Source organism: Argentina anserina, chromosome 4, assembly GCF_933775445.1.
Source record: "Argentina anserina chromosome 4, drPotAnse1.1, whole genome shotgun sequence".
Classification (NCBI taxonomy): Eukaryota; Viridiplantae; Streptophyta; class Magnoliopsida; order Rosales; family Rosaceae; genus Argentina; species Argentina anserina.
Window position 1 is genome coordinate 20,084,651 of NC_065875.1, and position 138,739 is coordinate 20,223,389.

General features: G+C 38.4%; 17 protein-coding genes, 1 non-coding gene and 1 pseudogene across 22 annotated transcripts in view; 10 read left to right on the forward strand and 9 right to left on the reverse strand.

The window, feature by feature from the left end:
- Window positions 1-2,653, forward strand: part of LOC126789953 (agamous-like MADS-box protein MADS4) — a 4,589-nt gene extending 1,936 nt beyond the window's left edge. The window contains exons 2-8 of one of the 2 annotated variants that reach the window (XM_050516044.1): window positions 283-361; window positions 1,135-1,202; window positions 1,281-1,380; window positions 1,989-2,030; window positions 2,144-2,185; window positions 2,277-2,420; window positions 2,528-2,653. In XM_050516044.1, the coding sequence (XP_050372001.1) occupies window positions 283-361; window positions 1,135-1,202; window positions 1,281-1,380; window positions 1,989-2,030; window positions 2,144-2,185; window positions 2,277-2,420; window positions 2,528-2,653 (601 nt within the window). The remainder of the gene's footprint in view (window positions 1-282; window positions 362-1,134; window positions 1,203-1,280; window positions 1,381-1,988; window positions 2,031-2,143; window positions 2,186-2,276; window positions 2,421-2,527) is intronic. The other variant, XM_050516045.1, reaches the window with a different exon arrangement.
- A 3,586-nt stretch (window positions 2,654-6,239) lies between these two features.
- On the forward strand, window positions 6,240-8,403 carry LOC126789954 (uncharacterized). 2 transcript variants are annotated; one of them, XM_050516047.1, is made up of 3 exons: window positions 6,240-6,955; window positions 7,437-7,577; window positions 8,128-8,403. In XM_050516047.1, the coding sequence occupies exons 1-2, from the start codon at window positions 6,511-6,513 to the stop codon at window positions 7,529-7,531; spliced, it is 540 nt and encodes a 179-aa protein (XP_050372004.1). In that variant the 5' UTR covers window positions 6,240-6,510; the 3' UTR covers window positions 7,532-7,577; window positions 8,128-8,403. The 2 variants fall into 2 exon arrangements, with proteins under 2 accessions (XP_050372004.1, XP_050372005.1); XM_050516048.1 differs by lacking the exon at window positions 7,437-7,577 and having other exon boundaries at window positions 6,248-6,955; window positions 8,128-8,399.
- A 415-nt stretch (window positions 8,404-8,818) lies between these two features.
- On the reverse strand, window positions 8,819-9,416 carry LOC126789955 (uncharacterized). The gene has a single exon (XM_050516049.1). It carries the CDS (start codon window positions 9,384-9,386, stop codon window positions 9,177-9,179), a length of 210 nt encoding a protein of 69 aa, XP_050372006.1. The 5' UTR covers window positions 9,387-9,416; the 3' UTR covers window positions 8,819-9,176.
- A 16,784-nt stretch (window positions 9,417-26,200) lies between these two features.
- Window positions 26,201-26,474, reverse strand: LOC126789956 (uncharacterized). Its single transcript, XM_050516050.1, has one exon. The coding sequence runs from the start codon at window positions 26,472-26,474 to the stop codon at window positions 26,265-26,267; it is 210 nt and encodes a 69-aa protein (XP_050372007.1). The 3' UTR covers window positions 26,201-26,264.
- A 2,663-nt stretch (window positions 26,475-29,137) lies between these two features.
- LOC126792016 (calmodulin-binding transcription activator 4) lies at window positions 29,138-35,246 on the forward strand. The gene is made up of 12 exons (XM_050518521.1): window positions 29,138-29,383; window positions 29,781-29,912; window positions 30,008-30,123; window positions 30,316-30,404; window positions 30,633-30,678; window positions 31,069-31,785; window positions 31,979-32,027; window positions 32,166-32,377; window positions 32,835-33,508; window positions 33,840-34,413; window positions 34,560-34,853; window positions 34,955-35,246. Exons 1-12 carry the CDS (start codon window positions 29,374-29,376, stop codon window positions 35,048-35,050), a joined length of 3,009 nt encoding a protein of 1,002 aa, XP_050374478.1. The 5' UTR covers window positions 29,138-29,373; the 3' UTR covers window positions 35,051-35,246.
- A 520-nt stretch (window positions 35,247-35,766) lies between these two features.
- On the forward strand, window positions 35,767-37,196 carry LOC126792017 (uncharacterized). 2 transcript variants are annotated; one of them, XM_050518523.1, is made up of 2 exons: window positions 35,767-36,469; window positions 36,563-37,196. In XM_050518523.1, exons 1-2 carry the CDS (start codon window positions 36,423-36,425, stop codon window positions 37,077-37,079), a joined length of 564 nt encoding a protein of 187 aa, XP_050374480.1. In that variant the 5' UTR covers window positions 35,767-36,422; the 3' UTR covers window positions 37,080-37,196. The 2 variants fall into 2 exon arrangements, with proteins under 2 accessions (XP_050374480.1, XP_050374479.1); XM_050518522.1 differs by having other exon boundaries at window positions 36,239-36,469; window positions 36,582-37,196.
- Window positions 37,197-38,215: 1,019 nt separating this feature from the next.
- LOC126792018 (nuclear transport factor 2B) lies at window positions 38,216-40,000 on the reverse strand. Its single transcript, XM_050518524.1, has 2 exons — window positions 39,631-40,000; window positions 38,216-38,544 (listed from the first exon to the last, which is right to left on the reverse strand). The coding sequence occupies exons 1-2, from the start codon at window positions 39,925-39,927 to the stop codon at window positions 38,470-38,472; spliced, it is 372 nt and encodes a 123-aa protein (XP_050374481.1). The 5' UTR covers window positions 39,928-40,000; the 3' UTR covers window positions 38,216-38,469.
- Window positions 40,001-40,812: 812 nt separating this feature from the next.
- Window positions 40,813-47,035, reverse strand: LOC126792015 (histidine kinase 3). Its single transcript, XM_050518520.1, has 11 exons — window positions 45,961-47,035; window positions 45,397-45,678; window positions 44,944-45,113; window positions 44,551-44,763; window positions 44,044-44,230; window positions 43,912-43,963; window positions 43,569-43,798; window positions 43,335-43,433; window positions 41,955-43,087; window positions 41,443-41,792; window positions 40,813-41,356 (listed from the first exon to the last, which is right to left on the reverse strand). Exons 1-10 carry the CDS (start codon window positions 46,468-46,470, stop codon window positions 41,528-41,530), a joined length of 3,141 nt encoding a protein of 1,046 aa, XP_050374477.1. The 5' UTR covers window positions 46,471-47,035; the 3' UTR covers window positions 40,813-41,356; window positions 41,443-41,527.
- A 13,856-nt stretch (window positions 47,036-60,891) lies between these two features.
- Window positions 60,892-63,008, forward strand: LOC126791786 (uncharacterized). Its single transcript, XM_050518265.1, has 2 exons — window positions 60,892-61,051; window positions 61,554-63,008. The coding sequence occupies exon 2, from the start codon at window positions 61,628-61,630 to the stop codon at window positions 62,714-62,716; it is 1,089 nt and encodes a 362-aa protein (XP_050374222.1). The 5' UTR covers window positions 60,892-61,051; window positions 61,554-61,627; the 3' UTR covers window positions 62,717-63,008.
- Window positions 63,009-64,556: 1,548 nt separating this feature from the next.
- LOC126792853 (uncharacterized) lies at window positions 64,557-65,878 on the forward strand. Its single transcript, XM_050519344.1, has 3 exons — window positions 64,557-64,687; window positions 64,817-64,973; window positions 65,584-65,878. The coding sequence occupies exons 1-3, from the start codon at window positions 64,685-64,687 to the stop codon at window positions 65,628-65,630; spliced, it is 207 nt and encodes a 68-aa protein (XP_050375301.1). The 5' UTR covers window positions 64,557-64,684; the 3' UTR covers window positions 65,631-65,878.
- Window positions 65,879-66,218: 340 nt separating this feature from the next.
- On the forward strand, window positions 66,219-68,357 carry LOC126792850 (geraniol 8-hydroxylase-like). The gene is made up of 3 exons (XM_050519341.1): window positions 66,219-67,174; window positions 67,398-68,073; window positions 68,227-68,357. Exons 1-2 carry the CDS (start codon window positions 66,263-66,265, stop codon window positions 68,010-68,012), a joined length of 1,527 nt encoding a protein of 508 aa, XP_050375298.1. The 5' UTR covers window positions 66,219-66,262; the 3' UTR covers window positions 68,013-68,073; window positions 68,227-68,357.
- Window positions 68,358-68,592: 235 nt separating this feature from the next.
- On the forward strand, window positions 68,593-70,379 carry LOC126792851 (geraniol 8-hydroxylase-like). Its single transcript, XM_050519342.1, has 2 exons — window positions 68,593-69,515; window positions 69,641-70,379. Exons 1-2 carry the CDS (start codon window positions 68,604-68,606, stop codon window positions 70,250-70,252), a joined length of 1,524 nt encoding a protein of 507 aa, XP_050375299.1. The 5' UTR covers window positions 68,593-68,603; the 3' UTR covers window positions 70,253-70,379.
- Window positions 70,380-70,519: 140 nt separating this feature from the next.
- Window positions 70,520-73,471, reverse strand: LOC126792852 (F-box only protein 6). The gene is made up of 2 exons (XM_050519343.1): window positions 73,242-73,471; window positions 70,520-72,073 (listed from the first exon to the last, which is right to left on the reverse strand). Exons 1-2 carry the CDS (start codon window positions 73,352-73,354, stop codon window positions 70,828-70,830), a joined length of 1,359 nt encoding a protein of 452 aa, XP_050375300.1. The 5' UTR covers window positions 73,355-73,471; the 3' UTR covers window positions 70,520-70,827.
- Window positions 73,472-79,070: 5,599 nt separating this feature from the next.
- LOC126791677 (serine/threonine-protein kinase BIK1-like) lies at window positions 79,071-80,669 on the reverse strand (annotated as a pseudogene).
- Window positions 80,670-81,519: 850 nt separating this feature from the next.
- Window positions 81,520-83,616, forward strand: LOC126791703 (4-coumarate--CoA ligase-like 1). The gene is made up of 6 exons (XM_050518166.1): window positions 81,520-81,945; window positions 82,049-82,630; window positions 82,706-82,895; window positions 82,991-83,136; window positions 83,220-83,287; window positions 83,376-83,616. Exons 1-6 carry the CDS (start codon window positions 81,520-81,522, stop codon window positions 83,614-83,616), a joined length of 1,653 nt encoding a protein of 550 aa, XP_050374123.1.
- A 6,789-nt stretch (window positions 83,617-90,405) lies between these two features.
- Window positions 90,406-95,544, forward strand: LOC126790554 (squamosa promoter-binding-like protein 2). 2 transcript variants are annotated; one of them, XM_050516840.1, is made up of 6 exons: window positions 90,406-90,604; window positions 92,207-92,958; window positions 93,169-93,308; window positions 93,675-93,818; window positions 94,078-94,471; window positions 94,569-95,544. In XM_050516840.1, the coding sequence occupies exons 2-5, from the start codon at window positions 92,261-92,263 to the stop codon at window positions 94,419-94,421; spliced, it is 1,326 nt and encodes a 441-aa protein (XP_050372797.1). In that variant the 5' UTR covers window positions 90,406-90,604; window positions 92,207-92,260; the 3' UTR covers window positions 94,422-94,471; window positions 94,569-95,544. The 2 variants fall into 2 exon arrangements, with proteins under 2 accessions (XP_050372797.1, XP_050372796.1); XM_050516839.1 differs by having other exon boundaries at window positions 93,675-93,938; window positions 94,569-95,188.
- Window positions 95,545-95,751: 207 nt separating this feature from the next.
- On the reverse strand, window positions 95,752-98,725 carry LOC126790555 (ranBP2-type zinc finger protein At1g67325). The gene is made up of 10 exons (XM_050516841.1): window positions 98,592-98,725; window positions 98,433-98,478; window positions 98,128-98,243; window positions 97,767-98,040; window positions 97,194-97,267; window positions 97,015-97,066; window positions 96,803-96,912; window positions 96,605-96,629; window positions 96,346-96,497; window positions 95,752-96,101 (listed from the first exon to the last, which is right to left on the reverse strand). The coding sequence occupies exons 1-10, from the start codon at window positions 98,598-98,600 to the stop codon at window positions 96,099-96,101; spliced, it is 861 nt and encodes a 286-aa protein (XP_050372798.1). The 5' UTR covers window positions 98,601-98,725; the 3' UTR covers window positions 95,752-96,098.
- Window positions 98,726-98,806: 81 nt separating this feature from the next.
- Window positions 98,807-98,879, reverse strand: TRNAA-UGC (transfer RNA alanine (anticodon UGC)). Its single transcript has one exon. It is a non-coding gene; the product is annotated as a tRNA-Ala (tRNA).
- A 1,986-nt stretch (window positions 98,880-100,865) lies between these two features.
- Window positions 100,866-102,951, reverse strand: LOC126791542 (non-specific lipid transfer protein GPI-anchored 1). The gene is made up of 2 exons (XM_050518002.1): window positions 102,545-102,951; window positions 100,866-101,389 (listed from the first exon to the last, which is right to left on the reverse strand). The coding sequence occupies exons 1-2, from the start codon at window positions 102,876-102,878 to the stop codon at window positions 101,148-101,150; spliced, it is 576 nt and encodes a 191-aa protein (XP_050373959.1). The 5' UTR covers window positions 102,879-102,951; the 3' UTR covers window positions 100,866-101,147.
- Between the last annotated feature and the right edge of the window lie 35,788 nt (window positions 102,952-138,739).

A 138,739-nucleotide genomic window follows, 5' to 3' on the forward strand; every position in this document is an offset into this window, starting at 1 on the left:
TAGGCAAAGATCTTAAAGACCTCATTGAGTAAACTGCGTCCTGCTCTGTCAAAGCATTTCCTAGTCATGCTTCTATTCGGTAGTTATCTGATGGGGCATGACTCATACTCTGATCTTCATTTCTAAAACTTGTAATGAATATAAAAAATAAAAACAAACCTTATCAGATATTATATATATCAAGGCTTGCGGTATTTCATGTCTTCTCTTCGTATATAATTTTGATGCACTTGCTTATATAAAGCTCCTGATATTTGTTAATGTTTTTAATTTTACAAGCAGCATGCTCAAAACACTTGAGAGGTATCAGAAGTGCAACTATGGAGCACCGGAGACAAATGTATCTACAAGGGAAGCCTTGGTAATGCATTGATTTATTGGAGATATTACTCTAGATAATCAACTTGGAATGTTGATGGAGAAATGGGATTTAAAAGAAATATCTGTAGTCAAGAATACTATGGGAACTCAAAGTTTCTTTGTTTCAAAATACTAAGGGAACTGAAAGTTGCTTTGTTTCAAAATACTAATTGTATCTTAGTTCATATATACTAATTATTTTCCATATTCTTAACAACTGTCTAGTGAATTGTGAAATATGAGTGTTTCTATAGCTTACTCATTCACTTCTGGTTCTTGTATAACATCGTATTAAGCTTCTATATAACAAGATTGATTTATGCTTGACAATTGAACCATAAGTTTTAGCTTAATCTGCCTGATTGAAAACAAATTTACGTTTTGTAGTTTATATATCCTTTGCTACTTCAATTCTCTTCAGATCCCTTCATTGCCTTTTAGATAGTAAACAGAAACCACATAACTTTTAAACATGGAAACATTTTAGGTATTACTCTATAAAGTTTAGTGTACAGGAATTACTTGTTGTCTGTTATAAGGTATCACACATCTCTCATATTATTTGATCAAGTGGCTGTTCGTTAGAATGTAACTTGTTGTTAATAAGTTTTGGGAATAGTGGTATGCCAAAAATGGAACTGTGGTAAATAGAGAAAGAAATTTTTTGAGTTCAAATTGTTGTGCCAGAAGCTCGTAGTAGTATTCATTGAACTTTAAGTGCTGCTGTCATCGTTGATCTCGTACTAAATACATACTACTTTTCTCTGTCCATAGGAATTGAGTAGCCAACAAGAGTATTTGAAGCTAAAGGCACGTTATGAATCCCTACAAAGAAACCAAAGGTAAGTCACAGGGTCTATCCCTTAGTTATAGAAGTCACAGTGAGTCATATATATGACATTATTCTTTTTTGACATTAGGAATCTTCTGGGAGAAGATCTTGGCCCTTTAAGCAGCAAAGAGCTCGAATCACTTGAAAGGCAGCTGGATATGTCATTGAAGCAGATCAGATCAACACGGGTACTTGACCCCATCATCTTTACCATTTGTAATATTATGTTGGATTATTTATCAATTTGGGTTCCGTTTAGTAATTCCACCTATTACTTGACTTCGGTCTGGAGGTTTTATACTATTTCGAGTTTTAGACTCAAGTCTGTGTTTAATTGTCAGCTCCTCCATGCCATGAACATTTTCCAGATCGGGGAAAGTTTTATAGTACAGTTTATTGGTTATAACAGGGTCCAAAAAATATCCTTCAAAAAGTTTTTTTTACTTAAGTAGTTACTAGATTTTTCATCTAATTATTAATATTTTGTTTGATTTTGTTGTTTAACACCTGTTTCACAGTGGATTATTGACAACTCTACTCTATATAAGGAGAAATTTCTCAAGTTTTCCCAAAGATAAAACATCAGTTCAACTATATATTCTTTGAATTATGTACTCTTTTGTGAAAACCACATATTTCCTTAAAAAACTGGAGTCTACAAGCATACCTTGTTGGTTAGAGTGAATAACCAAAAAAAAAAAAAACAGAATTCCATTTCAAATTGTGAAATGCTTCAACGTTAAGCATGAACTAGATAATGATGTAAATCTGTAACCTCAATATTCTTCCTTTACAGACCCAATGCATGCTAGATCAGCTCACAGATCTTCAGCGAAAGGTAATGAGTCCTGACACATTGACAAGTCTACCTTTCTTCAATTTCATTCACAAAAAGAAATCATGTTTTGCCTTCCTCATTGGATCATCCTACAAGGTTTTTATTATTTGCAGGAGCACTTGCTTAACGAGGCAAACAGGACATTGAAACAAAGGGTAAGCAATATCTCTGACAAGAAATTTTGGTTTTGAATGATTTATATGCATGAACTTTTGGGTGATGCTAGCCACTTCCTTAAATTTGTAGTTGTTTGAGGGATACAATGTGCATCAACTCCAACTGAATGCAAATGTTGAAGATGTTGGATATGGCCGGCAACAAGTTCATCAGCCTCAGGGCGACGGCTTCTTCCAACCCTTAGAGTGCGAGCCCACATTACAAATTGGGTATGCCTTTAATTAGGTTTTCTTATATAACAGAAGTACTGATGCAGCTAGCATCACTTCTGGGTTTAACCTAGCTAGCAGATCAAGGGTAAACCTAGAATAAGTTTGAAGCTGGTTCATCTTCCTCAAGGATGTTCTCATGTTCATCTGGGATTTTGCAGGTATCACCAGAATGATCCGATACAAGTCGTGACGGCCGGGCCGAGCGTGAATTACATGGGAGGATGGTTGCCATGATAAGTAATAAAAACACAGAGAGCAAGCAACTCTGTATGGTGAAGCCATGCATGCATGCAGGTTATGATGCATGCACCTTTGTATGTTGTATGTTTGTTTCATTGGGTTTTCATTTTTATTCGGAGCAACAAAACGATCGTCAATTTGTAATAGTATGGACATATGGCATAATTAACTCTGAACATTAGAGTTGTGCGTGTGTGCTCTGGGGCACTTGTTTCTTTAGCTTCTCTTTGCTTTGCAAAAATTAATAATTACTACCACTTGCATACGGGTTAATTTATTATACATCAATGTATGTTATACATCTTACATCTAACGGTTGACAACGTATATTATTTTTCTAACCACACTCACAAAACAATATCGACCGTCGGATGTGAGATGTATAACATACATTGATGTATACTAGAATTTTCTCTTGCATAGAGTGTAAAAACTTTGTTGTCTGACCAATCTCGGGGCAAAGCTTGGTGCTAATAATGTATTATAACAATTATATGATCAATGTATCCTCTTTTCTATTAACACGGAAATTTGACATCTCTTTTATGCAAATGTTGTTTTGAATATCATTGAAGACCAAATTGCATACCCATATATAAGTTCAGTGCTCAGTGGGGGAAAGATTTACAATTGGAGTGCCACAAGCTCCCACATTTAGATAAACTTTTCTCAGAATCTGGATCATTCTTGTTTGTCTCTTTAATATTCTTCTAACAAAGCATTGGCTCTGAGGATGATTTCTTCTGGCTTGGTAGTCACTCTTTCCATGCCAATTGTTGTTTCTATTATTCCAGATTAGCCAAGAAATGCAGGTAAATAGTTCCATATTTTCATACGTCTATTATCAAGAAGAACATTGAAAGTGTGGCTCAATGAGTTCGTGAGATAAGTTAATTTACAACTTCCGATACCTTCTTACTCAAGGTGCAATTGCAGATGGGCAGATGGCATGGTAAAGTTTCTTCATTCTTGTTACAAATTAAACACATTGGCGAGGGACGAATTATAATTCTGAAAAAGACTAGCCATGCACAAGGGCCGCATCATAGTTTTAACTCTATCAATTCTCACATAACTTCATATAATGAGGTTTTAAATGTGATACTTAAACCGTTAAACACTTGATCAATCGAGTTCATTGTTTGGCAACTTACAAATTAAGTTCGCTTCTGTTTTTTTTTCTCTTAAAGAAAGAACAAGTAGACAAGGACACAAAGTTACAAGCTGCACCAGACCCAAGCCTAGCTGTATATCACTTTCTTCAAAATCTGTTTCTTGTTTACCTCTTTGAATTCTTCTAACAAAGCATTGGCTCTGAGTATAATTTCTTATAACTTGGTAGAGTACTCATTCTTTCGACGCATCCAATTGTTTTTTCTACCATTCCAATTAGCCAAGCAATGTAGGCGCGCAAATAATGCCATATTCGTTTCTCATACCTCTTAGAAAGAAGAATCAAAGCAGGTCGATGAACTTTGTGATGAACTAGATCGGAGAGAGACAGAGAGCCACAGAATAAACTAGTTTCCATATCTTCTTTCTCACGGTGCAATTGCAGGTAGCATGGTAGGGATCGAAATTCTTCCTCCTTGCTACAAATGATGAAACACATTAATTTTTGAGGGACAAATTTTTCTATTTGAACGACTCTAGCCCCAACGGCGCCATTGTTATGACTAACAGTTCTCACATATCTTCAAATAATGAGGATGTGATTGTGATACTTGTCCCGTCGACTCGAAATAGAGTTTCAACGTTTGCTAGTGTGTAAAGTTTACACACCGGCCAGCAATTTTGCTATTTCGCTTCTGTTTGTTTGTTTTTCTTTTCTTTTTTCATTCGAAAGAAGCAATTACGCAGACAAAGCTACAAGCTGGCGCCTCTTAGGAACTCAGACCCAATCCCATCAAACTGGACGAATTGAACTACTCGGCTTGGAAAATTTAGCTCCCAATGCAAGTTCTTTTTCGATCCCATCGATCCTTTGGTCACCAAACTTTGCTATCACGTTCGCGACAAAGTTTGCTTCTCTATAGATGTTCTCGAAAGATATTGAACTGTAACTTTGTGGCGATCTTCTTGATGTCTTGAACAATTTGCTGAATCCTAGGTGGTTTAGCCTTTCCATTTACTGCATCCATAACCAGCTTGGTGTCTCCTTGCGCCAGAACAGCGAACAAACCCTTTGATCTTGCCCCGAGCAGCAGTCCATTTCGCTTCGGTTGGATCCAAATGTTATATATAGACATGCAATCAATTTCTTGTCTTCAAAGAAAGTGTTAATACATTCCTTCATTCCACACTTGTTTCAGTAAGAATGATTAAGGTGCAATACATACCCCCCCCCCCCCCCCCCCCCCCCCCCCCCCCCGTTTTTCATGTGGATCGAGTTATATAAACATTTTCAAAGTGCTCCATTCATGTTTGTGAAGTTATGATCGAAGAGATGAAATCCACGTACAGCATAGTCTTGGTGTACCAACGAGGCTTGTCCACCTTATGATAAGCTTAAATAATCAAGAACGAGAAACATGAGGATCCTTTCTTTAATTTCTTAATATATGGAATCCTCGTGGGTCATGGAATTGCCACGAATATGAGATTGAGACCTCAAAGCCATCTCTTTTGACACTTTAATTATTTGCGAGTCATTTTCGAGCCTCCCACCACCTTCAAATCCTTCAATTATATGGTCTACATTTTCAACCACCATATTCAGCCAAAAACTTATTTTTCTTTTTCGATAACTACATTCAGCCAAAACTTGCACATTATGGTTTTCCCTCTGTGCTTTCTCAAAAAAAATCGCATGTACTAATCGCTTTAATTAGTTCTCGATAGCTACCATATGATCAGAACAAGTCTCACTAACTAGTGAAGTTCCATAAGATCGAGCGAGCACCCTCGAATGTATTAGCAGCGCAATGCAGAAACTGTTACCACCCTTGTATGTAATTCGTGCACATAAAAATAATGTCGCCATCGATACAATTATCATCTTGACTTTTGAAAAGTATAGACGCCAATAGAGGTTAACATGGTAGAAGATGTACACGCCTCTCTCTTTCAAACATTCATACGTAACCACTTACTAATACTACATCAAAAGTGATATTTACGCAACTTAAATATCTGCCGGTCTAAATTCTTCTTTATTTAAAAATTATAAACTAAACTCTAAATTTTCAATATTCCGACATTAGGGTGCGCACTCCAAATTACTCCGTCGTTAGGAAATCATTGAATTAAATCATTTCATACCAATGATTAATGTAACGACTGTCTGAACCCCTCAAAAATAAGGTACCTCAAATCGACAAAAATGCAAATAGAAACCAATACTGTTTTGTTTGTTGGGTAAAAAAATGTAGGAATATAGAAGGCGGTGGTGGTTCTCTTTGGAGAGTTTGGAAGGTGGAAGAAGATAAGGTCCCCCTCCCACGTCATAAATAAAACCTTCACTCACACTCCAATCCACATCGCCCTCCTCCCCCCTTACGTGTCGTCCTATCCCATCTCTCTCTCTCTCTCTCTCTCTCTCTCTCTCTCTCTCTCTCCTTCCCTCCAGACAGACCCCCCGCCCCAACAGTTTCCATTTATATCCAATTCCCTGGATAAAACCCAAAACTCAGAATCCAACCCCCTCTCAAATCCCTCCACCTGTCCCCGTTTTCTCCCAAAATCATTACACATCCGAAGACAAATAAATAGGATAATCTCTCCCCTGTTTTTTTTGACTCGTATCCGTTTGCCTCGCTTTCAGCAATTCCCCCAATTTCAATCCCTCCCTCTCTTCTCTGTTGACTGCTTCTCATATCATATTCTTCTCTTCTCAACAACAGCCCAAACAGATGATGAGGCGGCAGCAGCAGCAGCAGAGCCACCAGGATCAGCACTCCAGAATCTTCCACGAGCTCTCCTCCCTCGTCCTCAGCCTCCTCCGATCCCCGCCCTCCCCCGTCCACTTCTCCGATCACCCCACGGCGCTTTCGCCGACGGGACCCAACTCCTCCTCTTTCCCGCAGACGACCACTTCTGCCTCCGAGACCAGGAGGTATGCTGCGCCGTCGCAGATCTCGCCGGCGGGGCTCGCGTTTCTGATGCTCGGGATTTCGATGGCGCTCATGCTGTGTGGATCGGTCACCTTCTTTATAGGCTTCTTGTTGATGCCGTGGGTGCTTGGGTTGGTTATGGTGTTTTATGTGGCCGGAGTCGTTTCGACGCTTTCTGTTTTGGGAAAGTCGATCCTCTGTTACGCCTCGCCGCCGCCGACGTCGCCAAGGAAGGAGATTCCGGGTAAATATTCCTTTTTTTCCGCCGTAAATTCTGTTTGAACTTTTTTGACTTTTATCTTATTCCTCATTCGTTGCTTTAGATGTTTTTTTTTAAGAAGTTTTATATGGATTGGAATTGTTGACTGCCTCTCTCTCTTCTTGTTTTTTTTGTCTTTGTTTCTTTTTTTGTTCTGTATGTTATTAGGGGAAGATATACAAGGATAGATTTTTCAATAAGAATATGGTGTTAAGAACGATGATTTACAAGTTACAACTCAATCAGCGGATTATGTTGGCATGTTCTTTGTATGAAATAATACTGTTAGCAACATCTTTGACTCAAAATTAGGAAGAAAGAAATTGCAGAATAATGGGTATAGGTAAATTTCTTTTGCTAAGGCTGTTAATGTGTCCCCAAGTCACCTGGTCTGCAGCTTATCTAATTTGGCTATTTGCCGCCTTTTTGTTGTTGTTTCCCATGCGTGTGGCTTCACCATTCACAGATAAACCCACATTCTTCGACAGCCGTTACTATTATGCCAAACTTCCAACCTTCATCCACCAAATAATATGCCTCTTCGACGCAAAATCGGATTGACCAAACGGTACTGACATGCGGGTTTTCCTCTTGGATTTACGAAAAGGTACTAACTATAGAATGGTACAGTGTGAATGATCTAGCTAACCTAATGATTCAATATTTTGTCAGGTTCTGATTTTTTCTTGTCATGCCAGCTTCTAAGTAGTTTCTTTGTTGGATTCTGATTGTTTGATCAGTGTAGTCCTGCAACCTAGAAGTTACTGGCACAGAAATAAAGCTATAAGAATGTACACTTGTGCTGAATAGGCTACTTTGATATGCTAAGCTTAAGACCAGAGATAGGAATGATGACAGAACAATATTACTGCAGTTTAGATATGTAGGATTGCTCTCTTGTTTGGTTTTCTTAGTGATTGAGATTGATGTATATAATACGCCCTTGGCATCTGGAATTTTTTTTTATGTCTCTCTTATATATATCTAGGAACTAAGTACAGTGATGAGATATATATCCTCGGATGAAAGGCATCAAAACTTCAACCCTGTTCCTCCCTCTTTGTTAATTATCAGATAATTGCATTTCTGGGGCAAGTAATCTGTTTATACAATTATGCGATTGTTGAATCACTCACTTATAAGGTCTACTGCTGCAGCATGGAAGTTATAGCAAACAAAAGGACTGGAGGTGGTACAGGGGAAAGAGTTGATATGTTTATGGAAGGGGCGGAGCAAAGCATCAGAAATGCCGTTGCGAGTGTGGTGCTGCATATAGGTGGAACAAGTGAATGTATAGACAATTCAGGATGAAATTATATAATGGATCGATTGAGCTGAAGAAGATCTTGAAGTATTGATGATGCATGAACGGTGGATGATGTTTTTATTAATGTTCTACTGAGTATGTGGATCTTTTCATTGCTTGAAGCATGTCTCCTGAGTCGCTTTTAGTGTTTGTTTGATACATAGATTTTTCAACGATAAGGTTTAGTTCCTAATCGTGGGGGCTGGGATGGGATGTGCAATCGAGAGTTGACATTGATATCAATCGCCAATTGGGTCAGCTATGATCTTATAACGATGCTGATGGCTAAATTCAGGAAGTTGATATCAAAAGGTTTGTATTGTGGAGAAGCAAGCAAGACTGAAATCCCAGTTAAACTGCTTAACTTGTTCAGTTTTCGACTCAATACCAGACCTAATGATATATCTTAAGTAACATGGATATGGACATGGCTGAGTGGCTGACACTGCCTAATAGCCTAACGCAAACGAATGATATTGATCAAACAAGCAATGTGCACCAGGTTAACCGAAAAGAAAGGCCGGCTAAAGCTTTTGTTCTACTAGATTCTAATGCATGTGTAGGTTTTCTTGGTTTAACCATCAACTACCGCTAAAACAACCACCAGTTGAATTTGAGATATCTTAACGAAGGGAAGACTTATGCCACTGAGACCAAACAGTTGTGGCGCGTACTAATGAGTAATCAAGCTGAAGAACATTTAAATTCTGTAGTCGAAGACTTAATTAGTTTAGAAACTTATAGGAAATCCACCCAAAAAAAGATCATAAGATGAAAATGAAGCTTGAGCAACTCTTAAGAAGGTGTAGCCCTTTTATAAATTCATAGCATGCAGGTGTTTCTGAATCAAGCGTACGTAAGAACATGAACTGAGAGACAGTTGCAAGCTAATGGTGGTGGTCATCCAGTGTAGATGTGGACGCCAATGGCGATGAGGAAGATGGTGATGAGGCCAAAGAAGATGATGGTGTGGACGAGGATGGATAGTCCGCTGGTTTGCATGTTGGCAAACTCCACCACTCTGCTCTTCCCCGGCAGCTGAAACAGTAATCCCGGACTTAACAGCACAAACAACACCACCGCTATCACCACCGGTCCCCAATCTGCCATCACTACGACTGCAATCTACTTCTTCTGTGTATGTGTACTTCTATGTGTATGTAGTTGAAGTTGTCACCTTAGGAACCAAGACAATGTTTTTCTCTTGCTAAGCTAGCAAGCTATATATAATGTATCGAAAAGCTTAAGGAAGAATGTGTTTGCAACTAAGATACGGAAGTAAGGAATATGCAAACGAGAGAGTAATCAGAGTATTAGTGTAGTAGAAGAAATCTTCAACTGAAATTGTATAAATGTGTATAATCAAATAGTCGGTGCCTTGTGGTTGGATGCGAAAGACACATGGAGCAAAATGACATGGTCTTGAAAACGAACCCTTTAAAGTTTAATTAACAGGTGTTGTTAGTCCTCCTTATGATTTAGACAACTCACGCATAATTAATTTTAATGAAAAGAGGAGTGAAATAGAACCTCACAAATATAGGTCTTAAGTGCACGTTTGGTATGCAGGATTGTTGTGAGTCACTCTAAAATTAATACTTGTGCTACTCTCACATTGGTAGGCTTACTTAGCACTAATTTTGAGTCATGTTTGATGAAGAGGATTGTATAAGGTGTAGTCTCCTTACCAGCAAATCTTCTCGGTTTAGACAAATTCAGCAAAAATTCGGACTAAATTCAACAAATTTTCACCAATCTAATATAGGAGGGCAATACAAAATAATTAAAAAAAGAAAAAAAAAGATCAACCCAGAAGAAATTCAATAGAATCATATGATCAAAACTTCTGGTCAATGTCATATTGAAGTGAAGAAATTAAATCATCAATTCAAATCAAATTTGGGTGTCAATTCAAATCAAATTTTGCACCCAAATTCCTAGCAATGACCCACAAGTCTCCCTGATCTGGGTTCACATCTTCTTCTTCTTCTTCTTCTTCTTCTTCTTCTTCTTCTTCTTCTTCTTCTTCTCAGTTTCCTATCCAAACCCAAGCTTTACATGAATCCCATGTTGGAAAAATGGTTAAATAAACCATTTAAAACCAAATTTTAATTGATTAATTAAATTAAGTTAAACTTATAATTAATCAAAAATGAACATAGATTTGAGTTCTCCATAATGAGGGCTACAAGATCATATGTTTGTTTGTGTAATTTGGTTAGTGGGTGAATAAGAAATTGTCACTCAAAGATGGTTACTTAAAATGAGGGAAAGTGTTTGTCTCACATTGAAAAAGAGAAATGTAGGAAAGACTTTATATGAAATCCATTATTTATAGATTGTAAAGTGTGTAAACCCCCTTATACCCTCTCGTGCACGCGCAGGGAGGTGCAAATCTCAGGTCACAAGAGAAACTCGTGTATGCTCGTGTGACTTACGGACACAAATGCAATACCAAATTGAGGGTCGGAACACAGATTCTTTTTGCATTTCTAAAAATTCTTTTTGGACGTTTTAACTTCTCTTGACTGTTCAAATTCTTCTTTTTGTAACAACTATAACTGAAACGTTATTGTGTGTTATGGAGAATTTTGTAATAGATTGAAATCATTACTTGTAACATATGTTTAACTCATTCATGTTATGATCTTTTGATTTCCTATAACATCCATTTTATTCATTGCAGATTACAAATTCTCACTGTATAAATAGCCACCATCATTTCATTGTAAAATCATTCCAAACACAATAAGCTCTCATTCTCTCAAAGTGTTCTTAGTTTTTCACTGGTGATAGAAAGAGGTACTTTCGAGTTTGTTGAGAGTTCTAGTTAGTAGTGCAACTTCCTAGAATTGTTTAGTCGTTTTATCCTGGGAGACAAGCGCCAAGCATCCTTGCACCGATAGAAAATGCCTAAACGTCTTTAGGACAGTGTGGTATTACACACATCTCGACTTCTTCAATCATCAATCGCTCGGTATTTTGGTTGAATTCATATTGAATTTCTTTCGTGTTCTTCGTCATTAGATTTTAATGTTGTGTTATAATTATTTATAATTCAATTTATTAAATTATATATGCAATATATAATTGTTTTTCTAACAATCTTAAGACGTTTATTTTGATATTGCTTATATAATTTGTGTTTGATATTTTATCTACAAATTTTCAAGTGAACTTACACCTTGTGTGTGTTTTAGTTTCCGAAAATGACTAACGGAGAAAATTCTGGAAATGGCAAGGGACCTTTGGTGCCGACTGTGCATGCTTCCCCCACTGTACCTGTCTCAGTATCCCATGAGGAAAAACCTAAGAAGTTTAACGGCTTGCATTTCAAGAGGTGGCAACAAAAGATGATGTTTTATCTGACTACTCTGAATCTGGGAAGGTTTGTGACGGAGAATGCTCCTGAGTTCAATGAAGATGATCATGGCGATCAAGCCAAGATTTTTGCTGTGAATGCATGGAATAATTCTGACTACTTATGTAGGAATTATATCATGAATGGTCTAGCCGACTCATTGTACAATGTGTACATTAGCATGGGAACGAAAAAGGAGCTATGAGAATCCTTAGAGAAAAAAATATAAGACTGAGGATGTCAGCGCCAAGAAGTTTATCATGGGCCGCTTCCTTGATTATAAGATGGTGGATTCGAAGACCGTGATGAATCAATTCTCTGAGATTTAGCTAATCCTGCATGAGATTCACGCTGAAGGAATGCAGCTAGGTGAAAACTTTCAAGTGGCATGTGCTATTGAGAAGTTACCACCTACTTGGAAAGACTTCAAGAACTATCTGAAGCACAAGCGAAAGGAAATGACCATGGAGGATCTGGAGGTTAGGCTTCGCATTGAGGAAGACAACCGAGGATCAAAAAAGAAGGCATGGATCAGTGGCGTCTCCGCCAAGGCAAACATGATGGAACATGGTTAAGGTTCCAAGAACAAGAAAGGCAAGTATCAAGGGTCCAAGCTAGGGCCGAAAGGAGGCATCTCCAAAAAACTAAGGTTTGAAGACAAGTGCTACAACTGTGACAATATTGGTCACACGTCTGTTGATTGCAACAAACCAAAAAGAAACAAGAAGAAGGAGGCAAACTCGATTGAAGCTGTCACTCAGGAAGTTGTGGACATGAACCTCTATCTCTATTGCATGATATCTGAGATGAACATGGTGGATTCAAACCCCAAGGAATGGTGGATGGACACTGGAGCCACTAAACATGTATGTGCTGACAAGAAGATGTTCTCCACCTTTGAACTATCTCAGGAAGGGGAGATTCTGTACATGGGGAACTCTGCTACCTCCGCCATCAAGGGGAAAAGAAAGGTGATTCTGAAGATGACTTCTGGAAAGGAGCTGACTCTAAATAATGTCCTGTATATTTCGGAGATCCGCAAGAACCTGATTTCTGGTGCACTGTTAAACGCTCATGGGTTCCGTATAGTGATAGAGTCTGATAAGCTTTTTTTATCTAATAATTGAATGTTTATGGGTAAGGGCTATGTATTGGGTGGGATGATCAAAATGAATGTAATGACTATGATCAAGAAATTGAATTAAGCTTCTACTTCCACCTACATGATTGAGTCTTCCAATTTATGGCATGGTAGACTAGGACATGTTAATTATGATACTTTATGAAAGTTAATTAACATGGAGCACTTACCAAATTTCCAAATTGATTCAAAACATAAGTATGAAACTTGTGTAGAGGCAAAACTGACTAGATCATCTTTCTAAAGTGTTGAAAGAAATGGTAAACCCCTTGATCTGATTCATACAGATGCGTGTGATTTAAAATCAACATTATCTATAGGGAATAATAAATACTTTATTACCTTCATAGATGATAGCACGAAATATTTCTATGTGTATTTGCTAAAAAGCAAAAGTGAGGCTATAGAGAAATTTATTCTTTATAAAAATGAGGTTGAGAACCAACTCAACAAGAAAATTAAAGCACTAAGAAGTGACCGAGGGGGTGAGTATAAATCGCCATTTGTTGAGATTTGTGCTCAGAATGAGACTATACATAAGAGGACTGCTCCATACTCACCACAATCTAATGGTGTAGCAGAACGCAAAAATCGTAATTTAAAGGATATGATGAATGCTATGCTACTCAGTTATGAGATGTCACCCAACATATGGGGAGACGCGATTCTCACGACAAATAAGGTGCCCAAAAAGAAAGAAGAGAAAACTCCATATGAGTTATGGAAAGGAAGAAAACCATCCTACAAATATTAAGAGTATGAGGATGTTTGGCAAAAGTGAAAATTCTCAAACCTAAAAAAGTGAATAATGAGCCTAAAATGGTTGATTGCATCTTTATTGGTTATGCACATAATAGTTCAGCTTACCGATTCATTATCCACGATTCGAATATTCCTGAAATCCATAAGGATACAATAATGGAATCGAGAAATGCATATTTCTTTGAAAATGTATTTCCACGTAAGTCTAGAGAGGAATCTAATTCTTCTAAACGGGCACATGAAGACAACCAAACTGAAACTGATGATGCTTAGGATCAAGAATCTGAGTCGGAGTCTGAATCTGAGTTTGATGATGAGATTGAACCCAGACGAAGTAAAAGGGCAAAGACCGCAAATCCTATGGACCTGACTTCCTGTCATATATGGTTGAAGGTGATCCTCATACCTTCAAAGAGGCAGTAAGCTCTACTGATGGTCCTATGTGGAAATAAGCAATCAAAAGTGAGATTGACTCCATCATGCAAAATCACACTTGGGAATTAGTGGATTTCCCACCTGGTTGTAAGCCTTTGACTTCCAAGTGGATTTTCAAAAAGAAACTAAAAGCTTATGGGTCAATAGACAAATACAAGGCTAGACTTGTTATTATAGGCTATAGGCAAAAGGAAGGTTTGGATTATTTTGACACTTATTCTCCTCTGACAAGAATAACCTACATACGGATGATACTTGCAATTGCAGCATTGCACAAACTTGAAGTACACCAAATGGATGTAAAGACAGTCTTCCTAAATGGATATGTAGAAGAAGAAATCTACATGGAACAGCCGGAAGATTTATCTACTCAAACTGGTTATCATTATATGCCTTAAAACAAGCACCAAAATAATGGCATGAGAAATTTGATAATTCCATGATCACCAGTGGATTCAAAATAAATGAAGGTGATAAATGTGTATATGTCAAAGACACTGAAAATTGATATGTCATACTATGTCAGTATGTGGATGATATGCTTATCGTTGGGAGTAACGATAAGATGGTCAAGTCCACTAAAGACATGTTGAATTCCAAGTTTGATATGGAAGACTTGGGACTTGCTGATGTCATTTTAGGGATTAAGATTACGTGAACATCAGAAGGGCTTGTGTTGAATCAAACACACTATGTGGACAATATTCTTGGGAAATTTAACAAGGAATGTTATGGAATTGTCAAAACTCCTGTAGATATGAATCTACATTTGTCCAAGAATAAAAGTGAAAGTGTTTCTCAATTAGAGTACTCGAGAATAATTGGGAGTCTAATGTACTTAACAAGTTGTATAAAACCAAATCTAGCTTATGCGGTTCATAAGCTAAGTAGGTACACGAGTAATCCTGGAGCTATGCATTGGCAGTGATTGAAAAGTACTCAAATACTTAGGGTATACTCGTACCTATGAGCTGCATTACACATCGTACCCAGCTGTTATATAAGGGTTCACTGATGAGATTTGGATATCTGACATGATCATATGTTTGTTTGTGTAATTTGGTTAGTGAGTGAATAAGAAATTGTTACTCAAAGATGGCTACTTAAAATGAGGAAAAGTGTTTGTCTCACATTGGAAAAAATAAATGTTGAAAAGGCTTTATATGGAATCTATTGTTTATGGATTGTAAAGTGTGTAAGCCCCCTTACACCCTCTCGCGCACGCGCATGGGGGGTGCAAATCTCAGGTCACAAGAGAAACTCATGTATGACCGTGCGACCTGCGGACAAGAATGCAACACCAAATTGAGGGTCGGAACATAGATTCTTTTTGCATTTCCGAAAATTCTTTTTGGACGTTTCAACTTCTCTTGACTGTTCAAATTCTTCTTTTTGTAACAACTATAACTGAAACGCTATTGTGTGTTATGGAGAAGTTTGTAACAGAATGAACTTATTGCTTATAACTTATGTAACTCATGTATGTTATGATCTTTTGATTTCCTATAACATCCATTTTATTCATTGCAGATTGCAAATCCTCACTGTATAAATAGTCACTATCTTTTCATTGTAAAATCATTCCAAACATAATCAGCTCTCTCTCTCTCTCTCTCTCTCTCAAAGTGTTCTTAGTTTTTCACTGGTGATAGAAAGATGTACTTTTTGAGTTCGTTGAGAGTTCTAGTTAGTAGTGCAACTTCCTAGAACTGTTTAGTCGTTTTATCCTAGGAGATAAGCGCTAAGCATCCTTGCACCGGTAGAAGAGACATAAACGTCTTAAGGACAGTGTGGTATCACACACGTCTCGACTAGTTTTTCAGTCATCAATCGCTCGGTATTTTGGTTGAATTCATATTGCACATTATATGATTGCACATTATATATTGAAATTGTATATTTTGTAGATGATTTATATATTGGACCCTTATATATATGTGTGTGTGTGTATATTCACATTTATTTGCATATTCAAAACAAATATGCAATAAAAAAATATATATATACATATATATCTTTTAACCACCTTGTTTTTTTCTTTTCAAGAGTTTATTTGGTTTTATTTTTGTAATTGATAGCAGCACTTTGTGATATGTTCTTAATATGTTTTTACCTCCATTTGCACTTTGCTTATCCCTTATTGTTATAATATCGAGTCATTGAGTCACAATAGGAGTCTTTGACGGTATTGGATGTGTCTTTGTGCTTAAACGAGTTAAAAACGAAGAATTGGTCTGGAGTCCTAGTTTGAGTAGGAATCCTTATAGGACTAGGAAACCTAGTTGGATTAGGATTATTCATCTTTCTACGTTTTGGTCACATTAGCGATATCTTGAGAATCATGTTTGCATTAGGAATCCTTGTTAGACTAGGAAACGTACCATTTGGGAAAGTCCTACTTGAACTCAAACTCTTATTGCAAAACTTTCCTAAATGAACTTTCTTGTTCTAGTAACTTACTTATTATAGTAAGTTTCCTTTTTGCAAATTAGAAACTTTCCTAATCTAGTTGAGCTCATCTATTACATATGTCTTTTTAAGACAATAATTGTCTAGATTAAGACATGATTTTTGAATGAATTATCTCTTACTTATGTTTTTCTTTTCTTATTTTCAAATTTAAGAGATAATTGCAAGGAATAAAGAAGAACAATGTCATGCAAGACACTTGAGGATTTGTAGGAGTCCAAGCCGTGCAAAAGGTGACTTGATGGGAGAAGTCACGGCAAAGCTTGTGAAGGAATCTAGAGGAAATCAAGGAGGCCGTGCACTACATGGAGAGCTAACTCAAGGATTGAGAGGTTGTGTGCAACAAGGAAGCTCTCATGCCGTCCATATTCATTAAGGAGAAGAAGTCTTATGCCATGATTACCATTCAGAAAATAAATGAGATAATGCATGGGATCATTCAGCAAATCATGAGATAAATAAGGAGTTCCATGCTGTGTTATATTCTAGAGAATTTCAAGGAATCCTAGCTATGCATTCAAAGAAGAAATAAGCTTAAAGATAGGAGACCTAGCCGTGCTATCTACACATGAGGATAAAGAGGAGAGCCGTGCTATTTAAATCAGATTTTTGAGGAGTCTAGCCGTGCATCCCATGAGAGAAAGAAGGAGATAAGAGTTTATTCAATAAGGAAGACAAGGAGAGCCATTCGATCCAATTAAAGGGAAAAGATCACAGCCATGTAATCTCCTTGATCCAGCCCAATGCCGAGCTACTCTCTTCCCTTGGTGCTTCTATATATAGCACGTCATTCTTCACAAAATACCATCACCATTCTCTCATAAAGCCAAGTCGAATCTCTGCCAAAATATATCCATAAAATTCAAGCCACAACTTTCATCCATCACCACCATAGTCGTGATCATCTTCTTGCCTCTCCATAATCCAATTCATCTTTGCTTCATCCTTCAAGGTTTCTAATGTGTGATTCATCCATGGCTTGTAATCTTTCTTTGTATTTTCTGAAAATTTCGAATTCATTGAATGAAATATTGGATATTATTTTGGTTTCATATATGAAGAATATAATTTCAGACTTCTTTGGTTTTATGTTTTGATTATATGAACTCATGAAATATGTGTGTATGCCGTGTGTAATAGCTTAGGGCAGTAGGGTTTCCGATTTGTTTTTAGGTTTTATTTCAATTAATTCCTTAAATTTGTACATCTAAATCAATGCTTGAGGAAGCCAAGGCCATGGTTCTCCTAAGGTTGCGATTTCATTCACCAAAGTATTCTTTAATTGAGTATGCGCTTCGTGTTTCAATTATTAGTACTTGTATAGGGTTGTGATAGTTCTAGGAATTTGCATGCTTAATCAAGATGAGTGACGTCATGCTTGCATACATGTCTCCAATTCGACTTAATGTGCTTATGTGCTACTTTGTTGTTTAACTAGTATGCTTCGTTATGTTGAACTCTTTTTAGGATATGTTTAGGATTGAACGCTTCGTTTATTCTAAATAATTAATAAGTCTTAATGATTAGATGAACCGCTTCGGACTCTAATTAGAATTGAAATTGAAATTAACTAAGAAGAATCGAAAATACTTGCTGCCTATATGTTGTTCTATGCGTGTCATACATGTTTCTTGTGTAAAATTCGTGTTTTGGTTATGTGATGAGTGGTAGATCAATTGTATATATGTAATTTAGGATTTATTTTAAGTTGTAGTTTTAGAATCCAAATCAAATCCCCCAATAACATGATAAGTTTTTAGTACCCTTTGATTCCCCGGACTGAACGATCCCTGCTTATTCTATACTAACGATGATATTTTTCAGGGTTTATTATAGACGTTCTAACCAACGATCTATCAGTAATTGAAGAAAAAAAGTTGAAGACAAGAAAAAATATATTGAGAAAGAAATAGAACTCAAATGTATAGAATAAAATATGATTTTTGTTAGAGGAGAAACGAAATAAGAATAATAATATCATAATGAAACATAACGTAACAATTTATTAATTGATAATGGGGTCTATATATAGGCATTACATAACCACAATCTTGTAGGATTCAGAGTCCTAATCTAAATTACAGAGATGTGAATCTATCTCTAACATGAAACCTAATAAGGCTAAGACACACATAAGAGTAGAATAATAATTCTACCAGAACACTCCCCCTTATGTCGCATGCCTAGACTGGATCGTGCACACATCGTTGCCTCGGTAAAAACCTTCTCAAGCAAAATAAAAACTTCTTGGGTGAAAAACAAAAGCTTGATCAAAAGAAAAAAGAGCACAACGCACCGTCTACATTTGATAGCATCATGTGAGGTAGACTCCCCCTGAAGTCTATGAAACAACTCCCCCTGATTAGTATCATAATCATGGAGTACAAAGAACAACGTATACAACGTTCATTACATGTTTCTTAAAAGTAGTCTTGGGCTCATGATTAATCATTAATCTAGCCATACATCCTTAGATCACATGCTATACATAGCCAAACTTAGATCTTAGGAAACAAGATTGCATAACAACTCAAAATAAGAGTTTGCAATGAAAATCAGATTCTCGGGTAGAATGACCTTCACTTATTTAAATGGTCATAACTTCTTCATCATAATAGGTATTCATGAACCGTAAAATGTTCTGGAAAGTAGACACCCATGGATTTCCAGTGACATAAAGTTCACAACCTAATTCGACCGGAGCAGTTCACAGTGCTTTGGTGAAGTTGACTGACTTGCAAATTCCCGGACAGAAGTGTCCTACGATAGCTATGAACCAATGGTTGGTGTCTTTGGAAAGTAGACACATAGACCTTTCCAATGGTACCAAATTCACCACATTTCATTGAGTGAGGGGTTCTGTAGGTCTCGTTGAAATTGACCTAAGAGACTGGACATATTCTGATTTGTCACATTCAATGTGTTTTTCACAAATGAATGGGGAAAATTGACCAATGAATGACTGATTTTTTGGTATGAGACGGAACCGTACGCATCGACTACGCTGCCAGTGTCGACTGCTGCACTAAGGCGTACGTTGATGTTACTGGAGCTGCTGGCAGCATTGGTGTAGATAGGATTTATGTTGGTTCACCAAGTGTAGAATTAAACCCATGTCAAAAGAACAATTCAAGTCTAATGATGATGCATAGGCGCATAGTTAATCACATCATAATGAAAGCAATAGTGTCCCAACAACACTAACATATATGAATCCATAACTCATTGAATCTCTTCATCATCTTTACTTAGACGGAATAAAGAGTCCAAAATTGGCTTTCATATGAACACATATGGGTATAAGTTCTTACAACCGATTTGTACTACGTTCTTTGGAACGTCGCAATCTGATTGCATAAGCTCTCTATGGTCTGGAGGCATTTAAGATTCCTCGGGCACTCTCATATCTGCGGCAAAATCCCTTTACAGATATGCTATGACCACTATCATATGTTGCAAATCCGTTTTCATGGACACTACTACTGATTAAGTAGCGGAAAGCAATTATATCCATAACGAGATAATATAACTCATCGCATTCAATACTAGGATAATAAGACAATATTTGCGCCATAAGTCCTGCAAATATCGCATGACTTCATCTTTTTCATTACAGTTACGAACAATGACTAATATAACAAGTCTAATTCAGCCTGTATTGATTATTTCCACTTCGGTTAAGTTGCTCATCATTAGTACTTTACAACGGAATAAGAGCATAAGCGAATACATCATCAATCATGGGAGATCAATCCATTAAACACACGTGTGCGCTATATATGATCAATTTGAGAGATTTCTATTCTTCTCTAACATCAACAAAAGGAGTTTGTAGCATCCCACGGAAACTTAGTTGATACACATGTTTAGAGAATATCTCTTGATGATGAGCGAATTACTTGTGCCTACACACCTCGCCTATTTTCTGGTTTTTTATTCTAGAGAATAATGGTCTCTTTCTCATCTAGGTAGGAGCCAAGACTGAAGCTATGACCCTTACTAGTCTATCTTTGCTTTTGCCGCCCTTGTTTTGTGGTGCAATACCACGGGCACCGACAACACCACAGCGTACGATTGTGTCATCGCCGACTTCCTTCTCACTGTCAGGCATGGTGCCAAGGTGCTAGGACCAGGTCATATGAAATTCTCCCATATTCTGAGAGTTCCAACCTTACCGGTACATCACAGCATTTATATGTGATCTTGTCACTTTCGCAATATCGGTAAAGTCATTGAGTATCGAATTTTTAACTTTCTGGAGGTCGATAATACGTTGCACTTTTGCTCACTTTGAGTAGTGCGGGATCTGAATGAGACATAGTGCCACACCACGTCAATTCTTGATGTTAAAACCGGAATGAGAGAATTTCATATCTCCCCCTATCGACAGGAAATATGTCTCATCAAAGTGACTGTCTGCTAATATCGCAGGATAGAGATCTACGGTTGTAGATTGGAAATAGCGGACAAGTGTTGGTGATTCATAAATCATAACCAACCAAAATACTTAAGCGTTACAAGTAAACCCATTGAGATTACTACAATAGACGCACATAAACAACTTAACCAAATAGGCATTAGTGAAAAGAATGTTGGGATCGTATCCAGTAACCGTTTGGTACACACTAAACGCTTGGTAAGTTGTGGGTCTGAAAAAAATAAGTGTCGCTACATACAACATCATTACATATCCCCATGCAAAAATCAGCAGGTTAGTACCCATAACCAATTCCGAGCTCTGCTAGATCGTGCAATGAATGAACATGAGGAATAATATGTTCAACGACGATCCTAGTAGATATGCAAAATGAAATCATCTAAAAGTCTATGAGGTGAACGCTCCAACAGTATGCAATTGAATAGATTTGAGAGGATGGGAAGGGTGGTGAGCCCTTAGTATGACAATCATAGATAAAAACTTAGCAAATGCAGCGTTCCTTGTGGAAAGCAAAGCGACGTGTGACCAACGCGTCAATGCTCTTAACCTATACCATAAAAATACTAAAAAATGTCCTCATTCGGTTGGATATGGTCCAGTAATGTCACTTTAAATATTTTGTAAGAATGAAATGTTCTCGGTTAGAGTCTTAGCAAATGAAGGACTTCCTTGAAATCTATCAAGAGAACAAGGTTTGAAAAATGAGCAATGGGCATAAGAGATTGTCATGGACACATTAGAAAACACGGTAGACATCACAAGCTCCTATGAAGGAGGGAATGCCGCCACCGACGACCTGAATTCCATGGAGCCATCGATAGGGGCAGGCTCGGCCTCACTGTGTGGAGCACGGGGTGAGGTGGTCCTCCAATCACTTCGTGAACATGAAAAATAGATGATCATGTGAATTTCAAAGAACTCTAATCATCATATCTCGTTCAAAATGACCAAAACTGATCATGTCAAAACCGATAAGACAGCAAAATCGAACTCATGATTCAAAGAATCTTGAGTTACATAAAGCTATTGCTGCAGGCAAGCAAAGCTATGTCTACAGGCTAATAAAGCTGTTCCCGAAGCTTGAAAAAACCATTGTCAACGAAATCTGACAGATTTATTCCTCTCCATTCTCAACACAAATAACAAGATGAAATTTTATCATTGGTATGTTTGACCTTTAAAACTTAGCAATGCACGAAGATATAAAACACAATCTCCGCACAATATCCGTAAAGCAACTACATGCGCCGTAGGACAGTGTGGGTGGCTACGCAAATAGGAAGACACTCGATTTCACGGCGGGACATTCTCAAAATGAAGAGAGTCAATAACGCGGTGAACTTCTCTATACAATACACCGTAGAATATTGTAAGAGGATGGATTGAAACAAAATACAATCTCATCGAGTGTATCACATGGCAATAGAACTACGTTCTTTAACTTAAGAGTTGGAAAAACATGAAATTGGAGCAGTTGGATACCAAACAATTAGGGTGGTAAAACCATCCAATTGGTGCGGGTGATCACCAATAATAATAAAATCGTTTGAGCTATAAAACAACTTGGAAAAAACCGGAAAACCATATAAAAAGAACTCAAATCCGGGTGAAATTTGGACTGGAAAAACATAGCAGCAAAAAACTGTGGGAAATATGCCGGAAAAAAAGAAGACAAGAAACGACAAAAAAATCGCCGGAAACCGGCAACACCGGTTATTGAAAAAACTAGCTGGAAGGCGGCCAAAACACCGGCAAAACGTTGTAGAAACGCTGGAACAGTAACCGGGAAAAACGACGTCAATTTTTTACGTTCCGGGATCCGTTTTCCAAATTATAAGGTCCAAATTCACAATGTAGTGCTATTAGTGTCCCATGTAACCTAAAAACAGCCAATTTAAAAATTATGTGAGTTGCAAACGTTGACCATTCATGCTAAGTCAAGACAAATAAAATTCTCACCATATCATCTTCTAAACAAGGAATACGATAAATTTTTATTGAATATGCCAATATTTAATACAGCACAAACAAGCTAAAGTCGAGTAAGAAACATGGCAATGTCAACGTCATACTTGAAAAATAGTAAGCAGAAAATATAATCAAAATAGATTGACTAAGCAAAAGTCCATATCAACAAAAAACTTGCATATCGGATCAGGCGGAGCCGTAGTTTGAGGCTCAAAAAAATTGCTTACTTGAGAATGGAAGAATGTTATGTTTCCATCTCCAAAATTCCCTCAATAGAAATAGATACATGTGCTAAAAATTACATGTGTTTCTTGGATGTGGAGTATGCATCAAGGTCAACTCTGGTAAAACAACGTCATAGACGTTTATTGAATCACTTTATGTGTGTCACATAGAATTTGTTATATTTTTTTTGGGATCTTTTGTCAACAAATAGTGTTGTTTTAGAGTAATGGATTTCAACTCAAATAAATGAGTGCGCAAACCATGGGATTATCGTTTATAGACATGAGTTGAAAAAAAACTCAAAACATTCAAATAACAGTCGCGATGACGATGCATCCATAAGAAATGAGGGTTGTATAGGTTTCAAATACTCAAAACTATTCAAGTATGTAACCGAAATTAGAAGGGTTGTGATGTATATGATAAACAAAAAATCGATGCACATCGGCGATTCTCATGACCTTTCGATACAAGAAAGGGCCGTTCACATGAAAGAAGAGAATAACTCCTTTCTTTCTTCTCTTCTTTCTCTTTCCCTCTGATCGCACCCAAAACAGCGGTGCACTCAGGCGACTACACGAAAACGATTTCTTCCCTTTAATTAATAACATGACTCCCTCAAGACCGTCACACGAAAAATGTCGACTAAGAGGGGAATTATATCCCTCTTTGGTCTCATCGATGTTAAAAGCCAGAAAGAAGACATAAAAAGGGTAATAGCGCCCGATAATATATATATATATATATATGTTCAAAAGCAGTAACTTTAAGAAAAACATACTTGTTGGTCTACCAAATAGACCGCATATAATTAAATTGCTCTACAAATCGATCTTCGTGCAAAAAAGTTGCTTGATAAATTCCTTGTCTTGTCGATCTTCGTACTAATGGCATAATAATCGCCTCAGTAACGTCCATCTCTGGCAAGCATGACATCACAATGATATGATGATTAATCATTTTTCCTATTACGAGCACGTAAAAACGTAGTTAGGGACTATACGTGCTAATAAAAACGATGAAGTTGAATAGGAAAAATAAAAAGGACAAATAGAGTTAAAGGGGCTATTGGGCTCGGCAGGCCAGAGGCCCAAATCCAGGGCGGGTCGGTCTGTTGTTGAATCCGGGTCGGATCTAGGTTGGCGTCTCGTGGAAATCAAACGCTAATCGGATTTCGGGGAGGCCAAACTAGGTTCGACATTGGTCAAAGGATGCAGGCGACGCTGGGAAGGGCTGGCTGGTCGATCTTGGCCTTAGGACGTCAGCGTCGAAACTTGACGACGTCGGGTCGAACAAAAACCGGGTCGAGGCCAGTTGGAAGCTACAGCGCTTGGTCGTCGATGGAGGACTTCCGTCGATGTTTTCTAGGTTGTTAGTTCGAGTCGCATCGTGGCTGGGTCGGTAAGCTCGGTGCGGCATCATGTAATGAAGACGGAGCTGCGGCCGTGAAGGCTAGCAGGTCGATCGGAGAAGGAGCTTGGGTGCCCAGAGAAAATTCCTGGGTGCCCATAGTAATTGCGATTTTGGATTTCTTGATGAGTTTTTTTCTTTTCCGGAAACTATTTGTCGGCATCTTGTCTGATTTTCTGGCGATACAAGGAAAATAGGTCGCCGGGTGACAAGATCTCAGGGTTAGGGTTAATTTTTTTTAGTGGTGGCCTCGTCGCTAAGACACTTTAGAACAAAATGCTGATAACGTGTTGGAGGAGGAACGAAACGAGAATAATAACAACGTAGTGGAACAGAACGTAACAGTTTATTGATTGATAATAAGGCCTATATATAGACATTACATAACCACAATCCTGTAGAATTCAGAGTCTTAATATATTACAGAGATGTAAATATATCTCTAACATGAAACATTATAAGACTAAGACACACACAAGGGTATACTAGTAATTCTCCAAGAATAGTTTTTAGATATTTTTTAAAAATAATAATTATTAGATTTGGAAAGGATTGGATGGTTTTTCTACTTAACAATAATATTATATAAATTTAGAAATGATATGATATATCTATGTGACTAACCTTGATACATAAAATTAAGGTCTTTGAGACCTAAATTTTTAAGACCAACAATAATCATTTTCCTTTAATGAATCACTGTTTGTTATAAGTTCCTTTTCTGCTCTTCATTTTCAATTAAGGGTGTTCAAATGACGAACAACTTCACCACGTCTCCTCATGGTGATGAAATGATTGTCACTTTAGCTCGTTTAGGATAAGATGTATATGCATATGCAATATGGAATAAATTTCCTGATTAGTTAAGCTTTTTAAGATGAGCCAGACTTAATTATGAATATAAACTCACCAACTCAAACGGCAAGAGAGGCTAAGGGCGTGCATTTTGTTATACAACATACATAGCCAGGTAGACTTCTCCGCAAGTTTTAACTTGAGCAAGAAGAGTCACAAATCTCCAATGTAAATAGAGCTTCAGTTTGGCGTGTGATCTTGAAGATCTGTTAGCTTAGTCCGGAAAAAGCATTTCCTCGATGAAATAGAGAGAAGCTTTCTTATAAATTAGCAGCAATTTCTTTGATACGTAATGTGGAAACTCTACTGAATCCGCTAATTTGGTTGATTCTCCAATCCTATTCTTGTATGTGCCTTGAGCATGACTGATTTGACGTGTGTGCTTAGAGATTTGATGGCAGAACTGATTGGATGGTTACAGTCTTTGAAAGCTCAACAGATAATTAATTTACTCCAGAACTGGTTGCAGGCAGCAGGTTCTAGTTCTATTAATTAATCTAATTAGCTGCTAGTCCTCTAGTCAATTTTTGCCATATACAATCATGTACACCTTGATAATTGAGGCGACTTCTACGACTTATATGGACCGCGTCCACATTTTATGTAAAGAAAGCTGGCTAAGCCAATCAGCACTGAAATAGGCACATCCGAACCACAACCATATATTCAATCACGTACTTAATAGTTTATTGCATCTATTAACCAAATTAACACCGACTTCATTCAGCAAAGGACACAATAAATTGATGATCAAAACAAGCTCGAGCATTATTCAAATAGATCGAATACAATCACCCCAGTGGTATCAACACCGAACAAACAGAACAGGAAAATGTAAATTTCGTACGTAAGAGCTGAGTTAAGACTACTACATTTTGTTCTCCCATCTTGAATTGTTTGGTTAAGTAACTGGCTAGCTAGTACTTAACCAAGGTAAAAGTGGACCTTGATGGCCAGCACGAAGACGCAAATGAGAGCAAAGTAAAGGAGGGAGTGAACCATTATGGCCGCGCCGCTCGTGTGAAAGCTCCCAAACTCCACGCATCCATGCCGCCCAGGAACCTGGAACAGCAGACCCGGCGACAACAGCACGAACAGCACCACCGCAATAAACACCGGTCCCCAGTCAGACATGGTGACAATCGATCCGTCAAACTCACTTGTTTGCCTCGCAAGAAACCAAAACAACACTGCACGTCTGCACTGGGTCAGTTGTTTTAGTAGTGATGAAATGTTGCTACAATGAAGAACGGAAATGAATGGGAGTATAAATAGTGGAGAAAACTTGAATAGGAAGAAAGGACGAGAGGATAAAGAGAGGAGGAAAGAGCAAGAGAGAGTGTGTGGGTGTGGGTGGGAGGAGGGTTAGGGAAACAAGTTACTTGGATTCATTCCTGCCGTCCCACTGCGTTCTGGAAATGCCATGTGACAGAGGACAATAAGGTTGATCGATCATATATCAACTGTTAAGTTCCATGGCTGCACTTGCTTTCTTCTGTTTCTTTCTCATTAATGCTGCTGGTGACCCGTCACAACATATATATACGTTCACGAAATTTACTTGATATAACACACAAGTTTTACTGTTTTTGTGGAAATGACGTTGTTGAGAAAATTTTGAGATGGATCGATGTAAAGATTGGGGTGGACCGGTTGATTTTACAAAGGGGGCTTTGTTTTCAAAAGATCACGTATATATGATAAAGCAGATGAAATCAATAAATTAGTTTGTAATAATAGCTTGTTCTTTTGATGAATCACATTAATTTTGTAAAATAGAAGAAATTTATTACAGCTTGCTAGCTCCTTATATCTCATCCAATTCTCTTATAATCATGAAAGATCAAAGTAAATAGCGTCGAGAGCTATTTTTTTTTTCGATTTTGTAAATGCCGGATGCCTTAAGGCCTCCTCTATTTAGAATATTTCCAACAGTTTTGACATTTTAGAGAAAAAGAGAAATTTTGGAGAATATTGGGTTTTTTCCACTCCAACATATTATGTATATCATTCTCTAAAATAAAAAAAAAGATGAGAGAGAATGAGAAATTCTCAAAATTTGCAGCAATCTGTAAAATTTTGCATAAGCAATAGCATTAAATGTTATACTTTCTCCAATAACTCAAGTTTTAATATCAACCAATCAAAACAATAAAAAATTTGAATCATTTATTTCAAACTAGCAAATTAAATATATAAAATAATTTATGGTTGTATAAATAGGATTATATAATATATTATTCACTTGTAATAAATGCCAAAATATGTAAAATGTAAAAACTGTTAGAGTTTGAACATACATTTTTTGGAGATTTTAACATTTGTTTCTTTATTTAAAATTTTTTTTGTTAAAACTGTTGGAGATGTTCTTAATAATTTACTTTTTCTTCAACATAAAAAGAATGTCTAGATCTTGAGAATGGTTTAACTCGCACACTCCAAATTCAGTTGAAAATTGTAGTTTCTTAGGAGGTTCGTATGATACTATACTATTGGCAATCTACGTACTCATAGTCTAAAGGTCATTAAGCAAGTGGTTAGTTGTTTTCTTACAGAGATAAACAATGACTGCAGGTTGATGAATTAATCCATGTAGGAATAAACGATGAGTCGATGATCGCACCAAGAAATTTCTCATAAGCCAATAGTGATCACATGTACTTAATTAAATTAGTAGTTTCAAGAAGACCAAGACTCCATAGCTAGCTAAAAAACAAATAGATAGTCTGGCATTGATGAATATTCAATCTGAAACTATTAAAGATTCTAATATACTCCGATACCCTGATGACAAAAAGTCATGACATTTCATTCATTTGATCACATTTGTCACCAATCACGCACGTAGTCGTTAAGCTCAGAGTTGCAGTTATATTTAGGTTCCACCTTAGTTTTTCATTTCAAATTCTTCGACAAATTGCAATTAATCTAGGATTTTCAAACTTTAGTATATAGTCAATGATACAACAGTAACTTGACCTCAAAGCTCAACTGCTCGATCACGAACAACAACAAAGTCTACATTCTAGCGTGTACAAAACAAATGTTACTTCTTACTGTTCAAATGAATTGCATTGTAAATCGTAAACATGGTATCTAGCTAGCGCCCCTAATTCCTTATACAGGTTACATGTTATAACCTATTAATGTTATATACATATAGTGCATATAGGTGATATAGTGCAAAGTCACTGTCTACTTTCTTAACCAACAATAACGTTCGTGGACAAAATCATCCAAAACCACTTCACCTATTTAAAAACGCGACGTTGCCTCACAACTTGATCCCAATCCTTGTCTTGGCCACGATATAATGGGAACGCATCGACAACATTTTGACGATGAGTGCCCATTTTTGAATGTATCTCCATCGTTTGCTCTATCCCTTTCTTCTACGTTTGAAATGACATGATTCTATCAAAACTCCGCGAGTACGTTGTTGGTGAAATCGTCCGATCAAATTAGTAGTGATTCAAACCACTTACAACAAATTATCACTCTCAATAGTCGAATATTAGTACTTCTGGTACTTCGCAATATTGATTTCAAGTAGATAAACATGTAATTAGTGGAGTTTGTCGATGATACAATTGACAATTGTTCATCCCAAAAAAAAAATCTTTGGATGGAATATCGACTCCACCTTTTGCACGTTTTGTATTCGCTGTTTTGAATCAAGTATTAATGACTTCCACCAATAATATCACGCCACGTCAGATGAAAGAGAAGATAGTTCGGCTCTCCTCTTCTATTTAGTCATAATAACAACCTTGGCTCATAGTCCCCCTGGTCGTCTTGCCCGGTCGCTGCTGTCTCTGTCGGTTCTCTCAAGCCCCTCGATCAGTTCAGTTGTACGATAAATGAGGCTTCCGCCGTGATCTGGTTCTCCGTCTCGGCTTTACCGGGTTCCGTTCAGCACTCAAGTTCAAGTCTTGTGTTTTTGTTTCGGTGAATTGTCTCCGGTTGCAGATGAGCACAAGTCAAACGCTTTCTCCTCGGTTCGTGCTGTTGTGAATTTACCGAATTGGCCACGATGCAATCAGGTATTCCACTGAGCTTGTTTGGATTACAATTCCAAGAATGATGAAGTTACTTAGAGATCAGTCGATTTTGAGCTTCAAAAATGCAGTCTTTAAGTACAATTAGATTTGGATGTTTATGGTGTTAGCCTTGTAGGATATGTTAATTAGAGCTTAATTTAGGCATACTATTTAGTATAGAATCATTAATTTGCGAATTCTGTTGGTTATGTTCTACAAGAAGGTAATTATAATCTGGTTGTCAGTGTTATGAAAGGGAACAATTTTAGTCTATTTTTTGTTGCAAGGTATTTCATTATAATGTTGACTTGGGTTTTCCAAGTCTAATTTTTCTGTGTTTGTGTGAACAAGTAAAAAGCAGGTGAGAAAGTGTTTGACATGTGTTGTTTTGTGTTTGAAGGCTCAGAATATAACATTAACGAGCTCTTTCAAGAAGCTCAAAACCGGTGGCTGAAGCCGGTCGAAGTGCTGTTCATTTTGCAGAATCATGAGAAGTTTAAGGTCACCCCTGAGCCTCCTCAACAACCTGTTAGTAAGTATCAATCGGTGTTTTTAGCGTTTTGATTGAATTGGGACCACGGATTATCCATTGAAGTTGAACTTACTAGTCAGTGGGCTTTGCAACAGGTGGATCTTTGTTTCTTTTTAACAAGAGGATCCTTCGGTTTTTCCGTAGAGACGGGCACAATTGGCGTAAAAAGAGGGATGGGAGAACTGTTGGTGAAGCACATGAACGGCTTAAGGTTCGTTACAGTGGTCTAGTAGTCGCACTTAATGTTTTTCTTTTGTAAAGATCAGCCCTTCATCACATATTGTCAGCTAATCATGAAATGAGGGATACTCTAGAACTATTTGATTTATTTCGCTTTGGTTCTTACTGAGGTCAGTAGTCCAATGTTTCAGCTTGAGTAATGATGTTTCATATGCATGTTTAGGTTGGAAATGTTGAGACATTAAATTGTTATTACGCACATGGGGAGGACAATCCGAATTTTCAGAGGCGCAGCTATTGGATGTTGGATCCGTGAGTATGCTTGTTTATAATTTAGATTACATTTCCTTATTGTAGTATTCTGCTAAAAGGTCTGCTTTGAACATAATCTTTTAAAATTCCGTACAAACTTATGCAGTTTATATCCAAATTTGTTGGTAACAAACCAAAAATATATTTTTCTATAAGAGTGCACATATTCTCAATTTATGTCATCACGGGCGACATATATTGAATAGAGTTTTCCATATTTTATTGCAGGGCATATGATCACATTGTTCTTGTTCATTATAGGGAAATCAGTGAGGTGAGTCTTTAGAACCTTCCTATAAGCATATTTCACTCATACCTTGTATGTAAATCTTTTAAACGAAAGCTCTGCACCTCTTTAATGTGGCATTTCCATTATTTTCCTTCCAAGTTCATGTAATAGAAATATGATTTATGTCCATTTTGCTTGAACATTTTTATCTATCAACTTCCATTAGCATGAGAACATTTTTCAGAACTGCAGCATTCTCTAACAGTGATAACTTATCAGCTGATCTAATGAAAACGGATAGTTTTCTAGATAAAAGTTTACACTGTACAATATGTTTGCAGCCTCTTTTCTATATGTTCCAGCGATTTGAATAGAACCTAGTGGTCTTGCCTCAGCTTTCTTTGTAACATTAGTGCTTGCAATAATGTATTTCAGGTAAAGCCCAGTCCTGGATCTTATATGCAATCACCAGTATCTTCTTCTTCCTTCAGCCAGAGTCCGGTCTCGAATTCAACCCAACATCCAGGATCTGCTTCCATGATTAGCGAGCTGTATGAACCTTATACCAGTCCAGGTTCTGTAGAAGTTAGTTCAGATCTAATCATCAAGACAGATGGAAGAGAGAGCGTAGATGCCGTATATAGAACAGGAGACTCAGATGGTTCATCCAAAGCTGATGTTAATCAAGCTTTGCGACGTCTAGAAGAGCAGTTAAGTTTGAATGATGATAGCTTCAAAGAATTTGTGGCTGATAATCCAAATGGTTCAGATATCCCGGAGCACCCTGGCGATCAATTCACTGACTTCCATGGACAAGAACATATCATTCATGATCAGTTCTATAGTGGGCATTCTCTGATGCGAGGGAGTGCTGAAAATAGTTCAGATATCTTGGATTACCACAGTAATACCGTCAATCAGGATCCGTTTACCTCCTTCCGACCAGAACACATTGTAAATGATCAGTTTTACAGCGCACATGCTCAGATGCAAAGTAATGTAGAGCTTAGTGGTAATCATCGTCAATTCAATGATCAAGTATTTTTAGATGGTAACAAAGAATCGGCATCTTGGAAAGAGGTTCTGAATTCATCTAAGACTTCATCAGTTGTGGAACCCCAGGAGACAGGCTTGTATACATTGGACAGAAATGTGAGTCTCTTATAAAAATTATAGTGATCTATGTTTACATTGTTGGCCTCTTTCAGTCTTTTATTACTCAGATATGGGAGGGGGTCTATCAGTTTTTGCCTCAAGTTTTTAATGTTTTATTTATGCCTTGGTTCCATGTAATCCTTTTCAATGAATGTAACCGTTGATGAAAATTTATTACCAACTGCAACAGGAAAAGCTATCGTCGTCATTGAGTGGTGCAAATGGGGTGTTCGAATATCGTGAGTGCCTAAACTCTTTTAGGAATAATGTGAAACACTGCATGATTTGCTTTCCTCATTTATAAAAATAATATAAAAGTGGTTGAGCACTGCACTTAATAATCACTATTCAGCTTCTAACAATACGTGTGTTACCAGCTTCTTTGTCACGGCCTGAAGAAGTTGAAGGTTTCAAAATTTCTCCATACTCGTCTGCAATAGAAACACATTCGGACTACTTTACATCATTTTTTGAGCAAGGACATATGGGAACTCTTGATTCAGATATCAGTTTGACTGTTGCACAAAAGCAAAAATTTACAATCCGGGACATTTCTCCAGAGTGGGGTGATGCCAATGAAGCTACAAAGGTATGTATCTTGCTCAGGAATCTCTCCTTGCTTGTTAATAAGTGTGCTACTTTTCTGAACATCTTATAGTCATCTGCATGTTTATGCTGCTTGGTGGAGTTCTTATGGGTCTTTATTTCTATGCATCATCTTTGGCGAAATGGATGATAAATTGATAATAAAGATGGTGAAGGAAATTATATATGTTTAGATTATTCTCTGTTGTCTTACTATCAGATATCTGATCATAGATGCTCTAATACTGCCAACTATCTTTTGGTCTAGTGGTAAGGCATTTGAGCATTTCTCTTTAACAATGAAAACAAGTGTTGGAGCATAGAGCCAAGTCTTGATAACCTGATATCTAAATATTCAAAGAAAAGAAAAGAAAATTGTATGTGTATGTGCGCATGCTCAAAACTCATGTTCTAGTGTGTGGTAGTCTTAAGACACAACTCAAAGCCCATGTTGTATGCAGGTCATTGTTATTGGATCTTTTCTGTGTGATCCATCAGAATCTGCATGGTCTTGTATGTTTGGCAACATTGAAGTTCCTGCTCAGATCATTCAAGAAGGTGTAATCTGTTGTGAAGCTCCACCTCACCTTCCGGGGAAGGTGACACTCTGCATTACTTCAGGCAATCGGGAGTCCTGCAGTGAAGTTAGGGAATTTGAGTTTCGCGTCAAGAGCAGCAACTTTACTCCAAATAATTCCCCTCCAAAAGAATCTAGTAGGAGTGCAGAAGAACTTTTATTACTTGTCAGATTTGCTCAAATTCTCTTGTCTGACTCATCAGTGCAAAACAGAGACACGGTTGAGTCTGATTTTGTGAGAAAATCAAAAGCGGATGATGATACTTGGGGTAGTGTAATTGAGGCTCTTTTAGTGGGCAGTGGAAGTTCATCAAGTACCATATATTGGCTTCTGGAAGAGTTTCTAAAAGACAAGTTGCAGCAATGGCTTTCTTCCAGATCCCAGGGACTTGACCAGACAGATTGTTCCTTATCCAGGAAGGAGCAAGGCATGATTCACATGATTGCTGGGTTGGGCTTTGAGTGGGCATTAAACCCAATACTTAATCTTGGAGTCAATATAAATTTCCGGGATATAAATGGGTGGACTACTCTACATTGGGCTGCGCGTTTTGGAAGGTAAGAGTTGATCTATTGTTTATTTCTTTTACTTGGGTGATACTTGTTTTTTTTTCTCGTTTGATTGTTCCTTATTCTAGAATGAGCAGAGTAAGATAAATGGATTAATGCGTATTTGACGGTCACAACATGCTGATATCACAACTTATGGAAAAGGAACTAAGAATCACAGAAAATAGCAATGATTGATCATGGTTGTCAGTCTTATTGTGAGATCAGATTTAGTTTTACCTTTGTGACTAAGGTTGATTTACTTGGCAAAGTATATGTTTGATCTCATATGGGATAGTCCCTTGCTATACACCACTGAATCTTGGTCCTTTTTTAATAGGGAAGAGATGGTTGCTGTACTTGTTGCTTCTGGTGCATCAGCTGGAGCGGTGACAGACCCCAGTTCCCAAGATCCTATAGGCAAAACTCCGGCATCTATTGCAGCCATCCATGGGCATAAGGGACTTGCAGGTTATCTTTCAGAGTTTTCGCTCACTAGTCATCTGTCATCCCTTACACTGGAAGAAAGTGAGATTTCCAGAGGCTGTGCTGAGCTTGAAGCAGAATTAACGATAAATAGCGTCTCAAAGAGTAATCTGGAGAATAATGAAGACCAGGCCCCCCTTAAGAACACCTTAGCGGCAGTCAGAAATGCAGCACAGGCTGCTGCACGCATACAATCTGCTTTTCGGGCTCATTCTTTCAGAAGGCGACAACAGAATGAAGCCGATGTCACTATAGACGAATATGGTATCAGTTCAGAGGATATACAAGGCCTTTCAGCTATGTCAAAGCTAAACTTTCGTAATCCACGTGATTACAATTCAGCTGCATTGTCTATTCAGAAGAAATACCGAGGCTGGAAAGGCCGCAAGGATTTCCTGGCACTCCGCCAGAAAGTTGTCAAGATACAGGTACCTCATATTGTAACTCTGAAGTCGAGTTTTACTTGTTTAATCATCATTATATCTATGAAGCTTAATCAATTTTTGAACCCTAAATTAAAGATAGTGGAAATGATCTAATCATTACATTGAATTTTCAATATCTATCTTGGCAGGCACATGTGAGAGGTTATCAAGTTAGGAAGCACTACAAGGTAATCTGTTGGGCCGTTGGGATTCTGGACAAAGTGGTACTTAGATGGCGGAGAAAAGGAGTTGGTCTGCGCGGTTTTCGCCACGAGGCAGAGCCCACTGAGGAAAGTGAAGATGAAGACATCCTCAAGGTGTTCCGCAAACAGAAAGTCGATGGAGCCATTGATGAGGCAGTCTCGCGGGTGTTGTCCATGGTTGAGTCCCCAGAGGCCCGTGAGCAATATCAGCGCATGCTGGAGAGGTACCATCAAGCTAAGGTGAGCAAAGTCAACAAAAATGTTTGATGAAAGTAGTGAGTTATCAACTTGCATGAAACTAATCTGAACTCTGAAGTACGGACTTATTTCAATTGTTGCAGGCTGAATTGGGCAGCACAAGTGGTGAGGCAGGAGCAGCAAATTCCCTTGAGGATTTTGTTAATATGGAAGACCTTGATATGTATCAGTTCCCTTAGATGCAAAAATCTCATCATTATAAGATTCTAACTCGTGTTTTCTTTGTCTTAGGTTACCTTTCTAATCACTTGGTAGATAATGGTATCTGGGTTCAGTTTTGTACATATAAAACCAGTTCATGTAAATGACTGATGATTGATATGCAGCTTCTGTATAGGCTTTCCTATTTCTTCTATGAATGAAACTAAAGCTTTTTATGTAATTGATGTAATAGTGAGTAATTCTATCAGGATGAAAAAATGACTGTTAAGTCAAAGTATGGATGGTAGTGTGTATTATCGATTGTGATATATAGGCACCACTTCGGAAACAACATCCTCCTCGAAATCAAGCAGGTAAACTATTCCTAGCCGCACTTGGAGAGGACTGAAGAGTCCACAACACTTCCACTGCCTGCAAGGAAAAGAACAGAAGTGTAAATTCTGGGAGCAATCTGACTGAATATATATCTCAGCAAGAGAATCACAGAAGGATCAGAAGTTGCATTCTTACTCTTTCAGGGAACTTAACTTACTGATGAGTTCCCAGAGATGTAGTGACCATTGCGCCGGATCAAAGCTACTATTGTCTCTGCAACCACAAGTTTTGCCTAAATTGCATCACAATGTATGTGTTGCAAAGCTTAATATACTAATGGAAAGTGAAAAGTAAACGGCAGTAGCTTGCACTTCCAACAAAGTTATCTAAACAAAAATGACATCAAAGAATAACTACACTTCATTAAGTTTGCACTTGCATTTTATATGGATAGTAAATTGTTTACTTCTATTGTAGCGGGTTCATATGTGAGGCAATTTGTTAACAATTAAGATACCGATTATTGTACTTGTAGTCTGCTCAACATATCTTGTAGAACTCGACACATGATGTAACGTGGTGATGGTTTAGCAATACAACTTTTATTGATCTCAAAAGAAAGATTTTGAGGGTACCCTGATGAAGCCGAAAGTTACAGTGAATATTCAATTAGATTTGTTAAAGGCTCGGGTTGGACCCGACCCGGTAACCCAATACTTCCTGGCATGCAAACCCGGCGCCGGCCATATATAGAATAATTGGAAATGGCCAACCTCATCACGCCACGACCGGGGCAAGTGCCACGTGTGCAGCCACTTCTCTCTTGTTATAGAATCTGGAATTGCAAGTTGCAAAAGGCTCTAGATTTGACTTCCTTCTTCTTCTTCTTCTTCTTCAGAGAGCCAAATATTTCTCTCTCTCTCTCTCTCTCTCTCTCTCAGATATCGAAACCTCCAAATCCCATAAAGATGGAATCCAAAGATCAGAATGTGGAGCTGATTGACGAGGCGATCAAGAGGCTTTTGGAGGAGAGGAGAAACAGAGGAGTCTCCGGCGAGAGCTTTTTCCAAGGAGATGATGATAAAGACGACCACCTCCTCCTCTCGCGATTGCTCTCTCAGGTTCGGCTCCTCATCTCACCCTTCCTTTGTTTCCTTATATGAAGTATATCGTTTACCTATGTAAGCCTTAGAAATGGTAAAACAATTTGACAGTGTAGCATCCTATTCCCAGTTAGAATCAGTGAAGGGAAATGTCGAGGGGATTCAGATAGCCGAAGCCTTAACCGAGCCGATCGAGAAAGAGGTGACAGAAATCTCGGAAGGTGGTGAAAAGGAGGCGAAAAGTAAGAATGAGGGTGGTGGTGGTGGTGGTGAATCAGACAAAGAAGAGATGGTGAAAGAATTGAAAAGTCTGAAGAGACAGAACACCATCACGCACTGGCTTTTATCTGTGATGATAGTGCTGACTGTAGCTTGGCAAGCCTCGGAGGTGGCCATGCTCTTGAAAGTGAAGCATGGATTGAGCCACCCCTTGAGCTACGTCGGGAGCGTGTTTTCGAGCTTGTTCTCGGGGGGTTCGGATCAAGCTGCAGAGAACGAGAAGCAAAAAAATGATACATTCACTTCTCTCAAGATGCCTGAGCTCCCCTCTGTGGAGCTACCTGATATTGGTTTACATGGGAAAAAACATAAAGAGATCGAGTTTGATTCTTTTTGTTTTTTTGAGTGATTTGCTGTAGGAATAGGAGTGAAGCTAGCTAGCATTTCATTTATGCTTTGTCAGTTGATGTTTGCAAAAACCTGTTTTTTGTTTTTCATTGGATTCATGAAGAAATTGCTTTCTGTAGAGGTTATTCGTTGCTCGTTAGTTTTACGCCCACTTATTGATCCAGTTTATGATGGCAATCCAGACAAGGAAACACAAAAACACATTTCAGGTGCAAGTTGTGAACGCAAAGATGTTTGAATTTTAGAGACAGGATAGACGCAAACAGATAATCACCACCTACAGAGGATGAGAGAGTCGATTCCAACCCATGAAACTGAAGCTTTGTCCTCGAGCATAGTTCGATTGGAATCATCACATAAAAGTTTCCCTATGCAGCAGGTACCAGATAGAAATCTGCCAAATCATAAAACGTAAATAAACAAAACAGAACAGCTATAACGATGAATGTGTATTAGTGACCAGAAATAAAAGCGTAGGAACTTGGCTGAATTCTAAAGTGCTGTTCACCATTGAAGTGGAGGGCCGCCGACCTCAAGTACTTGACGCCGTGCAAAAGCCGAGAGACCGCCGGAAATCAATGTGTTGATGTGGTGAACTGGTGACGCTGCTGCTGGAAAGGGAGGCCGGTGAGCCTGGCCGCAATATTCTATGACCCTTGGATCTCCGCCTTTAGAAGGTCAACAGAGTAGTCCAGGCTCCGACTCGGTCCATGGTTCGTGTTTAACACCTAATACTATATCCACGAATGCTATCGCCAAATCATGTCGAGTTTTAAACCAGTTGATCCAGCACTCTGTATCGGATTGAATTGTTCATTGTCTCCAAAGTTTGGATCAACATACTCAACCACTAGTTTGCAGTGATCCTATAATCTCCAGCACCTAGTGCTTCATACAGCTGCCTTCCGGCCCGTGGCTCTCAAATTTAAACCTCGCAATTAGATATGTGATAATTAACTTGCATTGTTATTTTGGGGAAAATGCATGTTGAACAATTAACTACACAACTGTGCCTAACCAACGTCAGTGTCTAGAAACTCTGTAGAATAGAAGGGTTGGGATGAAAGAGGTCAACTAGGAAAGAATTTGTTTCAGCAAAATGCAACTTCATACCAATCATATAAGGACCAAGGAAGCTTCTATATCGCAAACCCTCATTAATGTTTTCATTTAGATAATCACCCAGCAAAGGTAAAATATCATCAAGTCAACCAATAACAACCAAGTACCATACCATACCATCAAATCTTCGGACCTCAGAAACAAAACATTAAAATTGACATGAAAGTTCAGACTTTCCAATTGATTCAATATGTCTAGAACTAAACATAAGAGAGATCACACATAATCCCACCAGATGAATGTGGGTGATCAACCTTTGCCTTCATGCTTCAAGCGTAGTTCAATCGGAAAATATCATTGAAGACGTAAAAGCTTCCTTGTGGAGTAGGCATCAGATGGAACATCTGCCAGAAGAAAAGGCACACTCAGAATGCTGATTTGTAACGAACCACAGAACAAAACAAAACAAAACAAAACAAAAGGAAAGAAAAATAATTGCAATCTGATAAAAAAAAATGTTGTTCACAAACGAACTTGTTTCAACCAGAACAAGAGTGGTCAACATCAATGAGTAGGATATCACACAAATTTTTTAAAAAGCATTTCTATCATTCCAAATGTACACCCTTATAAAGTTTTTACCCATTGTAAGGTCTTTCAGAAATACAAAGCCAACAGTAAGACAACAGCAACTAACGCTACTATGACAAAATGAATAAATTTAAGCAAAAGGAAATACGAAATCCTTAAACGTACCAAGCATTCAAAACAAGAAAAAAGAAAAACTGAACAGAATTCTAAGTTTTGAAACCATATTAGACAGAAATAAAATTGAAACAAATACTTCAACCAAAACGATCGAGCTTTCTAGTTTAGTTTTCAACTTATAAAATTCTGAGCCCACAATACAGGACTACTGTTTTGTAAAAAGCAGATTCAGTAGCAAGTGTCTTAGCCAGGATAGGGATGTCAGAACTAGATTCAATAGCAAGTGTCTTAGCCAGAACAGGGAGAACAAACCACTTCCACCCAGGAAATTTGTGTATCTACCTCAAGAACATCAACTTGTTCTTCCTATTTGCAACAGAAAAAAATAAATGTAGAACATGATGTGTTTTCATCTCTTGGCCACCCCGCATGATTTGAATTGATGACTACCAACCTCTGGACCACAATGGAACACTCAAAATCTAGCATAGACTGCAATCGCACTAATCGAATCTTAGCGGTAACATACACTAGCCAGTAGCCACAACCAGCACACCACCTCATACTGATTTATAAATTACAACGATTCTCTACTAAAATCCTAGAGCATATAACCCGGAAATCCTCACAAATCTCAACCTATGCCCTAAACATCACGATTCTAATCCTAGCAATCAAATCGAATCGCAGACATCAATTTAAGCAACAGATAAACAAATCAGGCGAAAACGAAATCGAAAACTGGTAACGAAATCGCGACTGAGGAGTAGGAAGAGATGGACCTGGCTGAACTTGAGGGCGTGCTGTTCACCGGCGAGCTGGAGGTTGCCGCTGACGAAGACGAGCATGCCGCCGGCGGGGCCAGAGGGCTGGCAATCGACGGTGGTGATGCTGTGCTGGCACTGCTGGAAGGGGAGGCTGGTGAGCTTAGCGACGATGTTCTGAGAGCCTTGGATCTTCTGGCCTTCGAAGGTCAACATGGAGCCTTCCTGGTAGAGATTGGCTAGGGCGGCGCGGTTCGAATCGAACTGCGAGTAGTAGTGCTCCACGAATGCCTTGGCCACCGCGTCTGGATCCATCTCCGATGATCGCCGCCGCTGCCTTGCTTGCAATTTTCAGAACTTCTCTCTCTTAAAACAAACACTCTAAAAAGGCAAGAGAGACGAAGCGAGATGAGCAAGGGTTTTTATTCTCTTTTATATTTCTTTTAATTTATTTTCTGAATTATTATTATTATCATTTCTTTTTGGTCGATTTTTTTTACTTCTAGGTTATCCAATCTTTAATTAATTAGAACCTACTGGAATTGGGTCAAGCCTCGGGCTCCTACACAATTATTCTCTGTAAAATTAAGTCACCGTCGACTAGAAAGAAAAAAATAAAATTGACTAGAAAAAAATAAAAAAAAACCAAAGCAGACTAGTTGTTATTTAAATAGAGACATTAGGATTTCTCAAAATCCAAACTCAACTCTCTCTATCTCTCTAAACTATTATTTTTTATTTTTCATCCTTGCGTGGGTACAACGCTGGGTTTTCTTTTTATTTTAAATAGCATCAAGAAATTTCTTGGGTAGGAAAGAAATTGCATGTTAAATTGTTGGAAATACACTACCTAAAGTATTTAAAGGAGTTAAGATATTCGTTTCTTGGTCGGAAATACCAACCAAATCGAAAACATTCAAGCGTGAGTTTCCGTTATTCTCTAAATATAGTGAATTCATCGTGTATGTTTTATTCTCAAAGTATTATATTTGTCTAGTGTAAGTGTATAAACTTTAGGTAACTCGTTGTAAAAGTTTAAACTCATCATTCATTCATTCCTAAGAATTTTGTTCCAAAAGTTACATGAATATATGGGAGTTTAGAGCAAGTACACGATCATTTGATGCACTACGCAGCAATTATTTGTTGCATATAAAAGGAGCTCTTAGCAAGAAATAATGCTTAGAGCAGTACAAAGCGTATGAGAATGACGAGGTATCACAAATTATCAATATTGTATAATTACATCAGTTCTACTGTTCTACAATGAATCAAACTTTACATCAAAATTCAAAAGCATCAAACTTGGGTAATTGATAGGGAGGACAAGAAGCCGAGTACACATCTTTATTTAGCTTTGTAATGTACATTGTGCATTCTCCACCTGCTTCCCAATAACGCTACAATTGCTCCTCTTTGCCAACTCAATCAATCTATACTGAGAAAAGGGTGATGTGTCTTCAAACACTGCAACTTCTATTATTACATTTCGATGCCCCAGTGCTTCCTATACACTACACACGAAGCTTGTATTTTCTATCACTTCAAAGTACTGGAATTCAGAATTTCTGGAGCCTAAAATTCTAGGTTACCGAACAACTTGAGTGAAGGTCCTAGAGATCGATCAACTTTACAAGAAAAAATGAACCAGCTTTGTAATCTGGCAAGGGGATGTGTGAAAATAAAACCTCAAATCCCAACTAATCGAGCAGGGCTCCTATGTGTGCTACAAGAAAATGCTATCCTGCAAAAAGTAAACAATGTTGTCACTTCCTGACACCACTTTTTGTTCATAGTATGAAACTGAACCTTTGTCCATAAGGAACTTACTACTGGGAAACTCTGGATTCATTTACAGTGTCCTGTGGCAGATGTGCTAATGCCATCGGCAGGTCCTCATCGATTGAATTCCTCTCTACAAAGTACCTTGGGCAGGAAATTGGAGAAAACGTGAAACTTCTCGATACAGCTGTTCAGCTTCAAATGGTTTGGAAACGTATCCATCCATTCCACACTTGGTGCATTCCTCATGGGTGGCCTGAATAACATCTGCAGTCATGGCCAGAATAGGTACATGCCATGTAAATTTATTGTCATAGGCTTCCACAGAGACCTCGCCATGTTGAATACTATTGCTGACATTCCGTTCTATCTCGCGTATTCTCCTTGTAGCTTCAAAACTGTTGGAGAAAAGAAACATAAGTTAAAGATCTAGTGACAAATAACCTATGATAGCTCAATTGTCATAACTACATAAAAAGTCGGCAAAGCATAATTAGGTGTTCTATTATGAACTCCTAATTCCCCTGATTAAAAGCTTCAGTGCCAGAAGCGTCACGTACCCGTCCATTTCCGGCATCTGGATATCCATGAAGCAGGCGTCAAAACTATGGGGTGGTGTGAGCAGTGAGATTGCCTCTTTACCACTGTCTGCACTCTTCACAGTTGCCCCATACTTTTTCAAAGCACCAGCAGCTACTATGAGGTTCACTTTATTATCATCCACAATAAGAATTTTTCTTCCAAGTAGAAGATTGCGGAGAGACAAACTAGGGAGCTCGCCATTTCGTGTATTACCCTTGTTACTAATACCCATGGCTCTTTGTAGCGAGGCAGCAAGCATACTTGCCCTGAGAGGCTTCATGATAATAGTTGGTGTACAGACACCGGAATTAACAAAGCTTGTTCTGCAACTGATAATAGAATTAGCAAGAAGGAACACTTTAGGAGGAACCTGACAATTCAGTTTCTTCAAGTTATCAATAAAGAGAGCTGAACTGCCCGAATCATTATCCCAAACCTCCTGTTCAACAAGGACCATATTTATAGTTGTATTTCCAGAGCTTATGCATGACAAACCCTGATGATACTCAGAAGCCACTTCTACACGAATTCCAAGCCTTTGGATATGATATCTTGACATCTTGGCCCTCACAGGTCTGTGATCCACAACCAATGCCGTCATGCCATGAAATTCTGAGGATGCAGCATTTGCTTGGCTGTTGATTTGCTGGATCTTAAATTCATTTGAATCACATCGGGCCTTGGTGAAAACAGCGGTAAATGTAAACGTGGAACCAATCTTGGGAAAGCTCACAAAACCAATCTCCCCTCTCATGAGGCCAACTAAACACTTGCTTATGCTTAGCCCAATTCCTGTGCCACCATGTGTTCGTGAGATAGATGGTCCCACTTGCATAAAAGGAGTGAAAACACGAGATTGGGCTTCTACAGGGATTCCTACTCCAGTGTCCTCAACAGACACAATAAGATTGATGACATCAGATGATGATGAGAACGAGCTAGCAGATCCCTCTTTACTGAAACCCCTAAATCCTCCCCAGCTGCGGCGTTTATCTGCAACAGGGAACCCACTCAAGGTATTTTTCAATGATGATTCAGTCTCAACATCTATTGAGTCAATCAACTCCTCAACCAGATGGACGGTGACAAAGATGTGTCCTTTCTCTGTGAACTGCAAATTAAATAATTCACTCAATTACAGTCAGAAATCCATCACCAGTTAGCGATCAAAGTCTTACATATATCTTGCCTTAGTAGCCTAGACCACATATCACAAGATGATACCCAAAAAAGGCCATTCATATGATTCATTCAATTGTTGGTTTTTGCATCGACATAGAGTTTGTTTTCGGACAAATGGGGTATTGTATTTTGATCTGGAGTCAGAAGTAGATGATCTTTTGATAAGCAGCACTTACTTTGATGGAGTTACCCATGAGATTGGTGATAATTTGCCGAAACCTTCCAGGATCACCAATAAGCATTTCAGGAACCTGATCTGAGATGTAAACTCCCAGCTGCTCTTCCCCAAATTGATTATGTAAATTAAAAATTTCAATTATTAGAAAATGAGAAGAAAATTGGATGTAAAAAAAGTGGAGGATTCTTTTGCTGGGTTGTACAAAGTGAACAGTGATGGGACTATATTTTACCTCCACTCCTTTTTCTTGAGACTTCCCAGAAAACAGTGACAATACATCATCTAAAATTGCTCGCAGATCAAAGCGCACTGCCTCAAGCTCCAGCTTACCAGATTCAATTTTTGCCTGGTCCAAGACCTCATTTATAAGTGAGACTAGGGCTTTCCCACTACCTTGGGCAGTTCTCACATAATCTTGTTGGGTTACATCCAAATCCGTATCCATAAGCATGTGCAACATCCCTGTAAATCAACATGTTTTTTAGGGTCATCAAACTTTCTCAAGATCTTAACTTGTTCTAAATAATTTAAGTAATGCATGGCCAATAAAACGAATGTTAACAGTCATAACTCACCTAGGACACCATTCATTGGAGTTCTGATCTCATGCGAAACAGTTGCTAGGAACTACATAGGAAAAAAAAAACACCAGCTTAGTACAAAATCCAAAGAAAGTCTCAACTGAATTAACTAAAATCAGTTCATACCTGAGATTTGGCAATATCAGCTGCCTCAGCCTGTTTCTTCAGATCAAGCATTTTATGGAAATCATCTTCCACTTTGGCAATCCTATTTAAAGTTGCATGAAAAATATGCCCAACAAGCAATGCGATCACAAGAATTCCAATTGAAGTTGTTATGGCTAACCACGGCCATGGTGGCTTATGTTTGAATCTGCATAATGAAGAAAGAATAAAGATTATTTTCTGAAAGTCTGTGCCTTAGAAAATGGGCAAATAATGAGTGATGAGGCATAATTTGGTGTTGCAAAACAAAGAAAATGAATAAATCTAACAAAACCATAAATACTTTACAACATACAGAATAAAATCTTACAAGACTTTCTAATTTACAACCCTCATGAACTTAGGGACATCGTCACCTTTTACAGCTTTACAGTTCCGAGCATCAGAATTTTACCATAGACAAAAGAGAGGCCTACTGACATGGAAGTTCAAGCATAAGGCTACTAAGCAGAAGAATTAATGATTTACCTGCAGTGCATTTCGTGCTTCCTTAAGGGATCTCCAAAATTTAAGGTGCTAACATGCCGCAATCCTTCATCTGAAACATTTGTACCATACATGCTGATTGGATGTGAATGATTGGTAGTATCGTACACATTGACAAGGATAGTTTGCTTGCTTGCAAGTTGTTGGAGTAACTTTTCCACAAGTGACTCAATATGAAAGATCCCACCTAGATACCTGGTCAGCAGAACCATCAGCATTACTAAAGCTTATTTTGGAATAATACAGTATGAATATTTTAAGTAATACAAATTAATGGTAGAGACACCTTTTGCAGATATCATAAACCTATTTAACTCTGGAAACTAGCGATACAAATTTCTGCTTGAAACATGTCCTGAATCAAAGAGAGCATACCCATCGGTTGCTTGAATTCTTTCATTTGGAGTTGCATTTGAAGGTAAATCTCTCTTGTAGACAGCAAATGTCAGTATTACTCCGAGGCTATTAGTTTTAAGCAGCCGAAATGGAGCAGTCAAGACCCCCTTTCCTGATTCCCTTGCGCGCAACACATTAGCTCGATCTTCCTATTTGAAATAATCAAACAGAGCCTTACTATTAATAGCCATTAATAAACTATAGAGCTAATCTATAAACTATGAGCGGAACAATCAGATCAATTTTTTCAGGCTGTTCAGAGATACAATGGCACTGCAGTCCAAGTATTGAGACATCCATCTTCACAACTATAAAACTAAAAAATGTTGATATAGTTGAGATTACAATTTTTTATTAAGATGGAACTATGTATACTTAGGAAATGGATTATTAGCAGTGAAACTTGAAAACAGAATTTAGAAAAGGAAATACCTTGCCAGTCAGCATATCGAAAGAAATGACATGTGCAACGGTATCCTGAGCAAATATGACAGGAGCATATTCTTCCTCAATTGGAGATGGCTCCAGCAGTCCTGGGGCGTAGTCATTCTTATGGACTTGGTTCTGTTCGAGGGTATCCATTTTCTTGATAGTCCAGCCTTGCTGCTTCTCAAACTGTTCTTTTTCTGAGTGGAGTACCCTTACAGCATATGCCACGCCACTTGTAAGAGGCCTCTCAAAAGCAGTTCTTTCAGTGTACCTGGCAAAAGTTCTCTGCAGGTTTCACCAAAGTTAGATAATTTATTATCAAAGGAAAACAAATCCCAGATCTAGTACTAAATGAAGCTAATCCATCAAATCAAGAAAGACCTAATAAACTCTTCAACTAGAACCCCAAATTACATAAGTTCACCAACTAATCCCATTACTGAGTAAACACTTGATTAAACACTCACATGAATCGCAATTCGATTGGACATGAAGCTCAAGAACAATGACTCATAAAGCAGTTACATTTGATATTGAAAACAAGAAATACAAGATGATTAATTTTACCTGATCAATTGCAGAGGGGAACTTGCCATGATGGAATGTCGAGATCAGAATCGACATGGCCTGAATATGATTCATGCTCACATTAAACTGATCCTGCAACATCCTGGCTCTCTCATCACACATACTAGTAAGAGTCTCCTTCCTCTTCACACTAGCCACAGAGCTCATGTACCAGAAGGTCCACAAGCTCACAATACTCCAACCAACCACCCAAGAAACCAAGAGCCTCTTCCACCAAGTCTTCCTCACTCTCATGGACCCAATATACTGGTAATAATGATGCCGGATCTTCGTAATGTTCAATGGGATCTTCTCCCACAATTTGAGGCAAATCTTGGCGCCATCGCCAAGCAAACTAGCACTACTACTACTACTACTACTACTTTTGGTGTCCATGATTACACCATTAAGGTACCAATTCATGGAAATCACAGACACAACCCAGCAACATAGCACCCAAAGCAGATGCCCCACTTTCAAACCGAACCCGAATACAAGAAGCAAATTCATCCACAGCACCACCACCCAACCCAAGTTAGATGCAAACAGTGCCAAGGTGATGATGAAGCAACTCTATTGGGGTAAAACTAAATGAAAACAGAGACACATTGAGACAGAGAGAGAGAGAGACCAAAGCTATATCAAAGTCTACAGAAACTGTCTAGCTAATCCCAACATTAAAATACATAAATCCAAACATGGAACAGCAAACTCAAAAACACCTTATCACATACGATGCTACCTCCCAACACCCAAAACAACTTCAACTCCTGAAACACTTGTGCCTATAGAGAACCAAAGAATCCAAAAGATTCCCAGAGGCCAAATCAAGCAATGGACCAGAACTGGGCAGCAAAGATTCTTCACCAAGCTTAGTAATCAAATCAGAAACACAGAATCTGACAGGAAATCTAGCTTAGAGAAGAGTAGGTCTTAAATTGATGAAATCACACAAGCATGTGGCTGGGGTTTGACTCTTGAGTAAACCAAGTTGCAGAGATCTTACAACACTATAAGAAACAAATAAGGTAGTACAAGAAGAAGAAGAAGAAGAAGAAGAAGAAGAAGAAGAAGAAGAAGAAGAAGACCGAGGATTCATGGGCATTAAGAATGAAGAAGAATCTGTGAGAGAAAAATGAGAAGGAGATGAATGATGGTACAAATGTCTGCTAGCACAGGCCATTATCTCTATCTATCCAAACCATCCACCCACGGAGGTTGAAAAAAAATATAAATACATAATTCCAAAATTAAAATGTGACCGGTTTTTATCAACTAAAAATTAGTGTGAAAATAAAAATTAGTCATTTTATTATATATTAATTAAAAATTATATTTAATATTTAAAAATATAAAAGTAAATAATAAAATAAAAATATTTAAAAATTAAAAAATAATTTCTTATTTAGTAAGTAACTCATAAGTCACCGTTTAAAATATAAGAGATTATTCAAACTCATCGAATATGTTGATAACTGGTTATTAATAACCAAAACAATGTTATTAACTAAAAATGTGTGTAAAAATATATTAATAATTATACATTATAAGTTAATTAAAATATCTATTAATATATAAAAATTATAACAACTACTAAAATAATAATATATAAATTTCACACGTTCTATTTTTTCTCCACTAAAACTTAAAAACCAACAGTGTAAAAGTTATTATATATTAATTTGGCAAAATTAAGGAAGGCAATAAAGTTACACGTGCCCACTCATAAAAAAATGACTGCTTTTTTCCAACTTTTTTGGTCCAATTGGGGGGATGCACATCCCTATCCATCCAAATGCCCCCCCCCCCAGTGCTTAGGCCGAGTCGTGAACTCTTATCTATGCTTCTGTGTGGTGCTTTTCTTTCTGACAATGGTGCCCTTGCATGGGAGTTGAATTTTCGACCATGCCATTTGGCTCCTTTTGGTACCGAAATGGCATTAGATGCCGGCCGCTTTTCCCACAATTGCCATTGCATGAGCAGTAGTAGTCAAAAGAGTACAGAAAGAGAGAAAGGAACCTCTAGAATTGCTATTATGCCCCAAACACTATTCGGGTGCAGGCTTCCTGACGATCCTGTGGTGTAGATTCACTATATTAGGGATGATGGTTCAAACTTGTTTTTTCTGCCCTTAATATATTTGACGTAGAGTTTACATTCCGATTCGGTAATGAGAGAAAACTCTATTTTTATATATATAGACATCACTAATAAGTGGAACAAAAAACACAAGAAACAAGTAAAACAAATATAATAATTTCTTATTTTTACAAATACATCTTATACATACGTATGCTACTTTTGTATATTTCAAGTGGTGTCACATTGAACGATATCGCCGTATTGAAGATTGTTTCATTGTTATTGGGTAATTTTAAATATTGTTGAACTCACTCAGTCGTCATGTATTACGAGTTTGATGTCTTACTAAGTCTATGAATACTCACTCAGTAGTGGAGTATTACGGGTTTGATGTGTTACCAAGTTTTCAAGAATCTCATAGTATCATGTGATGTTGGAAACTAGCCATTTTAGATTTTTTGTACGCTCAATTATGAAAAGATATTTTCGTATTATGTGTGCTATATTTCATAAATCTATTATTTTGACAATTAATATATAATGTAATTGATAACGATAAATTAAAAGAAAAGTGAAAACCCAATGATAAAAGATTTTTGTGCGTACAAGTGAAGTTGTAATCTCCCCAGCACGTTGGGTTAATAGAGTAGTATCCTTTTTAGCTTTTGTTTTCTAATGAAGTTTGTTTTACTTTCACCATGCAGGAAGCTAAAAGAGCAGGGCAAGGAAACAAATAAGACCCTTCATCAAGGGTAGAACCGTCAGCAAGGGAGATAAGCCACAGGTAGTTACACGACAGCAGTGGCACAAGGGGTAAATAATAAGAAAAGCAGTGGTGGGTTGCGTAAGGGGCACTTTAATCAAGTCTTGTCACGAAGTGATTAGGCCATCACTACTACCCACTTCGGAGCTCTCCTTTGTGACAGCGACGTCCCACGTCAGCGCACCGGTTCTTCTGGCGACGGCCAATGGGAGAGTGTAGCTTTCAATGTGGGGCGGGATGCTACGTGGCACGTGTGGGGGGAGAGGATGAAATGAGGAGCATCTGTGCACCACGTGGACTAAAGGCCGATGTGGGTCAGTGGGTTGGGGTCTGGACAGCCTTGTCGGCTTCTGCAAACTCAGCGCCGCCGTATGTGTCCGGCGCTCAATCCTCTTCCGTCAGATCAGCCGGGAACTATGTTTGTGTGCCTTCTCAATGATTTTCAATAACATGTTATGTTGCTTGTTCATTTTATTTGTTTTCAACTTTTCATTGTCCGATTTCAACATTTCATTTAGATCAAAGGAGAATAAGGGTGTAAATGAGCCGAGTCGAGCCGCGCCGATTACTGGGTTGTTCATGTTTAGCTCGTTTTCATTCGATCGAGTTCGAGCCGGACTAAAATTTGATTTTGTTTTTCTTTATGTTCAAGCTCGGTTCGGCTTGAAAAAACTCGAGCTGGGCTCGGTGTCACGGACCTAACCATTCAGCTGCCACACTTGGTCCATTCGACGCTCAATCCCCATGGAGCCAGCCTTATCTAACGGGGCAATGCACTGGTTTCGCCATGACTTGAGCTCATCAGGAGATCGGCTCCAGACCCCAATCAGTGTGTAGGGCGGCCAACTCCCTTCTTCGACGTTAAGTCCCCGACTAGCGACAAGCTCCTCAAACTTAACTGGGTCGACCTGCTTGAACACCTCGGAAGGAACAGCCATATATCTCTCACACTTCTGATCTTGGAGCAATCTCACATATACATGAAGTTCATTTAACCAGCGATGCCCACGACAAACACTCATGAAAACAGGACGTGACATCCTCCCCCACCAAACTTGGTGTACGTCCTCGTACACGGCATCCCCACTTGCGGCCCGCGTAACCCTTGTACGCAGGCGATGCCTGAGCGACGAAAGGAGTTCCCAAAGATCGTCAAATAATGCTTTGCGCCGGATCTCTCGTCTTGGACTTTGCCATGGATCCTCGTCTGGTCCTCCCCCTGGAGGCGACCCTGCCTACTCGACTCCACCGCGGAGCCCCTTGTATCCTGGGGACACAACGACACATGTGAGCGTTTGGCGACACAACGACAGCGATGTTGAGGCGGCTCTGATACCACTTGTCACGGACTTAGCCATTCGGCTGCCATACTTGGTCCATGAGGCACTCCATCCCCATGGAGTCAGCCTTATCCAACGGGGCAATGCACTAGTTTCGCCATGCCTTGGGCTCATCAAGGGATCAGCTCCAGACCCCGACCAGTGTGTAGGGCGGTCAACTCCCTTCTTCGACGTTAAGTCTCTGACTAGTGACAAGCTCCCCAAACTTAATCGGGTCCACCTGCCTGAATCCCACGGAAGGAGCAGCCATATATCTCACACACTTCTGATCTTGGAGCAATTCCACATATGCATGAAGTTCATTTAACCAGCGATGCCCACAACAGACACTCCTGAAAACAGGACGTGACATCGGGTTGGCTTGAATCATTTGAAATTAATATTTTAAAATCAAGAAATTCAAAATAAAATTCAAAATTTGATGATATAAAATCTATTTTAATGAATAAATAAGGGAATAGTAGAGTACATGCTTATGGCTCCATAACGAATTGACGATGTAAATTGTTTGTTTCTTTAGGATTTGGCCATTTGGGATGGTGCAAAAATTTATGGAACTGATCGAATTATAGCTCCTAGTAAACACTATTTATATAGTGTACAATAAGATTAGGGTTTCATTTAATTATTATTTATATTACATTTTTAATATTATTTTTCATATAAAAATTATACTATATATATATTATAAAAGTTATTAAGTCAAGTTTAATAAACGAGCCGATCTTTTAACGAGTTCGAGCTAGCTCGCGAGCTAAACGAGTCGAACGAGCCGAATACTTATTGTTCAATCTCGGCTCATTGTCAAAATCGAGCTTAATATTGAGCTCAAGCTTAGCTCATTTAGCTTTACGAGTTCGAGCCGAACAAGCTAAAATCGAGCCGAACACGAGTCGAATACGAGCAGCTCGAACCTACTTACAGCCCTAACTGAGAAGAGATATTTCTCTAAGATTTATATTTTTGTGTTCATTGTATTTTCACTTTGAACAAAGATAAATGTTGCATTCTCTATTAATATCTCTAAAATTATATGTCTTAATATAAGTGAAGACGTGGTGAGTCCTTCAAAAGATAATTTTCTATCTCTGCTTTACAAAATCAAGCAATAAAAAAATTACTAAGTTGAAAGCACCTTTAAACTTGAAAAATTGCATTAAAAAGTTAATATAAAAGAAAGAAAGTATGTTTGTAATATATAATATATACGTCAATAATACGTGCATCAGACATGAACGAACATACTATTACTTTTTAATATGAAGCTCAACGAATCAATAGCCGACAAACATGTGTTTGAGATATCAATTCATCGATTGGGATTAAAAAGTGTCATGAACACACATTTTAATTATATATAGTCACTACACTGTAATTCTAACGCCACAATGTTAGTTTGCAAATATCTTCAACATATGAGTACTGTATACATATCCCTCCATGTACATATCAAAATGATTAACTGCAAAATGATTGGCATTAGGTAATGAAAGAAAATAGCAAAAATGATTGACAATATGTAATAGTTAGCACTTAGCAGTGGAAGGTATGATGTTATTTTCCTTGGCCAAGAAAGAGAAGTACTAAACGCCATGATTGTTTCCCCAATAGAGGCATTCTCTATACGAGTTGGAGCATTGATGGGTCACAACTCACAAAATCAAAACTATGTAAGAATGACTTCATAGCCTATCCAAGTCACTTGAGTAATCATACTTAGAATTATTGTTCAACAAAAGAATTTTTTTTTTCATCAAACAAAAAAACAAAACTTATATTTACAATTTAACAGGATATTCAGATATAAAGGGTACTCAGTTCATCTAAACATCACTTAATTTTTGAATGAATACACGGCATGTGTAGATCCTAATGTTAGATATGTAAAATTAAGTAGTGATAACTTAATACAATCACCTAAATTTGGCCCAATTAAGTTGTACTTTGCCATTTAGAGATTAATACTGACCTACTTCATGGCAGATTTACCAGTACAGTTGACGTACCCTCAATAAAAAATTTGCACTTCCCAGAATTTACTGATCATTACCTACTGAAGCAGTGACCTTATAACGAAATTAACTACAGATCGAATATGTATAGTACACACAGTTAGACATTATATTAACTGACCATATTGAATGTAAACCTGAAGTTTCTACTTTCAGGCTCTTGTAAGATGATGCGTGCAGTTCTGTCCAGAAATATTGTACCCCAAAAACTGTCCTCCATGTCATACACAAGCTAGCTAGAAGAAAAAGAACACGAAAGTAGTGATAAATCTGTGATGGAAACAATGTGGTATAATTCAGGGATAGAGGAAACTTGCTGCTTTAATTGCTGCTGGCTTAGCTTGGTTTTTGCTCATTTTTTCATGAACAAGGGCGGAGCTAGAATTTCATAATGGGTTAGGTTAAAAAAAATTACGATTATTTATAAATTATATATAGAAATTTGAGGTGGGCTAATATTTAAAATTTAAATTTTTACACTAAAATTTAGCTAGAAAGACAATTTTTTTAGTAATTTGAGATGAGATATAACTCATTGTATCCCATATATAGCTACGTCCTTGTTCATGTACGAGATTCCTCAGCTAAAAATGGTGGTTGTCCAACTCTGTTTTCCTACTCTTGCTTTTCAAGTTTTCAAATGTAACGCTGCAGGGTGGTTAGGTATTGTTCAACTCGGAAAAGGTCCAAATGCTTGTGGCATGTGTATGAACATTGCCATCATTATATGCATCAATGGATTTGTCCCGCCAAAGGACATAAGTACCCACCTCATCAAGAGCTTCATTGATTTTCATTTTAGTCATCTATGGTTTTTTGTTCTTATTAGTTGTTTTTTTTTCGATATAATTTCTTATTAGTTGTTTACGCATGTACAACTGGCTAACATTCATTTATTTTTGATTAATCTAACTCGATCAAATTATTTTACACACCGATTAACAATCGTCAAGCTAATGCATGTGTGTGTGACGTACGGCCGTAATCTTAGAAAATTTCATTAATATATATATATATTAATTGAAATACTCATTTGAACCTAGGAAAAGAAGATACATTTTAGTGTTGAATTCAAGCGTTTAAGGTTAGTGGTTTTTCTTATTACGAAAGACCAATTGCTATAGGTTTGTCCAAAACCGAAAGCAAATAGTAGAAATTAACATGAAAGGTAAACGACATGACTAGTTTCACCAAAAACAAAATAATAAAACACGTTTAATTAGGTCACTCTCTTAAGCTCCATTTCACTCTTTTTTTTGTGAATTATTTATTTATTTATTTAATAAAAGAGGGGGACAAAAGAAACAAATGAGGGGGACAAAAGAACCTGACCTTTTATGTCTAATAAACTCCAACAAAGAAGATAAACAAAAGCTCAATCCGACATAGCTTCATTTCACTCATTGACAAACAAACTAAGCGTCAGAAATTACGGCATCTCACCCAACAGAATAAGGAGACGAACAACCATGCAGCTTTACGATTAAACCATGTCGTCCAGAGAGCAGTGGTGGATCTAGGATAAAAATGTCACCCGGGTTAATTTTAGGGACAAACCTAAGATTTTATGGGATGAACTAAAACTTTGGACGAATGCCAAATTTTTTTTTCAGGTTTACAATATGGAGTGTATGAAATTTATATAATTAAAGATAAATTAAACTCAAATATTCCTACCATTCCCTAATTCCCTATAATATTAAGTTCTTAACTAACCCATATAGTCAAATACTTAATCTCTTATTCGACTATTCTCTAACATACCATCAAATTTCCAACCATTCCAAATCCATAGTTTAACTAACACACTCATATATCAACACTAATTCCCTACAGTCTTAACAAACCCAAATAGACAAATAAAATACTCAATCTTTGATCATAATCTATCCAGCCATTCAGTAAGATAATAGCAAGACTAACACATTAACACCCAATTTCATATAATCATATTCCAAATTTCCAATAAGATATGTTTAACCAACAAAGTGAACAAACCCATATACCCATCAAATTTCAGAATCAAATTCTATAATCAGTATCTAATGATTTTAATCAGTATCTGATTCAATTTCTAAAAAACTTAGAGGAGAACTGAAAAGGAGCTAAATTTGTGGGTTATACAGTAGAAACGGTATAAGTGTAGATGAGAGCATAGAGACCTCGTACAATTAATTGGTTTAAATTTTTTTTTAAATAGAGGGTTGAGTTTTTTTTTTCTGGGGTGAAATCTCACATGGGCTGGATCCGCCCCTGCCAGGGAGAGAGAGAGAGAGAGAGAGAGAGAGAGAGAGAGAGAGAGAGAGAGAGAGAGAGAGAGAGAGAGAGAGAGGGCATCTCTTAGACTAAGCATATATTTCTGGAGTTGATTATTAGTCTAATCAAGTAATGTAGGTGCAGTTACGTTAAGATTTTATATTTAGTAGTTTCGTTCTTGCAAGCATGTTAGGGTTACGAACTGCTGGCAGACTAAGCATACATTTTTGGAGTTGATTATTAGTCTAATCAAGTAATGTAGGTGCAGTTACGTTAAGATTTTATATTAAGTAGTTTCGTTCTTGCAAGCCATGTTAGGGTTACGAACTGCTGGCAGGCACCTCAGTGCTTATGGCCGGTGGTGTGCCGTGGACCGTCGGACGTCACGGGTTCAGGAGGAATCGGATCCAAGGAAGTTGGACATGTGATGAAGTAGCAAAATATTTTCACCAATTTGGTTGACCGGAGATGTGTCCACTTGGTCGATGGTGGGAGTTTGCCAAAACTTTTGCATTTCTTAACTATTTTCTTCAACCTAAGAATGCAACCCTCGTTGGACGAAGAATAGTCACTAGAGAATTTGTAACTGAAGGCGAAATCTATATTAAGAAGCCTCATCTTACGTGGTTGTGCGGTACTCTATAATATAAATTGTCAAATTACGTACTATAGTTGTTTTACATGATTGCTCATATATCGCCATAACAATATCAGTTTATCTACGGTGGAGTGCTTCATATCATGAATATTAAAATCCTCACAATTTAAATTTAAATTTTCAAAATTTAGTGATTCTCATTAAATTTTGAGGTCAATTTTTTAATTAATTTTTTTTGTACAAACACACTAAATTTGTTCTATACAATGGAATGCTTCATAGTTGAATTTTCTATAACAATATCACCAAAATTAGTCGCCAGGCAATTACCGAATTACGCACTGTACTGATGAAGTTGGGAGAAGCTCAAGTAATCATGGAACACTAAGAGGTATGTGGTTGGAGATTTTCGGCTAGACTTAATTTAAAGTTTTACTTCTATACATGTCACGTACAGTTAAGCATGAAAGCACTTCCAGGCTTCCAGCTAAATGGAAAAGAGTTATTTGAGAAGTTATTTGGTTCGTATTATAAGCCGTTAGTATTGGAAAGCATTGTTGGAAAATCAAGCATAAAAGTATGTATGGGATTATGGGTCCTTCAAGCAGAAGCTGGTCACAATATATCTTCACAATCGTGGCCAGTAATTAAGTTCAACCATCATCTATAGTTTCAGCAAAAACCAACTCGATCATACACCTGCAGGTACTTCGATCAATCACCTATACATGCGTGATATCAATCGAATAATTGGACTTCCACCTATATGTTGATAACTTGAATTTGAGGAATCCGTTTTGATACAAGAAAAGAAATTACAAACTGAATCCGGGACATCCATAGTTAACAAGATCAAATAGAAAGGCATTGGAAGCCTCAAATGACACTTGATAACCCATGAACTCGCATGCAATGTGTGACCGAGATTCGCAACAACATCGGCGACGAAATTAGCTTCTTTAAAAACATATTTGAAACTAATTTCTCTGAAATCTTTCGCAAAATTTTTTATATCCTCTATGAGATTCCAAATAATGATCCCACCATCTTTGAGTCACCTTCTACTTCAATCTTTAAGAGATTATTTGACTTCGCAATAGCCAAGCCATTTCTGAGAGCTGAGAGCCGTGGCCTCTGTAACCGGCACCGAAGAATCAATCTGCAATTGATGAATTTGTTTGGCTACCAAGTTCTCTGTATCATTAGCAAAAGTGCAAAACAAAAGTTCTGTAGAATAACTATCTGTCTTTCCATGTCTTGTACAATCAAATAGCTGGTAGCCAAAACAAAGCTAGCCATCAACTCATCTGCAGTACTATAATTCTAGATCTCCAAAACAAAGCTAGCCTGCTGCATGCATAGAGTAAGTAATTTACACAATTATGTTTGCTGTTCGGTGGAATGTGATCACCCTGCGGTTTTGAATTTTTCTAATCACCTCCTTTGTACTCGTAATATTAGCGGAGGGGTGTGTAAAATTATTCTGATATTTGTTGATTATAGAATTATATAATTTTATTTAAAGAAAAAAAATAAAGAAAAAGGCTAGCGAAATGGCTAAAATGATGCTTTAACAAAACTTCTATGGATTCACCCCCTACATAATCAAAACTCTCCTAATTGAATGAAGTCATTGTATTAAGCAATGTGCACCCTTTAATTTACAACAACAATGTGGTTACCAACTTAACGTATAGATTGTTGATCGATTATATATTCACGTCCCAAACTCCCAATAACCCGGCAATTAATCATAGGTCATTACCTGTCTAGCTAACAATAAAATAAAATTGACTGGATTTCATCCTTTTGCTTTTGAGTTGAGTTGAGACGTGGAGAATAATCGTATTACCCAGATTATTGATCTAATAGATAGATAAATAGATAGGAAAAACAAACATATAGTTAGTAAAGATTATAATGCACAATGACATAGCACTAATCACAATCTCAGCATATAACTATTATGATCAGCACTAGCTATATATCATATTGTAGATTTAATTAAGTACTGACATCCAGATGTCTCTGGACTAAACAGCACAGTATGTAATTAAGGACATGTGGATCTTCTAATCAATCTAATGTATATATATTGGTTTTCTTTTTTTAAGTCAGGAATCTATGAAGAAGTGACCAGTGCGGAACAATAGTACAGTATTAGTTTATAGACGAGATAAATCTTACAAAAGAAAATATGAAGCAGGAATGCCAGAATCTCTTCCACCGTTGAGTTAGTTGAGTAGGCGGCCACCATGCACACATCTTCCGATCCCAAGTCCTCAACCCCTCACTGAGGTCCTTGACGACAGATGCTGCCTTCTTCACACTGACAGTCTAACACGGAATTGATACTTGCTGTCTCTTTCTCTAATTCAGACATTAAGAAAATGAATTATTCTTCATTCATATATAGCTTCCAAAGCTTACGTTATTTTGATTCTTCCTGAAGGCAGGACCCATCTTTTTTTTCACCGGAGATATATATAACCAATTTCTCCACTACTCTTGTTCTGAAACTTGTTCATGTGCCTTGAGACGAAGCCAAGTCACATGCAGATGGATCTATCCACAATACCAACGCACTCAATCCAGCCATAGGAAGTCTCAATCTCACCATCCCAACAGTCAGCAGCATATATATAGTCCATTCCGGAGCGGAGTCCCGTTTTGAAATTAAAGTGCAGTGCAGAAGTCCTTATTTAACTAGTATTTCAGTTACGTTTTCACATATCCACAATACCAACGCACTCAATCCAGCCATAGGAAGTCTCAATCTCACCATCCCAACAGTCAGCAGCATATATATAGTCCATTCCGGAGCGGAGTCCCGTTTTGAAATTAAAGTGCAGTGCAGAAGTCCTTATTTAACTAGTATTTCAGTTACGTTTTCACATATCCACAATTCAGTAGTTAGATATGTATGTGTAAATCATCCATACAAAAAATTCACCCAATTTAGTGATCGTTAAGGTATCGAAACACTATTAAATTTATAAGCCAACCGAATCTATTCAACTAGAACCATTCTTATAAATCATAATAAACTCAACAGTCAACAACATATATATAGTCTATTCCGGAGCGGAGTCCCGTTTTGAAATTAAAGTGCGGAAGTCCTTATTTAATTAGTATTTCGGTCATTTTTTCACATCTCCACAATTCAGTAGTTATATATGTATGTGTAGATCATCCATACAAAAATTTCACTCAATTTGGTGATCGTTAAGGTATCGAAACACTATTAAATTTATAAACCAACCGAATCTATCCAACTAGAACTATTATTGTAAATCATAATTGTGAAAACTCAAACGGTCATCAAATTGGGTGAAATTTTGTATGGATAATCTACACATATATATCTAACTACTGAATGGTGAATATGTTTAAATACTTATGCTTCACCAAATGAGATTATTGCAGATTGGGCAGGCTTTTGTTCATCTCTAGGGAACGTACATTGGAAGTTCCAATAAAATGCTCAATCTCTGCGAGTGTAAACTCACGGATCGACTCTCAACAGGCCTAGGCGAGGAGATATCTCGTTCCGGAAAGCCTGGACGACTTGAGCACATCCATTGGCAACTTGCAACCATTGTCATAGTAAATGTCCATAATATTCACAAATATGCCTTCTGCTGTTTCTGGTCGAAAAGACCCCAGTACGTTCTCGACCAGAAGGACCAATAGTTGTTTGAAACATCAAATTAAAAGGATAAGGATTCGAGAGAGGATGGTTCTCTGGTTACAGGCCCCGAATTTCATATTTTAATGCATGGACCCACATTTTCAGCGGAGAGACCATCTAATTTCGAAAGTACTTCAATTCTTTGAGCTCCATATATTGCCATCTCTGGACTAATGCTACTGTCCTCGAGCTTCTTATTGCAGAAATTTTTTAGCCAGTGATCGGCGTGTAGCAACTAGCAAGTCCGATCTCTTTCGACTAGAAACAGCAGATTTATTGCAAATTTACATTGAACTAATAACAGCACTGTTTTACATAGAACTTGATGATCTTAAAATACAAAAACACACAAAATTTGCAGGAAATTTTATGATATTACATACTTCAACGTAAAACAGTGATGTTATACATTAGTTCTGATAAATATATGATCAAATTGTGATGTGACTGATAACCATTTGTTAAGTTATAGTTTCTAATTTCTTGGAAGCCCTTATTCCTCTCAAACCTGTACAACAGTACAAGTAGTATAATAGTTAGGATTTTGGCAAACTTGGTTTACGTGGTATTGAAGTTTGAAATGCGAGATATCAGAAAAGAGGTAGGTCTGTTGACTCTGTTCCCCCATGACATCAATCTTGCAGTGGAACGGTTCAAGAGAAAAGTGGATGTTTATGTACACCATGACGAAAAGAATAAGGAAGAAGAAAACGGAAGATTAAGAGTTGAAGCCACCAATTTCAAAACACGGGTGAAAACAAAAATGCACTAAAATGGGGAGAGATCGGGCGATCATTGCTTGTTAAGATGACGTTCGAGTTTGGCGTCATTTTTGTTTGTTCTTATTTACTTTGTCTTGTTTTTATGTTATGTAATGCCAACTTTGATAGATCGAGCATTGTTTGTCAAAATGATGTTCGAGTTTAGTGTCATTTTTCCTTATACTTTGTGTTATTTTGTCTTCTTTTATGTTGTGTGATGTGAACATTGATATGTTTTCGTGCACTAATATGTTTGGTATTTCGATTCTTTTTGTGTCAGTGATAGTTAAGGTATAGGCCGGTAAAGTCATCTTCTAATTTTTCTTAGAGGTAAAAAAATAAAATAAAAACACGAAGTAAGGCTGATAACTTCAAAATTTGCTACAAATTATGTTCAGTAAAAAACAAAGATGTATTGACCATTGAACTCTATGTACATGCATGAGGAGTTGAGGACATAGACGGATATGAGGTTAAAGTGTACGATCTAATAAGAAAATAAATTCTTAAAAAAACATTAGAAGGATAAAATCATATGATCGGAAAAAAAATTATTCTTAATTTCTTATGCATGATTAATGGTTATATTAAATAGCATACATATATATCGATATTTATGAAATCTATGTAATGTGAATGTTGTATACACGGGCACATGGACGGATTTAATAAGGTGAAATATACAATCAAATCGGAGAATAGTATGACATACTAATAGTTACGTTTAATCAAGACACAAATATGAGATCTATGTAATGTGAGTTATGAGCACGTTAATAGATTTAATAAGGTAAAATATATAATCTAGGACTAACGGTCATGTTTAATAAAGACATAGCGTATGTGAAATTTGCAGGTAGGAGATCAACCTCGTTCCATAGACATGATCGATTTGATAAATGAAATAGGTTAGCAAAATAAATGATTGACTGATTAAATTAGGTTATTTGGTGCATGCAACTCTATATCAACATAACTTATTGTCAATCAATATGATACGATCAATATTGATCAGAAAAGAAAAGAAACAGTAAACTTAAGTCAATTATATCGACGTAACTAGACCGTGAGATCTCGCCACGTGAATCTTACGAACTCTACATAAATGAAAATTCTACTTGTGCCCCAAAATTGCGAAAATATCAGTACTAGCCAAGTTGGCAAAATGTTGGAATTGGGAAAAGAGATGGGTAGTTGTTGGTTTTATGAGCACACTAACCCTTTAGATTACATTAGCGATTGCGATTAAATAAGTCTTACCCCCGCGAGTAAACCAACTACTCCTGTGTAGTAAATTTCAGCGACCTCCCAAATCTTCCAAAGACGGTGTTGGGTAATTAGGGTTAAGTCCTTCAAGATTCTTTGACTCTGGGAAAAAAGAAGACCAAGCCATGTCATTGTTCTATTGGGTTCTGCTTCCTTCCTAAGTCTGTGTGACCAGTGTTCTTTTCAGTTTTAGTTTTGGGGGGTTACAAATAGAGCACACTGGTGCAAGAAGAAGAACAAGAAGAAGACCAAGAAGGTGGCTCTCTCTGTTCATGGTGTGATTCAATTCGAACTCCTCAGTCCCCAGAGTTTGTAGAACAAGGTGAGTGAAACCCATGTCTCATTTTTCAGTTATCAATACTAGTAAAGTTTGGTTCATTGTATAGTTTTTTCATTTCTCTGACTTGGGTTATGTTCATGTTCATTGATTATGATTGTCTGCGATTTTGTTTTATGCGTTTTAGGTGTTGAAAGAATAGACTCTGAAATTTCAAGAAATGTGTTTGAACAATGTTTTTGGTTGTGATGTGGTTGCATGGTGTATAGTGTCTCTTTATCTGTGATTGTATCTTTCTGTTATTGAATCTGAGTATCTTTTTGAATTTAGAGTCATGATTCATAAAAAGTTGGGTTTGAAGGAGTCTAATGTGGTAGGATGGTGGCAATAATGGTATTTTGAAATGGCTTTGCTTGTTTTTGAATTACGCTGGGTCGTTTCTTGAATTGGATTTTAGTACAATGTTGTTATGGAGTCATTATGTTTGCATGTGAGTTCCGTGGTGATTTTCTGATACTGTGATGTAATGTGTACTGTTGGGGATCAGTTGGTGGAGAATTAGGGGAATTGAGGCAGCATTGTTGTAGAAAGTTCATAAGAGAGTAAAGAAGAAATAGGCATATGGAGTGCAATAAAGACGAGGGTATCAGGGCGAAAGAGATTGCAGAGAGGAAGTTCAATGACAATGATATAGTGGGGGCGAAGAAATTTGCGCTGAAGGCTCAATCTTTGTATCCGGGGATTGATGGTATCCAGAAGCTTCTGGCGACACTTGATGTATATATATGTGCAGAGAACAAGATAGGTGGGGAAGCTGATTGGTATAGCATACTAGGTGTGTCTCCTGAGGCAGATAACGAGACAGTGAAGAAACAGTTCAAAACGCTAGCTCTTAGTCTTCACCCCGATAGGAATAAGTCTGTAGGGGCCGGTGGAGCATTCAATTTACTTAAGAATGCGTTGGATTTGTTGTCTGATAAAGCTAAGAGAGCAGATTATGACATGAGGAGGAATGTAGTACACCAGAATGTTTCAACTACAAATCGGGCTACAAAGGGGGCCAATGGTTCTTTCCACCAGAAAGTTTCAACAATGCAAAGTTCACAGGGAGCCAATGGTTCTGCTTACCAGAATGTTTCAACCGGAGCTCAAGGTTCACATGGGGCCAATGCTTCTGTTCATCAGAAAGGTTCAACTGCTCAAAGTTCACAGGGAGTCAATGATTATGATCACCAGAAAGTTCGAACTGGAGCTCAAGGTTCCCATGAGGCCAATGGTTCAACATCGAAGGGTAGAGGATCTAATGCAAAGGCTCAGACGGGTACCAAACGACCAGCTCCCTCTTCTGGTCCTGCTTCTGTCAAACCAATACCCACTAGCTTTTGGAGCGAGTGTCCAAAATGCAAGATGCGATTCGAGTATGCAGGAAGGCATCTCATGTCTAATGTTTTTTGTGTGGATTGTAATAAACTATTTCAGCTAGTAGAAATGGTTCCACCTGCAGCTACGTGTGGTTCAAATTCAAAAATCCCATTTTGTGCAGGAAGCACTCCAGCCTCTGAAAATATTGGAGAGACAGAGTTTATCAGTCATGTGTCATTCACGCAAAAGAGTGTACACTGGACTCCATTTTCAAGAGCTGCTGGCGCTTCTCAAGCTTCAAGGGTAGACTCGAAAGGGAGGAAATGCAAGGATAAGCGAGCATCTTAGAAAGGGAGGAAATGCGAAATTGATGAGGAGACACTGGAAAATGCAAGAGAGAGTATTAGAAGGAATCTGAACGACGATGAAAATAAAAAGAGGTTCGATGCCAGAGTAAAGAAGAACTCTGAAGCCAGCCGAAAGAAGGAGGATGATATTGGGGAGCTGTAGCATGAATGTGTCAGGGGAGCTGCAATGGCAATTCAACATTGGGTTTCGCCAACTGTTCCTATGGGCATGAGGAAAATTCAAGAAACATCATACTTTAGGTTTCTCCTGGAACTTGTCCAGGTAATAGCTAATATGTGATAATCATATATAAGAGTTAAGACTGTAGATGTAGTGAATCATGTTGAGTTTACTTTAAGTTTAGAGATGGTAGTGAATTTGAGTCACTTAGAGTATAGGAATCCCAGAAGGTATTGGGAAAAAAAATCAAGATAATAGAGTGGAGCATGCTTCAGCAGTAATAAAGCTGGCTGGTGTTTTAGTCACTGTGTTGTTGCATGTCGATGAAATTCTCGACTTGGTTTACTATTCAATGAAAAGTGACTTAGTGTCTTAAGTTTGTTGTGCAATACATTTTAGCATCGATGTTATGAAATGGATGTTCTTATCTGACTGGAAAATGACAGTCATATTAGTCCAGAACTTTTCTATTAGTTCCGAACTTTGTTATTAGTTCAGATAGTAGCATATATTGTATAAGTTCTGAAGTGATTTGGTTTTGTGCTGGTGAATTGGTGATATGATTTACTTCTGTGTTCATGAAAGAGTTAACAAAAAAACATACATTACCAACCATTCCATCCATTTGTTTCATCAACCTGCCAAATTAAACATGGGACAAAATTAGAGCATGGGCAAGTAACCCACCAAGTTTGCCTTTAAGTTTGTTTTACAACAATAGTGAGAGGCCTCTATGTAGTGGGCGACCTGGTCCACGTGGTAAAATTTGTTTTTAATATCAATTATGAAAAATACCTAACCATGGATTGGACAGTATCCATATCTTAAGGGGAAATTATTAATATCATTAATCATAATAATATTTACTTCCCTTTGAGTGTGTATGTGAGATTCATTCACATTAACTTGCTAATGACTTTGTATTTGGTCATACCTATGAAAATTTTCCTAACTTCAAAACTAATTTTGGTCTCCAAATTCATTTCTATTTGAGTTAATTATCAGGGGTTAGAAATCGAAAAAGATAACAAATATGATGCTAAAGTCAAAATCCATTCCAAGGTAACCATTGAATTTAAGAACATAATAGAAGCCTTTGTGTTGTTACCTTGGAATTGATTTGACTTTAGCATCATATTTGTTATCTTTTTCGATTTCTAACCCCTGATAATTAACCTAAATAAAAATGAATTTGGAGACCAAAACTAATTGAGAAGTTAGGAAAGTTTTCATAGGTATGACCAAATACAAAGTCATTAGCAAGTTAATGTGAATGAATCTCACATACACACTCAAAGGGAAGTAAATATTATTATGATTAATGATATTAATAATTTCCCCTTAAGATATGGATACGGTCCAATCCATGGTTAGGTATTTTTCATAATTGATATTAAAAACTCTTTTACCAGGTGGACCAGGTCGCCCACCACTCCCTCTACGCGGTACCGTCCCCGATGTCCAGGTCAAACCCATTCCACGTAATTTAAAATCTTCCCCCGCCAAAGTCCAACGTGCTACAAACCCCCAATCACATCGCGACGCGTGTGTAGGACGACGTGGTTTGACCAATCCATCAAGCCCGTGACGCCGAGGGTGGGTGAGGCTATCATAAAATTCGCTACATAAATAGCCGAAATCAGATGGTGTATTCACGATAGCGAAAAATAAGGGCGAGAAGTTCAAACTCGCCTGAGAAAGAAGAAGAAGAAGAAGAAGAAGAAGAAGAGCACGGAAGGGCCTTAATCACCTACGAAGCACTCTTTCTCCTTCTCAGCTTAATCAACCATGGTAAAATTTATCTCTCTCTCTATCGTTCTTTAACGGATCTGCAATTTGAGATCGGATTTCGTAGAATTCAGATCTGTAATGGAATGAATAGGTTTAGGGTAGATCTGACGGTTATGAATGAATGTGCAGACCACTTCGCGGCGACTGGCGGATAGGAAGGTGGAGAGGTTCGAGAAGAACATCAACAAGAGAGGTGCGGTGCCGGAGACGACGGCCAAGAAGGGCAAGGACTACCCCGTCGGACCTATTCTCCTCGGCTTCTTCATCTTCGTCGTTATTGGATCATGTAAGATTTACCGCCTGCATTCACCTTTCAATTTAGTTAGTTTTTTTTTAACGAGTCTTGTTAATTTAGATTGGATTTGGGTTGGTTGATCTATAAGAGCAATGCATGCAATGGAATTGATCATATTTGTTAGGTTGAAAAGGCCTGTAATAATCTGATACCGGTTATCGATTCGAATCGTGTTGATTGAGATGAGATCATGTAAGTCTAGGTAAGATAATTGTGTAGGTATGGAATGGAATTTATTGAATGCAGCGAAAGGCGAATATGAATTTGATACCAAGCTGAATGAAGCTGATTCAGTTTTGACAAATTATAATCATGGTAGCTGAGAGGTTGGTTTTATTGAACCTCACCTGGTTGCCAAGTTTGTTTCGTCGGCATTGTTGCATGTATATGCTTGCTTGTTTTTGTTGATTTAGAAGACTATATACTATAATGCACGCGCTGGCTTTTCTGAAATGGGAACCATGAATTGAGACTGTATTTTTAGTTACCGTGTGATATTTCCCTGACCTGAAAATTTCAGTATTTCGTAGTTCTGGTGGTCGAATCTCTTTTGTGGTTTTCTTCTGAGTCTGACCTCTGTATATATTTTTTTTCTGTACAGCTCTGTTTCAGATCATCAGGACAGCTACGAGTGGAGGCATGGCCTAAATTGAGCCCTGCTGCTTCTGCTGAGTTTACTAAGTTATGAGAGAGGGAGATGGAATTAGAGAGAAGAATCACTGTCGTGTCGTGTCGTTTTACTTGTTCTTTTTGTTAGCCAGTAGAGAAAAACAATATACAAGAATGTGATCTAGTACTAAGCTGTGGGGTTTCCATCTTGTGAAGGAAAGAAAAAACTTCTGTTGTAGACCTTGTGTAAACGAAGAAGTTTTAATAATAAACTACCCATTATCTAATCCACTTCATTATACTTGATTCAATTTTTCAACATTATTTAGTTCTCTTGCCAATTTCATTGCTGTGCTTCAGATTTTGTTGCTTCCGGTTTTTGATAAGTACATGCCAGTCCCTCTCACTCAATTTTGGTGCAAACTGCAAACTAAGATGAGCCCTGTATTGCCTTTTAAAATACTCTGCTATCGATTATAAGCCATTATTGAGATAGGGTGTTAGGCAGAGTTAGAGTGCGAAAATTCAAACAGGTAGACTTCAATTATAGGCATCCTAGCAGCAATTTTATTAGTCCATTTATGAATTATGCCCCACATCTTTGAAGGCTATATCGATAATGGATCGGTTCTTATGAAGGGAGGTGCTGGCTACTGCAGTAACGATAAGATATGGACTTCTTCAGCTCCATACTCTTATGTCTTGGCTTTGCCTGGATCTGCAGTCAAGCGTTGCAGTATTCACTTCTAAGGAGAAGCAAAGCGATTCCCAGGGAGCTTCTTCCACCAGGACCAAAGCCATTTCCGTTGGTTGGAAATCTCTTTGAGCTTGGAGAAAACCCCCATGTTTCTTTGACCAAGCTTTCTCAACGCTTTGGTCCTATAATCTGTTTGCATCTAGGCCAAGTAACCACAGTTGTAGTCTCCTCAGTAACTCTTGCCAAAGACATCCTCCGAAACCATGACCATATATTTTGCAACCGAACCGTTCCAGATGGTGCCCACGCCTGCAATCACAATGAGTACGGCTTGGCCTGGTTACCAGTATCACCAAGATGGAGAAATCTTCGTAGAATATGCAATTCCCATTTGTTTGCAGCCAAAGTTTTGGATGCCAATAAAGCCAGCCGGCGCGCAAAGGTGCAACAGCTGATTGATGATGTTGATGAGAGCATGAGGGCTGGTGAGGCAGTGGACATTGGAAGGGCCGCTTTCGCAAGCGCGCTCAGTCTCATGTCCAGGACTATCTTCTCCATCGACTTAGCTGATCCGAGTAGCGAGGCGGCTAGGAAGTTCAGAGACAACGTTTGTGGTATAATGACGAATGTAGGGAAACCAAACTTGGCGGACTGCTTTCCTATGCTCAGTAAGCTTGACCCTCAAGGCATAAGGCGGCGCCTGGCGAGTTATTTTCAGAAAACAGTGGAATACTTCGACTACCTGATCAATCAAAGGTTGGATTCAAGAAGAAATGGGCATGAGTATATCACAAGAAATGACATGTTGGATACCCTATTAAACATCAGTGAAGATCCAGAGAGAAATGAGGATTTGGACATGACACAAGTGCAACATTTGATTGTGGTTAATCCTCTCTATCTTATCTTTTTCATTTTGACTCGTTTCTTCAGTATTTCTAAGTTTTTACAGTAAACACAATTAAGTTGATAAGAGTACAATTGTTCAGTCTAGCTTACTCTTGCTAGTTGCTAGTTTGTTACGGCTTGATTTATTGCGATGAGGGTCAATTTTTTTGTTATACTGTTTGTTAATACTTGAAATATGGATGCAAAATATCTGTATATAGGACCTATTTGTTGCTGGCACAGACACAACTTCAGGTACTATGGAGTGGGCAATGGCTGAGCTGCTACGCAACCCAGAAGTCATGTTGAAGGCTAGAGCTGAGCTTGACGAAGTAATTGGAAAAGGGAAACTAGTTGAGGAATCTGACATTGCTCGGCTGCCTTACTTGCAAGCAATAATCAAAGAAACGTTTAGGTTGCATCCAACAGTACCGTTGCTTCTTCCACGAAGAGCTGAATCAGACGTAGAAGTGGGAGGGTACACTGTTCCGAAGGGTGCACGAGTTCTGGTCAATGTTTGGGCCATAGGAAGAGACCCTGGCACTTGGGATAACCCTGAATGTTTTAAGCCAGAGAGGTTCTTGGGGCCGGAGAATGAAATCGATGTCATGGGAAAAAGCTTTGAGCTTATTCCTTTTGGTGGTGGGAGAAGAATATGTCCGGGGTTGCCCTTGGCAATGAGAATGTTACACTTGATGCTAGGCTCGCTCATTAACTGCTTTGATTGGAACCTTGAAAATGGTGTTGCACCAAAGACCATGAACATGGAAGAGAAGTTTGGCATCACCTTAAAGATGGCTCAGCCTCTTAAAGCTGTACCCAACAGGTTGAATTAGTCAGAATGTATCCACAAATGAAGATGGTGTTGCGTCAAAGACCATGAACATGGCAGAAAATGTTCGTATACTATGTGATAACCCCATTTTACAGTTCGTATATACTTTGTTAATTTGAATGGTGTTTAATATTGTGAGCGCAATGGGGAGCAAGTGAGAAACTCTTAAAGCCTTTCATTCTGATCAACTAACCGTGCATGCATTTCTACATTAGGTACTGACAGCAGGCGACTCCATAGATACAAGCAGGTGGCCTAAGTCGACGCAACCAAAACCTAACTTGATCTACCACCATATTTTAGACATTAGTCCCTTCCAAAATTTTCTGCCACATCATTCTGTGCATCGATTCATATATGAAGAACAGTAATATGTACATTATTCGTGTTTCAGCCATATGTTATGCATAACCAGATCGACACGTTCAATCAAGTTTGGAGTGACTAGCTAAATATGAGAATGTAGTTACAAATCAGATCAGTGACCTAGAATCCGCAGTTTGAGATAGATAAGAGAAATGCTGATCGAAGATATATATAGGCAAACAGGTGACTTAGAGTTTGCAGTTAGACCTAATTAAATAGAAAAGAAATGGATACCTTGAGCTCCATATTTCTATGTCTAATCTTTGCCTGGATCTGCATCCAACTCTTGCAGTACTCACTTGCAGGGATCAGAAGAAACGACATATCCAGAAAGCTTCTTCCACCGGGACCAAAGCCATTTCCATTGATTGGAAATCTATTTGAGCTCGGAGACAAACCCCATCTTTCTTTGACCAAGCTTTCACAACGCTACGGCCCCATAATAAGTCTGCAACTTGGCCAATTAACCACAGTTGTAGTATCATCATCGTCTCTAGCCAAACAGATACTCCAAAACCATGACCGAATCTTCTGCAACCGAACCGTCCCGGATGGAATCCGGGGTTCCTGCAATCATAGCCAGTACGGCTTGCCCTGGCTACCTGTATCACCAAAATGGAGAAACCTTCGCAAAATATCCAACTCCTATCTGTTTGCTGCAAAAGTTTTGGATGCCAATAAAGCCAACCGGCAAGTGAAGGTGCAACAGCTCATTGATGATGTTTGTGAAAGCATGAGTAAGGGTGAGGCAGTCGACGTCGGAAGGGCTGCTTTCGCAACCACGATGAATCTGCTATCCGGGACTATCTTCTCAGTTGATCTAGCTGATCACCCGAGCAGCGACGCGGCTAGGAAGTTCAAGGACAACTTTGCAGGTATAATGGAGAACGTAGGGAAACCAAACTTGGTGGACTATTTTCCTTTGCTTAGGAAGCTTGACCCCCAAGGCATAAAGCGACACTTGACTAAGTATTTCCGGGAAACAGTAGTCTTCTTCAATGGCATGATCGATCAAAGGTTGGAATCAAGAAAACGGCACCAGTATGTCACAAGTTGTGACATGTTGGATATCCTCTTAAACATCAGTGAAGAGGGAAATGAGGATATGGACGAGACGCAAGTTAAACATTTGCTTCTGGTTAGTCTCTCTTCTCCGTTGCATGCCCTTGATCACTAAATTTCTAAAATAATGTTAAGAGTTCATATCACTAAATGATGTGTTGTTGTTGTCTTTTGACTGTTGGAATTATGGATCCGATATAGGACCTATTTGTTGCCGGCACAGATACAACTTCAGTCACACTGGAGTGGGCGATGGTTGAGCTACTACGCAACCCAGAAGTCATGTTGAAAGCTCAAGCTGAGCTTGAGGAGGTGATTGGAAAAGGGAAACTAGTTGAGGAATCTGTTATTGTTCATCTCCCTTACTTACAAGCAATACTCAAAGAAACATTTCGGCTTCACCCGGCAGTTCCGTTGCTTCTTCCACGAAGAGCTGAATCAGATGTAGAAATCGGAGGGTACATTGTCCCAAAGGGTGCACAAGTTCTAGTCAATGTTTGGGCTATAGGACGAGACCCTGGCACCTGGGATAACCCTAGCCATTTTAAGCCAGAGAGGTTCTTGGGATTGGAGAATGAGATTGACGTTATGGGAAGAAACTTTGAGCTCATTCCATTTGGTGGCGGGAGGAGAATTTGTCCGGGGTTGCCTTTAGCAACGAGAATGTTGCAGTTGATGCTAGGGTCACTTATTAACTGCTTTGATTGGAAGCTTGAAGATGGAGTTGTACCTGAGACTATGAACATGGAGGAGAAGTTTGGCCTCACCCTTCAGATAGCTCATCCTCTCAGAGCTGTGCCCAACAAGTCATAATTGTTTTCTGTAATATTTTAATTGTGAAGAAAATCAATATCATAAGGAGTGTACACGCTTCTGTCTTCCGATTAGTAACTTCTAATAAACAAACCCTTACATAAGCAGTGGATATCTTCGGCCTTCTGTCTTCAATATGGCCAGTTCATAGTTACTTCTGTCTTCGGTTCCACAACATTCGGAACACTTCAATGTAATTGAGCAGGAGGTTGTAGGTGATATGATTATTCCACTGGATTTTGGAATACACCTGCATACAATTTACAATAGATTACAAAATCTTATTTCATTTCAACCAGTGTAACAAACACATCAGAAAACAATTATCTATCTGAATTCACAACAGGCATTATAAACCGTCTTTTCAGAATTCAAAGAAACTTGTGAAAGGTTGTACACGGAATGAAATTATGACACATGATATGATCCGTGATCTACATTAAAACGACAATAATGAAACTTGGCTGGAAATAAGTTGGCAGTGAAAGATTGCAACCAACCAAGATGCACCCAATTGCGGTCGAGAATTCATTTCCATTCTTGGCATGCTGAAAACCACCAGTCAGACAGCTGATTCAAACCACAGCAGTCAGGCATGGATAAAACGAAGTGCCACAAGCAATCCATTGTCGCTTCCTCCCATGAGGCACCACGCAACCAGGAACCTTGAGCCATTCCCTGCTCGAAACATTGTAAGTAACCAAGCGGTTCATTTGTCTCGACCTCAAGGACAACATGAGTAAGCCTTTGTTACCAAGGCAAGTCATCCTAACGTGCTTGCCGTAAAACTCCAAGCACCATATATTTGGCATTCTGTCAACCTCCTTCCACAAAAGTGTCATTTTCTGCAGCTCCCAAATGCAAACGCATGTAGCAGCATTCTTTGACAACAACCCCACCAGCATGATCCGACCTCCACATTCAGCAAGTGTGTGGTCAGTCAAATGCAGCGGTGTGGGAATTATAAACTGCTTCCAGACCCCAGTGACCATGTCATATGACACAATTCCTTCAGGGTCTGACCGCATGAAGTAAAGTGTGCTATCAATTGTAAGAGCCTGCGACCGGAAATTTAGGGATAATGGCAGCTTAACACTTGATGGCATGCTTCCTGGGCGAGTCCAAGAGTTCCTTAGTGAGTCATAAACTTCATACTCACCATCACAACCCACCCACATGATCTTGTAGCCCCCACTGGTCGAACTCCCATTCATTGTCATCCCCACAGCAATATGAGACCAGACCGTAACTGACCTGGCTGGCAACTCTTTAAAAGATTGATTCAGAGGGTTACACACATAGAAGTTTCTATTACCAATATCAAGAAAGCACACCAGGCCCCCTGCTGAAGCCACTGGCAAAACAATCAGCTTTGTTGGCAGTGAAGAAATCATGGGATGGTGCCACTTCTTCAAGGAAGGATCATACATGGCCCCAGAATTTACGTTTTCATGAGTGATGGTATAAAACCATGGATTAGCTTGTGGAATCTCTGCACAATGCTGTGCAAAACTTTCAGAGTCCAGCAAGGAATTCCATCTCCTACAAACAGACCGAAAACGGAAAAATGTGGCAATTGGAAGCCTAGCGATGACAGCTTCATAAAGGTCTTCCGGGAAATCTTTCCAAATATGTTGTTCCAAAGGCTCAGTGGCATTCGTGGTTCCTGAAGATTTACCCCGGGTTCGCTCCTTATGATATCTCTTACTAGGAGGAGGCTTGGAAGGTTCTAGTATCCTAACACTTCCAGATTTTCCAGCTGCCATCATAAAACTGTAGTAATCGTCTATAGAGTTATCATCAACATTTGAGGAGCACCACCTAAGAGAAAAGTGACCAAGGTTCATCATGTATCCATATTTGAGGAAACATACTGTGAAAAGATAAGCAGAACTAGGGCAAAGAAAATATCAAAAAACAGTAATACTAAAATGTACACAGCAATATGTAAAAGAAAGCAAAGATAGATTATCTTAATTATTGAGTTTTAATATGTCAAACTAAACCAACCTGAGTTGTTACCAAAAAAAAAATCATTCTGTCAGAGGGTGGAGAGCGTTACAAGTTACAGTTGTAGGAACAACATGTCAATGAACATTAACTCTCAAGGGAATACTGATAAATGATTCTCAGAGGCCCTGCAGGGTTCTCTTGAACTAGAAGTTAAACTCAAAAATTTCAGATTCTCTTGCTTATAGGAAATTTAGTAATTTACCAAACTTCATAAAAGGTCTACAAGTCTGTGTTAATGCTTCATTTGTAAACCTAAAGGGAATCAACAATGCAGTCTGCATGTCATATCTAATGATTATTATTGATTCCCAAAATCAATATCCACCTCAAGTAACCTTCCTTTGCATGACTTACTCAAACATGCCTGTTTCTGAAATCTCCCCTCTACAATCCTTTCATTTATACAATTCTCAGATTACTAAAGTTTCGAGACCTAGCTGTTTTTCTCTCCTACCCTTTACGTAGTTTACCCTCACCAACACCAATCAACTATCCCCAAAACAGAAATGACCATAATCATAGGCCCTAGAGTCGACAACTACCCTATCTACTCACACCATCCAACCTTAACTCCAGGCCCTCACAAACACACCAAGACGCTGATTATTCACACAAGGCTTTCTAAACAGTACAAGGACGAACCAGACTGGAAAATCAAACATTGCACCATTGAACCTCTATAGTCCAGACTCCAGACAATTCGATAAAGCTCATAATTTTAGTTCCAGAAATTGAGATAGAACGCAGCTGTAACACAATACGCAGAAAAGGGCAGACATTGAAATAGCAACATAGGCAAACCAACCACCCCAGAAACACGACCCGACCCAATCTCACCAAACCCAGATGGAAAATCACAGAAAGCTCTAAACTTTATAATCAGAGAAAACAATAACATGAAACACATACCAAGAAAGAACACAACTTTAAACTCATCGATCCACACAAAGAGTTAGAAAGAGAGAAACAAACAAACCTGGGCTGGTTGAGAAGAGGAAACTGAAGCTGCTGAAGAGGTTGAGAGCCGCAGACTTGGACGTACTCCTGAAGCTGACCTATGAGCTGCCTCAGCATGACCAGTTCTTCCATGCGAGCCACCACCCGACCCGATTACCCAACTAACCCGGATACCCGAACTCCTCCTCCTTATATAAACACCATCCTCTCCCAAAAACCCAGAGCTTCCTATCCCCACCCCATTTCTCTCTTCTCTTCTTCCTCAAAAACTTTCTTCAACACTCTCTCTTCTCATTACTCCACCCACTCCCCTCCCGCCACGTCAGCTGGCTCACACCGTAACTTGTTCTCCCCCGACGCACTGGATCATACATCCTTTCCCTATTTACATTTATAACCCCATGGAGTGACATTATTACGGGAATAGCATAGGGTTGGTGGTTTAAAACGTGGGGGTATGGAGGTAAATTGGTGGTTGGGTTAATGATGATTAGGGAGGAGATTATTGTCTTGGGGGAGCCACGTGTGTGAAAGCCCTTTGGGAATGGTTCAATGGTGAAGGGGGGAAAGACTTCTCTGCCTTTTTGACCTTTGTGTGGGATGGACGGCTGGGATTGGATTTGGATCGGTCCAGGCTCTTTCCTTGTCGTTCTTTTCGTTCCACGCACAAGCCATCATTGTCCCCCCTCTAAATTATTTTCCCTTTTTTCATATGATAATTTTTGAGTTACTGTTGCGGGAAGTAGCTGTTGATTCCCTTTTTCTTCAGTCTTCTTCCTCCTACTCATTTTCCATAATTCAATTCCCTCAAGTACTCACTAGTCACTGCAATTATTACTCTTGTGGCATGTTTACTTACTTGGAATGGAGTTGTATTCCGCTGGAATCAATTCCATTCCGGCGTTTACTTGCCAAGAGGAATGAAATTCGTGGTGGGACCCACCTCCAAAATTCATTCCGATTCCGGAAATGTCATGGAATTGTAATACCAAGGGGGGAGGTGGGAATGGGAGGGAATGAACATTTCTTCCAAAAATATCCTTACCCATCTACTTATATTAGTTGTGTTTGGTTAGCCATAGGTACAAAATGACCTTAATAAACCTCTACTTAATTAGCCATAGGTACAAAATGACCTACTTAAATACATATTTTGATCAAGTGTTGTAAAGGAAACACTAAAGAGAGTTTTTTCCTATTTGTAAAAGGGTATTTTGGTAATTAACTTAAATTTAATTCCGATTCCTTATTACAAGTAAACAACAACAATCGTAACTAGTTTCTTTCCTATTCCTCCATATTATTCCATTCCGTCTCTCATTCCTTCCGATTCCTATTCCATATTAATTCCATTCCGAGTAAGTCAACACCCTTCACTTCTTTGCTTGCTTTCCTTCCTCTAATTTGATTTTGGAATTCCTTTCCGTACCAAAGTATTAAGTAGACTACCTCGATGATGATCTAAATCGACTCTCTTGTATATTAAACCACCCTATTTTTGCATCGGCCTAGTCTAACTTTGTGTCGGACTAAAGTTACTACATGTCATGCTACGTCAATGAAGTGTGTAATTTTTCTTTTTACTTTGTACAATTTTTTCAAGACGTAATGGCTACAAAACATGATAGGATACTCGTGTTTGTTTTTTCATCATCAATTGTGTGTGTTAACAAGTGTTCAGACTTGCCTATAAACACCTCAATATTATTTTCCGGTGCATAACCTGCAGTCATGCCAAATTTCAATTCGTTCGGTTGAGTAATGCTATAACATTTCATTTTGTTAAATTTGTTCAAAACTTCATATCCATTTCCACTTTAGATTCCAACAATTAGGAGACTAGCATATTATTATGTCTTTCCATCTATGACAAACTAACAGTGTTGTTAATGCAACACCATGGTACCAAAAAAGTCCAGACAAATAAACTATGTATGGTTTTTCTCAGTGTTCTAAAAAGCGGCCGCCTAGACCGCCTAGGCGGCGTCTAGGCGCTAGGAGGTCACCCACCGCCACGCTTTTTGCCTCGGCGGTCATCTGTGGCGTTTTGTGAATTAAGCAGCCGCCTAGGCGGTCCTAGGCAGCCCTATTCAGTCCTAGGCGGTCTAGGCGGCCCTATTCAGTTATAGGCGGTCTAATCAGGCATATTTAGTCATAGGCGGTCAACCATCACTTGACATTAAAAAAAAAACTAAAAGATGCTGCAGCTCTCACTCTGTCTATTTTCTGAAAATTGAATCTCATCATCTCATCAACAAAAGAAGAGGAAAGAAATATGAATATTAAGTTTGAGTCCGATACTGAATAAGTTAGGAAACAATTTGGAGAGAAAAAAATTGAGATTTAATATTATTACATTTGTTTCATTATTTATCTTTTCTTCAAATATTTTTTTATGGACTTTCTATTTAAGTTATGTGAATTTAGACTATTTTAAGTATTTTTAAAATTAATATTAAACATTATTAAATATTTTAATCATTAAAATAGTTTAAATATATGTATAAAAATAAATAAATATTTAATAATTCGAAACCGCCTAGGCGCCGCCTAGGAGGCCGCCTAACCGTCTAGGCGCTAGGAGGTGGCTGTCCGCCTGCATACCGCCTAGCGCTTTTTAGAACCTTGGTTTTTCTGGCCTGAGATATTACTTAAATTTCTAGACCTTTTCGTTCGAGTATCTCTTTCAAAGTATTGGCACTTTCACACAGTATAAAAAAACCAAAATTGGTGATACTGAATTACTGATAGCTGCCACTAAAAACCTGTAAAAGATAAAGAAAAAAAAACAGAGAGAAAGCAATTGAATATATGCATTCATTTCCCCCTTGCAAGTGAAATGAGTGATGCCAGCAACCTTTGTCTTAAGTCATCATACCAATCTTCATTTTCTAAGCAAATTGGCAAATACGCATTCATTCATACCAAAATCTTTACTGGTCTTCCGGAGTGGATTTCCAATTCTCCACTTCCAAAATACAAAGCGATGATGAGTGATGATCGTAGGTTGGACTTCCAATTCCCAGTTCCAATATTAATAACGTCTCAAGAACCATGTAATACATAGTTTAAAGTATGAGAATTCTAGAAAACCTAATCTATTAAAGTTTCTAAACCAATGTTACTTCAGAATTCAGCATATATGGTTACGTGACCCTAGTTAGTTTATATCAGGTTCTTTCTCTCATCTAGAATTGTATCACTTTCATTAATGAATTGCCTTCCCATTACTCACCTTCTCTCCTACACTCCCAACCCAAAAGTCATGCACCAAATGATGCAGTATAACTATTGCTTACCGCCACAGCATTAGCTGCAAATGTTGCTTCCTTGTCATTCTTGAACCAAATAAGTATGTAATACGAAAATTCCACTCGACAAGCTCAAGAATCATTGTCATAACTCTGAATATAGGAAAAATAATAATATAAATTCTATAGAAATGAATTGGCATTCAGCATTCTACAAACAAAGTGTCACATCATTAATTAATTTGTATGAAATAAATACAGTTATTTAGGAAGTATGAATTAATTTAGGGTAGGACTTCATTTTAAGAATACTGAAATGAGAATAGAGCTTGGAAACGGTAGGGGATGTAATTAGGAAAAGAGAGGTGGAGAGTTTGGTAAGAGGAGGAATCATGATGACATAGAGAGGCTTAAAGTTAAGGTAAGAGGGAAGGGTTTAGATATAATGATTAGGTTTGGGAAAACCAAGAGGTGTATGAGATGCGGTGAGTAATCATTTCCAGTTTTTATCATCTCTCTGTGAATATGTAATAAAAATGATGATGATTCATCATCATCCCTTGCTTCTTTTACGTGTGCACTCAATCCATTCCACCACCCCGTGCGTGTGATGGCGCCTTTGAATCTTCGAGCTTCTTTTTGTACTTTTTTTTTTATATCAAATGTGAACTTCATTAATAATGAAATTACACTAATGTTGGAGTCAATAAGTAGCTCATACTGAATTTCAAATTGAAAGTCCATAAATATACTAACGGGGCAACAACTTGACTCAAATTGAGACAAGACTAACTAACAAGACATATGTACAAATGGAAAGATGATTATGAATCACCCTCATATATTGTAAGATACCAATTACAAACTCAAAAGAAACTAACTAGAACTAAAATGGACACAACTATAACAAATAATATTGTAGGCGACACAAGACAACCGATGTGCAGAGTCAAAGCAACCTTGATACCTCTCCTCCAACCATTTTATTATGCCACCAACCATGGTGCACCACCACCTTGTAAACTCAACCTTACTGGTGTCAACAATAACTCTCCACCCAGAGTCCTCATGACCAACTGTTGGACCCAATCAGCAATAGTTGTGAATGGAACCTGACCAACTTGAAATGCTGACCTCTCAAACCTGAGACTACATAAACCACAATCACCCTTATTATCAACACCAGCTCTTTTTCCAACATCCATCACCATCGTCTACTTAGTCTCTCGCTTGTACCAGCTCAAAACCTCATAAGTTGCTTACGAGGGGACGAGAATACTATCATCCATCAACCAATTACCCATTAGTGCTCCAAAACACCATCAGTGTTGCCAAAATCCGCACCGTTGATCAATAACATGAGCAAATACAAAACTCACCAAAAAGACAAACCCAAGCTAGATCAGAAATCCTAGATCAGACTAGCCAATCACCATCATGTACATCTGGAACTCAAAATCAAACTTCTTAGTAGCACTTGTATCGCCAAGAAACCAACTAACATCGTGCCATTTTAGCAAGATCGAGACCATAAAAGAGAAAACAAAACAAGAGACCCAATCTACAGCCACAAAGACCCACCGACACACAGCCAAACCACTAACACCATCCTTCGTCGCCGCCAAACCATTGTCGCCAAATCCCACCCAAAAATCTATACAACTAACAACATATCTACGCCGATCTCGAAAGAAGACCATCCCCGCCAATCAAGTCAGAAACAACACCCATAAATCCATCCACCTACAGTACCACTACTCCTACCCCGAAAACCTGAAGAACTGAGTCAAGAACAAAAAAGTCAAAGCCACGGAATCCTAAACTACCATCCTTACCCAGACCAAAATGCAACGGCGAAAAGCGCCGGTGGGGCACGACAGGGAGGGGAGACGAGTTTTGGCGAGTGCATTCTAAAGCGCGTGGGTTTTTTTTTCTTTTAGAAGTACCTTCTTTTTGTACTTGTTACCACCAATATCTTAGAGTAATACACATGAAGTGATAAGTTTTTTCGACGAAAATTTGAAAAATCGTGAAGAAATTACATGTGAAAGAAACAAATAACCTACAGTTAAACCTCTATAAATTAATAGTCTCGGGCCCGATGAAATTTATTAATTTAATGAGATATTAATATATCGACAAATTAATAACTTTTTTTGAAAAAATTAATAACTTATTAATTTATCAAGGTTTAATAAATATTTTGTTCCACCTTTTGGAAGAAAAAAAGTTTTTACTTTGTTCATACACTACATTATTTAATTTATTACTTATTCTTTATTAAATATATTATTTTTTCCAATGTATTACTTTGTTCAAAATATTATATTGTTTGATGATGATTCAATTAATAAAAATTCTCTAATGAAATCTTCATAAATGTAAAATTTGTTATAAAATTATGTCATTATTAATTTATATATTCGTTAGGGTGTATATGAATTCTTAAATTTTTATTATATTATAAATTTAGGGAATTATTAATTTAGCGGGTTAGCCCTGAGTCGGAATCGATAAATTATTATTTTTGCGAGATTATTAATTAATCGGGTATTAATTTAATGAAGTTTTAATATATATGGATCTCAAAGTAAAGTCTATTTGTCTAACCAAAAAGAAAAAGTAAAAAGTAAAGTCTATTTGGTTTGTCTTTGTGACATAAACCCTAAACATCAGATGGTGACTACAGAAACGAAGGATGAAGAAGGTTAAAGCTGAATCATCATCAGTTTATCCACTCCTATATGGTATAAGCAATGATATGTACACATGTATAAATAGTCTACTGTCCATGAAATGTCTTCTCCCTTTTGTTTGGTCTGGCATCTTCAAGGTGTCGAAAAACCAGCAAACCTTGAAGACACTCTACAACCATCTTAATCGTCGGACGGTTTACCGGAAAGAATTCAACACAGCTCATTCCCAGCTCTGTAAGTGCAGTACCATCTTGAGCAAAATAACCCAATCTTCCTGCAAACTTTTGTGCACTAGTGGGAAACATTCTTGGCCCAGTTGTGCACCAGACTGTCCAGGCCCAACTGAGGCTTCCCCACATTTTCTAGCTCGAATTTCTCTTGGCTATCCCAGCAGAATCACACCAAATGAAAACACATCACAGCTGGTATCCCAATAACTACCACCTGAAAAATGAATTGATTTTGTAAGATTTCGCATTATTTTGAAATTTGGATTTCAAAAATATGCAAAACAGGCTTTGAAAAAGAAGCACCTTTTGCAGCAAAAAATGGATCAACAAAGCCAATGGTGTGCATTGGCATCTTCTTTTTAAGTGGTGTCATTTCACCAATTATTCCTCCACTGATTAATCCAAAATCAACTAGCTTTGGCTTGCACTCCTGAAAATCAAAATACAGCTACTAAGATTAAACCAAACTCGAGAAAGATAATAGACTATAGGGTATAGGTAACAAACCCTGTCCAGCATTATATGAGATGCATAAGTATTCAGCACCAGATATGGCTTTTCCTTGCTGTGCAGAAATTCAAGTAGTTGTGCAAATTGTAGAAGCACATTGACCCTCTGAACCCAGTTGAGGTTATCTGTATAGATTCTATAGAATGAGTTGTATCTTGCATGAAGCAATTAATTTGTACAGAAAATTGAAGGTTAAACAGATTAATGTACCTCTTGGGGTCAAACTTTGAAGGGTCTCCCATGGACTTAGGTCATAGACAACACCCTTCACTTCTTTATCACAGCAATATCCAATCAATTTCACCAAGTTTGGATGTCCCACGATACTTGACTGTGTTAAAAATTGAACTTCTTCCTACAATGCAAATCAAACTCATTATTGATTTGAATCCAGAGAGGTTTTAACACTTTGACTTGCTCAACTTACCTTGACCATGAGAAACTCATCGTTTGTGCATGTTATGCAGATTGATCTCTCATCCCTCTGTATAATTTGATGAATGTGATCCAATGATAAACCCTTGTTGTTTAATCTTCCCTCTGTATAATTTGCCGAAATGTGTAAATCCAATCAGATTGTTCTTGTGGAAATTGTTGGTGCGAAGTTTCAAGTCCTCGGATGTAAACACTAGTAGATTTGCTACACAGCTCATCTCAGCTCAAACATAAAAAAACCTTCACTGATAAACAAACACCAGATACAACAAGAAACAAAGTGAACTGATTATAACAAGGAATGCAATGGTGTGTTGTTTCTTCTGCTCTCTCTAGTCAACTTCAAGATCCAAGGCCAAGTCTTAATTACTCTAAGGCACCTAGTCAACCTTCTCATAGTCAAATATGCCATCAGGATTATGTCCTTTCTGGGTTAAGTCCCTTCCTATAAAAATTTGTGAAGGTAAATTCTTATAATATTCTGTGACTAATTCTTTAAGATGGTGCTCCTCCCTTTGTAATCGTCGAAATCAAAGCGAATAATATAAATCAAATGTCATTACGTAATAATTTTTTTTCGCCATTATTTAATTATCTCATCCCATCCCAACCTTCATTTTCATATTGTCACAGTCCCTAATTATTATTAATTACAGTCTTACAGATATCTTCAACAAGATGTCCACTTGCAATCTTCTAAGAATTTTTATTTTTGTGTCTATTTCATTGTGAATCTCCAACTAATGGTTGACCAAAATCCATGAAGATGAGTACCAGAAAACAAAAGAATAGATATCATGTTCATACACATCACAATCAGTTCTAAACAGAAAACTGAAACACCATTTTTTTCCTTCAGTAAAATGTAAGGATGAAACTCAAAACTTGCTTCACATGCCAATAGCATTGCTCTGAAGTTTAACAACTTGAAAATAAGCCAATTGGGAATGAACGCTATGATGTTAGCTAAGGGTGTAACACAGACATGATATAACAAGTTTTCACCAAAACCATACCATACCCCAAGTCAAAACTCACCCCTCACTTGTTTCTTAACAACATCTTCATTTTCAAGTCATTTGATCTCATCTTCATGTTCCTCTTAAACTCGTTAGTCCCACTGCAAATATGAACCTCATCACATTACTCTCCATTGTTCCACACCAATATCCATTATGGGAACATTTGTACAGAGTTCATCCCAAGATGTGCAGGAACATATTTTTCGAAGCAGATTGCCCGCTGTCCAGGTGCCTGATAACCTTACATTGCCAGAATTTGTCCTAAAAGATGCCAAGTTGTATGCTGACAATGTTGCCTTTGTGGAGGCTGTGACTGGAAAGAAAATCACTTACGGTGAGGTGGTTAGAGACACCGGTAGGTTTGCCAAGGCGTTAAGAGCTCTAGGCCTTAGAAAGGGGCATGTGGTAATTGTTGTTCTCCCCAATGTAGCTGAGTATGCCATTGTTGCTCTGGGAATAATGGCTGCTGGTGGCGTGTTTTCGGGTGCAAACCCCGCGGGGCATGCATCCGAAATAAAAAAACAGGTGGTGGCTGCTGATGCCAAGATAATTGTAACAAATGGCGCTAGCTATGAAAAGGTAGTGTTGTCATTTCTCAAATTAGGGTCACCACATTTGTACATCAAATGAATGTATCAGTTGGTCAGTGCATGCAATTGTGAACTATGTTGTTAGAATGCAGGTGAAAGCTTTCGGGGTACCAGTAATTGCAATCGGAGAAGAGGCTATTGATGGCACTATGACTTGGAACAACTTGCTTGAAGCAGCAGACCGTGCCGGAGCTGATCGATATCAGGAGAAAGTCCAGCAGACTGATCTATGTGCTCTTCCCTTCTCATCAGGCACAACAGGACTATCCAAAGGTGTAATGCTGACTCATCGGAACCTTGTAGCTAACCTCAGCTCCACACTCTTTGGAGTAACGCCGGAAATGATAGGAAAAGTCACTGTGCTAGGCCTAATTCCCTTCTTCCACATCTATGGCATCACTGGAATATGTTGCGCGACGCTTAGAAACAAAGGGAAAGTAGTGGTAATGGGAAGATACGAACTTAGAACCTTTCTGAACGCATTGATCTTACAAGAGGTCACGTTTGCCCCCATTGTGCCACCAATCATTTTGAACTTAGTGAAGCATCCAATAGTGGATGAATTCGATCTTAGCAAGCTCAAACTCCAGGCTGTTATGACTGCAGCTGCTCCACTGGCACCGGATCTCCTCAAAGCATTCGAAAACAAGTTCCCTGGAGTCCAAGTCCAAGAGGTAGCTGCTTTTTGGTACTCATGGAAATGATATATTGAACCTTAACCTATCCTAATAGTTCGTTTTGATTTGTAGGCATATGGACTGACTGAGCATAGCTGCATTACTCTAACTCATGCCGGACAGGGTTTTAACGCAAAGAAAAACTCAGTTGGGTTTATTCTTCCAAACATGGAAGTCAAATTCATTGATCCTGAAACTGGTAGATCACTCCCAAGAAACACCCCTGGTGAAATTTGTGTGTTGAGTCAATGCACCATGAAAGGTAAATTAAAAGACTATACTAATTGATAAAGTAAGTTCGAATTTTGGAAATTGCTAGTAAAATGAGGTACAAGCTTTGTCACAAACTTTTTTCAGGCTACTACAACAATGAAGAAGACACAATGAGGACCATTGACAAGAATGGTTGGCTGCACACTGGTGACATTGGCTATATTGATGATGACGACAACGTCTTCATTGTCGATCGCATCAAGGAATTAATCAAATATAAAGGTTTCCAAGTAAGTGAAGAACTAGACTGGCTTAGGTTACATGATTGATGATTCCATTACAATTTTCAAAGCTATTTCTTTGTCATTTAAAGGTAGCTCCTGCTGAACTTGAGGCCATCCTTCTAACTCACCCCTCAGTCGAAGACGTAGCAGTAGTCCCGTAAGTACCATCGACTATCATCAGTCGACAATTTTTGTCTGATTCTTTGCGTTCAGAAAGAAAATCAACTGCTGTTTCTTTGTTTCAGCCTGCCGGATGAAGAAGCAGGGGAGATACCAGCAGCATGTGTTGTGAAGGCAGCTGGTGCAAAAGAGAGTGAAGAAGACATAATCAACTATGTGACCTCAAATGTTGCACAATACAAGAAAGTAAGAGTGGTGCACTTTGTGGATACCATTCCAAAATCACCCTCAGGAAAAATCATGAGGAGGCTTGTGAAGGACAAAATGATAGAAAAGATCGAGGCATCCAAGCTCAGCTCCAACTAAACAACTCTTTCCATGAAATAACATGCTTAATTAAATATCTAAGACTCTAAATGTGAGATGTGAGAGTGACAACAAAGCTCTGTATCAATGTGGGTTATCACTTATCAATTATGAATGAAAGCATTATTACAAGAGCTTATTCCATACACGATCCGTGTATAAACACGGGTTGAAATTCCACCCACGCGCCTTTGGTGCTACTGGTGTTGTTCAGTTGATTGATACATGGCCCACTCTCTTTCTCTCTTCCTCTCATTCGTCTTTGTTCTTTTTGAAACTTGGAATCATCTGTTCTACTTCATAAGAATGAGATTGATTAATACTGGAGCTACCAACATTCGAAGATCGAATGGATTACCGACTTCAAGAATAAAAAAGATTTGATTTCGTGGTTTTGGTTCTCTGGGGTTGATTTTGACGTCGGTTGGTTTTTGGGTTCTAGTTATGCTCGGTAGTTGATTCGATTTTTCAGTCCTCCCAACCTTTCTCCGCTCCGGCGCCGCCTCAACCTTCACGTTGTCAGATCGAACTCAACCTCAAAACCGAGGCCCCCAACGACGAGAGCCTTGCCCAGCTCCGCCGATCAAACTCACACGGGGTTAGAAGTATAACTGATCCGGAGATGATGCTTGGGCCATTTACTATTTCGACAAAAAGTGCAGGTACGGTGAGAAGCTGAAGAGGAAATAGGCGGCGGCGGGTGCGGCAATGGTGATGCTGGTCGAAGCAGGGGACCAACGACATGTGGTTCTGACTGATAGTCTCTGTTCTTGTGGTCCATTGATAGAATTTTTTAATCTAGCTATCGTATTCGACCTCACTCGCGATTATAGCTATATATTGTTGTTTGATCTCAAAATATTGGAAATGTAGTACACGTGTAGAAATGGACGGTTAGGATGACTCGTGTATCTACACGGGCCGTGTACTAAATAAGTTTCGCATTATTACACCAATAAAACAATATGCAGGAGAAATAAAGGTTGGGAGAAGGATAGGTGTGTAGTAGACATGCCGGGACTTGAGGGGAGGCCTAAGAGGCAACTGTCTCATGCGAGAGAGAGAGAGAGAGAGAGAGAGAGAGAGAGAGAGAGAGAGAGAGAGAGAGAGAGAGAGAGAGAGAGAGAGAGAGAGAGAGAGAGAGAGAGAGAGAGAGAGAGAGAGAGAGAGAGAGTTCAATTTAGATGAACAATCATTTAGAGTTAGTAATATATCTCAAGTTTTAGATCTAATAAAGTTATTCGCAATAAAATAAAAAAGTTTAATATATAAGGATAATTATCTTACGAGAGACACAAACCCTATGTTTCAGTGTGTCTAGTTTTTATAGTACAGGGTCAGTCCACAAATGGATCCTTTTTTTTTTGTTTAAAAAATGGATGGCTCATTCATCAACTTTTCGATTACATTTTCATATCTCAACCGTTCAACTTTTAGAGTCTAATGTGCATATCACTTATATAAAAATTTTAGCCAAAATAGTGATAATTAAGGTATCAAACTTGGTGAAAGCATGAACGCACCAAATCTGTCAAACCGGAACCGTTCATATTTATAAGTTTAATTTCCATTTTGGCTGAAATTTTACATAGTTGATCTACACATTAGAATCTAAATGTTGAACGGTGGAGATGTTGAAATAGTATCAAGAAGTTAGTCAAGTGAGTTATCCCTTTTTTAAACAAAAAAAAGGGATCCCTTTGTGGAAAGTCCCATATTTATTGTACTATCTAATTAAGTACAATATATAATTCATCATAAGAGAATTTCAATCAAAACGTCTAGAATATGTCATCTACATATATCATTATGTTAGTTGCAAAATGAGATCAAAACCAAACGATAACTTTAATAGAGTTGCTTTAAGAGGACACCATTTATGAAATTCGTCTCAAGTCTCAAAATCTCAGGTCCGACCTTAGTAGCAGACTAGCAGGGTAGGTTATACTTAAAATGTAGTAGGGTTGCTCCACTCCATTTGAATATGAAACATTTCGATCCTTAGTTGCAGTAACTATTTCTTATTATGATCATGACTCATGAGTCCTATGATCATATGGTGGGAACGATTATTGACTGCTTAAGCGGTTACGCCTTTTAATTTAGTTTGAGTCGTTCAGTAAGACTGCACCATACCATTGAAATATTTGTGGCTGAAAATACCAAAAGTCTAGAAGACTTCGAGACTATGGAAAGCGATTCAATGCACCACTGAGTGCTACCACCGGCGAATATTTTAATAGAAAGAAACAATATCAGTCACATATTTGTGGGTCTATTCATTTAATGTAATTTATCCCGTATGTACTTTTAAAACTCCGTTAACAATTAAATTCTAACTGGAATCTCAGATCTACTTTTGACCGGTGAAGCTTAATGCGGGTCGCCCGACCATTTCTCCACCTTTTAGCGGTGTTGTAGCAGAGATCTAATCCCAGTTGGCTCGCATATCTATCATCAATGTCACTGTTGTATCTTCTTGTCCATTCGTTGAAAATGGAGAGAGAATAGAATGTCGAAATCCCGACAGCTCCGGCATATCTTCTTTGTGTTCCGGTCACCATTGCCAGTGCATGAGGTGTGATATGTGATCCCCTCATCGAGTTTTGATTCTATGTATAATTGGTTTTCAATTTGAAATGGGTTTTGGACAAATTTGGGTGTCATCGGCTTCGGCGGAGGCGCGGAGCCACTATCGTGGATGTCCAATCTAATGGTCCAGGGTTCATTTTTGACTTTAATTCATGCCCCGAAAGCATATGGGATACGAGTACGAGAACTAAGCAACAAGGTTGTGTTACCAAGATCCTTCGTCTTCAACTATGGTTTATGGGTTCATGTTTTCATTGTTTTGTAGTGTTTGATCAGTGAGGGAAGGGAATTGATGGTGTAGATTTCTTAATATATTTTGGAAGTGGTTTGATGATGAAAATCCCATTCATTTTGATAATTTTCATTTTTACTATGGTTCTTGTTTTGGTTTCATTTTCGCATTATGGTCGGCGACGTAAAATCGATGGCGGTTGGGATTCGAGAGTGGCGGGGAGCTTTGGGTGGATGACGGAGGTTTAACAGAGTTCTGGAAGAAAGTCACGTGTTGAGGCACGTGCGGCTGGTTATGACACAGTGGTGGAGCTCTGAATAAGCTCTCCGAGACTATATATACATGTGACTCATTACCTAATTTTTCGGCTAATTAATTAAATGAGGTTTATCAACTTAATACTCACGATCTTGAACAATACACGAGAATCTCAATAACATTGTTGACAGTGACTATAAAGTTACAAAGACATCAATAACATTTGGACAGTGACTATAAATTCGATCAAAGCACTAGTTTGGAGTCTGGACCTCACTAGTAGCTATACCGGTTCTTCATTCGGGGATATAAACATATCAAATGTATTTCTGGTTTAATTTAGTCGATCTAGACTGGACCTTATGATCATGTTGTAGCTGAAAAGCTTGTAACAGCTACTTACAAATTTATCAATTAATTTGTGACATCAACGCATCGTCTAAAAAAAATTAAAAGTTAAGTTTCATATACCGATAAAACTAAAATTCGCAATTCATTAAATAGTGTTTCTAAATCGAACCAGCTAGCTAGGACTCATTAGTCACCGCCAAACCACCCTAATAACTCTTGACAGATTGAAGGAAAGCCATAGAACAAGCTTGGTTATCACTTAGAGCATCTCCATTCGAGTAGCTATTCGTTGACACATCATCATAACATTAACAATTGACTCATTGTTTCACCTTCTAACTGATTAGTTTGTTACACGTGGAAATGACTAACGAGAATGCTTAGTCAAATTTAACTAATCCCAGCCAAACTATCAAAACAATTCTCTCTCTCTCTCTCTCTCTTCAAGTGTTCAACATCTCTCTTCTGAAACCCATAATACACACATAACCTCTTCAACTCATATCTCTTCTTTTCTAGAACTTGGATCTCCAATCATCTGATGTAATGGATTAATCCTTAGATCCTTAGATGCAATAAGCCAAAATTATAGGGTCAGTCCCAAAGATCAATGAGATGGGTTTTCTTGTGTGGTTGGAATTCATGTTGGGTTTTCTACTTTTTTGTTTACGTATAAAGATTATTACGTGACATGGATGTAGTCAATTGGGGATAATAATTTGCATCTTTTGAATCTGATATAAATAGGCTTGTCAATTGCTTTCAAAATTTAGATTCAGATGGCTTCTTTTCTGAGTTTATAGGTGGTTACGAGACAGGTTTGTGTGGAATATTTTGATTTAAGACTAAAACTAGTGGATTGTGATTATTTATTCCTCTGACAAATCTACTAGTTAATCAATATGTATGTGATCTTGTCTCAATTTCTATCTATTGTTTTTATTTATTATTTTATCTAATTATCTTGAATTAACTGAGTTTGAATAAGATCACAATTTGCTTTTTCTTATTTGCAAAAACTTGGAGACCAGAATAAATTGATACAACTAGCTAAAACAATATTCCAACTTGGTAAATTATAATTTTAACATTCAAATTAGATATTTCCATTGGAGTTGAGATTAGCTAAAATATGAACATGTTATATTTGCCATGTCATATATCAAATTTTGAATTTGTCAAAACCAAATAGCCAATTGGTTGGAGATGCTCCTAACCATCAAACAAGCCATGAATGGATTCGTCATGTCCAGTACTCTAGCTAAGCTAGATTAACTACTTAATCAAACCAATTCAAACTTGGGCAACATTTTTGATCATCCAACTCAATTGGTGTGAACTTGCAACACGTACGTACCTGGGTTCATGCTCACACATTGCTGATGAAACCAACTGAAATATGTAATCCTTTGCTTGCTTATCCTAAGGCTACCTATATGCGGCATCCAGTAGTGAAGTTTTCCCAGATTCGATTCATATACAAGTGAAGGGTCAAAACCAACAAAACCGAACGTGCTCACGTGGAACCTTCTCAGCATGGAGATCTTATAATCCTACTTAATTTGTTCAAGTCATTAGTTAATTCAATTCTTCGTCATTTGCCGACCTCAATCCGAGTTTTTAAATAACAGACACAGCACAAGTTGGCCGGTTTGCCCAGATTTAAGTGATACAATACACTTATTAGATCCGTTATACGTCGGTTTTATTTAATTAACCTCAGTTTATTTTCTTCATGCATCAGTAGACGAGCTAGTTGACGCTCGTAATCCTAACTTCGGTTCAGTTTACCACTAACGCAATCGGAAGTAACACGGAAAATTATATGCGAAATAAAGAAAATTTTCGTATCTTATTTAACATATACAAAATCCTAATCTTAGAGACTTTGTCCCGCAAGCACGTCAATATCTTTAATCACACACCCCATGTTGATTCTATGTCTCACATAGAATATAATTTAGTCCCATCATCGGAACCCTGTACAATATATTTTTGTCAATAAGAAAATGTCAAGTAGTCCATGTTGTGGATACAAAACACATTCCCAAGTTTACTTTCCTTAAACAAACCAAAATTCCCATTAGGCACACTAGTGTTCGATGTCCTCCGTCTTTAAATTAAATTAGTCCTTCCTCCATAGATACCATAATGTACGTCTTCAGAGAAAAGAAAAAGATACCACACAGATGTAAACACAGTGAAGTAAAATTTTTGAAAGGTGTGATCAAAGGTTGACCAAGGTTGTACTTAACTTAGAAGTGAAGTAGTATTTTAGAATCTAGGATCTCATATATTAAACAAAATCATTTGGTTAAAAATCTAATTTCTAGTACAAGAGCTTGAGTGAAGTACACACTTGAGAATACCATTTAAACGATGCCGTTTATAATTTATTGAAGTAGAAAGTATTTTTTGTAGAGTGGATAACTTATTTTTGTGAATTTATTAGGGCTGTCAATTCCGACACGACCCGATAATACGACTCGAAACTCGCACGATATAAAACGGGTTGAACCCGCACGATTTTTAGCGGGTCATCGGTGGGTCAACCCGCCATGACCTATTTAATAAACGGGTTAACTCGTTAACACGATATGAACCTGCATGACACGTTTAATAAAAAGTCGAACTAAATTCTATATAAAATATGTATATAAGGGTTTAAAAGATTTTGTTTCTCATTTTGAACTAGAATTTAAGGTAATATTTGGAATTTTTTTTATTTGATTCTTGTTTCAGTCAGTTATTTTATCTAAAACAACATAATATATTTTTTAAATGGGTTAAACGGGTTGGAAATAGGTAACCCGTATAATAAATAGGTTGGATTTGAGTTTAAATTTTTGACACTATTATTAAATGGGTTGGTTTGAGTTTACATTTTATGACACGCCAGATAGCTTGACCCGACACGAACCCAACCCGACGCGACCCATTGACAGCCCTAGAATTTATGAATGCTTGAATGCAATCCCCACGTCCACTTAGCAATACAACATAGTCTGATAGTAACACATAACTAAAACAAGAAAAACTACTAGTTGTTCATTTATACTCCTTTTCACTATAGAGAAATTACTCTGTAGTTCCGAATGATGGGGAGTCATATATGCTACAACTAGAAAAGAAAACGAGCTATATTTCAATACGCACAGAAGTTAGAAGTGTCACACCCTCGTCGACGGGTAGGCGGGTCAAGTCCGGTTGGAGTTGGACAAACGAGTCACAATTTGTCGCTTTCGATGGCTACGTTTAGAGAAAGTGGGTAGAACCGTAGAACAAAAGGCTAGAATACAGAGGTGTTCAGCCAAGACCAAAACAGCTCTACACAATATAAGTGTGTGTTGTGCTCTCAGAGAGAGAGAGAGAGAGAGAGAGAGAGAGAGAGAGCTTGGTATTGCTTCTCTCTACATCTTTTTGGTCAAGTCTGTCTCTCATTTTGAGACTCTGATCGAACAAACACAGCAGGAATGGCAAGAATCCCAGCCCATAATGCTTTCTTTTTCTTTTGAAAAAAAAAAGAAAAAGCTTCTCTGCAAAATAATCATCCCAGTAAGTTCATTCAGCTCACCAATCATTTTCTCATGCAATTTCTCTATCTGGGTACCTCTATTGCTACGATTTCAGTGTAAAGGTTTTAGCTTTGACCCTTCTTCTTGCTTTGGATTCTTTTTTCCTTATTGGATGGATGCTTTGGATTGGTAGGTACTTCTAGTTATGCTGGTTTCTGATTTCTCTGTTAGTTTTTTGGGAAAGGAAGTAGAGAGTGATTGTAGCCAATCGAAATTTCCAAATTTGGTAAGAACGTTTTTCACTTTTGGTTCTGGGAACTATTTTTTCCAGTTTTGTTATGGGAAGGTCAGACTCTTATTTGGGAAAACGAAAGAATGCTTCTTTCTGTCTTCTCCCTCATTATCTCAATTTATTTTCATCTAGTACATGAGTATTATTGTCTTCTTTGAACTAATATAATGAAATTCAATAATCAGATTGTTAATATTTGACAAAGTTCAATTTTTTTCTTTTCAAATAAAATAAATAAATTTCCGGGTATATATTAAGTGTTCATTTGATTACGGTGTTGAGCATGCTAAGTTTTCTGGGTATATAATGATTTCTTGTTGGAGCTGCTTTACATGATTATGTGGGGTAACCATGGATTCGTGATGACTAAGGAAGGCGCTTAAGAATTTAGTAAAGAATGGAAGGATTCGGAGAGATTGAGGTTCACAAGTTTTGGGAGGTAGAATCATAGGCACTAGTGGGTGGATCTTAATGATCGACTTAAGAGATTGTGAGGAAATGTGAAATTATTGGGGCTGGAAAGTTCTGAGGGGACAATGTAATGGGTGACCAGTGAAAAGGAAACATTATTAGGAATTAGACGAGAGTGAAAGAGACGGAACATTTTGCTACTTAAAGATGGTAATTTTCACTGTTTCAGGGTTGTTGAGTAAGAAATACCAATCAAGTTAGTGTAAGAATTTAAAGCTTTGCAGGGAAGTGGGAAACAGTTGCAATCTTTACTGGATTTCAAGTACTGGGGTTCATCCGTTCATATTAATTGTTCTTTGCTAATGGTGGGGACTTACTAAAGTACTAGATTGAGAAGTGAATGACCGCTGTATGTGAGATACGGTAGATGAGCGCTTGAATTTATGTGATCGTATTCTCTGTTCAGTCTAAGATAGTAGATGTGGATAATTGAATCCGTATTTGGGATCTAGCAACTAGTCATTATCCCTGCATGGCTGTAAAGTTATGGAAACAATTTATATTTGCCGATGTTTTGCGGTGGAGAACTGATTTTCTTTAGCAATGAGATGCTTTTATTAGCTATATAATCATTGCACAGTTTGCACTGGTCTGCATCAAATATTTTTGTTGTGTTTCTCAGATCTGAGAAGCCTTGCTTCTATAAACTTGAAGAAGCTCAATGTTTCAATATTATTCCTTGTACTCGTATTCAGTATTTGCTTTGTATCAGTTTGGTCTCTAAAATAGTGACGGCCGCACTGTGTAGGCATTGTTGTTCTTTCACACTGTTTGCTGTGTCAATTGGTGTTTTTGTTTGTCCTGTTTCCTTTTTCTGTATGTTTTGTAGTGTGTGCATATGTGTGTATATAACCCTTATGTGGTGGTAATATGTTGCAGCATTTGGTGACTGATTGCTTTGCATTAAGCTGAAAAAGATATTGAAGTCAGTTTATGAATTCTCTGATGGTGATGGAGTGGAATGAGAAGCCTCCCGCACTATGGGATTGGGACAATGTTTTCATGTTTGGCACGAAAGTCACTGAAACTCCAAAGAAGCTTCAAACAACAGGATGGAGCATTGAAGGAGACCAAGGAATGAACTCTGAATCTGTCTATTCGCCTGGGGGTGATGGGGGAAGTGGTGTGTCTGGCTCCGAATTAAGAGACGGTACATCAAAGAGTTCAAAATCAGGTTCTGTGAGCTCTTCAGTTGGGGAAAGTAAGAAATCCAACCTCAGCCTTGAGGCTTTTGAAGGTTTGCCGAAGGATTATGTCGATAACAAACAATCAGCTCGAGAAGTTGAAGCCTTTGTATCTTCGCCAACTCATGACATTTCAGCTGGCTCTGGTGAGCCATTGCTCACCCTAAAGCTTGGTAAGCGGATGTACTTTGAAGATGTTTGCGTAGGAAACAATGCTAAGGCCTCTGCTGTATCTGTTATTTCCACACCAATAGGGACAAAAGCAAAGAGATTTAAATCCATTGGTCCAAGTACAGTTGCTACTTACTGCCAAGTTGAAGGCTGCAATATTGATCTCTCATCAGCCAAAGATTACCATCGTAAACATAAGATTTGTTTAAATCATTCCAAATGTCCTAAGGTCATTGTAAATGGTGTAGAACGGCGGTTTTGCCAGCAGTGTAGCAGGTAAAGCATGTTTCATTCTACTTGAAATATAACTTGTTGTGTGTGTGTTTTTTTTTTACTTAGTTAATTGTTTCTTACCTATGGTGCTCTAATTGTCATTCTTATTACTGTGTTTATTATCACAATGATTTCTTTTTAATGGTTCAATGAGATCCATTCTTAGCTTCTGACATATATGTTGATGTCCCTAAACCCTTTCTGTTGTCAAAGGTTTCATGGCCTTTCTGAGTTTGATGAAAAGAAGAGAAGCTGTCGCAGACGTCTTTCAGATCACAATGCTAGACGTCGCAAACCACAGCCAGGAGCACTGCGAGATTCAACAAGACTGTCCTCATCACTGTACAGTACAGGTTATAAGCACATCCTTTTGTTTGTTCTTCATGCTGTTTTCTGACTGCATAACATTATGATACACTTCCCATGATCAAGTAGTAGTTTAGTTCATGGTTTGCTGTATTTTCTTGACAAAAAAAATTTCAGCTGTGGTTATCAAATCTATAAATCTGTATTATGCCATAGCTTTGTTCCATTCAAAATGAGCTTCAAATTTATGTGAAAACAGTACAAGGATTTTATTTCCGCATCTTGCCTGAATAGTTAAGAAATCAAGATTTGCTTGCTACATGTTTCATGAAACATGCTTTTGGATTAAAGTCACTCCATATCTGTATTATAATATTGCCGTCCAATGAAGTTTGCTGGATTTACCTATGCAGATGAGAGGCAACAGATAAGCATTGTTCTGGACCAAGCCTCATGTGCTTACTCTAGGCATGCTACAAATTTATCATGGGATGCCGCATGTAGCTTCAGGTTCACACAGACGAAAGATTATTTTCCAAATCCTGCAAACGGTGGAGGTACTTCCAAGCAGCTACATTTTGCCGAAAATCGCACTCCAAATTCTTTAGCAATGCTTTATCAAGATTCTTGTGGGTTGTCACCATCTAAGGGCACAACATCTCAGGTTTCAAACCGAGGTCTGTTGAGCATTATACTTCATGATTTACAATTAATTTATATTGCTCACTGATAATGCCAACTATATACATAATAGTTTATAGTTTGTATACATATCTAATTTGTTAAATGGCGCTGCAACTTTTGATCTATATGCAGGTGCCGAAGAATCTATGATCTCTTTCAACTTGAATGCACCGCAGAATCTTAATCATGCTCTCTCTCTTCTGTCAACCAGCTCATGGGCTTCATCTGAGGCAAAACCTGTTTCACTTGATAACACCAATCACAGTTACCATACCAATATCCCTCAGCCTGTGATGCACACAATGACCCGAGACTTGCCATTGTCCTCAGAGTTCTGGCAAAATGAACAGCCATCCCTACATACCACCCAGTTGACTGTCTCGAATTCACAGAGTAATGGCAGCAACCAATATCAAGATCTTCATCTGATCAAAGGACCCTACGAGTTCGGCTATAATACCAACCAATTCAATTGACTTTCAACCCAGGACTGTTTCGGTGGTGTTAGAAGCTCACTGTTTCCAAGGTTAGTTCCTTTTGCGGAATATATCGCCTTCTATGAGTTTGCTTGGCAATTCGTAATTGAATCATTAAGATGTCTCATCAGTGTCATTATTTTCCAGGGACTTGAAACTGCTTTCTTGCTGTCCAGTTCTATTCACGTAGGAATCCGATGAATTCAGACTGAGGTGCAAATTCATGTCCAGATATGCTAGGAGGTCATACAATAATACGAAACTTGTGAACTCTGTTATCTTGTCCTATAACTGTCTTGTCTTGCACATGTTGAATGTTCTTGACTTGGATTTAACAGGCTGGTTCTCAAGCGTCAACCTCTTAATGCTCGATTCTCTCATCTTTTGCTTTATCTCATATCCCTGCAATATGATGGATAGTATATGCAGAGTTGGAGACCGAAGTCACCAAACCCACCCATGGCAGTTGCCAACCATTCCACTCGACCTGTTAATTTTGAAAAAGATAATCTTTTGCACCCAACATCTGGCTCGTTAATTCCTCTTCAAGTGCAAGGCACACCACACCAAATTATACAGGAGAACTACTGGCTGAAGATGGGTTGATTCTGAGCTAAGACGAATTTAACAAAGGTCATCGTAAATATTAAATATTCCAAACTCAAGTTTGAAAAGTATTTTTCCACTCCACACTCAAGTTTTTGAAATTCAAAATAGCTAACCACCACATCTTGATATAGTAAGATTTACAAGGTTAAAATTATTTTTGACCTGAAATCGATCACCTGAGTTTGGCCTTCCCCAACCGGACAGACGGCCACACTGAAACACTCGGGCCAACCATAGTAGAAATGATCTGATTAAACATGGTAGATGGTGAATATAATCCCACTGATTTGACAGAATTGCTTCATCAAAGCCAATTTTCTGCTTCCATAGACCAATGACACACTAAGAAACTATGGACAACAAGGATATGATGCATAATATGACCCCCTCAGCAGCCTGACCAGAGGCATAGACCATTTCACTATAGAGATTAGCATACCGCGTCCTAATGACGTCAGTTTACTTTATAAAGGACACAGGAGCTCGAGACCTATGGTGACTAAGAATTCAAACCACCATCCCATTGCCAAATTCCTGACAACAAATTTGCAGAAGAACAAGACCACGGATGACAGGGTTGGTAGAATATACTACATGCTTACATGCAGCTGACCAGACAGAATGTGCCCATATTACAGTGAGACCTAATCAATTAAACTGGGGAAATCCACAACAAAAGCATCTGTCATCAAAGAGACTACAAACACATTTAGACAATCTGAGATCAAATGAGAACCATAAAGGATCAGACAACAGAAACCTTTTGCCCAACTAGTGACATACTCACTAGATAGATGAGTTGATCCAAAGTCTAACTTATAGAAACTAGAACCACAACCTGTAAAATCTTTGCCAGATAATACTGGCTGACACATGATGCATTGTACAATCCACAAAGACCACAAATACCACATCAGTTAATACAGCAACTTGACACAAATCATGATAAGGTAGAGTAACTCGACAACCGCTGCAACATGACGACAAGACTGACTTTCAGACACCCAATACTGAGCAATGCTGGATGACAACTCTGGACCTTCTCAACCCTCAAATATGTCCTAGTACTCACTGGAACAGTAGACAATTACAAATTAACCCAAGTACATATTAAAATAAAAAAGGTAAAAATAACACTCAATCTAGTGTACTGGAAAAAAGTAATACAAGGAAACATTTGAAATAGATCAATTAATAAAAATAGATTGAAAAATAGAATGTAATTCAAAATTGTGACATATAGTAAAATTGCCAAACACATGGACAATTTAAAGAAACCAATAGAGATACAAAGAAAATTTCTAATACTACAAACCTGATCATTTTCATCTGGAGCAGGTGAAGAGGACCCCTTTGTTTCAGTTGGTTTATCCTCACCACAATTCTGTCTGTTACACTTGGTCCGAAATGGATAATTGATATTATTACATTTCTCACACTTCCAGCTACCTTCTGGCATCTTTTGCTCTGCAAAAATGAAGTTGAAAGTTACAGAAAGAGGACAACAAAAAAACAAGAACAAAGAAGGCCTTAGATAGTGAATTAGGTCATAATAAGGCACAAAGTCATCTTACTTGCACTTTTGTCATTCTTTGCAGCCTGCAGTTACAAAAAAGTATGATCAAATGTCAGCAAAACAAGAATATCAAGCTATATATTCAGGCATAAATGAATTTCAACATTCAGAATCCCAATGGCTAGATTGATGGTGGAAAATGGCTACATTGTGTGTCTGTGGAGAGAGAGAGAGAGAGAGAGAGAGAGAGAGAGACCTGAGATCCAGGCTTTGGTGTATTGCACTTCCTCATGTTGCAAACAATTCTAAATGAAAAGTTGATGTTTCCACATTTAGGGCATGTCCAGTCATTATCACGTGTGGCATCTAAATTAAAAAATTAAAAAAATAAAACGAAGAAATCAATGAACATACTTATAAATTGATTCCATGATGATCAAGCAATCACGAGAAGCCAATATAACTAACCTGCACTCTTCTTTTGAGCTTTATCATCGGAATAGAATCCTGGCCTTGGCCCCTGCATAAGTTGATTACATATTATTTATACCACATCCACAAGCATAGAATTATGAGCCAAGTTCAACAAAAAGATTGAGATCCATTTGACTTATAATGTAGATATATCAATAGAGTTTTGTACATACCATAGGACCAGGGCCAAGGGGAAGTCCCAGGCCGTACCCTCGATCAATCATGGGAGGAATACTATATAATCCACCTGCAAGAGTAAGGAAGAGAACATATGAGGCACTGTGACAATGCTAAGTAAAAGAACTAAACAGCAACAATGCAAATTGTCAGAACCATGAGTTGAAAACACTGCTCGCTTCAATTATACACTATTTTCTTTCTTGTGAGCTAGGAGGGGGTGGGAGACGAAATCAAATAGATTGGGAAAGATATTGACATACTGAGAGTGCATAAAATAGAAAGAACAAAACAAACACATTTACAACATATAACCAATTATAACATAGCTTTCCAAGTAAATAATATAAATTACCCATTAAAAATTATCAAACGGGTTTCGAAAAAATGAATGCATAGACGAGAATGCTATAATAGATATTGTAAGTTTGTAACACAAGATAGAATAAAATGAACAAAAAATTATAAATGCTCAAACCAGGTAATGACTAAAACTCAATGTATTGAAACATCCAAAAATGCACCAAGGAAGAATACATATACAGTGGATATAAACCAAGGAAGAATACCATTTCCTATGAGGGATCCACTAGAATAAGGCGCAGGCGCAGGCAAATGCAGAGGTCTGTAAGGACTGCCTGTAGATATGCGGTTTCCGTAGTTGTAATGATATGCTGACCCCCCATTAAACGGAACATCATAGGGAGGAATGGATGATCCGTTGAACAGAGAAGATCCATATGGTGGCACACTAAGATACATCGAGGAGGGCGCAGCAGATCCCACGTAAGGAGGCGCGGAAGAGTAAGGTTGCGGGGCTTGGAAAGGCTTAGCTGCCGGTTTCTGACAACACCACATACAATTAAAACACGACTAGGTAACAGCAGAGACATTGTAACACAGTGAGCAAAGCGAAAATCGCTTCGTTACCGAGTTATGATCAGCCGGCCTCGGCTGAGTGCAATTACGCATATTGCAAGTTGTTCGAAACGAGAAGTTCACATTCCCACACGCGGGGCAGGTCCAGTCATCCTCCCTCCTACTCCCTACATTTGATAATAACAACACAACAGTATACATATACGTATCAAAATACAATCAATAGTTTGATTCTGAAGCTCGTACACTAAATCTGACTGCTTAGGGTTACTAACACACGCATTATTGATGAGGTTAATACTAACCGTATCGAATGTAATTGATTAATTTAATTTAGAGAGAAAAAGAGAGCGTACCATCGGTTCTAGCACGCTTGGCTGCAGATGAATTTCTGTTGTCGACCTGAAAAAAGAAGAAGAGAGCTTAATTGAGAGTGGCCGGAACCCTAATTCTGGCTGCGGCGCCGTGAATTGAGATGTTGGTAAAATTTGAAGGGAGAGGAGGAATCAGATTACCTGAGACATATCGACGGCGGCGAGGTGGAGAATGCGGCGGAGAGAATTGGGAGGTTGAGCCCTATCGGAGAAATAGCAGCGACGAGAGAATGCGAGGGAGGGTTTATGTAGAGAGAGAGAGAGAGAGAGAGAGAGAGAGAGAGAGAGGGTTCAGTTTGTTCGACTTGAGATCAAATACGCACCGTTTTACAAAAATGTAAAGATAAAAAAATACGTGGAGATGCAGGGGATCGAACCCTGTGCCTCTCGCATGCAAAGCGAGCGCTCTACCATTTGAGCTACATCCCCACGAATTTTTTAGTTAACCTAAATTTATTTAATTACGGTAACCCATCCAGTCAGAGCCTACCTCAAACTCGATCTCAGTGTTCATGTGACCATGTCAAATGTTATTTTTATGCTTTCGGTTAATGTAATACTTAACATCACCTCGTTCATTTCATTTGAATACTTAATCAGTGCAAAGCTTTGTTTTATAATAAACAAGTATTTACTATTAAGTTATAAATTGCTTCTTACATTGGTTTTTATGTATAAATGTATAATTGCTTCTCCAATCAGAACATTAAGAACATAGTTTTTTTTTAAAAAAACTTTTATTGGCTTGTTCAAATTTTACTATTTTAGGCCAACTCTAATGAAATAGTCAAAAACCACCGCGGAAGAAAAACGGTAATAATTGACTAAAAAAGTCACTCCAACCAAACTATCAAATCCACCTACTCAACAGTGTCATATTTGACATTGTCGGAGTGAAATATCTTTATTTATTTATTTATTTATTATTATTATTGTTTCTCTTTCTTCCTCGTGTTTTCTCTATTTCCTTCGTTCCAGATTCCAAACAATTCCCTTCAATCCGATCAATTTTCCACACCGGTTGCATATCCCTCTCATACTCGCTACCTTCACTGGCGAAGCCCAAGCTACATGCGACCATGTTGCCTCCGATTTCGGTGACGTCGACCTTTCCCTATCGTCCTCCGTCTCCGATTCTCTCGGCGTGTTGAATTTCACCACCGCCGCTCTCTTTCCTCCTCTGGTGTCGTCCTCGGCCAGTTTCGGCTCCGAATTCGAGTCCGGAGCTCAGACCTCAAAGCTGAAACCAACCGAAAATGAAGTCGAGTTCTGTGTTTGGTTCGCGGTGTCGTTGTTCCTAATCCGGCTGAAGCAAGTCAATGTCGACTGGATCAACCTTGGGGACTTCGTAGGGCAACGACGGGCCGACGTGCTCAATGGTAATGGAGTAGTCTAGATGGTTGGCGTTCAGTAACAACACCCCGGTAGGTAGCATCTTCAGAGCAGCTCCTCCCAACTTTTGGCGTCCTCTCGCTCCCATCTTTTGGAGCAGCTCCTCCCAGGTTTTTTTTTTGTTTCTGAAATTTATGTTTTGTTTAATTTTTAGTAGAATTTGAGTTAATGCCTGGAGCTTGTATGCTGGATTTTGAATTGGGAGTTGAGTTTTGGGAACATGGTTGTTGTAAAGGTTTGATCTTTGAGTTGTGGATATTGGAATTGAGGTTGAGATTTTGAACTGGGGGCAGTTGAATTGTGGGTTTTGTTGACAAGTTGTGCTTGATATTGTGTATGATATGATTTTGGTTATTGGTTTAGAATTACATTGAGTATATGTGCTCTCTTTTGAATCAAAATCTAAACAAATAAATAAAAAATGTTCAAATTTAACGTTTTGGCTGGAGTTGAGTTTTGTCAAAAATGAGAATGCCTTATCAACAAGGGAAAAACTTGCGTACAAACTAGTATGTACGCGTGCGTCCAAATTCTCGTTTATTTGCACACTTTGTGAATATAAATACATGATTTTAACCGTTCAAAAGTTTAGTTTATTATTAAAGATCATTTCTGTAAAATATCAGCATAAACAAAAATCGTCTTCATAGTCGATTGCATCAAACAAATGAACGGTTCATCATGAGACTACTAACTTTCACCATAACCGTTCATTTGTTTGATGCAATCGACTATGAAGACGATTTTTGTTTATGCTGATATTTTACAGAAATGATCTTTAGTAATAAACTAAACTTTTGAACGGTTAAAATCATGTATTTATATTTGCAAAGTGTGCAAATAAACGAGAGTTTGGACGCACGCGTACATACTAGTTTGTACGCAAGTTTTTTCCTATCAACAATCAAATTTGAAATTTTACAAAAAAAATTTAACTATCTTGTTAGAGATGCTCTTAGAAGTAAATTTGATCATCGAAAAGATATCGGCATGCAAAAATTAGTAAACAACAACACTTTCAGGTTCAACAACAATGAAGAGTCTTCTTCAGTGACGAACATTTGAACAATATTACAGGCCTGGAAAGTGGTAAATCCGAAGGAACATAAATTAACCGGTCTACGTAAAACCGAGTCAAATGAACAAAAATACAAACTAAGCAAAGACGCATCAAACGTAGTCCTGAAAATTGCCCAAAAACAACAGAGAACTCTTAAATTCAGACTACTAGCTAGTCTACTAATAGTCAAGGTCTCCTTCTCCGCATTACTCTGACGAGCTAAACAAAGATTAACTTTTTAAAACTTAGAGGCGTACAAAGCCACCCGCCGGTGAGAATGCAAGGAAGACGATGGGCACAGCCACTGCCGCCGCCAGACCAGCATAACCAGGGCCAAGCTTCACTCCATTACTAGCTGCAGTTGCTGTGTCAGGTGCAGATTGTCCAGAAATTGTAGTTGAATTCGAACTCGGCGTTGCGGTAGATGTAGTAGTACCATTTGTGAAAATAGCAGCATCTGGGGAGTTGGGAGCTAGTCCTAGTAGAGCTGTTTTCACCATTCAAAAAACAAAACATAATTAGTCAAGACCTCAAGCAGCTAGCTAGCTAGTTGTACACTTATTTGTAATGACAATTAGTTGATAAGCAAGATGCATGCATGTATCAAAATCAACAAAACTTAATGGTAATGCCCTCGCTCTCTATTAATTAGTTGGGGGTTCTCGGTTGGTTGGGGACTCGGGACTTTAGGCCCATGCCATTTACTCCATAACTAGAAATTTGACCATCATGACCCACATTGAATGGCCATGCATGAGTACTTGCCAATTGCCATTTGATTCACTGCCCCAACATGCACATATTGATTGATTTTATTCATTAAGTACGAAATATATACAGAAATTTAACTTCCCAACTACATTCCAACCATTCAACAGAAATGAGTAGTATTCAGAGTTGGTAAGCATCTCCAACATGTTCTCTATTTCTAAAAAATTTATTGTCTAACTCTATTTTTTTTTTAACAAATTTTTGCATTTATTACTTTAATTAAATATTATATTTTATTATTTATCATAATTATAATATATTTCATAATTTCATATTATTGACTTGAAATATTTATTGCAGATTTTTTATTAGTTGTAATCTAAGTTTAAACTGTTGAAGAAAATGCAAGCATTTTAATATTTGGTTATGCAAATTTTTGACAAATGTTACAAATTTAGAGAATCAATTTTTATCTTTCATCAATTTCTTTATTTTAGAAAATATGATAGAGAAGTTTGTAGGGTTGAAATTGAGCATTTTTTTATTTAAATTTTCATTTTTCTTCAAAATACATAAATTGTCGAAGATACTCTAAGAAATTAAAGATTAAAGGAACAACAAACCCTATCTGAAGGACATCCTAAGACAACTAAAGATCAAATGTATACAGTACATAAGAATAAGGATAATTGATCATTCGTGCATGTAAAGATAACATCAAGGATATACAACTCGATCAATCTAGCTCGCTAATTCAGTACGTAAGACAAAAGGTGCATGCAATCCTTGTTTTTACTTCTTTTTCCCTAGTTTACTATCCCTGCACCTACCATATCATCGAGAAGTCGTTTTAACAAGTCCATGAAGTATCCAAACCCTTTTATAGGGTCATATATATACATACACAGAACAAAGATCTTTTAATACTCACCGGGACAGTTGCTGGCGTTGGCGTCCTTCAGGCTGCATGCAGTAGGGAGCTGAAGCAACTTAGCGACCTGAATCCCCATCTTCTTGATCTGATCGCTACCGCTGCCGGCTTGTTGAATCACATAGCACAAACACTCCGGCTCGGTCTCCTTAAGCCCCTTAACCGACTCACAGCACTCCTTGGTCGGCGTCGCCGCTTTCCCCGTCGCGTAGGTCAGACACACCGCCACCTTCTGGAACTGGTCGCTGCACTTCTGCGCCACCGTCTCCGCGGCACCGGCAGAGCCCCACACTAGCATCGTCACCACGGCCAGGCACATCAGCATCTTCTCCATGATGATCGAAGCTCTTAACTTGGGAAATGGAATTTTTTTCAAAGCTTTGGTTTAGCCGTTTAGGGTGTGAAAGGTTAAAAGGATGTATATAGGAGAAGAGAGAGGTGGAGTGTGGGCAATTAATGGGGCTGTTGAGTGTTAAAAGAGTGTGCAGAGCTGTGAATCCGGACCGTTGGAGTCAAGTAGGTATGGGATTAGACGGTGGATATGGCGTGGGGATTCGTTGTCCATAGACGACGCTGCTTTTCCTGAAACGAAAGTTTTAAATGGAGGCCCATCCGGGTAGTTGGGCCGGAATTAATGAAAGCTAGCTGTTAGATTGGTAGCGTGAAGGCTTCATGACTCATGACTATAGCCACGTGGTGTACCTGTCAAGTTTCATCATTTCGAACTCTCAATGTTTTGGACATGAATTTCATCGCCGTTATGTCATCTCATCGGGAGGCGTTTGGAAAATGTGACGTGACCAAGTGTAGTGGACTAGTGGTAATACAATGTGACTCGTTGTGGTCGACACATAGGATACGATTAAATTTAGTTTAACCCCTTGGGTAACATCATGTTAGTATCTAAACTTTTAGTTTGATTTAAATACCCTCGACTTTCAGCCAATTGTATCATTGCTCATTCTCGTCCATACTGGACTATAACACAGGCAAGGCAATGTCTCATTTCAAAATTTAAATTGGACGTTATCTCAGTCAATAGTATGTATTTACACAAAACGATCATTTAAATCTTGTTTAAGGAAACGGATTCAATACACCACGGAGCTTCCACACCGGTGAATATTTTAATCTTATCGAAGTAATCTCAGCCATTGGCTGATGAGGCCATATTGTTTTATAATTCCAACCATAAGATTTATTAACAGTTAATAAACATTGATTACTAGAAAAAAAAACTATGATTGGTGCCCCCTAACTCCTCAGCCTCAGCCTTGTCGATATCGCTAGTTGGCTTGGAAGGCTGCAATTGGAGAATGGAGATCGTCGATATTGGGTGGCGGAGCTATGATTAGCTTTTGGAGAAGAGGGGGAGGCGAGACTCGGGAGAGGTTATGGTTACTCGATGGGCTTTCTTCTTGGGTTTGGTTTCGGGTCGGGTAGAGGATCAGAGAATGGGCGGTTGTTGAAGGAGAAGAGGACTGAGGGAGAGATCGATGGTGGGGACGATAGAGGGAGAGGACTTCATGTTGGGTGGCGCGTTGGGTCTCTATTTGGGTTTCGAGGTCCTGCCAACAGACACTGACGTGTCTTCTTTGCCGGATCGGGTCTTTATTACAGAGGGAAAGAACTAAAGTGACGGAGACATGCAGAGGCTTCAGTTAAACTTGTCACGTGTCTCATCACGTGTGATCGGTGTGCACACACCACTGGAGTACTGAATAGGCTTCCTCTTGTTTAATTATCAGAGTTAACATCCAAATTGGACGCGAAATGAGCTATTAAACATGATTGACTGAATTTAGAGAGTCCAGGGGGTTATTTGATGAAAATGAAAGTATGAATACAAACATGATGTTCACTCCATAAAAATAAAATTCTTATATGGAGGTAGAAAAGTTATTATATGTACATGTACATAGTCTACGTAATGTACCATTTTAATGTTATCGGTCTTTTTTTTACCATTTTATTTCTGATTAGTTACTCATATTTAAATAATTTTTTTTCACTGTGTGCATGTTTATCACATCATTGAGTAATATGATTGACTGAGTACACTACATGATAATATTACGAGGTGAAGCGGGAAGTGTATACGGTATAAACAAGGTTTCGACAAATGTCAAAAACCTAATGGAAAATATTAGAATCTACTTATAACAAACTAGAATAAACTAACATCTACAGGCACACCCGTAAGAAACAAGACAATCTTCTCTTAATACATGGTTTAACTAACTTGAAATCTATCTCCATCAAATTACAATCTATGATGTGCCTTATATAGGCATTGAAATAAACTTATTGTATTAGAACTAGGAAATAATACCTTATATGCTAAAGACTAAAAAATCTATATTCTAAAGGAAACTTAAAATCCTAATTAAAACATAAATCTCAAATTTGCTCAAATTTGATTCACGATATAAATTATGACTTTTACCCGAGTATCTCGATATATTTAAAACATTAATTTGGATTGATTGCATCATTAAAAAGCCTATTTGAATACCATTTTCAAATATTCAAATAATTCTTCTTAATATGACATGTTTTTTTTCGAGATTCTTTGTTGAGATTGTCCGAAATCTCATCATACATCAGTCTCCTCCACTTTAAAACAACTTGAGACCTCAAGTTCATCTTGAATGCAACTCGATCCTTTGTAGGAATGAAACATGATAATCCACTAGTTTTGATATTCTCGAACCTAGAAGGTATCACCATGAAACTAGTATCATTACAAGTTTAGAGTAAGCATCTTGTCAGGTAAACTCCTCCACTTGAAAAAAAAATTGCCGGTAACTTTTCTTTAGATTGATCGTGGACATAACTAATCAGATATGACGTGGGTAACGATGTGGTGAATGGATCGGCTTCCTTGACTTCAATGAGCTTCTTTCATGTTTGTTTTCACACAACTCTAGACGATATTCTCGAACCTAGAAGGTATCACCATGAACTTAGTATCATATACAAGTTTAGAGTAAGCATCTTGTCAGGTAAACTCCTCCACTTGAAAAGAAATTGCCGATAACTCTTCTTTTAGATTGATCTTGGACATAACTAATCACATATGACGTGGGTAACGATGCGGTGAATGGATCGGCTTCCTTGACTTCAATGAGCTTCTTTCATGTTTGTTTTCACACAACTCTAGACGATCTTCAACATTTAAACTAGTCTCTTCACCTTTCTTTCTGCACACAGCACACCTCAGGATGGTCTTTCTTAATGTTCTTCCTTTTAGGCTTGAATTTGATTTTGCAAAACTCCCACCTAAATAGATACGAGCCATCTTTGCAATAACCAATGTTGATGCTCTCATGCCATGGTCCTCCAAAATACACATGAGTGTCGTCCATATTAATAACATGACAAGTAATCTCCTCTTTATAAGATTTTCCCATAGAAACAGGAACCTTACAAATTTCTGATACTTGTACACATCACATCTATCAACCCAATATGGATCAATCAACTTCACTATTGGCAATCGAAAATAATTTACAACTTTTTGTGCTACAAAATTCGCTCGTAACTCGTAGTCAAGTATTATTGAGCATACCTTGTCTTTGATGATACATGTTGTTCGAAATTGTTGTTCTTTGGTGTTGTGAATATCCAATGATGTTTCATCCCCCCCCTCTCTCTCTTTTGTATACTCCCTCCGTTTTTTAATATAAGTTGTTTAGGAGTTTTCACACAGATTAAGAAACAAGTATAATGACAATGTAACCCTGATTTAAGGCTCCACATTGCTCTTAGTTACTACTCATCACTTTTCTATTTTCCATGTGCCTTATTACTACTATTTACTTCACCAAACTCTTTCACATTTTTTATACTTATTGCAGCAATCCAACTTGAAATTCAAAACCTACTTCAAATCTAATGAAAATTGCCGGGAGAAAAATTTCAACTCAAAATTTTTATGTATCAAAACTTTCAAGTTTCAAAATGGAGCCAAAACTGAAATTACATAACTTCATTTGCCTATATAAGAAGACAAATCAAAGAGTAGACTACTCTCAAATACTAATAAAAAAAGGATGGTGGTAGTGAAATATCTTTAAAAAAATTAGTAGTAATTATAAGTAGTTTGAAAGACAAATTGTTGATAATAGAGCATGTAATTAGAAGTAGTAATTAATGAGAATTGATACAAATTCCCACAATGAAATTCTTTTATTCATGTCATTATTGTGGTTCAGGGATAAATTAAGAAATACTATGGAGTAAAAACTAAAACGACTTATATATTGAACCAAAAATCAAAACCTAAAACGACTTATATTAAAAAACGGAGGGAGTATATTTTTTGTATTGATGAGGTTGTCCTAGGGAAAATCTCTTGGCATGATCCTCTTCAATGAAATTTAGATATATACTCTACGATCTACATCGTGGAGGTTAGCGGTGGTGAACTTCTCCCTTGGATCGTCGATTTGCTAAGAAGGGGGTGAAACCTGCTCTAGATACCAAATGATACGGGAAGCGTACACAGTAGAAACAAGATTTAGACAAAGTCAAAAACCTAATGGAAAATACTAGAATCTACTAGTTACAAATTAGAATAAACTAGTAACTACGGGCACACCCCGTAAGAAACAAGAGAAACTTCTCTTAATATATGGTTTAAGTAATAACTTGAATCCATCTCCATCAAATTACAATATATGATGTGCCTTATATTGGCATTGAAATAAACCTATTGTATTAGAACTAGGAAATAATACCTTATATGTTAAGAAAATCTATATTATAAAGGAAACTTAAAATCCTAATTAAAACATAAATTTCAAATATGCTTCAATTTGATTCACGATACAAAATATGAATTTTGTTCGAGTATCTCGATATATCAAAAACAATAATTTGTAATTGATTACATCATTAAGAGGCTATTTGAATACCAATTTCCAATATTCAAATCATTATTTTTAATGTGACAACAGTTTTTTCTTTTCGAAATTCTTTATTAAGATTGACCGAAGTCTCGTCCTACATTTTGTGATATTCTGGTACACAGAATAATTACTCAGGTAGAGGTAATGGAGCACTCACACTAGGTTGTGGTTGTGTTCGCCCATACGAAAGCTACCATGTGTCAATATTTCCACGTCAGCATCATTAAAACTCATCTCTCATTATCTCGATCTTTAACATCTCCAATTTCTCCTTACACAACCTCACCTCCTCTAATCTTCATTACATGCTTGTCTTGCTTGCTTCTCCCTCATCTCGGATATAGTCCATCTCGCTTGTTACTGCTCTGAAAACTTTGCCTCATCTCTTTCTTTCAAAAGGCAGTTGAAGTCATTCACCATCGATGTTGTCTTCTGTGTGAGGCTCTTCTGAAACTGGCAGAGTACTTAAAATTGATAAGGAAGAGATCATGATTGGTAAAGCTAGTTTTCCTCCATCGTCGTCGTCTTCTTGTACTTTTTTTTTTAATGTTGGTTTGGTGTGCTCATGGTTTTCGCAACTTAAGATCTTACAAAAGTGCAATCCAAACTTAGTAATCGATTGTTTAGTATGTTGATTCATGAATTTGTGCTGGAGGTTCTTGAAACTAGAGAAAATTGAGAGGTTGGAGATTGAGAGGAGAGAGGGATGAGATTCCAAAAGTGAATCCAACGTAGAAGGCTTAGAGGCCATCCTTGATGGTCTCAATCCAACGTAGATTGAGAGTATGTTGTCGCCGGTTTGACGAGGGACTGATTTTGACTATGTAATTAAGAGGATGCTGGCATTGAATTAACAAAGGCACATGTCAAATTATGAGAGGGTGGTTGCACAGTCCAAGTGGTGGGAATGTCTCGCACAAGAATTTCTCAACTCATCCAAAGTCCAAACTATATGATCCGGACCAATAAGGACACCTATTATAAAGTCCCGCTCACCTGCGGGACTAAATTTGAGGGACAAAAAGGAACGGATGGCTGCTGGCCGTTCGACCTAATAAACCAAATCTGAGGGTCAAAACATAATTTACAAACACGTTGAAATCCACTGAATTACTCCTCTGATCCTCCGACCTCCGACCTTTGACTCCTATTTCATTTTTCTTCTTCTTCTCCCCTCTCTTGATTCTTCTGGAAGTACGATGTCACCGCATCGTGCCAACTGCCAAGGGTTTCTTAAGAGATGATCAGTCGATCAGGAAGAACAAGGTGCCAGAAAGGCACCCAAGATTAAGTATTCAGGGAATTAAAAGGAATGAAATTTTGATTACAATTCAACCATGAGAATTAAGCTTGGCTTTGAAATAAATTCTCTCAACAGAGAGAGATGCCCAGAAGGCCAGAAGAGATAGAGAGAGAAAAGGTGAGTACGGGAGGCGGAGGGTTGACAGATTGGGTAAATCCGAGAACAAACATTTCAGCCCTTAGATTAATATCGAACGGCCATGATCCACCTGTCCCTTTTTGTCCCTTAAATTTAGTCCCGCAGGTGAGCGGGCTTGACCTATTATATATGTTCTTTTCATAATTGTCTAATGACATAAACGTGTAGGTGTATTTGAGATAAACTTCACCTCTTCGTCATGTATTTTGATATCACTCTTCATTATAAAAGTTTAAGGTGAAAAATTCATGATTAGAAAATTTTAAATTTTTTGTCGTCATGAATTGTATGGTAAATTTCTTATATAAGTATGCACAATTACAAGTCAGCACTTCTATGCTCCTTTAAATGAAAAAGAGCTTTCTAAATGAAAATTAAAGGTTATATCAACTCCTTATTAGTTCAGAATAAGAATATTAGACGCCCATGAACGCAATTATTTTCCATACCAAAATTATCTAATTTCTCTTATTATTGATGTTTTACTCCTCTCTACCAGTACTCTATGTTACTAATGCTAATGGTGAGAAATTCCTTGTGTTAAGAAATGGTCAGTTTGTATTACTCCCACAATAGAGCTTCATAGTACGCTATATGTACCTGTTTTATCTCATCATTTGATATCTGTCCCACAATTGAATACTGAAGCTAAATGCTCTGTGACCTTTTTTTCCCATGTATGTGATATTTCAAGATTTTCTCACCGGGGAGGTAATTGGTCGGGGGTATCTGAGGGGCATGTTGTTTCATCTGGATCAGATGTATACATGGGAGAAACCATGAGCATAGTCCCGGAACGCGATCTCCACTTATGACAAGCTAAGTGAAGTTTGGTTATGGCACCGTCGCTTAGGACATTCATCTTTTAGTATTATGAAAAATTCATGTCTACTTTGTTTATTGGTGTAGATGAGTCAGCTTTACATTGTGAAACATGTGTTTTGGGTAAGAGTCATCGTACTACTTATTTTCTAGTCAAAGTGTTGTTCCTTTTAAATTAATTAATTCTGATATTTGGAGACATTCGAAAGAGCCTACTGTGTCGAGTATGAGGTACTATGTGTCATTTATTGATGACTGCACACGTCTTTCATGGATTGTTCTTCTTAAAACCAGGGATGAAGTTTTTCCGACTTTTCAAGCCTTTTATACCAATGTCCAAACACAATACAATACCCCAATTAAAGTTCTTCGTTCTGATAATGAGGGTGGAATATGTGAACCATGTCTTTCAGGAGTTCTTTAAATCACATGGGATTGTTCATCAAACAACGTGTCCTTACACACCTGAGCAGAATGTGGTATCCAAAAGAAAAAATCGTCATTTACTTGATATTGCTCGTTGTCTTCTCTTTAGTGCCCACATGCCTAAATAACTTTGAGGTGATGCTGTAATAACCTCTACCCACCTCATTAATCGTCTTCCATCTAGTGTCATCTAGGGAAAAGTTCCATATGCAGTGCTTGCATCTCATGTCTTCTTGCCCTCATTTCATAATCTCTCTGCTCGTGTTTTTGGTTGTGCTGTCTTTGTCCATATTCCAAAAAGTCAAAATTGGATACTCGGGCACTTAAATGTGTTTGTTGGTTATGGAAGACATCAGAAATGGTATAGGTGTTATTAGTATCCACCTACCACGAAATACTATGTCATTATCGATGTTATTTTCTTTGAGGACATGACCTATTTTACCTCTTCTGATATTGCTCTTCAAGGGGATCATTCATATTTTGAAGAGGGGGAGACAAGTTTAGTTGAGATCATTGATGCAGGTTAGACCAGAGATATGGTGATAGCTTTAGTTGAGATCACTGATGCATCAGCTCCATAGGCACAACCAGATGGTTCTAGTATAGTTGCTCCAGAGATTCAGGTACCAGAAGCTCACAGCACAATTGCCCCTCACGCCTCCCCTGTTGTTATTGATACCCCTGACCCATGTCTCTCTAGTACAAAAGATCACCCAAATGAGCTTAGTCACTCTATTGGGGTAAATACTAGTGGGGCTAATAGTGGACAATATGTATTACCAAATAGATCTATCCGGGATCAGCCAGTAAAAATGTAATACCCCGAAAGTTAAATACTATTAACTTAGTATTAATTCAATTTTTCTTTTAATATTTCTCTTTAGAAACCAATGATGCTAAGGTACATACTTTCAAAGATATAAAATTTCTTTTTGTAAGTATTAGACCGCGATTTCAATACGTTAGCTTATATTCTTGCGTATACTCGATACTTTATAATTGAGTTTAAGACTAATACTAATCGTATTATCTTTTATGCATTATATTAACGTTATATAGTGCAAATATATTGAAAACCTTATGAAAGGAATATACTAAATTCCCTTACTTTTTAGAATAACACATATAAATGTGTTTGTTAGATCTATATATAAAATTCTTATGCCAATATATTTTGAACCTAGCTGATTTATTTTTATGTTTTACCCCATCACACTATTTTTTTCTTTGCCAACAACCACACTAACTAGCTATGTCATCACTCAATATTAATTATTGAGAATGGTAGGTGAGAATTGAACTTTTGTGTTCCTTCTTGGCCTATATATAGTTGTGAGCTGCCTCAAGTTTTCTTCACACTTTAAAATCAGAAATTATGCAAGTCTAGAGTTTCCTTAGTTGATAGAAAACTCAACAATCCAATGTTTCTCAAGCTAAAATTATAGCATTCACTCTTTCTTTCTTAAACAAGTTTTTTCTTTACTAAGGTAATCCAACTTTGAATCCACATTAAAACCTTCATTTCACCCCTGAAACTTCAATGTAAGTGCATCTTACATCCTTATAATCTTTTGCCTTTTTAGATTTATCAAAGTGCATAGATAATGATAGAATAGAAAAGATCATGTTTTGGTAAGAGCTTTATTTTCGTATTTTATACCATCTGAGTTTGTCCAAGATAACAATAGAATTAATTTTCTTATGAAAAGTGCTTCAATTTAGACTTTTGAATCACTCAAAAATATTTAGAAATGGAGAAGTTATGGTTAATCGAAGTTAAGAGTTAATAAACTCACTGAAAATCTCTTGTAGCACTCAAAACTTTTAAAACTCATATCTCACTCATTTCTTAAGCATTTTTCACAATCTTTATATCAAATTAAAGTATAAGACCTCTACTTTTAATCTGGAAAATTTCATAAGAAATGATAATTTTTTTGTTACAAGTAGAATATGTACACGTCTAAGATGATAACTTGATTATCGGTTTCTGCACTGCTACTTTGTTTGAACATTTTTTGACTCAATGACTTTGAACTGGAGCGTATGACTTATCCTATTGGATCCATTACGAAAAATCCTTGAACATAGACTCCTCACTTGCCTAATTTGGAAGTTTATTGATTGAGTTATCAATACGGAAAGTTGACGGACTTTGACACTATTATTTGAATGACAATTGCAACTTTGGAAAATGACTTTCCTCATTATGGGAGAAATGACTACTAATATTTTTACTAATAACTAATATTATCTAATTACTTTTAATTTTAAAGTACATTTACTTTATTTGCACATTTACTTTCAAGTTTATTATCTTGTTTATTTCATGCATACATTGAGTTATTGATAAATATTTATATCTTGGTGTAAGATTATATATATATTTAACTATTTAAATATTGTTTTAATTACTAAATTTTGTGATATTCTATTGCCGTTATTGAGTTGGAGATGTGAAGCGGGGTGATTAGTACTACTCCATGCTTAAGTGAATTGCTGGTAAAATTGTTTTGTGCTTTGTGAGTTAGCCTTGAACCCTAGTCCCTACAGATAGTGCACTATTATACTCATAGGAGAATTGATCTTGAGTATATATACTTTGGTGTTGGCCTCGGTATGCTGAGATTTATCCGTGTTTTGGGTAAACGTGAACCCTAACATGTGACTTTGTGATTAATTTCCGGATTTCTTGAAAATTCACACAATTGATTGAATAAATTGATGTTGATATGCATATCTATATGCAAAATTTGAGAAGTGCGATTTTTAGCAACACCAAGTGAAATTCTTGGACCACGTTGTCTCTCAAAATGGAATAGCAATGGACCCTGCAAAAATCGAAGCTGTGTTGGAATGGAAAGCTCCTACCACTCCAACCGAAGTACGAAATTTTCTTGGCCTTGCTGGGTATTATCAGAGGTTCATTGAAGGCTTTTCAAAAATTTCTCTTCCATTGACAAGGTTGACTCGAAAGAATATGAAGTATATTTGGGACGCCAACTGTGAACAAACATTTCAGAAACTAAAGGAAAGGCTGACGATATCACCAATCCTCACCAGCCCATAAAGTGGGATTCCTTTTGTCCTATATAGTGACGCATCACATCAAGGACTCAGTTGCGTTCTCATGCAAAATGGGAAGGTGGTAGCTTATACATCTCGACAATTGAAGGTGCATAAGAATAACTATTCAACCCATGATCTTGAGCTAACAGCTGTGGTTTTTGCTTTGAAGGTTTGGAGGCATTATTTGTACGGGGAGCAGTTTGATCTATTCTCTGACCACAAAAGTTTAAAGTATATTTTCTCCCAGAAGGATTTAAACATGTGACAAAGAAGATGGACATAGCTTATCAAGGACTATGACTTTACATTGCAATACCATCCCGGTAAAGCAAATGTAATGGTTGACTCTTTAAGCCGAAAACCCAGAAGTCACCTAGCTACAATTATAAGAGAGGATTGGAGCATGTTAAGAACTCTAATTGAGTAATATCTTACTCCTTCAACGGACATGAATGAGATTTTTATTAGAAACTTAGTGGTGCAACCCTCAATAATAAGTAAAATCATTCAAGCACAAAGGGAAGATGAAGGGCTCGTGGAATACATTCAGGGAATAAAAGAGAAGCACCCCGAAGACGTGAGCACGCATACGGAAGAAGGGATGCGTTTTAGAGGGAGGCTTTACGTGCCAAATGTTGCATCATTAAAGGAGGATATAATACAAGAAGAACATCGTTCAAAATTTACAATCCACCTAAGAGTAGTAAAGATGTATAAAGACCTACAGAAGAACTATTGGTGGAACAACATGAAGAGAGACATTGCTAACTATGTCTCTAGGTGTCTTACATGCCAACTTGTGAAGGTGGAGCACGTGCGAATAGGAGGATTATTACAACATCTCAAAATTCCAGAATGGAAGTGGGAGCACATCACGATGATTTTTGTTACTGGATTACCAAGGACGCAAAAAGGCAATGATGCAATTTGGGTTATTGTTGACCGCCTTACAAAATCAGCCCATTTCTTACCAATAAAGGTAACATATTCCATCGATTTCTTAAGTAAGCTATACCTAAGAGAAGTAGTACGTATGCACGAAGTTCCTGTATCGATAGTGTCAAATCGTGATGCCCGATTCACCTCAAGATTTTGGGTTAGCTTACAAAGTGCAATGGAGACGAAGTTAGACATGAGCACTGCATTTCATCCTCAAACTGATGGACAAACTGAAAGAGTCTATCAAGTGATGGAAGATATGCTTAGGTCTTGCATTTTAGATTTTGGATTTTGGAGGGAGCTGGGAGGATCACCTATATTTGATCGAGTTTTCTTACAACAACAGTTATCACTCAAGCATAGGGATGGCTCCTTTTGAAGCTCTGTATGGGAGACCATGTCGTACGCCAATGTGTTGGGCTGAAGTAGGCGAAGCCATTCTTCCCGGACCTGATGTAGTTAAGCATTATGCGGAGGTCGTTGCTTCAATTAAGGAGCGCTTAAAAGCTCCACAGAGTCGACAAAAGACCTATGCCGATAGACATAAGAGGAATGTAGAGTTTCATGTCGAAGATCGTGTCTTGTTGAAAGTCTCACCCATGCGAGGCTTTGTCCATTTTAGAAAAAAGATTACCAAGTTGTAACCGCGGTTTATTGGACCTTTCCAAATTATAGAAAGAGTTGGTGATTTAGCCTATCGGCTAAATCTACCACAACATTTGTCCAACGTGCATAACGTTTTCCATGTATCTATGTTACGGGAATACAAGCCAGACAATTCCAATGTCATAGACTATAGTACCATAGAACTCACGGAGGATGTCACATATGACGAAGCACTTATTCGCATATTAGGCAAGGAAGTAAGAAAGCTTCGTACTAAGGAGATTCTAATGGTGAAGATACAATGGAATCAACATGATGAAAACGAGACTTCATGGGAGTTAAAATCAGAAATGAGAAAGAAACACATGTATTTGTTCATAGAACAAATGGAACAAGGTACGTAAATTCGAGGACGAATTTTCTTTTAAGGTGGGTAGACTGTAATAACCTGAAATTTAGTATTTATTATTTAGTACTCTAAGGTTATATTAAATTAGAATTAATTTATTTTTTCTTTTAATATTTCTCTTTAGAAACCAATGATGCTAATGTACATACTTTCAAAGATAGAAAATTACTTTTTTGTAAGTATTAGATCACGATTTGAATACGTTAGCTCATATTCTTGCGTATACTCGATATTTTATACTCGATATTATGTATTATATTAATGTTAGATAGTGCAAATATATTGAAAATCATATGAAAGGAATATACTAAATTCCTTTAGTTTTTAGAATAACACATAAATGTGTTTGTTATATATATATATATATATATATATATAATTCTTATGCCGATATATTTTGAACCTAGCTAATTTATTTTTATGTTTTATCCCATCACACTATTTTTTTCTTTGTCAACAACCACACTAACTAGCTAGACCATTACTCAATATTAATTATTTAGAATGGTAGGTGAGAATTAAATTTATCAAACCTGTCAAGCATCCTACATGGCTCGCAAATATTTTCCCAGTAAGGAAGAAAAAATGGTCACGTCAGAATTTGTGTCGACTACAGAGACTTGAACAAAGCTTGCCCAAAGGATGAGTTTCCATTGCCAAATATGGATATGCTTATTGACTCAACTTCAGGCCAAGGCATGCTCTCTTTTATGGATGGTTTCAATGGTTACAACCAAAATAAGATGGCTACAAAAGATGCTGAGAAGACAGCATTCCGCACTCCTTATGGAAAATTTTACTATACAGTGATGCCATTTGGTTTGAAAATGCCGGCGCAACATACCAGCGAGCAATGATAGTTGTTTTCCATGATATGATGAGGAAAGAAGTTGAGGACTACGTAGACGATCTGGTAGTAAAGTCCAAAACGAGAGCGGACCATTGACATGTGCTAAGGAAAGTTATGAGAAGATGCAGATTGTACAAGATAAAAATGAACTCTAAGAAATGTTCCTTCAGAGTATTAGTTGGGAAATTTCTGGGGTTTATGGTGCATAGCATGGGTGTAGATATGGATCCAGATAAAGCAAAGGCGATAGCTTCCACCGCACCACCATCAAATAAGAAGGAATTAAAGAGCTTTCTGGGCAAGCTATCATACATTAGACGTTTCATACCAGGCCTAGCTGCAATGATAAAGACTTTCACTCCTATGCTCAAGAAATGCGCCAAATTTGTATGGAATGAAGAATGTGAAAGGGCTTTTGAGAAAGTACAACAGCTTGTCACCAAGCTACCAACCATGAAATCACCAATTCCCAACTTACCCCTCAAGTTGTATCTTGCTACAACTGACACTACAGTCAGAGCTCTTCTTGCACAAAATGGTGAAAACGGTGAAGAATGTCCCGTATACTATGTGAGCCGCTTGTTAGCAGAAGCTGAAGCACGCTATCCCAAGACTGAAAGGATCTGTTTAGCACTCATATATGCGGCACAGAGATTGCGTCATTACTTCCTGGCTCACAAGCTTCAACTTATGGTGAAGACTGATCTTGTGAGGTACTTGCTCACAAAGACAATCTTATCAGGAAGACTTGCTAGGTGGTTGTTGCAGTTGGCAGAATTTGACATTGAATGTGTGACACCCCTCGCCATCAAAGGTCAAGCTGTAGTTGACATGCTTTCTTTGTTCCCTGGCAATGAAGAATTCTCACTCACGGAGGACATTCCTAGAGAACTACCAGACATGGTAGGAATGGTCACTAATGAAAAGTCAAGCAATCATCAACCTTGGACTCTCTACTTTGATGGATCATCTACAAGTAATGGAGGAGGAGCCGGAATTGTGTTAGTTAATCCTGCAGGAAACACTAAGGCCTTGTCATTCAAGTTAAAGTTTCCTTGCACCAACAATGTAGCTGAATATGAAGCTTTCATCACAGGCATATCTACAGCTGTAGAAATAGGTGTCAAGAAGATCAAGATTATCGGAGACTCAAACTGGTCATAAGTCAAATGAAATGTGATTTTGCAGTAAAAGAAGCAGGCCTTGCACCATACAAGATTCTAGTTGAGAAGTTAATGAAGATGTTTGATGAAGTAATCCTGGAACACATACCTGGGTCTACTAACATATTTGCAGATGCATTGGCTATTCTCGGGTCTAAGTTGTCATTTACAAGGGAGCAGCCAAATATCTCAGTTCTCTAGAAGAATGAGCCTTCCACACAAACATTGATTATCACTGAGTTGCCTGAAGAGGATGATTGGCGGAGGCCCATTAAAAGCACTCTCATGGAGCAAAGCACTTGTTGCAACTTGAAAGAAATGAAGGACTATGTGCTCCTACATGGTGAGTTGTATAAGCGCCTCTCAGTCAGCGTGTTGGCTAGATACATTTGTGAAAACGAAGCCAAGTAAAAACTGAGAGAAGTACATGAAGTTACATGTGGATTAGAGCAGGTGGTCAGCTTATACAAACGGTTGCAACAAATAGGATATTACTGGCCAAAGATGAAAGAGCAAGCATCTGAAGTGCAGGCAAGATGCCCCAAGTGCTCCATGCTACCCTCAAAAGAAGAAGTCATGGCAGTCACAACAACATGTGATTGGAGGGCTCCATACTTTGAATTCCTAATCAACAAGCTACTTCCAGCATATCCAAACCAAAGATACAAGTTAAAGAGAACAGCCGGGAGATACTTTATTGATGGAAGTGTACTGTACAGGAAATGGTTCAATGGGAAACCACTGCGGTGCTTGGGAAGTACTGAGTCACAACAAGTATTGGGGGAAGTGCATGCAGGAGAGTGTGGAGAACACGAGGGCAAGAGAAAGATTTACCAGCAACTCTTAAATCTTGGCTATTATTGGCCAACAATGCAAAAAATATTCTCACATGAAGGTGAAGACATGCCATACATGCCAAGCACATGCCAATCAGATTCACAAGCCATCAATTGTCCTTCAAGATATGTGTACGCTACGCCCTTTCACACTTGGGGGCTCGACTTTGTGGGAAAAATCAATCCATCTTCAGAAGGTTGCATTTGGATCATCACAGCAACAAAATTCCCGACGAAATGGGTGGAGGCTATCCCTCTCCGAAATGCAACAGGAGCCGCGGTGTGCAATTTCATCAGAGAATACATAGTCTGCAGGCATGGGGTTCCTTACAAGATTGTCACGGACAACGGAACTCCATTTGTGAACAAGGAAGTCAGCGATATGCTCAAAAGGTATGGCATTAAGCACAGAAAGTCCACTCCATACTATCCGCAAGGAAATGGCCAAGCAGAGGCAACAAACAAGACTTTACTGAGGATCTTGAGCAAGATGGTATTTGAATATGAGAAAGGCTGGATTACACATCTTCCAGATGCCTTATGGGCGTACCGCACCTCACCCCGCACTCCTATAGGCTTTTCCCTTACTCATTAGTGTATGGCTCAGAAGCTGTTTCTCCAGTAGAATTAGCAGTCCCGACGACTAGAGTTATGGCAGTAAATGACATAGAATGGGATGCCAAATCTTGCTTTTATTAGTAGCTCATAGACTTGGAAGCATCCGATGAGCAAAGGGAACGAGCTGAGGAAAATATAGTAGCGTATCACAAGAAAGTCACTCAAACATATAACAGGACAACCAAGGAAAGAGTTTTTAAGGAAGGTGACATGGTACTTAGAACATCCGACTGGGTGAGAAAGCAAGTTTCAGGCCCCTCCAAGTTTGCACCACAGTGGGAAGGTCCATTCACTATCAAGGAGTCACACAGCAACGGCTACTATGTACTGGCCTCAATTACATATGGAACTCTCACAAGCCCTATCAATGGAAAATGGTTGAAGTCTTATTACTGCTAGAACCTGCAATTTCAGTTATGTTATCATCAACAAAAGTCGCTTCTTCAGCACTTGAATTCCAAAAAAGTCGCTTTTGTAGAAACACACCACCATGGTGATGTTTCAGACTTGAAATCTTTCCAGTTTGAAATGAATAAGCACTTTTCGGTACGAGTATATCACTCCTTGTAATTTACATTTCCTGTGTTTTCATATATATGAAAAAAAACAGGAAGTAAAGAAATTACGGGGACAAAAAAACAATTCTGACGCAAAGCTATTGTTGTACTCCAATCTTGGTGGAGAATTCCAAAAGGGAAGAACAAAGTCGATTGCTAAATCACAAGAAGGTGCAAAATAAAATAAAAGTTAGTACAAGCCATGAGTTGTGCGACTTTGAGGAGTCTAGGAAGATTCTCGAACATAAGTCATGCTGTCGGAATTGATGGCATTTATCAGCTGCGTATAAAGGTCTTGTGCATTTTTCAGTCGCTCCTCCAGGTGCAAAAGTTCAATTTTCAACTCGGATATAGATTTCTCTAATTGGTGGATCTCTCCACAACAATCATCTAAACCGGCAGGCTTGAGTATATAGCCAAAAAAATTTCTAGCAGCCCTCTTCAAATGATCAAACATGGAGTCGACTTTGAGCCCCCAATCTACAACATCACGATATGCATCTCTCCAAATCAGGAAAGTTTCTTCACTCTGCACTTCCTCTACCTCCATGGTGTACAACACGGAACCAAATTCTTCCAACAATATTTGTCTCTGACGTACACTTTTTCCCTCTGTAAAGAGGTTGGAAAAGTTACCCCCACCATGTCTTTGAGCAAATTTAGTTAGCGGGATCACAAACTCTGATGGAATTTGCATGTGCTCGAAATAGAAGCGATTACCGCTCAATGGCCTTGCAATACTATCAAGAGTAGCACTCAAACGATCCTTGTTTTCGAAGCAGGCAATGAAATTCTTGAACCGAACCTCCACACCAGTAATCAGATCTCTCCCCCCTTCATCAAGGTTAAGGACAGAGGGGTGAGTTGAATTAACACAAAGCTGAGCATCTCCACCAACCAAGTCTGTAACAACAATACCACTTCCTTACAACACAATTTAAAGCTCATGCGTTGAACCTCCATCTCCAAACGAGATTTGATCACTCTGAAAAGCAAAGAATGATGAGTCTCAACTGCAAATCACAACAATACAAGGCTTGGTTATGTGAATTATTCATGTATTCTTCCACGTTTCACATAACCATGGGGGGCTAAACATGCAATGTATTTTGTACCTGTTCTTTACCACCATCCTCACAAGGATCAACATTGCTAACAAGTTCATCAGTTGGGGCATCAGTGACAACACCCTGGAAAGGTTGCAAGAAGTCAAAAAAAAATGATGAGTCTCAACTGCAAATCACAACAATACAAGGCTTGGTTATGTGAATTATTCATGTATTCTTCCACGCTTCACATAACTATGGGGGCTAAACATGCAATGTATTTAGTACATGTTCTTTACCACCATCCTCACAAGGATCAACACTGCTAACAAGTTCATCAGTTAGGGCATCAGTGACAACACCCTGGAAAGGTTGCAAGAAGTCAAAAAAAAAAAATGCGGCAAGATAAGAGAATATACTTAGGGGTAACATTTCTAGTAGGTACATGCCAAAACCAAAGGTAGCATATTTTTTATGATATACAACAAACAATAAACAACATTTAATCATGCTGGAATTAATGGAACAAGCAGGCAACATTCAATCAGGCAACCAAGTCATGGTCAATCAAGCCAAAACCATGAAACATGTAGTCAATACTAAACCAAATTCACAACCATTGGCACGAGCAATTGATATATAATCAAGCAAATTTCAAGCAATGTACAGTATTGATTATTAGTCCCTTAAGCTGTATATGCTATAACACTTGGGGGCTAATAAATGTCAGTTTTATTTAATGTTGTCAAGTAACCTTGGCTACCAATTCATATGAGCGTCCTACATCATAGTTTAAGCATGTATCTATCAAATCCCTCTGGTTTGCAGGCCAAATATCTTTCCCAAGTTCCTGAGCCATAATTACGAATATAGCATTTTACCTTGCTGGGTTGTACAACCGCATTTTAAATTCTCACTAAGCCAATTCTAAGCTAGCTATTTCGGTTTGAACTCCGAGTTACTCTTATTTTCTCCCTGCAGCTCATAAATCGTATCCTAGACTTTCAACACCTTCATTAAAAGTGTCTCGTGCTTCCAAAGCCAAGCTTCCAATCCAGTAAACATTATTCTACATTACTCTATAATCTAGACCTTAGCATTGATTTCAACACTCGACCGTGTACCTAACCTTGTGCCAAACCAAGACTGTTTGGCCAAGTCTTTCTTTCACTAAAATGCAGTAGTATATTCAACATTTTTCACTTATGTCAAGAAAATCAACTATACAGTTGTCCAAAGATTTTGTGTCATGCTACCGTGTTAAACTTTCAACCATATTAGTATGCTCACCAACATTTCAGTAATTGGTCTTTGGGTCTGCCCTTTTCAATAGCTCATGACCTCTTCCAAAATAGTACTTTTGGGTATATATATATATATATATAATGGTTACATACCCCTTGTACATCGTGTCCAGAGTCATCCATTGAGTTAGTAGTATGATTACTTTGAGAAATACTCCCCTCCATTGGAGTACCCTGCGAAACGACAAAGCGCCATGCAAAACTCAAAAAAAAAAAGGGGAAGAATCTTGCGTATCACATCCATACGCAGAAGGCAAACACTCATACGAATTACACAAAGTCTTAGACGCATGCAAAATTTACCTCTTCATCATCGTTCATGTAGCCCTTGCCTTCAGAGGACAATGACTATGAAGAGAAGAAGAAGACGTTAAGGAATATCACGTATCAAAAAAAAAAAAAAAACAAGCAAACAAAGAATAAGCAAATGTGTACACACCTGGCTACCCATATCACAACTATCGTCTTCATCACTACCTTCATGCATACTGGCATTATCATCTCTGCTTTTCTCGCTTGACATCTCATTCATGCGTGGTTCATAAGCATAAAGAGTCTTGTTTGCAACTCTGCCACTACGCCTAAGACCGGTATTCAAGTCAACTGGTATAATCTGGTCCTTACATGCGCTCTCAGGCCTCAAATTACAGACAACTTTTCGCTTTTTCCCTTTTCCACTAGCCAAATTCGAGGGATATATGACCCGTATACCGTATCCATTCTTAACCTTCAGAGGAAGGCTATGATCTCTTACCACTTTGGGCTTGAATCGTCAAAGTGGCTTACTCTTTTAAAGCAAGGAAGCTTCCCCTTTTACTACTCGTTTAACCCCTTTAGCAGCCGTAGTCCCTGCTCTGTGATCATTCTCATCCTTGCGGCTGTCAAGATGGCCAACTCTACACTCTACACCATGCGCGTACACTTCGGTGTATGTAAGATTCACCTTAGACATGATACCCTTGACAATATTGCTATGGATCAACCTCCTGTTTTTACTGTTGGCTTTTGCACGCAGCTTAGTGCCCCCAACCTTGATGAACTGTCTAAACTTGTGTCGCTGCAGCTCCTAAAATCTCAAGAAAGCCGGTGTGGGAGAACCAATACAATGCTTTTTTCCAACCTTACCAGGAAGCATGTCCTTGCAATCATTTCTCTCAGCTGGACAGAAACTGAGGATGCAATCCATAGGGTCCCCTCCACAAGATAGGCGCAATGGAACATCCTGATCTATACCAAACTGCATTTTAACTATGTGAGGGAGTATACTTCCATTGCATGGCCGGAGGAATCACTACACGCAGGTATTGAGCACCGAAGAAGGGATGTACCTGGAATTCATGAACAACGCAATATGGTCTGAACTCGAACTGCCTAATGTCATCTAGGATGCTGGTTCAAACACTTTTTTCTTTATTCTTCTTCTAGACCATTTGAAGGACAGTGGGGCGCATACTATGATGAAAATCCCTATGGGTTCCTCAATGTTTGAAGGATCAAAATCTGAAGGCTCTACCACTAAACCTTTAAACCTTCCCAAATAAACACTTGGAGGAAGGGGACATGCACTAAGGAATCAATACCATACTGACCAGCACCCTCTTTCTCATCTCCTGCGATGTGATCGAGCTTCTTGTACAAGTGACTAAGGAAAAGAGGAGCAAGCGGAAAGCTAGCTCTAGTAGCGATTTTGATGGCCAATGGAAAGGCACCAGCTTGCACCTGTTCATGAGAGAAATCTGCAAAGACAAACCTACTCAACCAATAAGCAAGCATGGCTTCCACCCGACAACCAAAATCAAAACCTTGACCTTTCTTAACCTTACCACCCTCAGTCTCACCCAAAAAGTGTCTCACCCAATAGCAAAAGTGGTATGGGTCTTTGCAACTATAAGCACCCTCCTCTAAAGTGTTTTAACTTCTTTTATTGCATCTCATTCAGACTTATGTCAAATAGATTATCAAACCCAACAATGTGGAGCTTCATGATATTGCGAACATCCTCCAAAGTAGGGGTAAATTCTCCCCAAGAGCAAATAAATGTATGAGTCCCAGGGCTCCATCTGTGGACAACATGACGCAGGCACATGCCATCCTTATAAATTTCACAAAAACAAGAGGTAAACAATGCGTATTTCACCCCTGCCTCGACAAGAGTATCTGCAAGTTTCTCATCCTTTACTTCATGAATGACCCATTCCGGCCAACAATCGGAGCCCTTGCAGGATGCCTAAAGCATATAGGAACCGCAGGGTACTCTCCACGCTCTATGAGGAGCCTAGATACGGATTTGGGAGGAATGAGGTTCTCTTTGAAGTCATGAGACACCTCTCCTAGATCACCTTTGTTTTCTCCCACGGTAGAAGCAACTGTGAGATGGTCTTTCAGGGAAAAGTGGTCATCACGGAGTTCAATAGGCTGAATATTTGGGGCCATGGCAACTGAAGAATATTCCTTCTGCACATAAGGAGACGGTAATGTTTATAAGCAAAAGTCAGTAATTTCTAACATACAGTAACCCCGCGCAGCTACACCAAAAATACATAATCCCAGGCACACTGATAAATAAATATAAATGCGTGCAATATGCACCATCGGCACATTGCTACCAAGCCAGAGCATAATGACCAAGCAAACACAGCCTTGCAAGCCGATGCATGCAATTGTTCTCCTAATATAGGATAAGATATATTCAGAAAGCTACGCAAAGCCAAGCAATCTGATTGTGATACACACAAGTACACATACAAACACGTGTGTGTAAATGTATATATATACTTATGTACACGCACACACACGCATAATGACCAAGCTAACTATGCATGGGCCAAGCGAACCGAACTGTAATAGGGCATCCTTATATTCATACTCAAATGGCTATGTTCTAACAAATCAGTGCACGAGTTCAAGCACCATGCTTATTCAGCTCACAGCAAAAGAGAATAGGAACACATGCAACAGAGAATAAAAAAAATGAAAGGCTGCATGCGTATATGTGATACTAAAGCCTATCAATATGATTATTCCTGCAATAACCAGAAATGTAGGCATCACAGTCTTAGGGCCTTCTCTAAACCAAGCATGTAATAACCCTAAATTTCAAACAATGTTAGTTTGATTTGAATTCTATAAAATTTCGAATTTTATTTAGAATGAATGTGATTGGTTGCGACGTTAGTAAACGAGAAACGGAAACGTTCTCGGAACGTTTAAATTGAAAAACGTTACATTTCCGTAACGTTTATATCGACTTTTATTCCGTCGCTCGGTTGCGAAAACTTCCTTCACGAAAGTTGTAGGGCTCGTCGATACGAGTTCGTGGATATGTGACGCGTTCTAATCGGACGATGTACGTAAAAGTTATTGACGATAGAAGTTAGTTTCCGATTTTAGAAACGAGTATAAAAGGGGAATTATTCAGTTTAGGGTTTCCATATTTGGAAATCCCTATTTTCTCTCCCTCTCTCTTCTCTCTCCGCCTCCCTCACCCTCGCACCCGATCCCTCTTTTCCCCTCTCGGCTTCCACCATCGATCTCCCTCCTCCGAGGGAGGTGCTCCTCACCGCCGGCTCCAGCGACCACACAGGCACGACGCGACGCACCACCGAGCAAGACGCAAGCCAGCTCGCCGCCGTGAAGCTCATCGCCACCGACCGGACCCGCACGATTGGACCAAGCTCTCCGACGAGCTCCGGTGCTCCCAGGACCGAAAAGAGGTGAGGTTTCGACTATATATGATGTTGTGATTATTGTTGAGTGTATTGTGGATGATTCGTGGAGGAGATCGGAGTGGGATCGGAGGGGGGGGGGGAATTGATGAACACCGCCGCCTTAGGCGGCGCGTGTGGGGGCATGGAGCGGCCTATGGGTGGTCAGAGACCGTAGGAAGGTGGAGAAGGAGGAGAGGATGGTTTTTGGGCCGGAGGTGGCGTGATACGCGCCGGCGTCGGAGTAGGCGCGTGGGCCCCACGCGGGGCCTGCCGGAGGTGGCGCGTGTACCCCACGCGCCGCCACGTGCGGCGGTGTGACAGTATTTTCCGATAGGGATATTTTGGTAATTTACTTAAATGTAAATGTAAATTTTATTTACTACGGTAAATGTAATTAAATTTTACCTTCGGTAAATGTAAATATAAATTACTTTCAGTAAATGTAAAAAGTAATTTGTAAAAGGTAATTAGTAAATTTTATTTACTGAGATTGTATTTACATTTAAATAGTACGTATACGTACAAAAATACGTATTAATATTTATACGTAGAGAAATACGTATAAATATTTATACGTGCAAAAATACGTATTAATATTTATACGTACATAAATACGTATATAATATTTATACGTACAGAAATACGTATTAATATTTATACGTACAAAAATACGTATATAATATTTATACGTACAGAAATATGTATATAGTATTTATACGTACAGAAATACGTATTAATATTTATACGTACAGAAATACGTATTAATGGTATATTTGTACAGTAACCGTGAATAGTAACAGTGAACAGTAACACCGAACAATAACTTCGTAAAACCGAAAATTGCTGAACAGTATCCGATTATTACTGTTTCGGCATTTAAAGGTTTACGAAACGATTCTAAATTCTTTTCTTATCTTTTCAAGGTGATCGTTAAATCAAGGAAAGGAATTATCTTCGGGAATTGTGGAATTTCGCTCAAGTCAATAAGGTGAGTAAAATCTCACATATTTACGAATCTACCCTCGTGGTGATTCAAGATTTTTGCGAGAGTATTTAATAATGAATTACAAACATGTATAAAATTTAGTGGATTATATATATACTGTATAATGGTAATAAGTGCATATATATATAGTTCATTATATTATATACTGTTATTAATTCATTAGGAATGGTCATTTTGATGACGGAAGATTGTGTATTGAGCATGAGTTGTGAAATATGACATGTATAAGATATAGTGGACTATATATATATTGTATAAATGGTAAATAAGTACGAATATATATAGTTTGCTATATAATATACTGTTATGATTTTTATTGTGATTATATGGAGCATGTGAATGAATCGTACAATATGATGTGAGATTATTGTACGTGATTTTTAACATTGAGATTGTTAAAATGTGAATTGTCTTCGGACCTGATTTTTGGTACAATATGATGTGAGATTATTGTACGTGTTTGGCAAGTCGGAACCTAGCCTTTGGCCGGGCGAAAGTTACGATACAGTTAGAGCTCTAGTCTGTCTGCCTTAGTACTGCATGTGAGGTAACGGGTGGTTATCTGCTCATGGGTACTCAATTTATTTTGGATGTTGGGTAGCGGGTGGCTATCCAATATCAACGGTGTATTACGAGAGGGGTAACAGATGTGTACCAGCGTTCTTGGTACCCGTTTTATAAATGCATTGAGTAACCAGAAGGGTTACTTAATTTCTCATGAGCGTTTTATTTCATATTTCTTTGGGACAACCAGATGGGCCGTCCATTGACTCATGAGGGCATTTATATTGTTGATTGTGATTTTTCGTATATATTGATATGCGAACTGTATTGTCATCTTACTCATACGAGCTATAAGCTTACCGGGTTTGTGTTTACAATCCCGGTGCACCAATTCAATGGTGTAGGGGATAATTCCGCAGGTACTGATTAGCGGAGATTGAGTGACGACTCCGGAGATTCGAAGTCGTTCGTATCCTGTTCGTGGTGAGATTTCTGGCGTGGATTTGTGTGAGAATTTGAGTGAATTTATTTGTAAGCTTTGTGAGAGTTTGTGAGGATTATTACATTTTCCATCATATTGTAATGTCGAATTATAAATTTGGTTTGTAATAATCGGTTTGACTGAGTTGTATTTGGAACTCAGAGATGATCCGCTGTGCACGTTAAATGATTTCAAATTCTTTGAGATTGTTTTTGGTGTTCTAACGACTTTGAAATTTTGAGTTTTTAGGCTCGAAATTTTGGGGTCGTTACAGTTGGTATCAGAGCCTAAGTGCGTATTTGGCGATTATCAATATCATCCGGGAGCGATGATCCGACTGCAGGCGGGCACCCATCACATGCTCCTCGGTATTGATATGTCGTCGGGTACGCGAGAGTGTTTTAGGAGCCATACCTCACGGTTTGGTCCTCTAGGGAGTATTGTGATGATACTTTGATGATTCATTTGATTTTGGAATGTCATGTTAATATCTTTGGGTCTGTTTTGGCTGAGTTCGAGATTCTTGAGTATTGACTGAGTGTATCGTTTTTGATGGTGATGAACTCTGATAAGGGCCGAGGACAGGGCCGAGGACGGGCGAGAGGCCGAGGTCGAGGTAGGACCACATGCCGAGTCCGCAATGTGGAGAACCTTTATGAGGAGGCTGCTCCACAGGAAGAGCAGGTAGGCCGAGGTCGAGGTAGGACCACAGGTCGAGTCCGCAACGTGGAGAACCTTTATGAGGAGGCTGCTCCACAGGAAGAGCAGGTTGAGCCTGCTGCTGCGGTTAGAGATGATGGACGAGTGTTGAAGCTGATCAAGGATATCAGTGCACTGTTAGCGCCTACTTTTCATGGTGGACTAGATCATATGGTAGCTGACCATTGGATCGAGGGCATGGAGACATATTTTGAGATGATAGAGTGCACATCGATTGAGAAGAGAAAGATAGCTACTTTCTTTCTGAGAGATGATGCTCTAGACTGGTGGAAGAGCATGCGACAGACAGTGGATGTGGCTACATTCCCATGGGAGGGTTTCACTGCCCTTTTATGAGAGAAGTACTTTCCAGCCTCCGTACAGGAGAACATGGAGCTTGAGTTTCTGGCACTGGTACAGGGAGACATGACCATTAAAGAGTATGATGCTCGATTTTCGCAGCTGTACCGATATGTCAGGCCTATGAGTGCGACCTCTTTGGCTCAGAAGTATCTACGTGGGCTGAAACAAGAGTACAAGACCATGATATCAGTCCTTTGCCTGACTTCACGGGAGCAGATATTTGAGAGTGCTATGAGTTTGGAGCAAGCAGAGAAGACTCAAGCAGGTGATGTGGGGAACAGAGATGCAAAGGGGAAAGGCAAGACAGTCTATACAGGCAGCGAGCACTCAGGGCCGAAGGATAGGTCATGGAAGAGGCCAAGACCCCACTATCAGGCCCCGACAAGGGCGCCACCCCTAGCTATCAGAGCAGCACCAGTCAGACCATTAGCAGCAGTGAGGTGTTATGGCTGCAATGAGATGGGACATTACGCCTCAGCATGTCCGAAACCGAAGAGAGCAGGCTGCCACCGGTGCGGGCAAGTGGGACACATAGCTCGAGATTATACCTGACCACTTCAGGGTAGGCAGGAACGGCCGCAGAGACAGCTACCAGCGGGCCAAGCTAGAGTGTTCGCAGTGGGCCAGCGAGACACAGGAGTGGAAGGTACATTATCATTGTTTGACTACCTTGCTAGAGTATTGTTTGATACGGGAGCATCGCATTCATTCATTGCTAGTTCAGTGGTGGAGATGCTAGGATTGATTCCTACACCTCTTGGGGACGCCTTATGTGTCACTTCACCCCTTGGAGTGTCACTTGAGTTAGAGACAATCTACAAAGCTTGTCCTATTTTGATTGGAAGTAGAGAGTTCTCTGCTTCGTTGATTGTGATTCCGGACCACACTTATGATGTGATCTTGGGGATTGATTGGTTGAGACCACAACATGCTGTTATTGATTGTTTTGACATGGTGGTGTCCTTTCATAGACCCGGAGAGCCAGTGTTTCGTTATCGTTGCCTCAAGTCTGATAACGCCATGAGATCAGGAGTTTTGGCACATGTGGAGTCAGTGGATCAGAAAGTATCTATCGCAGACATGGTGGTAGTATCTGAGTTTGGTGAAGTGTTCCAAGAGATACCAGGGCTACCTCCTCGAAGAGTGGTAGATTTCTGCATTGATGTAGTACCCGGTACAGCACTTGTGTCAAAGGCGCCATATAGAATGGGGCAGAATGAACTTAAGGAGCTGAAGGTGCAGATCGATGAGCTATTAGACCAAGGGTTCATTAGACCTAGTGTTTCACCTTGGGGAGCACCTGTTTTGTTCGTAAAGAAGAAAGATGGTTCTCTGCGGTTATGTGTGGACTACAGAGAGCTGAACAAGGTGACCATCAAGAATAGGTATCCCTTACCTAGGATTGATGACTTGTTCGATCAGCTCAAAGGTGCTACGGTGTTCTCTAAGATTGATTTGAGATCCGGTTATCATCAACTCAGAGTGAAGGAAGAAGATATATCGAAGACAGCCTTCAGGACCCGGTATGGACATTATGAGTTTGTCGTCATGCCATTTGGTCTAACGAATGCACCAGCTGTCTTTATGAGTTTGATGAACCAAGTATTTAGCCCGTACTTGGATGAGTTTGTTGTGGTGTTTGTGGATGACATCCTGATATACTCCAAGACACAAGAAGAACATGTGGTGCATCTGAGAACAGTGTTGCAGACCTTGAAGGAGGCGAGACTATATGCCAAGCTAGAGAAGTGTGAGTTTTGGAAAGAAGAGGTCAAATTCCTTGGTCATGTTGTCTCAAAAGATGGAGTACTAGTGGACCCGTCAAAGGTAGAGGTAGTAAGGAATTGGAGTCGTCCAAAGAACCCTACGGAGATACGTAGTTTCCTCGGTTTGGCAGGATACTACAGGAGGTTTATCGAGGGGTTTTCTAGCATTGCATCTTCATTGACCAAGTTGACCAAGAAAGATACTCCGTTCGTGTGGACGGATGCATGTGAGGAAGCATTCAGCAAACTAAAGACTAGACTGACCATAGCTCCAGTATTGACAATTCCTTCTAGTGGTGGTGGCTATGTCATTTACAGTGATGCTTCGCTCCAAGGTTTGGGTTGTGTGTTGATGCAGCATGGAGGAGTTGTCGCTTATGGCTCGAGACAGTTGAAGATTCATGAGAAGAATTATCCGACACACGACCTAGAGCTTGCGGCAGTTGTGTTTGCCCTGAAGATTTGGAGACATTACTTGTATGGAGAGAAGTTTCAACTCTTTTCAGATCATAAGAGTTTGAAGTACTTGTTTTCTCAGAAGGAGCTGAACATGAGGCAAAGGAGATGGATGGAACTCCTCAAGGACTATGACTTCACATTAGAGTACCACCCGGGGAAGGCAAATGTGGTGGCTGATGCCTTGAGCAGAAAACCGAGGGGCGTGGTAGCTTCACTTATGGTCCAGGAATGGTTCATGCTAGAAGCTGCATCAGAGTTTGATTTGGTACCATCGGGAGGAGAACCAAGGGTCTTCCTCGGTAGTGTCACAGTGCAACCCACATTGATCACGAGGATCATACAGGGTCAGGCGCAGGATAGACTCTCACAAGATAAGTTGGCGGATCTTGTAGTTGATACGCTTGATGAGTGTCCTTCTGAGTGGAGAGTTGGACCCGATGGAGGGTTGAGATTTGGGGCAAGATTGTGTGTCCCAGATAGTGATGATCTCCTGGAGGAGGTCCTTCGTACAGCACATCGATCACGTTATACCGTTCATCCAGGGAACAACAAGATGTACAAGGACCTTTGCAGGCAATTCTGGTGGAACGGTATGAAGAAAGATGTAGCAGAGTTTGTATCGAAGTGCCTTACATGTCAGCAAGTGAAAGTAGAACATCAACGACCAGCTGGCATGTTGAAACCACTGACTATTCCCCTTTGGAAGTGGGAGCAGATATCTATGGATTTCGTGACCGGATTGCCTAGATCGAAGAAGGGTCACGATGCCATATGGGTGATTGTCGATCGGTTGACGAAGTCGGCTCAGTTTCTCCCAGTGTCGATGAAGTACTCAGTGGACGTGCTTGGGAAACTATATGTGGATGAGGTAGTGAGACTTCATGGTGCCCCAGTTTCTATTGTTTCTGATCGAGATGCACGTTTCACTTCGAAGTTCTGGGGTGGTTTACAGAAGGCGATGGGCACTACCTTGGATATGAGTACAGCTTTTCACCCTCAGACGGACGGACAGACAGAGAGGGTGAATCAGGTGATGGAAGACATGTTGAGAGCATGTGTGTTGGATTTCAAGGGTAGCTGGGAAGATCATTTGAGATTGATTGAGTTTTCCTACAACAACAGTTACCATTCTAGCATTGGCATGGCACCTTATGAGGCACTTTATGGTAGACCATGTCGATCTCCGATCTGTTGGGCCGAAGTTGGTGATGAGGCACTGATGGGTCCAGAGGTGGTTCAGGAAACCACTGAGAAGATCTCGATCATTCGGGATAGAATCCGGACCGCACAGAGCAGACAGAAGAGCTATGCAGACTTGAAGAGGAGACATGTGGAATTTGAGATCAGTGATCATGTGTTCTTGAAAGTTTCACCTATGAGGGGTGTAGTGAGATTCGGCAAGAAGGGAAAGTTGGCACCGAGGTATGTAGGGCCCTTCGAGATACTTGAGAAGGTGGGTGAACTAGCTTATCGACTAGCCTTGCCTACTAGCATGTCAGGCGTTCACAACGTCTTCCACATTTCCATGTTGAGGAAGTATGTACCAGATGAGTCACATGTGATCGATCATGGCACCATTGAAGTGAAGGAAAATGCCACATTTGTGGTTGAGCCGGTTCGTATCCTGGATAGGTCCACAAAGAAGCTTCGGAGTAAAGAGGTTGAGTTAGTCAAGGTGTTGTGGAGTCATCATGATGAGGGTGATGCATCTTGGGAGCTAGAGTCAGACATGATGACCAGATATCCACAATTGTTTGTTGAGTGAGTTTGAATTTCGGGACGAAATTCCTTTAAGGGGGGTAGATTGTAATAACCCTAAATTTCAAACAATGTTAGTTTGATTTGAATTCTATAAAATTTCGAATTTTATTTAGAATGAATGTGATTGGTTGCGACGTTAGTAAACGAGAAACGGAAACGTTCTCGGAACGTTTAAATTGAAAAATGTTACATTTCCGTAACGTTTATATCGACTTTTATTCCGTCGCTCGGTTGAGAAAACTTCCTTCACGAATGTTGTAGGGCTCGTCGATACGAGTTCGTGGATATGTGACGTGTTCTAATCGGACGATGTACGTAAAAGTTATTGACGATAGAAGTTAGTTTCCGATTTTGGAAACGAGTATAAAAGGGGAATTATTCAGTTTAGGGTTTCCATATTTGACGTAAAAGCCAGCTCGCCGCCGTGAAGCTCATCGCCACCGACCGGACCCGCACGATTGGACCAAGCTCTCCGACGAGCTCCGGTGCTCCCAGGACCGAAAAGAGGTGAGGTTTCGACTATATATGATGTTGTGATTGTTGTTGAGTGTATTGTGGATGTTGTGGATGATTCGTGGAGGAGATCGGAGTGGGATCGGAGGGGGGGGGAAATTGATGAACACCGCCGCCTTAGGCGGCGCGTGTGGGGGCATGGAGCGGCCTATGGGTGGTCGGAGACCGTAGGAAGGTGGAGAAGGAGGAGAGAATGGTTTTTGGGCCGGAGGTGGCGTGATACGCGCCGGCGTCGGAGTAGGCGCGTGGGCCCCACGCGCGGCCTGTCGGAGGTGGCGCGTGTACCCCACGCGCCACCACGTGCGGCGGTGTGACAGTGTTTTCCGATAGGGGTATTTTGGTAATTTACTTAAATGTAAATGTAAATTTTATTTACTACGGTAAATGTAATTAAATTTTACCTTCGGTAAATATAAATTACTTTCAGTAAATGTAAAAAGTAATTTGTAAAAGGTAATTAGTAAATTTTATTTACTGAGATTGTATTTACATTTAAATAGTACGTATACGTACAAAAATACGTATTAATATTTATACGTACAGAAATACGTATAAAATATTTATACCTACAAAAATACGTATTAATATTTATACGTGCAGAAATACGTATATAATTTTTATACGTACATAAATACGTATTAATATTTATACGTACAGAAATACGTATTAATATTTATACGTACAGAAATACGTATTAATATTTATACGTACAGAAATACGTATTAATGGTATATTTGTACTGTGAACAGTAACACCGAACAGTAACTTCGTAAAACCGAAAATTGCTGAACAGTATCCGATTATTACTGTTTCGGCATTTAAAGGTTTACGAAACGATTCTAAATTCTTTTCTTATCTTTTCAAGGTGATCGTTAAATCAAGGAAAGGAATTATCTTCGGGAATTGTGGAATTTCGCTCAAGTCAATAAGGTGAGTAAAATCTCACATATTTACGAATCTACCCTCGTGGTGATTCAAGATTTTTGCGAGAGTATTTAATAATGAATTACAAACATGTATAAAATTTAGTGGATTATATATATACTGTATAATGGTAATAAGTGCATATATATATAGTTCATTATATTATATACTGTTATTAATTCATTAGGAATGGTCATTTTGATGACGGAAGATTGTGTATTGAGCATGAGTTGTGAAATATGACATGTATAAGATATAGTGGACTATATATATATTGTATAAATGGTAAATAAGTACGAATATATATAGTTTGCTATATAATATACTGTTATGATTTTTATTGTGATTATATGGAGCATGTGAATGAATCGTACAATATGATGTGAGATTATTGTACGTGATTTTTAACATTGAGATTGTTAAAATGTGAATTGTCTTCGGACCTGATTTTTGGTACAATATGATGTGAGATTATTGTACGTGTTTGGCAAGTCGGAACCTAGCCTTTGGCCGGGCGAAAGTTACGATACAGTTAGAGCTCTAGTCTGTCTGCCTTAGTACTGCATGTGAGGTAACGGGTGGTTATCTGCTCATGGGTACTCAGTTTATTTTGGATGTTGGGTAGCGGGTGGCTATCCAATATCAACGGTGTATTACGAGAGGGGTAACAGATGTGTACCAGCGTTCTTGGTACCCGTTTTATAAATGCATTGAGTAACCAGAAGGGTTACTTAATTTCTCATGAGCGTTTTATTTCATATTTCTTTGGGACAACCAGATGGGCCGTCCATTGACTCATGAGGGCATTTATATTGTTGATTGTGATTTTTCGTATATATTGATATGCGAACTGTATTGTCATCTTACTCATACGAGCTATAAGCTTACCGGGTTTGTGTTTACAATCCCGGTGCACCAATTCAATGGTGTAGGGGATAATTCCGCAGGTACTGATTAGCGGAGATTGAGTGACGACTCCGGAGATTCGAAGTCGTTCGTATCCTGTTCGTGGTGAGATTTCTGGCGTGGATTTGTGTGAGAATTTGAGTGAATTTATTTGTAAGCTTTGTGAGAGTTTGTGAGGATTATTACATTTTCCATCATATTGTAATGTCGAATTATAAATTTGGTTTGTAATAATCGGTTTGACTGAGTTGTATTTGGAACTCAGAGATGATCCGCTGTGCACGTTAAATGATTTCAAATTCTTTGAGATTGTTTTTGGTGTTCTAACGACTTTGAAATTTTGAGTTTTTAGGCTCGAAATTTTGGGGTCGTTACAAAGCAATCAAGCATTATATGCTATATCGTTGCTAATCAACGTGTACAGCTTAAAAAAAATAGAGAGAGGAAGTCAATATCGCAACAGATCATGCCAAGCTATAGGAGCAAAGCCAAATATATATACACACACATAACATGAATTTTTAATGCCATATTACTTAAACCAAAATTTTCATCCTCATTTTCCAAATCAAGCTAGTAGCTTCCAGTCAAGTTATGAGGTGCAGTAGACTTTTCTTTCAGTCACTGAAACAAATCCCTTCAAGTATATTAAAGGCATGAATATTCAGTTTATACACTTGCCCAGAGACTCAACCAAGTTAAACCAAGGACACTCCCCTTATTATTATTTAAACCCATATAAACCTTGAATGCTGCTGAGAATTTCCTTTGCAATAGTTTACTATTAATAATTAAACCTCTTGAGCCCCACCCTGATGTATTGCCAAGGAACCTATTTCTACTTCTACGTATTCAATCTCAATCACCTAATATATTTATGCGTTCGTATGCAGTGGAAACCAGATGCACGAGGAATCTCAACCCACAAATGCATACATACCCAAACCAAAATGCCGCACATCTTCCTACTGCATATTTCACAATATATATATATATATATATATATATATATATATATATATATATGTGTGTGTGTGTGTGTCCATACGCACATGAAGAAAGCGATTCTGCTACGGTGACCATAGTTTCACAGAAAACATGAATCAACCACAAATAGACTATATCTACTCATAGTTCTAATATCTGACGCTCAAGCATGAGAATAGTTGAAGACAAGAAGTCCAAACTACCTGAAAAGACGACGACTGTTCAAAGAAACGTATGAGAAAATCGGCTGGAGGATATCGACAATGTTACAAGCAATTTTCCTACACAAAGGAAATAAGAGAATTAATGGCGCGGAGGCCGGGTAATAGAGGAAATCACAAGCAGACACCACTTCTCTCAAGCAACCCACCACATACTTAGAGTACTAGTGCGCATTGATCAAGCTTAGTCCACCCAAACAAGTGCCAATCCGAACGCATAAAAGGTTTTTAGGAAGGAGAAGAGAGAACACGCACACAATCCCAATTCTCTCAAAACCTTTGCAACTAATGATTGAAATCAATCCTAAGATAGTACAAGCACATGGTTCCCACAATAAACCAGAAAGTCACGACTTCCCTCAGTACAAAGGAAGAAGGCAAGTAAAGAATATAGAAAGAAAGTACATGGAGCTCTGGAAAATTCATGGGGTAGTGCTAGTCATAAGACCCAAGGAGTGACACTATGAGGCAAAGAACCGTGTTTTTGCTCCCCCGCAATTCTATAGCTTCGACTTGTCAAGCAGAAAGAAGATGAATGCTTTTGGACTCTGGAATTATTGCAGGCCAGTCTGACAGTTCTCTTTGGGTTTTGATTATGTGGCCCGCTTCATGCTTCAAGCACCCCACATAATCATGGGGGCTAATGTTGGTACCCGAAATATCATGTACATAACGAATGTGTATTTTTAAATAGAACGCCAATTACGTCACGCGATTCACATGAGATCTTATGATTTTATAAAGACTTAACTATAATTCGTCAAACAAACACTCATTGATGCGGACCCAAGCCGCATTCATTCATTATTGGGGCTTGTAGTAGTGGGCATGGTGTGGAAGGTTACGAAAACGCATGAACACTCCTTCATCGATTTATCATCGTTGATAATTTCGGTCTTGGGCTCGAAATTCAAGCCTAACGGTGTAAATCAGTAAGAGTATGGCGGTAATAAGAGAATTGGGCCTCCTCTTTTTAGCCCAAACTATTTCCTCCACCTCTATCTTAATCTGCACACACTCCTAAAATCTGTTTCCCCACACCTCTCAAATACCCGCATCAACCTCTTAGCCAACATTAACCTAAATTCCCCATGGTTATAAGTCGGATAAGTCGGAACAAGCTTTCAAGCTAGTCCAAAGTATCCTCCCATCTCTTGAAATCATGAATCCCCAATTATATATTGTCTTCCAATCTGACATTCTAGATTTCCAGAAGATATTGAGCGTAGTGCCTTGGCTGCCCAACATCAACAACGAGAGAAAATCCCAACTTCCCAGAGGGATCTGAAGAGCCACCCTAAGCAACCGTCTTTTCATTGTCCTCAATGCATATATTAAGGGTAAATTGAAGAGAGATTGACTACATTCAAACACCCAGCACCCAATTGCGAGCCTATAAAAAGGGGGTCTCGGGTTGGGAGGAAAATGGGGGAATGGAATCAAGCAAAAAAACCTAGCCTAAGCATTCGTGCACTCATGCCTTCAAGCTGTAAGTTTCCTTAGCCATTCCCCTTCAAGAACTTCACCCTGAAACCCAGATTTGCTTTTAGAAACCAACCCTGTAAAACTTTCCCAATTCTCCCACCGTCGTGCGTTTTCAGCTCCCACGCCAAGCTTATTCTGCAAAGCTCTGTTAGTTTGAATCACGCACGAAATTAACTCAATTCTTCAAGTTATTGAGTTAATTTTAGAATTGAGTTAATTTCGGCCTAGTTACTTCCTAAATCAAAAGAGCCCCTCACAATATCAAATTAATAAAAGATTTTCAATGTATATTTCCTAAAGTTCGAAAAAGCTCTAGGCGGTATGCAGGCGGACAACTACTTCCTAGCGCCTAGATAGTGCCTAGGCGGATTAGAATGATTAAATATTTTATTTTATTTATTTTTTTATACATGTATTTGAATTATTTATATGATTAAAATATATAACAATGTTCAATATTAATTTTCAAAATAGTTTAAACTCAAAAGTACTTAAGTTCAAAGTTTATACAAAAATATTAAAACAAAAAATAAATTGTAAAACAAATGCAAGACTAAATTTCAAGTTTTTCTTTTTCCAATCTTTCACTAACATCTTCAATATCAAACTCAAACTCAATATCTATTTTCTTTCATACTCTTATGTGTCATCATCTGAAATAAAATCTTCATCATAAAGTTCTTTTACTTCCACTGAATTTTAATTTTTTTATTTATAAAAGTCCACCGATTTTGACCGCCATAGACCGCCGAGGAACGCCGTGGACCACCTAGGACCGCTTAAGCGGCGTCAATCTCTTGAACGCACGAAATAATAATAAGCAAAAAACGTGGCGGTGATCCGCCTCCTAGCGCCTAGGTGGTCTAGGTGGCCACTTTTTAGAACAATGATATTTCCTTAAATAATTAATTAACTAACTATTAATCGATGTTTTAAGTTTATTTTAATATGCTATATCAAAGTGATTAACATGTACCTAAGTGAATCTTAATGAATATTGACCTTTTCAATATTTCTCATTACAATTTTAAAAATTATTTTTTCAAAACTTTTGTGGCCTAAGTGAAAACTTAGACTACGAAATTATATTCCGTCAACTAAGTGATCACTTGGGTCACAAACATTGTTCCCTAAGTGCACGCTTAGACCACAAAATTGCATTTTATCATCTTAAAAACCGCTTAGACGACAAATAAAGTAGCCTAGAGGACGAAAACTTGTTTGTCGTCCTAGACACACTTAGGCAACAATAGTTTTTGGTATGTCGCCTAAGTCAATTATTCTGGTAGTGTTATTGAGATGGATAGATAACAGAAGTAGCCAGCCACACAGTTTGAAATGAATGACCTAGGTACACTCAAGTACTTCATGGGCATTGAGGTAGCCAAGAGGAGTGAGAGTATTTATATGT

Coding starts and splice junctions, on each gene's coding strand:
- LOC126789954 (XM_050516047.1), top strand. CDS start 6,511: ATGATGAGGCGGCAGCAGCAGCAGCAGAGCCACCAGGATCAGCACTCC. Junction 6,956..7,436: donor GCCAAGGAAGGAGATTCCGG/GTAAATATTCCT, acceptor CACCATTCACAG/ATAAACCCACATTCTTCGAC.
- LOC126789955 (XM_050516049.1), bottom strand. CDS start 9,386: ATGGCAGATTGGGGACCGGTGGTGATAGCGGTGGTGTTGTTTGTGCTG.
- LOC126789956 (XM_050516050.1), bottom strand. CDS start 26,474: ATGTCTGACTGGGGACCGGTGTTTATTGCGGTGGTGCTGTTCGTGCTG.
- LOC126792016 (XM_050518521.1), top strand. Junction 31,786..31,978: donor TGTATACATTGGACAGAAAT/GTGAGTCTCTTA, acceptor CAACTGCAACAG/GAAAAGCTATCGTCGTCATT. Junction 33,509..33,839: donor TGGGCTGCGCGTTTTGGAAG/GTAAGAGTTGAT, acceptor CTTTTTTAATAG/GGAAGAGATGGTTGCTGTAC.
- LOC126792017 (XM_050518522.1), top strand. CDS start 36,317: ATGGAATCCAAAGATCAGAATGTGGAGCTGATTGACGAGGCGATCAAG. Junction 36,470..36,581: donor TCTCGCGATTGCTCTCTCAG/GTTCGGCTCCTC, acceptor TCCTATTCCCAG/TTAGAATCAGTGAAGGGAAA.
- LOC126792018 (XM_050518524.1), bottom strand. CDS start 39,927: ATGGATCCAGACGCGGTGGCCAAGGCATTCGTGGAGCACTACTACTCG. Junction 38,545..39,630: donor ACGCCCTCAAGTTCAGCCAG/GTCCATCTCTTC, acceptor TTCTTCTGGCAG/ATGTTCCATCTGATGCCTAC.
- LOC126792015 (XM_050518520.1), bottom strand. CDS start 46,470: ATGAATTTGCTTCTTGTATTCGGGTTCGGTTTGAAAGTGGGGCATCTG. Junction 44,231..44,550: donor AAGCACGAAATGCACTGCAG/GTAAATCATTAA, acceptor TTCATTATGCAG/ATTCAAACATAAGCCACCAT. Junction 43,799..43,911: donor TCCAATGAATGGTGTCCTAG/GTGAGTTATGAC, acceptor GTTGATTTACAG/GGATGTTGCACATGCTTATG.
- LOC126791786 (XM_050518265.1), top strand. CDS start 61,628: ATGGAGTGCAATAAAGACGAGGGTATCAGGGCGAAAGAGATTGCAGAG.
- LOC126792853 (XM_050519344.1), top strand. Junction 64,974..65,583: donor CTTCGTCGTTATTGGATCAT/GTAAGATTTACC, acceptor TTTTCTGTACAG/CTCTGTTTCAGATCATCAGG.
- LOC126792850 (XM_050519341.1), top strand. CDS start 66,263: ATGGACTTCTTCAGCTCCATACTCTTATGTCTTGGCTTTGCCTGGATC. Junction 67,175..67,397: donor AAGTGCAACATTTGATTGTG/GTTAATCCTCTC, acceptor ATCTGTATATAG/GACCTATTTGTTGCTGGCAC.
- LOC126792851 (XM_050519342.1), top strand. CDS start 68,604: ATGGATACCTTGAGCTCCATATTTCTATGTCTAATCTTTGCCTGGATC. Junction 69,516..69,640: donor AAGTTAAACATTTGCTTCTG/GTTAGTCTCTCT, acceptor GATCCGATATAG/GACCTATTTGTTGCCGGCAC.
- LOC126792852 (XM_050519343.1), bottom strand. CDS start 73,354: ATGGAAGAACTGGTCATGCTGAGGCAGCTCATAGGTCAGCTTCAGGAG. Junction 72,074..73,241: donor CCTCTTCTCAACCAGCCCAG/GTTTGTTTGTTT, acceptor CTTTTCTCTTAG/GTGGTGCTCCTCAAATGTTG.
- LOC126791703 (XM_050518166.1), top strand. CDS start 81,520: ATGGGAACATTTGTACAGAGTTCATCCCAAGATGTGCAGGAACATATT. Junction 82,631..82,705: donor CTGGAGTCCAAGTCCAAGAG/GTAGCTGCTTTT, acceptor TTTGATTTGTAG/GCATATGGACTGACTGAGCA. Junction 83,137..83,219: donor TCAAATATAAAGGTTTCCAA/GTAAGTGAAGAA, acceptor TGTCATTTAAAG/GTAGCTCCTGCTGAACTTGA.
- LOC126790554 (XM_050516839.1), top strand. CDS start 92,261: ATGAATTCTCTGATGGTGATGGAGTGGAATGAGAAGCCTCCCGCACTA. Junction 93,309..93,674: donor CTCATCACTGTACAGTACAG/GTTATAAGCACA, acceptor TTACCTATGCAG/ATGAGAGGCAACAGATAAGC. Junction 93,939..94,077: donor ATCTCAGGTTTCAAACCGAG/GTCTGTTGAGCA, acceptor ATCTATATGCAG/GTGCCGAAGAATCTATGATC.
- LOC126790555 (XM_050516841.1), bottom strand. Junction 97,268..97,766: donor TGGATCCCTCATAGGAAATG/GTATTCTTCCTT, acceptor TTACTCTTGCAG/GTGGATTATATAGTATTCCT. Junction 96,913..97,014: donor AGCTCAAAAGAAGAGTGCAG/GTTAGTTATATT, acceptor TTTTTAATTTAG/ATGCCACACGTGATAATGAC.
- LOC126791542 (XM_050518002.1), bottom strand. CDS start 102,878: ATGGAGAAGATGCTGATGTGCCTGGCCGTGGTGACGATGCTAGTGTGG. Junction 101,390..102,544: donor CAACGCCAGCAACTGTCCCG/GTGAGTATTAAA, acceptor TGGTGAAAACAG/CTCTACTAGGACTAGCTCCC.